This window comes from Trachemys scripta, chromosome 2 (genome assembly GCF_013100865.1).
Source record: "Trachemys scripta elegans isolate TJP31775 chromosome 2, CAS_Tse_1.0, whole genome shotgun sequence".
NCBI lineage: Eukaryota > Metazoa > Chordata > Testudines > Emydidae > Trachemys > Trachemys scripta.
Genome location: NC_048299.1, coordinates 28,733,797 through 28,855,692, shown reverse-complemented (window position 1 = coordinate 28,855,692; position 121,896 = coordinate 28,733,797). Strand labels below are relative to the sequence as shown.

Genomic DNA, 121,896 nt, shown 5'->3' with positions numbered 1-121,896 from the left:
AACCATGCGCTACCTTTTTAAGAAAGGCACTCAGTCACTCACCGTTCAGACCTGAGACCACAGCAGTTCTGAGCCCTCCTGAGCTCTCCCCTGCTCTGCGGAGATGGGATACAGGTGCAGGGGGGAGGAGGGGTCAGTTTTGGGCCCCACACTACAAGAAGGATGTGGAAAAATTGGAAAGAGTCCAGTGAAGAACTGGAATGGGTTACCTAGGGAGGTGGTGGAATCTCCTTCCTTAGAGGTTTTTAAGGTCAGGCTTGACAAAGCCCTGGCTGGGATGATTTAGTTGGGAATTGGTCCTGCTTTGAGCAGGGGGTTGGACTAGATGACCTCCTGAGGTCCCTTCCAACCCTGATATTCTATGATCCTGACATCAGCACCCCCCTACACACACTCTACACCCCCAGCAGGAGAGAGTCCTGGGAGCAGCTGCACTTGAATCTCTCCTGGTGCAGTGCAGCTTACAGGGAACACAGGTCACAAGGAAGCATGATGTGTCTCCACCCGAGACGTGAGGGCTGTGGTGCTAGAAGTCTAAAGAGTGGGTGCTCTTGCTGGATCATAAAGGGGAATATAGATGCTGTTACCCTGAACTGTGACAATGATGACAAAGGGGTTTAATTGTACTTGGTTTTAGAGAGAGAGATTAAGTGATCTTTGATCAGTTGGTTGTGCCCAGGAGAACTAACCATGAAAGCAGTTTCATTTGTCTATCTAGTATCCTTTACTTATCCTGCTATATAATCCATGGCTCTGTAAAACAAACAAAAAAGAAAAGTCAATTAGGAAGGCTTCTGAGAAAATTGTCTTGCTTTCAGAAACATCTAGTAAGATTAGACTTGAAGTCTAAAGGTCTCTAGAGAAGGCTGAGAAGACTTTGGTAGTAGCATTTAAAATAAAGTACCCCCTTTTACCCCAGTGTTCCTGTTCTTTTTATGCAACACTTTGAGTAAAGCTAGAAAGCATTCTGTTAATCTGGAATAATGTGGACAAAGAAAAATGTAACAAACTGAGGTACCTGGATCCAGAGGCTGAAGGCTGCTTTGGTGTCTTAACTCCAGAGTATTGAAAAGATGTAGTGCAAAGTGGCCATCTTTCAGAAGTATCATGATGCTGAAAGGGCAGATTTTCATGTGTCTTATTTTGCTTCTTCCCTCCATTGCTGCCCAAACAAGCCCAGATTAAGGCATACATGCTACACATCTGCACATAAAACCCCAGTTTCTGGAATCATGAGGGTACAGATTCAGTCAGCTTTCATTTAAAAGTTTCTAGCCTCATGATTGTGTAGAAAATGTGACTGGAGCATGACTGATGTACTGGCATCTGCCAAAGTAGGCAGAAAGCCGGAAGCAATAATTTAGATTTGAATTGCCTCATTCATTTCATTTGGGGTGTTAACTCCAAGACCATCTGCTCTGGTGGAACCTTCTGCCACCTTCACAATGAACTGTGTAGCAGTAAAAGAGTACAACAGGCCCAGCCCACTTAGGCATACCTACACTAGAAAATTAGGTTGATTTAACTACACTGGTTCAGTGTGAGAAAAATCCACAGCCCTCAGATGCATTGTTATGATGACCTAAGCCCCTGCATAAACAGCACTAAATCCACAGAATTCTTCCAGCAACGTAGCTACTCCCTCGCAGGGAAGTGCATTATCTACACAGGTGGTGCTCAAACTTTTTCAGTTGCCACTACCCCCTTTTACCAGTAACTGAATCTGTCTGCACCCCCCTCTCCCATTACTATGCAGCCAAGGCTTCCTCAGCAGTGGAGCGCGGGCTGAAGGCACAGCTAGGGATAGAACTGCGGATGGGGGAGGAGCTGGGACTGGAGGCAGAGATGGTGGAACTGGACCTGGAGGCTGAACAGGGTTGGAGACAGAGCTGGTCTGAGGGCAGAGTGTGTCTGAAAGCATGGTGCTCCCTCCCTGCCCTGCATCATGGCTGGCCCTGTCTCTGCACCTCCCCTATGTTCCTCCACGCTCCCTTCTCAGGGGGCTTGCCCCAGGGTTTGATAAACACTGATCTACACCAAGAGAACCCCGCCCACAGGCAGAGGTAGTGTCTACACCAAATCACTACAGTGGTGTAGTTGTGCTGATGTAGTATTTTAAGTGTAGACATAACCAGTTCTGCTTTACCAAGGGTCTGGCATAAAAGTACTAAGGATTCTCCTGCCGCAGCCCTCTGGCTCTTGAGGTAGGGGGATCTTGTTGCTGCATTCCCTGTTGCCATCCCTAGAATGGGAAGATATCCTCTATTGTTGCATGAGAGCACAGCCAAAGCATGGGGAGGAGATTGTGCTGTCAGTGTGCCTATGGCCTCAGACTACTTTACTCTGGCCCTGCTACCCATTTTTTGCATTCCTCAAATTGCCCTCTGCTCCTGCTGGGGTGAGGGAGAGAAGCAGTGTCAGCACACTTTTCTCTTCCCCACTGTCACTCAGACTAGTTTATTAAATATAATCTAACCAAGGGGATGTAGTGGAAGGTTGGTTATGACTCTCCCCCATAACCAGGAAATGGTGTACTGAAGTATTTTAAAGGCAAAATAGCAGTTAATATTCATGGATGTGCTTTTATCCAATTTTTAAGGAAAAGGAACTGGCTGCTATAAGTCAGACTTTAGCCAGTTCTGTGTGACCACTATTACTGACAAGCCGAAGTGAAAGGGCTGCACTGAGCAATTAGGGACGTCTCTACACCTAGAAGTTTCTCACACCTACCACATATGCCTGTGTATTTAGAATGCCTGTGTATGTTTTCTACATCAAGCCTACTCCCCTTCAAATCATTCTGAGAAGAGCTGGGGGGGGGGGGGGGGAGAGGAGAGAAAGATTTTGGCTTTATCCTGATTTCATACTTAAAAATTAGGAGTAACTGTAGGAGTCAGTGAAGATACTGGTGAAAAGGAAATCAAGTCCAAGCCCTCTTCTCCATATCAGTTTATTTAGGAAAACAGTATATGCTATCACTGCCTCTGTCTTTGTGGTGGGCCAACAAATCCACAGCTGAAGCAGCTCACACCATATTTAAAAGTCTTGTCATGAATAAGATGCAATCAATCTTGGAAGCTTTTCATAACATGAATTTACTAGAGTGAAAAAACGCAAACTGTTAAGACTGATGGAACAATCTTTTTCCAATACCTACACTAACTGACATTAACGACACAACAAAGGCTCTAATAAAGTGAAGGAGTATACTGATTGTAACCCACAGCAAAATACATGTCTTGCCAAGTGAAAAGTATTAATATGAAGCTGACTCAATGACACTGTTGCAAAGTCTTAATAAAGTTCACTACATTTCAAAGATTTTTGTTTTCCTCTTTATTTAAACACAGATACATTTACAGCATGCAGGTAAGTTAAAACTAGATGGCGTCTTCCCCAAACCAATTATGTTTTAATGCATCTTCATGTACTGAAATTAAGTCACTGTGTTCCACAGGTAGACTTGTCATCTCATGTCAAATTTAGAGTTACACACAGTAGTGAGTCAGTATTTAAGTTATGCAAATAATTTAGTTGATCACCATGAATAAATATTATTCCTTTATTTAATTCAGTTCCTACTCTAAACCATTTTTAAAAAATATGATCCAGAGGAACATAAAAATAAAAACCACTCAGACTGCAAATTGAAACAGCAATGCATTTAACATTCTATTACAGATTTAATTTACAAAACAGTAACTGTCCTGTCCAGATGACCTACCATAACTGAATCAAAAAGAACAAAATAGCAATTTCTTTGAAAATTGTAAGTTGCAATTCTTGGTAAACTTCATAAAAGCTTAAAATAAAAAAGCTTAGATATAAAAAAAGTGATGTACATTTTGAGCTACATGCTAGTTACAGTTTATTTTACTGCTTATTACACAGCAATGTTCAGCACCAATACCCGTGATACATTACTTACAGGAATGAAACTACCATCTACATGAGAAAAAATCCTGCTTCATCTGAGAATATTTCCAAGGAAGCCAGTTTTTAGCCAGTGTAAAGTAAAATATGCAGAAGTCTGAAAATGTGCAGTTAATATTGAGAGATAATGGACAAGGCTGTTTCCATTAAGAGGACTCCATTTAAAACCATCTATCATAACTGCTACTTCACTGTCCTCTTTCCTTGATATGCTGCCTTTATCATGCTTCAGAAGAATTTGCAAGATTAGGACTCAGAGACAAACACTCCGAAGAGCAAAAATAGATGTTTAAAGGTTGAAAACTCCAAAACAGTGAGGATTTCTGACTGAAGCAAATAGGTTTAAAAATCTAACCTATTATAAAAGTCAAGCTGCAGTAGTTGGAAGGAAACAGAAAACAGTAAGTTGAATTAAGGTCTAAGATTTGACTATGCTCCATCATAGCACAAATATTTTACTTTGTATAAAAAGTTTTTAAAAGTGATTTACCATTGAGGTCTTTATGGAGCTTTTACGTTTCCACAACAACTGATGAATAGCCAAAAAAGTCAGACCACTAATATTAAAGATAACATTAGCTGGTTTGGGAAAAAACAATTATTTGAACTCTCTTTCATATTGCTAAGTTCCTTCCCTCTCAAAGATCTGGTAACATTTCCATCTTTTGAGAAGTACTGTTCTAAAAATGTAGTGGCTACAACCCTAGGAATAAATTACACAAATGATGGAATTACAACATTAAAAGCCTGATCCTAACCTCAGTGGGAGTTATGGGTGCTCAAAACTTTTGAGAATCAGCTCAAAACCAAAACAGTTTACTTGTTGTTAGCCAATCCTACACAACTATATTGCAAAAGAAAAAGAAAAAAGTCTGATAAACTACTGTAGAGTAGACATTTAACTATTTCTAGAAGTAAACAGATTACAATACAATTCAGTGTAGCACAGTTTTTACACATCTCTGGGATTTCTGGCTGTATCAGCTATGAAAATGTTTCTTTGCCTCCATTATTAGTGGATTTTAATTCATTATCCAACGATTCAATTGACTCATTTTCTTAAATTGAAAATTTAAATTTCATCTCAAGAATTCCAGTATGTATACAGTATTGGAAACATAAGAATTGAATCCTAGATTATTCTAGCTCATTTCAGTGTACACTAAATTAGTGAAAAATACTCATTTGTCCAACTCTGGTGATAGTGAACAGAATGTTCATCAGAATGAAGCAGAATGTTTTCATTCCATCAGGCTACGCTATGTGTAGAATCAAGAACAGGACAGATTAAATATTCTATTGCCAAAGCCTTTTCCCATGTAAACTTAAGTTTACTCTTGTTACTTTTACAGTATTTAACTAAAAATAACATAACAGGTATTTAATCAGATAACAGTTAAACAGCCTTGTTCAAACTGAAATCTTTAGTTCTGTGGTTTCAAGATTTAAGTGCCTGATGGCAGCTGTCATAAGCACACTTCAGTATTTCCACACTGTACAAATAATATTAGTCCTGGCTAAATAGAACATCACTTCAGGAGAACTTCGATGTACAGTGCTGTTCTAACTCAGAGTGGGACAAGTAGTGTTATTTAAAGTGGTAAAAATAAAATAAAAAAAAAATATTTCAACGTTGTTCCACATTCCCTAAGACAATAAAATGTACACAAATTAAACTAGGAAATTCGAACTAAGATTTTCTTAACATACATTCAACTTGGCACAGTGCAGACTAAATTTAAGACATGAAAGACAAACTGTAATGGACAGAGCTACACTTGAAGTAACATGTCATTTTTCAAGACGCCAAAATTGCACTCTAGTTTTGTTGGGAAATCAGCAGAATTTGTAGGAGGGGAGAGCGCTGTACAGGCCAGGTATAATTTATACATTTTCAAAAAATAATCCTACAATCTTCAATGGGAGAGATTATTGTCATGGAATGACTCTCTCTGCATGATATCCAATCATCTTCATATTTCATTCACTTTTCAGCAACTATAAAGAAAAAGACAGTTAAATTGATATGCAAACATATGCCAAAGACATGAAATATAATCAATTATTTACACTAATTAAGAACAAGGTGCTTAGTGCTATTTTCAATATAATATCCATTTCAACCTTTAGTCGCTTTTATCAAATTGATGGTCTGAAGTTTGCTTTATACCTGACAATGTCAAAATGAACAACAGGCGTGGTTGTTTTAAATACCTTGATGTCTACAATTTACAGGAAGGTAAGTAGCTTGCAGTAATGATGATTGTTTTATGTAGCCAATTTCCTGGAAGGCAGGAAAAAAAGACTTTTCTATAATGTCTTTTCTTTTATATTGCCAGAAGCTGGGAATGGGCGACAGGGGATGGATCACTTCATGATTCCCTGTTCTGTTCATTCCTTCTGGAGCACCTGGCATTGGCCACTGTTGGAAGACAGGATACTGGGCTAGAGGGACCTTTGGTCTGACCCAGTATGGCCGTTAATACAAGCACATTATATGCCAATACTTTCTATGATCATTGCTCATGTATCCAGCATCAAGTTGATAGCTACTTAGAACTGATATTTTGGCAGTTTTCAGCATGCAAAATTTTCACAGAGGTGGGTGGTGGCTGGGTGCAGCACCTGATAAAGATGCTCTTCAAACAATCTTTTCAGCTGTTTTAGAAAGAAGGGGGTGTTTGGAATGAGACATCCTTACCCACTAGTCATTCCCAAAAGGCTGGGTTGTATGGGTAGTAGACTAATAATTACCCTTCTTTTGATTTAATATTTTTGCATGAAAACAATTAAATGACATTACCTGTTAAAAAGTGGACTCCCTGTTTCTTCCAAGACCCCTAAAAGCCTGCCACTCAGTAAATTTTAAGTGAGAAATATCCATACTAACCCTGGCAGAAATGGTTAAATAATGTACCTATATTTCTAATCTCCCACACTCTCTGCTGCACACCTGTTCAGAACAAAATACCATTGTTGGGTGCCTGGAAAGTGGGGAGGTAGAGAGGGAACAGGCAATAAGGTTTTTGACATGATCTGCAGACCGAGGAGCAAATTATGAGTTTTCAATGGTAAAACTGATGTAACTGCTCAAAGAGAGCACAACTCCATTTGCCCATTACAGAGTAAAAAACATTACCAGTATAAATTAAATGTGAAAAGCATAAATACTAGGGGCCATTACCATGCCTTTGATGGACACGTGGACACTTACTACCGATGTCACTGGGTAAAAATTCATTTCTAACTAGCCCAGATGACTATCCCACTTTTCCTTCTCTCACCCCAGGGGAGTACTGCAATAACCTAATGCAGAAGCAATTTTCGCAGCACTGGCAACAAAAATGTAAGGCTTCAAAAGTTATGTAACTTATCTCCCTTAGCTGGCTAATCTGCTATACTTAAGAACTCAGTCTAACAGCTAACAGTCTCCCTGCTTGAATTTCCCAATGCCAACTAGTATACAGCTACAAAGAGTGAAAGTTCTTTTTCAAGTGAGATGCGAGATCAATAGGCAATGAGAGTAAGAGAAAGTCAATATACAAATTTTATCAATGGGAGAGAATTATGATCTGAGTATTTATAAAACACCCAGTCACCATGGTTTCTAGGTGCTAATCAACTGCCAGCATCAGTTAGCTGTCTGATACTTAGGAGACTTGGACTTAAAAATCTTGTACTTCACACTCCTGTTCCCTGACTCCTCTCTAATCCCAGGAACAAAAAGCATGACCCCTAATAGTTCCATTCTTTCCTAGTTGTGGAAGGCTAAGATAAACGCCAAATTCTGAGTCCTTAAGGAGAGAATTATTACATATACAGGATCTGAGGACCCACAGGGCTCTAAGTGTGCTCTGTGCTTCAATCTAAGATGCAGACAGTTTCAATACAGACAACTAATTGTGCAGCAAGATGCTCAGACAGATGGAATACTCAAAATGGGGCCGATGTTTTACAGTGAGCAGAGGGGAGCGACCAACTGCCATGAATCTATTAGTGTGAAAATATGCTTTAAAGCCCCAGATCAACACTGGTACTTAAGTATGTGAAGGGTCCCATTGATTTCAATGAAGTATTCATTTGCTGTAATATATACTCATATGATGCTTTTTTTTTTTTTCCTTAAATCACATACTAATCTCTGTTGCTGAAAATCTGATCACTGAAGCACTTTGTATAGTACTTTAAAAGAGTAACACTGAGAACTCAACTCAAACAGCAAGAGTTTTTTAAAATCTACATTAGATGTTTTATGTAGTACAGTTGTGACAAATTGATCTATACATTACAGCTTTTGTATTTTGTTCAATTAGAAGTACGATTCCTAACCCCAGAACTGCCCCTTTACTACACAACTGGACTTTGGTTGTACAAAAGGAGGCAACAATATGGGCTGCTTATTTACATATTTTAGCACAGTCCTCTAAAGGCAAGACATAACCACAGAATATTCAACTGGTTTGTTCACACGGTTGGATGGATTACAAACACAAACTATGAAATACACTATCTTAAGGAGACACTAAAAAACAGCCCCTATAAAGAGAAACTTACACTTTATCCTGCCGTCCTCCACCTCCACGCAGTGTGACAGGCTGGCTGTTTTGAGTAAATGCACCTCCTCCACGAATTGCACTTGGATGAGTTGGAGAAGCTGCTGGATGCTGGCCGGGACGGATAGGCTTAGCTACACGAAATAAAATGTGACTGTTAGAAATCATACACCAAGCAATTCTAATCATTTGACCTTTTGTTGTTCAAATTCATTAATATTTTGTTTTAAGACACCTTGAGAAAGTCATATTCTTACTATTTGCATCATGCTTTCTAAAATGAGAAAAACATTTTTAAAATCTAGGAAGTGATGTTCTGGAGATTATAACAACAAGATCGTTAGACTCAGGCAATGTATCTTATGATTGGTTGTATGAAACAGATCAATGTCAAATCTATAACCATGCACTCTGCACCTTAAGGCCCAACCAGCCTGATTCTGCCTCATCAAGAAAACAAGTTACTGAAATTTCTGCTGTTGGTATATGCATCTTGAGTTATGCAGTTGCAGAAGCTGCGCCCTATCCAAAGGTGGAGGTGCCAACTTTTTGCTAATGGCTAAAGGTGTACTACATCAGGCATTCAGCATTTACTGTCAGATCCTCCCTTCAAACAGCTGAATCAAAAGATCTGTCAGTGTGATCATCATATATAGCAACTGGGTTCATGGTGGTCATGCATTCTTTTACATCCTGACTAGGTATCATCTTAGCTGACAGCATCAGCTGGAGAAGTTTTGGAGCCAAGGCTGAAAGCTAGTGGGGTGAAGTCTTATCTTGACAAACAGCTGCTACTCCCTGACAAAACTGAAGCTATGGCCCACACCGAGATACAGATTCTCTTCCTCTTTAAAAAGAAGAACAGGAGTACTTGTGGCACCTTAGAGACTAACAAATTTATTAGAGCATAAGCTTTCGTGGACTACAGCCCACTTCTTCGGATGCATATAGAATGGAACATATATTGAGGAGATATATATACACACATACAGAGAGCATAAACAGGTGGGAGTTGTCTTACCAACTCTGAGAGGCCAATTAATTAAGAGAAAAAAAACTTTTGAAGTGATAATCAAGCTAGCCCAGTACAGACAGTTAAGAAGTGTGAGAATACTTACAAGGGGAGATAGATTCAATGTTTGTAATGGCTCATTTTTATGGCTGACTTAGAACAACGCTTCCTTAGCTCTCGTCCCCTAACGCCCCTACTCTACTTGCGCTACATTGATGACATCTTCATCATCTGGACCCATGGAAAAGAAGCCCTTGAGGAATTTCACCATGATTTCAATAATTTCCATCCCACCATCAACCTCAGCCTAGATCAATCCACACAAGCGGTCCATTTCCTGGACACTACTGTGCTAATAAGCGATGGTCACATAAATACCACCCTATACCGGAAACCTACTGACCGCTACACTTACCTACATGCCTCCAGCTTCCATCCAGGACACACCACACGATCCATTGTCTACAGCCAAGCTCTAAGATATAACCGCATTTGCTCTAATCCCTCGGATAGAGACAAGCACCTACAAGATCTCTATCAAGCATTCTTAAAACTACAATACCCACCTGCTGAAGTGAAAAAACAGATTGACAGAGCCAGACGAGTACCCAGAAGTCACCTCCTACAAGACAGGCCCAACAAAGAAAATAACAGAACACCACTAGCTGTCACCTTCAACCCCCAACTAAAACCTCTCCAGCGCATCATCAGAGATCTACAACCTATCCTGAAAGATGATCCTTTACTCTCACAGATCTTGGGAGACAGACCTGTCCTCGCTTACAGACAACCCCCCAACCTAAAGCAAATACTCACCAGCAACCACACATCACTGAACAAAATCACTAACCCAGGAACCTATCCATGTAACAAACCCCGATGCCAACTCTGTCCACATATCTATTCAAGTGACATCATCATAGGACCTAATCACATCAGCCATACCATCAGGGGCTCATTCACCTGCACATCTACCAATGTGATATATGCCATCATGTGCCAGCAATGCCCCTCTGCCATGTACATTGGCCAAACCGGACAGTCTCTACGCAAAAGAATTAATGGACACAAATCTGACATCAGGAATCAAAATACTCAAAAACCAGTGGGAGAACACTTTAACCTGTCTGGTCATTCAGTGACAGACCTGCGGGTGGCTATATTACAACAGAAAAACTTCAAAAACAGACTCCAACGAGAGACTGGTGAGCTAGAATTGATATGCAAACTAGACACAATCAACACCGGTTTGAATAAGGACTGGGAATGGCTGAGCCATTACAAACATTGAATCTATCTCCCCTTGTAAGTATTCTCACACTTCTTAACTGTCTGTACTGGGCTAGCTTGATTATGACTTCAAAAGCTTTTTTTTTTTTTTCTTCCTCTTAATTAATTGGCCTCTCAGAGTTGGTAAGACAACTCCCACCTGTTTATGCTCTCTGTATGTGTGTATATATATCTCCTCAATATATGTTCCATTCTATATGCATCCGAAGAAGTGGGCTGTAGTCCACGAAAGCTTATGCTCTAATAAATTTGTTAGTCTCTAAGGTGCCACAAGTACTCCTGTTCTTCTTTTTGCGGATACAGACTAACACAGCTGCTACTCTGAAATCTTCCTCTTTAGAAATCCCCCAGGGAGAAGATGGGAGATCAGGGACAGGACCACAGCCATCACTCTCCAGCAACTCAGAATGGGAAGGGGCCTTTCCTCCCTCATCCTTCCCCAACTTATAGCAAAAAATCATAAAAAAGGCCTAGGACATGTCCCACTTCCCTCTTAGGGATCTGAAGTTGGAGCAATTTCTCTTGCCTAGCTGACCTCAGCAGTAGGAAGAGAGGGTACAGCTCTAAAACTGGGATTTTGGAAGCACAAGAAGCTCTGTGCTTGTATTATAGTTAAAATTGGTATGCTCAGAGAAATCTGCATGCACAATTTTATAAATTTGGACTAAAATAGTTTACCTCCTCCCTTCCCTGTCCAGCTAGCTTTTGGCCTTTCATAGACAGCCAATCTTTCCTAATAGGTCAGCCCAGGGCCATTTTCTAGCATATCAGAGGACTCTCCCTATGCTCTGTGATAAAGGTAGAAAGAGACCCTCAAATCTTCCCCATTCTCTTGTCCTTCTGGTGATCTAAGAGGAAGCAGAAATAAGGGACTATCTTTTCCCCTCAAAGCAAACTACTGTCTGCACAACCAAAGCCATTTTAATACAGCAGTTCTCCCCTCTACTTCTGCAGCAAACATCAGACACTTGCTGCATGGTTTATCCCATTCCACTTTCAGAAGCAAGGCTTTGGGGGGGGGGGGGGGGGGGGGGGAGGAGACGGGCAAGATGGGAGCAGCTTTTCCAGTCCTGTCTCAGGGCTTCAGTGAAGACTGGATTAAGGTTAGTGGACGAGATGGTGCTCCGCTATTGACCAGTGGGGAGCGTTAGCTCACTGCACTGGCCCCATCCCAGCAGCACAAGGAAAATTTTCCAGATTCCTCCTACTTTGAGCAACAAATCTTTAAATCCATTTTCAATATAGACTGATGGTTTACTAAAGTATAGATTAGTAAGATTCTACTGTGTTTTCAGGTTTAAATAAGCAAATACTCTTGATGTGGTTTAATCTGCCATTGAAATCTGAGGTTGAAAGTTGTTACTGTATAACACAAGAAAAATGGATAATAATGCTGTTAGACCACCCTCAGGTTAGCTAGATCGGATATCAGAATTGTTTTCAGTGACTTCTCACAGACAGAAGAATTTGTGTCAAGTGAACTCCTGTTTAATAACTGGTATTTTGGAAGTTAATGCAAGTTATAAAAGTTGTCTAGTGACTCATATTTTTTGGATACTCTCTGAGCAAATACTTCTGCACATCCCGATCAATTTCTGTGAAAGCAAGACATTTTAGAGAGATTAACTCTCTTAATCACTTTCTGTTCCCAGCATTAGAATGGCCATACTGGGTCAGACCAATAGTTCATCTAGCCCAGTACCCTGTCTTTCTAAAGTGGCAGATGCTGATGCTTCAGAGGGAATGAACAGAACAGGGTGATTATTGAGTGATCCATCCTCTGTCAGACAGTCACAGCATCTTACAGTCAGAGACTTAGGGACATCCCTGACCATGTTGGCTAACAGCCATTGATGGACCCATCCACCATGAACTTACCTATTCTTTTTTGAACCCAGTTATAGTTTCACAACCATCCCTTGGCAACGAATTTCACAGGTTGACATCCTCTTTTTAGAGATGACACCATCTTATTCTTTATGTTGTGTAATAGATCATGGTAGGTGATAGCTACTAAGGTAATGGCCACAGCATTAAATCCTTGAGTAAAAAGAATTCTATTTTGATTGGCAAGCACCTTCAATATTTGAGCGTGCAGAGGAGTGGCTTTACAGATGATAATTATTGTGCATAGTAACTTGTACCTATCCTACTGTTTAAAGTGAAAATTAGGGTAACTTTTTATAAATTAATAGAATGTATGGACTATTCCATGTTCTTATACTGTTCTCATCACCACAGTATCCAAGTGCCTTACAGCCTTGCATTAAGAGATTTGAGTAACATTAGTCATATGTGGTTTTGTTCTCATCCTCTCCAGAGGGGAAATTTTGTGAGCGATGGAGTGTTTTGAGATTGGGCTTTGTTTGTTTAAGTACATTTTGCTTTGTACAGATATTAGAGAAGGCAAAGTTGAAGGAATGGACCTTGCATTTGGAATGGAAGGTGATGAGGATTGTTGTGATCCTTACGTTTAAGTTCAAAACACTAAATTACGGAAGTCTTAGATCTTGCGTTTTCTCCTTGGATTTTCCAGTTTTATAAAGAAATGATAGTCAAGTTTTGATGAAATCCTTCTATTCAAAATACTTAACTAAGCAAATCAATTACCAAAAAAGTACTGAGAAAATTGTTTATTGCTTTAGCAAAGGCATTAATAATTTGATTATGAAATTGGGTACACTTAAGTTTCTTGTCCTTCCCTTGTTTTGATAGCCACTTCGTAATCTTGCCATCACAAGAGTACAGCAAAGACTTGAAGGGCAAATTATAGAATTTTTTGGTTTATGTTCAAACTTTTGTTTTGTTTTTAAAGGAGACAGAACATTCACCTTGGTAGTTAGTGTTCCATGCAGGTGAGGTTTTATATGGTGTGAAAGCCCAACCACCGAAGAGACAAATCAGGTCAACAAAGCAATGACTTACAAAGATTTGCATGTATTGTACACCGAAATTAACTATAGCAGTTTTTGTACTAAGTGACAAATCTTGCCTTTTTTCACATGTGCAACTCTCACTGACATTACTAGGAGCTGCAGGCATGTATGCAGGACAGAATTTGGCCTGAAGTTATTTAAAAAAAAAAAAAAGAATAGAATAGAATAGAATGGAATGGAAAGGAAAGGAAAATTAAGCAAAACACATGTTTGGAAACTGCAGTATCTTCTTTACTAACCAATCTGTGCAGAGTGTCCTCTTCGGGCCATGTTCTTGGATCTCACGGCTTCCTTAATACGGTCTACCTCTTGCTGATATCGTCTGCGATCACGAGATGCATTCTCTTTGGCTTCCCTTAGTGCAGACTCCAAAGCTTTAACTCTCTCAGCTGTAGCTCTAAGTCGTTTCTCAAGTTTAGGAAGCTCACAGCGAAGATCTGCATTATCACGTACCAGCTGAGGATAAGCAAAATATCTTTAGTTTTTCACTGTAGCAAGATGAAAGTAACCATAATAGATGGGACAATACTTTCTTTGTTGAAAGTTTAAACTGAATAAACTGTATATACTCGATCATAAGCCGGTTCGTTTATAAGCCGCCGCCCCCCCCCCCATGGATAAGTAAAAATGGAAAACATTTATGACATGTTCATAAGCCGACCTTATAATTCAGGGGTCAGCAAACTTTGGCTCCCGGGCAAACAGGATAAGCCGCTGGGGGGCCGAGATGGTTTGTTTACCTCGAGAATCCGCAGGCACGGAGGTAAACCTAAGTAAACAAAGTGTCACGGCGCACCAGCTGCTTACCCTGACGGGCTGGGACAGCAACTGGTGGGGAAATTTTGGGAGAGGGGAGGAGGGAGAAGCTGGGGGTCAGGGCAATAACCCCTGTGACCACCCCCCACATGACCCCATCCCTAGTCTGGGACCCACACACTCTCCCCATCCCATCCCTTCCCACCTGGGGAGGGCCAGACGAGGATGTCTCTGGCTTGGCTGGAGTTGCTCTGGAGGGCCAGACTGGGTGGCATAGCCACAGCATGTTCCAGCGGGCTGGGCGGCATGGCCGCAGGGTGCTCTGAGGGGCGGGGCCGAGCGGCACGGCTGCAGCCTGCCAGCCCCAGAGCTGCACAGCTGCTTTGGAGGCTGGGGGGAGAGCAGTGTGCCCAGAAGCAGAGAGACTCTGGCCCCACCTCTTCCCTTCTGGCTCTGCTGGCTGGGCTGCCCCTCCTTGCTGGGGGGGAGGGGCTGTGTCCCACCTCTCCCTTCTCTATACCCTCTCATAAGCCGACCCCCTTCTCTGGTGCTTCCTTTTACTTAAAAAAAATTCAGCTTATGAACGAGTATATACGGTAATTAAAATAATACATATGAGCAGTAAAATTTCCTTTTAAGTATTAAGAGTCAATAGAACTACACCACTTATCTAAATATAGATATCACTACATTATATATACAAACACACACCACCATTTAAGTCTAAATTATTGTAAAAAAACCTTCATAGAAATACATTAGTCTATGTATTTAATATTAAAAATTGAAGTTAAAATTTGAGACAAGCAAGCATCTCTGAAATGTCTGAACAACTACTCCACAATACAAATATGTACACATGCATTATACCTTCAAAAACTGTTCCTTGTTCAAGATGTATTTTAAAGTTCTAAAGTTAAATTCATTTAGTCTTGAGTTTTACTATACCTGTTTGTGGACTTTTGTGAGCTGCTCAAGATTATTCTCAAGAAAGGAAATTTTCTGTTTTTGCGCAGCACTGCCTCCCGTATCATCTGAGTCAATCTCTGCACTCTGTGGTAATAACAGAAAATAGTGATATGTGGGTGTTCAGATTTTTAATAAAACCGGAACCAAAGGAACTACATTACATTAAATTAGTTAGGCTCACTTCCTTCCTTCCTTCCACATTTAAAATACAGACGAGTCTTGCTATCATGTCATGTTACCTTTTTAACTCTGGTAGCCAGATCTTGAACAAACAGCTTCCGAAGGTTGTGTAGCGTTTGAAGTTCTTTTGCCTAAAACAACAAATAAGCATTTTACAGCTTAGAATTCTTAACATGAACAAAAGTTACAAGCATTTATTTTAAGTACACATTGTAATAACTAACTTACCACAGTCTCTTCCAAACCCTTCAAATCTTGTCTTGCTTGTTCTCGTCTGTCTTGCATAACCCTAACAATTAGAGAATATATACACACTAGTACAGCTAAACATTTATATTTGTGTAAAATACAAACCTTATAAATCCTACTTTATGTTCCAAATAGAAAGGAGATTAATCCTTAATTATGCAAAGTGCAAAACCACCTTACAATCAGTCACAGATGGCAGAGCACTCAAGAGCCCAAGACTAGAAGAGCAGGGATATTGTGTGAAAATCTGTATACAATTAGCGTTAAAAGGGATTTTAATAAGTCAGTTCAGACAGCTGAGTTACAGAACACCCTAAAACCGCCATATTAACATACCAGAGGTTGAAAACTTCTGATTATAGGTCCAGAGCCATTGCTTGGAAAGAGCTACTGGTCCTACAAATATTTCTTGCGTTGACTGATCAAGGAGATAATAGATAGTATGTGGGGATGGGCTGGAGGATTTATTCAATTTGAAAAAAACTTTTCATGTTGTTATGCCGATTTCTTCCTTTATGTATTAGCAGTTCAGATTTCCAATTTCCAAAAGATACAACAGCCTAATGACACCAAATCACATTATAGGGTCTCTCTCAACATCTTATTTAAGATTCCTTCCTGGGAAATAAGCATCAACTTTATTGTTAAGGCCTCTGGTTTCAGCTTCTTTCAAATTATGAGGCAATTGGAGAGATCAGGTAGGATACTGGGGAAAGGACCCAGGCACTTTATTATGATCAAAAATATAGTGAAGGGTGAAAAGTAGGGAACCAGTGTTGGGTTTAATGAGAAAGGAAACAGAACTTTGTGATGGGTTTTTTTTTTTTTTTGGTCTTTATAACAACAATTTCCTTCCACCCAGTATCACCAAAAGTCTGAAGTCTAAATTGATTAGGCTATTCTACCACTTCTAATGTTGCAACAGGAAATGCTCATGAGCTCCAGCTGCATTTCAGATCTCATCTGGAGGGAGTCACAGCAAATTTATAAATATGTTTTTGAGTTTGAGACTAAAGAAGTTTTACACTGTTAGTATTCAGCATTGTCTTTGGTTTGAAAAGGCCATGCATTTATGGTACTGTACCGTATAAAGTTAAAAATTATACACCTTGGCCTACACTTTAAAATCATCTAATTGTGATAATCTTACACTTCACGCCATCCAAACTTCAATAATAATATGATTCAATTATGCATACTGTATGAGGAACCGATAGATTAAGAGATTAATGCTTGATATAATTTGGTTCCAAGTTGCTTTGGGGGTGTGGATATAAAACAGAGTTAGAATGAAGTGACTTTATGGGCCAAAAAATTGTAACCTACCAGGATATAAAATAAAGCTGCATTTTCCACTGGTGTAAGGGCATTTGTTTAAAAATCTTTGATGATTGATAATATTAGACCTTAGATGTGCTTTGGCTGCCATCACTCTAAAAGGGATTTTGTTTTGCCATTGACAGACCAGCAGCTCCCAGACCAATGTAACCAAGTTCATGACTGATTTTCAAGTTTTAGGTACGCAAAATTAAAATCTACAAATTTTCAGGCACGAATAAAAATTTCAGGTTTTGTCTTTACAGAAAACTACAATACAACAGGGCAAAATATGACACCCAGTAAATGTAAATTACATAGTTCAATAAGGCAGTCAATAAAACAATGCATTCAACTCTCTGGTAATCCTTCCAAATACATGCTCACCAATTTTCTGTAAACTAGAGTATGTTTTGTGTCCCAATCCCCACATAAATCAATACATTTTTGGACAAAGTCTTTAAAAAGATATCCATGAGAGCTCCTCTGGCTAGAGGCATTTAGAGAAATTTCTTTTTACATTTATACATCCAATTTTGAGCCATCATAACCAATTCCCTTAAACAGTTTATTTAGTTTCCTGAAAAAGTCTATAGGAGATTCAATCTTGCATGCACTGGGCAAACCACTACCCATTTTAAATTTGACATGTGGGTAATCCAAAATGGTTCTCCCATAAAGAACTGGCATTACAGCCGACTAAACGGTAGCATGTTTATTTTGGGGTGGGGGTGGCGGAGAGTGCCTCAGAATCAGGTCACACTTTCAGACTTTGATTTTTAAAAAGGGGAGGGGGAGAACAGTGAGATGAGAGGAAGAAAATATATTAAAGATGAGTAAACAATCCTACAAGTAGTAGCCCATTTCCACTTCAGAACAGTAATGGAATTCTTAAATCACAATAACATCTCAAGTAACTGTGGTTGCCATGGGAAGGGAAAACAATTCTCTTAAAATATGGACTATTTTGAAGTGAAGTGGCACAAAACTAATATAACATTCTAATATTGGAGGAACTAACATGACTATGGATAGTGTGGCTGAGCAGTTCTGAAGCCTTTACGTAATATGCAAGGTTAAGATTCTATCAGATATTTTTTAGTAAAAGTCAGGGACAGGCCGCAGACAAACAAAAATTCACGGAAGCCCGCAACCTTGGGGGGCAGAGAGGGACAAAGAGCTGCTGGGGCTTGCAGCTGCTCCAGCCCTGCAGGGGGCTGACCACTGTTGCTCACACAACCCAAGCCACTGCTCTGGTGTCCCCCCGCCAGCCAGTTGTTCCACCAGCCCCCTACTCTGGGGCTGGATGGTGGCCAGCTGTTCCGTTGACCCCTGGGTGGCCACCGGCCAGCTGTTCCAGCAGCCTTTGCTCCGGCAGCCCGGATCTGACAGCTGCTCCCACCCTGCCTCAGAAGTAGTCTCAGAGGTCCCCAGAAAGCCACAGAACTCGTGACCTCTGTGACAGAATCGTATCCTTGGTAATGTGTTAAGTAATGAACATCTCCCACACCACTTCAGCTCACCAGTATCTACAATTTTAAGATCCCCAGCCACACATTTTCTTGCCTGAAGTAAGATTACTACTTACGTAAGTTCATGCAGTTTTCTGCTTTTCTCCTGATCTGTAGCTCTCAGTTTCTCATGCTCAACTCTAAGACGTTCTTGCTCAAGCATCATCTTCTGGTTTTGGCTGGACACAGAAAGTTAGGATTAATATACAATTATAGAGAAACATGATGATACTTTGACAATGCTCCAAGTCTTCATCATTATATACCATTCTTAACACAACTAAGCTGAGACAGGACGTGCTCTGCTCCCTTTATTAAAGGATTATAAGGTCCAAAAGGAGTCTGTTCAGACTGCATTATAAATTTAATCAGAAATCTTAGCAACTAACTCTTACGCAGGTCTGATTATCTGATAAATGATCAACAAATGAAACGATCATCTGTCAGATGAATGAAATCTTTATCAAAGCATCATGCTCACAGTAAACATGTTTACAATGTTGGAAAGAAGTTTTTTTCACTATAATAAAAGATGCCTAGTATATTATCTTTATTTTATTCACACTAAAGTTAGGATTTCCAAACGCTAAATGTCATTGGTTTTTTCATTACTCATCACTTGTAGAAACCCTGAAACTCAGCACCAACAAACCAGAGTAAAAAAAAAAGAGATGACATTCTTTGCTTTGTTTTGAGCACAGTACTTCAGGTAACAGCAATGAGTTATCCTACTCACTACTATGAAGAATGGTTAAAGACTTAACTGAAGAACTAATTAAATCATAATAAAATATTACCCAGAAATTAATATCCTAAGGATTTCAGTAATCTGCTAGGTATATGGTTAAAGTAATAATTACCTCAGTAGTCTAAAAATTTAAGTAAAAATCAATAAAATATTTTAACAGCACAACTCTTACTCTTGAAGTTCAGTAATAAGCTTCTCCTTTGCATCAATTTCATCTCTTAGACTACTAAGATGCTTTTGATGTGTCTCACGGTGGCTCTGAATCTGCTGCTCAACAGCTTGCTATAGAAAAAAAAGAATATTTGTTTTACTATTTAAAATATGAAGTTTTATATAAAACTATTAAGGAAAAGCAAAATACATTAACTTGCCTTGACTTCATTTGCAGTTTCGACCTTATTTAAGTGCTCCTTCTCCATTTCATGGACTTTTTCTAATGAGAAAATAAAGTTTTCAGTTACAGAGCCTAGTCAATCACAGGAACAACTGTCAGATTTATACTTACACCCTTTCATTTTAAACCTTGAATTAGTTTTTCATATGCAGACAGATTAAGGTGCAGTCTTATATCTGTATCTTAACCCTGTTCTGAATAGTTCTTTCAGACAACAAGTGTCTCCAAATACATTATCTCTAACTACTTTACTTTGTTTTCTAAAACTTCTAAATTACACATTATATAGCACTAGACTGCTATCTTAATAGGACAAACACTAACCACATATCTTCTCCGATGCCAGTTATGCATACTGCATAGCCACATTAATGGTTACATACTTAAATATAAAGAATAATTCAGACCCTGTGCCCGAAGCTGGACTAGTTCTTCATTAAGGGAATCCACAGATTCTTCTAGTTGCCTCCTTTTCTGTTCCACATTCTGAAGATACTCTGTCAGTGACTTGATCTTGGCTTCATGCTTTCAGAATGAAAACAACATTAATTTACATTTAAACTAGGCATATCAAAGTGAAGTTCCATGCAAGACTTAAAAATATTAAAAAATTTAAAAGGCAAAAATAACTAATCTGAAAACCAAATGCATACAAATAGTCTCTTTTTTTAGAAAAAGGAAGGCTTGACCCAATCCTCATAGTATGCCTTGTACACACTATCATAATACTTCGAAAATCTCTGCTCACAGGTAAATACATTGATGGAATGAGAGAAAGGCAAGCTATAGATTTTTATCTTTGTACATCAGGTGGATAAAAATTGATTTTTTGGAAAATGTTTAAAAATTATTTTTTAAAATTTAAATATTTTATTATTTACATAAGTTTTATTTTTAAAATAAACCTGTTTACAATGAAATCTGAATCTAATGCAAGATTTGTTAAGGCCTAAAATTATAATCTCTTAAAACATTAAAATAAAAAAAATATGCTGAATCTATGAGTCTCTATCAAAAACTGAGTTAAAGGCTGCTTTTCTCTATAAAGAAAGTCAGGGGGGAAATATCTGGCTTTTGAGGTCAAACTTTATAAATATGGCATAATACATCATATACTATTTAAGGGTTTGATCCTGTGGGGGACCCAGGGACTGTGCTACTTTGTGCAAGAGACTGGCAAAATCATCACAGGCACTGGAATCTGGCCTCTGACTTCAGGAGACACCATCATGCATCTCATTAGGCTCATCCACTCCTGTTTTATAGCTTCTCTCTACATGATCTCAAAATATGAATATTTAAGATTCCACCTTCCATTGAAACTTACTCTCCAGATCATGGACAAACACTGATCTGCCTAGTAACTACCAGCCCTTGCTTCGTGTTGGTTCTGGACACTTCAAGTAAATGACCTTGCTCTGTCTCCTGGCATGTGTACACAGAGAGTTACAAACAGAAATCCATTAATTTCTTAATTGCCTCTCTCTGTCTCCAAACAAATAAAATACTGCAGTGCAAAAGGCATGTGAGTTACACAAGCAACAATCCTGGATTGTTATTAGTCCTTGTTTTTCTGGGGGCAGTGATGGCGGAGTTACATAAAGGGAGAAGTAGTGTACACAACCCAAAGGGAGCAACACTGGTGTCAAAGCAGGACACTGTGTGAAGAAGGGATGACATTTATTTGAGTGCAGCCTCTAGTGTTGATTTCAACACCTGGAAACAGGAGGAAAAAACTGCCATGGCTGCACGTCATAGTCCCTGTTAGGGAGTATTTTCAAGAAAATCCTGTACCTCAGAGTAAAAAAAAGGAACATGTGCCAAATGTAAACAGTACAACAAAGATGTACGATCTAGTTGTCAGAATGAAACATTATGAAAAATGCTCCTCAGAATGCAATGACTTTGAAGATGATGATGTGGACATGTTTGAAACAATTTGGTTCACTGATTGGTCAACTTATTTTTGCACCATTCTTAAGCACTACCTACCATGTTTTACTATGCTAGAGAATAATACATTTTTGACAGTAATCTAAGTTGAGTTTTGGATGGCTTGATTACTTATGAATTTCAAAATGTTCAAACTATAGTTGGTATGTTAGTCTGCTGTAGGAGTAGTTCTCAATTACATTTTACTGTAACTGCTGAACTTCTGAGACGATTTTTTTATTGCTAACATGATCAAACGTCCTAGGTGCAGATTTCCTGTTTAACAGTAAAGTTTTATTAGTCATTCATAAATTTTAACATTTTTAACCCCCCCCCCCCCCAAGCTGTTTGGTATGTTGCTAGAAATAAAGATTTAAATAGATTTAGATAATACTTATGATTTATTAATTATTTCCCTATGAAGTTGGGTTTACAATAAGTTATATTATTTAAACAGTGGTACAAACAGCTGCAGTAGGATGAATCAATTTACAAATCTCAGTGCACTATTAAAGCAGTTCACGGAGTAATACTCAGCGTGAGTGGCACTTTTTTTTTTTTTTTTTAAACCATTTTGTTTCAGGATCCAGCTTAGACATGAAGAGTTATGAACATCCATCTACAATGTCTACAGCTTCAGAGTCATCTGCTGGTATCACCAGCAGTGCTGCAACTAACAGACACCAGATAGTAAATCACCTGCTTAAAAAAGAAAAAAAAAAAAGGGGGGGGGGGGGGGGGGGGACGCGTGCAGGCTTTCTTCGTCATCCCGTAAAATCGTGGAAGAATTTATAATCTGGATCAGCAAATTCCAGCAAGACTCCATAGATGAAAAGGATGCATGGTTTATTTATGCATCAAGTTTGCTCCTTTTGTCTTGTTCAGAACAAACATTTTATTGACATGGTACAATCAATATGACCAGGCTATACTCAACTCAGCAGAGCAGACATTGCTGGAAGGTTGCTAGATACAGTGTATGAGAAGGAAAATGAACAGTGCGCAAAAAACTGACAGGAAATTTGTTAATTACAGTCTTAATGGTTTAGCCATGCACACACTGATTCAGTAATATGTGCTGTGTAACACTAGATGTGGTTGTCTATCTTACCAAAACAATTGAAGCAATCAGTAAATGCCCATATATCAGAATACTTAAAAGAAGGAAAAAAAAGCGCTGCAACAAACTGGACAAAAATTCAAGTATCAAATGCATAACTCTGTCAGAAGCAATGCTGTAAATGTAGCAATGCTGTAAAAGATGAGAAGAAATCCAGAAGATAATGAAGTGAACCTGAAACTTCTAACATGGGGGCCATGCCCATCTGATGCATCTTTTAGCCAAAGATGTAAATAAAACTGCAGGAATAAAGGAAAATGTTGAAATAGCAAAATACTATGTGGGTGACTGTTTTGTGCTATTTATTAAGAACTGGCCTATTCTGATGACAATTTGTGAGGAAAATTGTAAAAAAAACAAATGAAACTATCTAAGCCAAAGTATGGATTTAACAGACATGAAGATAAGCTGAAACTGAATACTCTGAAATGTATTTCCATGGCTTTGGACAAACTGCAGAAAGATTGCTGCTGTATTGCTGATGGTGTTGAAATTTGGAAATGTACTTCAAGAGACACTGGAGAAAGAAATGCCCAATAACAAAGTTAAATTGCAGACAGTACGGAAATGGATGGATCAAGCACTTACTCCATCTCATTTTCTTGTCAATATTCTCAACGCAAAGTACCAGGGTAGATACCTAAGTGCTGGAGAAGATGCTGCTGTAACATGGGCACCAACCAATCATGGCAAACTTATTAAATTTCAGGAGTGGAAGTGAACCACTCAAACAGTACATGTTTGCTGATGTTTTAAAGAAAGTCATACTAATGAACTGATGGAAATCTGTAGAATCAGATATTGTTGAAATGCTAACCCAGCTTTTGACAGCACTAGCCTCTTCTGCAGGCACAGAAGGAATATTTTCTTCATTTAGACTAATTCAAAGTTGAAAAATTGATTGGGAGTCTATGACTAAAAATGAGGAGGGAGGGGATGATATTTACTGTTTTAAAAGTCTGTAGGACAGCCTATGTAAGTTAGGAGACTGCTGTCTCACTTTCAAGAGACTTAGGTGAGCAGGAACTTCAGCTCCAGTCACTTTTACTAAGGCATATTCGAAAAAATGTCCCCAGCAGACCTGAAACAATCAGTTTAATTCACTGACTATTGTTAATACCTGTTTCTTTAATAAATCACTTAGCTGTAAATGTGAAACATGTTTTGATAAGTTTAAGTATCCAAAACATTTAAGGTTATTTTGTTTAATAAAAATAAATGTTATATGTGGTTGTGTGTGTTTGTCTAAATACCAGTTACCATCCTAATGCAGCTTGACACACATCATAAGCAAAAAGTTAATTATCTAGTAAATAAATATTTCGTTTACCATTTTCTAACATACTTAAAATGTATAATTAATAAGAACCTGAAAATATTGAGCTATATAGTTGCTTAAATAAATGTATCTAGTTATAGTGTAGCTTCCTAGGTATCAAAAAGATGTACCAAATCAAGTGTGGAGGCTCTATTTAGTTGTAAATCAATATGTTTTAATGGTTAGATCAACCAATGAGAATGCACCTTTCTTTAGAAAATAACTGAAGTATAAATGACAGGTTTCAGAGTAGCAGCCGTGTTAGTCTGTATCCGCAAAAAGAAGAACAGGAGTACTTGTGGCACCTTAGAGACTAACAAATTTATTAGAGCATAAGCTTTCCACGAAAGCTTATACTCTAATAAATTTGTTAGTCTCTAAGGTGCCACAAGTACTCCTATTCTTTTTTTGAAGTATAAATGGAAAAGTTGATTCAAAATGATTATTTAAATTGCCTTGATTTAAATCAATCCACCCTGTTGCACTTGAGGATTTATCTATCCAGAAATGGAAAGTTGCTTGCCCTATAAGATGGAGATAAAGTCATACCAGTCCCACAGAGAAAAGAATTAGGGGAACAGCCAGATTATTACATATGGACAGCTAATTTGAAAATTTTGAATAGGGGGAAAAAAAAAAAATGAGCAGTTCTACTGTGATAACCTCCTCATACTGTGTCTACACCCTGATGCCTTGCCTTCCCTCCTCCTTTCAATTGGTGTTTAAACTGGCGGTCTCCTCAGAGCACTTCAGAAAAAGTGACCGCTTTTTCAAGCTTTGAGAAATTGTTATTTGTATGCAACACTCCTCCAACAGCAAAAAAAGTCAACAAGTCACAAAAGTAAGATTAACCCAGTGTAAGAATGTTGTTTCAGTGTTAAATATAAAATTATGAACATGGAGATTTAAGTCTAGGAACCTATATTGGGATTTTAAGACATCCGAAACCACTCAACTGTGCTCTTATGCTTCACAGGAAGCATTAAGTCCCCTTGGAGTCTATAGTTCTCAGTGTACTTTGTATCAGGAATGATAAGATTTTTTATGATAATCTTAAACACTTTAGTGTATTGCTGATATTAAAAACAGGTTGATTAATACAACATTAAGACAGTTTGAAGAAACAGATATCTGACTTCTCACTTGTTCTGCAAAAAGAAGTTCAGATCAAAACCTCTGAATTACTGTTTTCAAAATCTGACCTGAAAAAGACTTCTGTGTAAGCTCGAAAGCTTGTCTCTCACCAACAGAAGCTGGTTCAATAAAAGATATTACTGCTTCCACCTTGTCTATCTATTTTCAAAAATGTATGCATAGGTTAAGTGAGAGCAACCTAGCTACTGACCAGTAACTAGATAAACAACCAACATAAGAATCATGTTTCAAAAATGACTTGAATCAGCAAAGCTAGAGTAATGCAACATTTACCTGTGAGATAAGAAGCTGACAAGCTGCCAGCTCCTTTTCGTTTTCTTCAATTTTTTTATTGCTTTCAGTTTGAGTGCTTTCTAACTGCTTGCAGCGTTTTACCATTGTTTTCACTTCTGATTTCATTTTGCTAATGTACAGTCTTGCAACTGTGAATTCTTCATCTATCATGCCAGTTCCTTCAGGCTGCTGAAAGAGAAATTCAGAATTTGAAAGGTTTAAGTGATCAAAAAATTCATTAATATTCATATTAAATATGGGATGCGGACGCTCAAAGTGCAATCAGAAAACAGAAGTGCCTAGTCCCTAGTACACAGTCATGGCACTGCTATTCAATTTCAGACCATGTTTATGGTAGCCATAGCTACTACTGTTTTTCATTTTCACACAACTTAACTCCACCTGCTTCCCACTAGAAAGGCTAGTATAAGTCATACTTTTTTCCCCTCAAGAAATTCTGACTTGTGTTTGCCAAGCTGTAGTTCACTGCAAGTGTTTACAGGTCAGCGACAAACTCTTCAAAATAATTTAGTTTTTTAGTCTATTTGGGATTTTTCTAATTGAACACGTGAGTATTTGAAAAGAAACTAACTGAAGTGGAAAATAAAGTCGTCTTAGATCATAGAATATCAGGGTTGGAAGGGACCTCAGGAGGTCATCTAGTCCAACCCCTGCTCAAAGCAGGACCAATCCCCAGACGGATTTTTACCCCAGTTCCCTAAATGGCCCCCTCAAGAATTGAACTCACAACCCTGGGTTTAGCAGGCCAATGCTCACCCACAGGGAAGGTATAGGCAGCTGTAGTATCTTCTGTATATGGCTTATTAGTTAACTCAATTACTCTGGAAGGAACAGCTATTCTAGAAGTAAAAGCAACCATTCCCGGTCAGTGCTCAGCCTTTCCTAAGCAGGTACCATCAACTGTGCCAAATTACATCTGGTGACTTAAGTTGAGGAATGTTTGCACTGTATTTGCATAGTTAGACTAAACTGTTCTCAGACTTTGTACACTATGCCTGGTTATAAATAAGTCAGAGATAAACACTGTATAAGCTGTAAAAGGCAAATACTAACACTTGGTTCTCTTTATCCTCTCTCAGAACCTTACAGGAAAACATTTATATGGTTACAGGTGTTATAAATTACCCTAGTTATTACATCTTTACTAGACTGAAGAGACATGAATAAATGAATGTATCATTTTACATTTGTGACAGCTCCTCTTTTTACCTTTGCGTCATTATTTCCTACTGCAATTCCTATTTCCGCAAGATCTTTTAATAAGGAGGCCATCATCTCTGTTGCCCGCTTTTTCTGGTGGTTGGTCATTTCTTTAAGTTTCTGAAGCTCTGCATCTATATTGGCTAAAATTACCTAGAACAAGGGATGAAGGTGTAAAATTAGATTTTATCAGTTTAAATCTTTACATGGGAATATTTTTCTTTGTTTTTCCATCCTTCAATCTCAAAATTAATTTTCTAATTTTTTATTTAGATATTAGCAAAATCTTTTCCCTCCATTAAAGTGCCCCAATCTGGTAACTACATTACGTTTTAAAAGTAACTGTTAAAAACCTGCAAGCACTGTAGAGTAGCATAATATGCAAAACAAAAGTTTCAACAACTAATAGTATTTCACCAAAACTCCTAGAGTTCTTTTCTGAAAGACACAAAGCCCTTCAGCACACAATACATAATCTTGCAACTCTGCCAATAATTCTGCCAACATCCTAGAAGAGCATTTATGGTTACATTTACCAATGTGTGACAGCACAGGGGTTTTTCTCAAAGACATTAAAATGTGACCCATCCTTTATCTGCTTTCTCTCATAGTAAGACATACATTCATCACTATGTATGTTTTGCTGGTGGGACAATTTAGATGTTTATCTGCTGTCCACTGCACAGAAGCAGATTACATCAATTTCAGTCCATCCCTGCCTAGAGCTTTCTGAACAGATATGGCTGTGGGAGAAGTTTCTAAATTGTCTTTTTGTGCAGTGCCATTAATTCTAGAGCAGACATTCACAACAAAGGTATGACAATTTACACAGACTGAGGATTGGCCCATCCATGTGCCACCAACAGCTAACTCTAAATCCAGGGTTAAACTTAAATTGAAGAAGCCACTTTATGCCAATACCAGCTGCCAAACAGACCATACTTCTTCGTTGTTCTCCAACCTTAATTTTGATAAAGTCATCCGAAGCACATTTAGGTTCAGCAACAGAAACTTATACTGCCTTTTCTATAGATGGAGGTAGACAAATACTGGATAATGACCCTTAGGGTATGTCTATACTTACCGCCGGATCCGGAGGTAAGCAATCGATCTTCTGGGTTCGATTTATCGCGTCTTGTCTAGACGTGATAAATCGATCCTGGAAGTGCTCGCCATCGACGCCGGTACTCCTACTCCACAAGAGGAGTACGCGGAGTCGATGGGGGAGCCTGCCTGCCGTGTCTGGACCCGCAGTAAGTTCGAACTAAGGTACTTCAACTTCAGCTACGTTATTCACATAGCTGAAGTTGCGTATCTTAGTTCGAAGTGGGGGGTTAGTGTGGACCAGGCCTAAGAGGACAGAAGGTTGTTTTAGTTTCCTTAGTCTTTGAGTGACTCCATTTTCACAAAGGTTTGCTGCCAGGTTCTTTACCTTCTGCTGAGTATCAATACAAAGGCTTGATGAATGCGGCCATACGTGACTGCAAGCATCAATGATAAATACTTATCACTATTACCTCAAACATCACAAATAAACAGATATCAATGCATTATCAAGAGAACATTGCACCTGAAGTGTGGTCATGGCCACACTGTAGCATGTTAGTCTGTGAATTCTTTAAACAAAGGTGCAACTTCTCCCACAGTTTGCCGATATTTTAGCAGGAAGACAGTCCGAACGAATGTTGCCAACAGTGCTCACTCTTATCTTGCATCCAAAGGCATCTTGGTATTCTGAATCATAACTAGGGAACACTGTACCATAGGCATAGTGGGAAGAACAGCCTGTGACGTCCTAAACCCAAATGGTACTTTCTACAATTGAGTGTTCTGCCATATTTTACCAACTGATCCAGAGTACAGTATAAGGGCCCTTTCTGTGGGAAGTATCTCTGTTCTTAGTACTGTAATACCAAAGCCCTTGGGCTTTCCTGGATGGTCTCCATCTCAAATGGGATGGCTATAGCTACCTTTAAACAAAAAACAAAGCTGGATCATCCTGAGGGAAAACTGGTAGTTCGTGTCCTTCTCAACACGAAACAAATTTCTAACATTCCTTCCTGTTCCTTCATTCACTTCATCCCAGACAAACATCAGTATGCTGTAATAACTTGCAGCATAGTGGCTGCACTGGCAGCAACATATGCTGTTTACAAAGAGGTCAACAATGTGGCCAAGGCAATGGCATTTATGGTCCAAGACTCAGTGCATGGGTACCAAAGCCAATGCACCCAGGTATTCCAGGATGTAGAGGACACTGACCATTACAGCTGTTAGGCCAGTGCTTCAGTGCAAAGACCAGGAACACCGTCAAAGGTACCAGGTCTATCCCGAAGTGACCAGAAACTTTTGGTCTCTGAGGTTAACAGCAGAGTATGTTACAAATCAAGCATGGTTCACTCTCAAAGATCACGATGGACAGAGGTGACATCTTACTCAATAAAGCAGATTCAGGCACCTGAGGAATCAAAGCCTTGACAGAGCAGCAGAAGTAGTGCATGGGATCCAGCTAGGTGTTTTACAATGATGAGAATGACACCAGTGCCTGCCTTATTGGATTTATGGCACCAATATAAAGTCTCAAATCACTTTTAAGTCTTAAGACTGGTTTTTGAAAAGGACTTGGCTAAAGAACTGTATGAAACCAGAGGAGCTTTCAGGTGTGTTCACTGGATCATGGCAACAACTGTTAACATATCCCACAGCCAATCATGGATGTTTCTGAAGAATGCCCCATGTAAATCATACCATTCTATGACAGGCAAGTTAAAACTGCACTCTACACACACTTAAAAGGCTCTGGCAAAAACTATTTTAAAAAAAGGTGGAGGGGGAAGCTACACAGAGGAGACTGTTTACTACTTCTAGTAAAAATGTGAGGCCCATCCTTGTTGCTAAGGAATGATTTACTTAGGTCTGGTCTATACTACCCGCCTGAATCGGCGGGTAGAAATCGACCTCTCGGGGATCGATTTATCGCGTCCCGTTGGGACGCGACAATCGATCCCCAAATCGGCGCTCTAACTCCACCAGTGGAGGTGGTAGTAAGCGCCGCCGACAAAAAGCGGCAGAAGTCGATTTTGCCGCCGTCCTCACAACGGGGTAAGTCGGCTGCAATACGTCGAATTCAGCTACGCTATTCACGTAGCTGAATTTGCATATCTTAAATAGACTCCCCGCTGTAGTGTAGATGTACCCTAAGATTAGAACAAAGCTTGGAATGCAAATAGTACACTTGTATCAAGGCAAGTTTCAGAAGCCCAATGTTCCAATGAAGTTGGGATTAATAAACTCAACATCAACTACACATGTTGTGACTCTCTAGACCTCAAAGTAGCACCATGAAACCCCCCATATATTCACCACTATCATATGATTATGATATGTTTTGTACAATGCATGCTGGTCATCATTTGGCCTCTCTTCCCCCATCTCAAAACCTGGAAGGTCATCTGAAAGACAAAGACTTTGAGCTGGGGAGATTGGTCCAGGCTGGAAAGGGCATCCAGCCTGTGTACTGAGAACTGTGAGCTGCCTGTATGATCTATTAGGGTGAGAGACTGATTCAAATCCTGTTTAGTCTCAAAGTTAAAAATAAATTCACACTCTAAATTCTATTTCTTATGTAATCAACTTTGATCTATATACCTGCTACTTACAATCACTTAAAATCTTTCTGTAATTAATAAATCTGTTTTTATATTTTACCTGAACAGTGTGTTTTTGGTTGAAGTCCTTGGGGAATCTCAGCTCAGATTACAAAGGCTGATGCATGTTCACTTTCCTTTGACAAAGTGGCAAACTAATTAATGAGCTTGCACTGTTCAAGTGAGTCGTGAGCAATGTAAGACCGTAAATTTCCAGGGTGCAAGGCTAGAGTGATTTGCTGGTGGCTCTCTCTACATTCATGAGTGGCTCAGGGAGCATTCATGTAATTTAGCTGGGTGTGAGACTCCACATGCTGATGGCTGAGTGATCACAGCACCTCTTTTGATCACAGGAGTTTTGCTGCTTGTCACTGGCATAGCTTTGTGAGAGACAGCCCAGGCTGGAGAGTTAAGGGGCAACAGCAGTCCCACAGTTCCAGGTTGTACCCCGGGGATCCCCGTCACACCTGTGACCAAGGGAGGCCTGAAACCAATTATCCCAATTTTGGCACAAACATGCCCAGAAGAGACAAGCCTGTCACTGACAAAGGGACACCAGTTGTCAAAATCTTGTTTAAACAGAAAATTTATACCCAAAACAAAAAAATTTCACTGGGGTATATACAGCAATGTCTTGACACCTCACACCGAGTTAAGAAAAACTAGTGATCAGAGGATCCCACTCGTAAGAAACTTTTTCATTAACTATAATCAGAAAGAAACTAAGCCTTTAAATGCAGACTGAAGTTAGCAGATTCCCAGGCAAGAGGGATGTCACAGGCCTGCTGCCGCGCCCAAAAGTTTAGGAGAACTACTAGAACTCCCAAGCTGGCTAGCACACAGACACACAAGAGGGATTCCTGGAGTTAGGTTCTTTGGAGAAGTGCGAATTTAAAAATATTTTTGTACTGGTTCTAGATTGATCATTTAAGCTCTTTGTACTACTCAAGTTTGATAAAATCCACCTAAAAAAAGATGGAGAAGCACTTTCTTCTAAAATTGTTCGTGTCAAATAATCCTAATTTACCAGCGCTCTCATTCTTAAAGTATCTGCTATCCACTCAACCTAGAATGTTTGGAGGGGAAAAAAAAAAAAAAAAAAGGATGGGCATGATGGCAGACACTAATTGCTATTTCAAATAAGGCCCAACCAGCCTTACGTTGCTGACCGTCAACAAATACTACCTCTTAAGTACATCTAGTCACCATAGCAGAGAGTTTCGAACGAAAACCTCAAGCTAGTATCCAGTTATTTACTCATTGGCATAGCAAGGAAGTGAAATGTAAATAAAGAAAGTCAGCACAGGGAAGAGAAGAAAAGAAAATTCCCCAAGCTGGAGTACAGCTGACAGAACTAAAATGTTTCATGCAAATGAAGATACAGTTTTGTATCACAAAACGCTTTTTTAATTAAGAAACTCTGCAACTGGTTGGTAAGGAAACAAATGGAAATGTCTATGTTGCCTATCTGAAACCACACAATTTTTATATAAGCAATGAAAACAAAGAAAATTGTGTGTTACTAGCGTGATGGAAGCAAAGGCAAAACTCATCCTAAAAACAGAGCAGTTCTGGAAACTGAATCAACAAGAAAAATATTTTACCTGGGTAATAGTTTTGAAAAGTATTGAAAGAATCCACAGGAAAGAGGATTAAGTAGATTTTTTTTTTTTTTTATGAATTCAAAACCTGACAAACATTAGAACTTCTGAAGCAGCTCAAATAGAAGAAAGTATAGAGCGGAATCTTTCTCCACCTTTTGGTTGGTGATATACCGCTAACACCTGGACGAGGACAGAACAGACCCACAGAATGAGACTTGGACACCAAGAGTGCAAGGCAGGCAGGCACTTCTCATCAATAATACAGTAACTGCCTACTTTCCACCCTTAACTGCTGGTAGCCTTTGAAGGGTGATAAGTTTGAACTGCCTATTGCATTAACATGTTGAGAGTCAACACCTACCTCTGCTCACTTTAGGCAACAGAACTGACTGTACAACCTGCTGCTACAGTGACTTAACAGGATTTTGACACCACTCCCCCAGGCAAATTGCAAAAATTAGCAGCTATGGAATAACTCCTCAAAAGGGCAACTCCAAGCCGAGACTCCGGAAGAGAAATCTGAATGGCAGATATAAATTGCATTTTCTATCTTTCCCATTAACTATGATTTGTTGTGCAAGCTACATATCACATTAATATTTGCCAAAATCTGATTTAGATAATCAAATCAGAACTATTACAATTCCACATCAGAAAAATATAAAGCTAAATTTCATGTTTTAACACTCAAAAAAGCCATTTAAAAGAGACAACGTATGTAGGCAGTTGAAAAAACGTTTCCTAATAACAAAAAAGTTATATTACAGACATTTAGTAATTCCCTGTCCTGATTTCCTACCGATTTCTGATTGAGTTCGTCACTAAGCAACTCATATTCCTTTGCTTTGTCTTCTACTTCCTGAGATTTCTGATCATAGTTGACAGCAAGTTCCTCAAGGGCTTGTAGCACCTCTTTTACTTCTTCTTTAGAGGCATCATTTTCAGCCTGGAGGCGATTCAGCTCAGCTTGCATATTGTCTTGGTCCCGCCTGGTAGATGCTAGAAGCTACAAAAGCGATAAAAAAAGTAATAAAACACAAGTTGTCACTTCAGTGACATTAAGAAATGCAAGTGGGAGCCTAAACTTACTGAACATTTTCTCCTAGAGTATAAAGCCTTATTTATTTAGAATTTGTACGTGGTCTATCATTATGAAATAGCAATCCCTGAACTTATCCTTAGTACAACCATATTTTAATAAACAGATGGTTAAACTATTTGTCAAGGATAGCAGACAAAGCTCATGTTGTATATTTCAATATCTGGTCTAACTGACAAGATCTGCATTTTTATTTACAGTTAACTATTAGTCAAAACCTGTGTGTGTAGGGTACAAGTGTGAAGGCTTGAAAATCATATAGCAGATCTTCCTGGTGAACTTTAAAGAAGTTGCTAATCGTTAGTTTACTTAGAATGTTCTAAACTCCCAACTGACTTAAACATGGCCAGTACTTCACCCTCTCTGTATTTTAATATTTCATTACTGAATAGGCACATGACCAAGCAGAATGGAGAGTTTTCAATATATTGAAAAACCAGAGCTGAAACCATTTTCTGAAGTATGGACAAAGTCTTATATGCTCAGGCCTTGTCTACACTATACAGTTTTGTCAACAAAAGTCAGCTTTCATCAACAAAACAGTGGAGGTGTACACACTACAATGCTCCTCCCGCTGGTTTAACATTCCTGCTATGCCGACAAAATAAGATCACCTCGACGAGAGGTGTAGAGCTTTTTGTGACAAAAGGCAGATCAACGCAGTGTCAGTGTAGACACTGCGCTTGCTTATGTTGCTCTAACTGGCTTCCGGGAGATGTCCCACAATGCCCATCATGACTGCTCTAGTCAGCAGTTTGAACTCTGCTGCCCTGAAGAAACACAGGCATGCGCCCCTGCCCCGTTTAAAGGATTGGGAATTTTTGAAATTCCTCTTCCTGTTTGTTCAGCATGGACAGTTAACACAGCACCTTTCCAGCTGACCATGCCAGCTTTCCACAGTAGACACGCTCCTGCGTGGAGTATACCAGAGCTGTTGGATCTTCTGGGTCTGTGGGGAGAAGAGGCTGTGCAGTTGCAGCTTCGTTTCAACCATAGAAACTTTGATACCTAGAGCTTGATTACTAGCGGGATGCAGAAGGGGCATGAAAGGGACATGCAGCAGTGCTGTGCTAAGATCAATGTGCCAAGACAGACATACCAGAAGGCAAGGGAGGCCAACCGTTGCTCTGGTGCAGTGCAGAAGACATGCCGCTTCTACAAGGAGCTGCACACCATCCTTGGCGGCGACCCTACCTCAACCACCAAAAACCCCAAGGATACTTCGGGAGGACTTGAGGCAGCGGCCAGCAGAGTCAACCCTGAGGATGAAGTGGTAAAGTGATCGATGAGGAAGTGGAGTTGGAGGAGGCTGTGGAAAACGACAGGGTCAGCCAGTGGTGTGGTGAGTCAGGACCTCTTTTTGACTCCGGAGAGGTCCAGCCAGTCCCAGCACTCCAGCTCTGGCGTTCCTGAAGCAAGGGACGCGAGCTCTGGTAAGCTTTGATTTTGCTTTGATACAGCATGGTGAGAGGAAATTGAGTTCATGTACTTTGTTATATGGTAAAGGAGGGATAAGGCACAGAAATTAACAAATTTCTACGCAGCGCGGGCCCAGCGGAAAAGTTCTTTAATGTACACCTGCATGTCCTGAGAATCCGCTGGAGAGATCTCTAGGAAATTTTTCTGCAGGTATTCTGCAATCCTCTGCTGAAAGTTCCTTGGCAGAGCTGCCTTGTTTTCCCCCCCACTGTAGGAAACTGCCATGCCAACCGGAAGTTATTTCTGCAGGGATCAGAGCAGCATACAGACCCAGTCTGAAGCCGCATGCATGCAGGAGATGCATCCTGGGTTACCCTTAGGAGTAAGATATTGGGTTTGATTATGCATGTAGTGACCCTCTTTGCAAACCACCCAGACCCTTTGTCCCTTCTTGCTCATTCCCCACTTCCGACCCCCCTCCCCTCCCCCGTCAAACTCACCATATTTGAAACTCTCACCAAGCTGTGTGCTAGCAAAGGGACAGTGAGAAAGAGGTGTGTGTAACTTTTGTGATTCATGGCTCTGAGTGAATTCACAATACTGTCTGTTAATTGTTTGGCTTCTGCAGATGTGCCCTTGAAGACCCATTCCTCCACACCAGTGCCACGCCTCAATCAGATAAGGCGGCAAACCAGAAGGAGTAAGGAGGATATGTTTCACAAAGTGCTGCAATCAACAGATGCAGCACATAGCAAAACAAGAGCATGGAGGGAGACAACTAACAAGACTCAGGCTGGGTAGCCTGGAAAGGACACAGGGGCAGGAGCAGATGATAAAGCTACTGGAGGGCCAGAGATGCTGAAGTCCCCTTTTAGCCTGCAATCAGAGCATATTCATGCATGACACCCCCTGCAGCCAATACAGAACTTCATTCCATGCCCTCCCCAAACTCCCCCACCACATTCCTCACATGTTCCCAGTCCCTCGCAGTACCCCGTGCACTCCAAGGACTGGTTTCATAATGAAAGCTGCAGTTACATGCAGCTCTGAGAGCCGTAACCGAGAGACTGTTCCTCATTACCATGTCCTGTTTGACAAAATTTGTGTTTCGTCCTGTTATTAAACTTTAGTCTTTGAAATAAAATGAGTCTATTTGTTTCATACATGTTAGTTGGTGCTAACATTTAAACACAGTGACTATTGGCAGGAATATTTACTCAGTACAATTAAAGCTCAGGAAGCAAGCACTAAAGGGATTGTTCAGGGTGGCAAGTAAATATTGCCTGGCCGAATGCATCACAAAGACACATTACTGCAAATCATTGTCAAAATGCTTCTTCAAAGCCTCCCTAATTCGAATAGCCCCCTCCCTGCTGTGCCCCTCTAATTGCCCGGGTATCTAGCAGCTCCAAAGCAGTAACCAGCTGATCTACCTCAGCGCTCCATCCCAGGGAAACTTTTCTCCCTTTGCTTCGCAAATGTTATGCGGAGCACAGTCGACTGAAAATGATCAACCTGCCAAAAGGCAGTACCAGCAATCTTTTAATCGGCAAAGTCACAACAGGAGAAAAAGGGGTCTCCCAGGATTACTATGGACATTTCCATATCCCCCATTTGAATCTTCTGGTCAGGAAAGAAAGTCCCACTGTGCAGCTTTCTATGTAGTCCAGTGTTCCTAAAGATGTGTGCACCTTTCCTGACCACCCCGCATTAATGTCAGTGAAATGGCCTTGGTGATACACAATGGAGAAGTAGCCCTTCCAGTTGATGTACTCGTTTGCAAGATGGTCTGGGGCCAAAATTGGGATATGCATTCCACATATTGCCCTGCCACAGTTAGGGAATCTCATTGCCTCACAGCCATCCACGAGAGACTGCCGAGACTCATCAAGCCCTCGGATCGCTACCCCTTCCTGCTTCTCCACGTGGGTACCAATGATACTGCCAAGAATGACCTTGAGCGGATCACTGCAGACTACGTGGCTCTGGGAAGAAGGATAAAGGAGTTTGAAGTGCAAGTGGTGTTCTCGTCCATCCTCCCTGTGCAAGGAAAAGGCCGGGGTAGAGACCATCCAATCGTGGAAGTCAACGAATGGCTACGCAGGTGGTGTCGAAGAGAAGGCTTTGGATTCTTCGACCATGGGATGGTGTTCCAAGAAGGAGGAGTGCTAGGCAGAGACGGGCTCCACCTAACGAAGAGAGGGAAGAGCATCTTAGCCAGCCGGCTGGCTAACCTAGTGAGGAGGGCTTTAAACTAGGTTCACCGGGGGAAGGAGACCAAAGCCCTGAGGTAAGTGGGTATATGGGATCCTGGGAGGAAGCACAAGCAGGAGAGCGCAAGAGGGGAGGACTCCTGTCTCATACTGAGAAAGAGGGACGATCGATGAGTTATCTTAAGTGCCTATACACAAATGCAAGAAGCCTGGGAAACAAGCAGGGAGAACTGGAAGTCCTGGCACAGTCAGGGAACTATGATGCGACTGGAATAACGGAGACTTGGTGGGATAACTCACATGACTGGAGTACTGTCATGGATGGATATAAATTGTTCAGGAAGGACAGGCAGGGCAGAAAAGATGGGGGAGTTGCGTTGTATGTAAGAGAGGAGTATGACTGCTCAGAGCTCCGGTATGAAACTGCAGAAAAACCTGAGAGTCTCTGGATAAAGTTGAGAAGTGTGAGCAACAAGGGTGATGTCGTGGTTGGAGTCTGCTATAGACCACCAGACCAGGGGGATGAGGTGAACGAGGCTTTCTTCTGGCAACTAGTAGAAGTTGCTAGATTGCAGGCCCTGGTTCTCATGGGAGACTTTAATCACCCTGATATCTGCTGGGAGAGCAATACAGCGGTGCACAGACAATCCAGGAAGATTTTGGAAAGTGTAGGGGACAATTTCCTAGTGCAAGTGCTGGAGGAACCAACTAGGGGCAGAGCTTTTCTTGACCTGCTGCTCACAAACAGGGAAGAATTAGTAGGGGAAGCAAAAGTGGATGGGAACCTGGGAGGCAGTGACCATGAGATGGTCGAGTTCAGGATCCTGACACAAGGAAGAAAGGAGAGCAGCAGAATACGGACCCTGGACTTCAGAAAAGCAGACTTTGACTCCCTCAGGGAATAGATGGGCAGGATCTCCTGGGAGAATAACATGAAGGGCAAAGGGGTCCAGGAGAGCTGGCTGTATTTTAAAGAATCCTTATTGCGGTTGCAGGAACAAACCATCCCGATGTGTAGAAAGAATAGTAAATATGGCAGGCGACCAGCTTGGCTAAAATGTGAAATCCTTGCTGATCTTAAACACAAAAAAGAAGCTTACAAGAAGTGGAAGATTGGACAAATGACCAGGGAGGAGTATAAAAATATTGCTCAGGCATGCAGGAGTGAAATCAGGAAGGCCAAATCACACTTGGAGTTGCAGCTAGCAAGAGATGTTAAGAGTAACAAGAAGGGTTTCTTCAGGTATGTTAGCAACAAGAAGAAAGTCAAGGAAAGTGTGGGCCCCTTACTGAATGAGGGAGGCAACCTAGTGACCGAGGATGTGGAAAAAGCTAATGTCATCAATGATTTTTTTGCCTCTGTCTTCACGAACAAGGTCAGCTCCCAGATTGCTGCACTGGGCAGTACAGTATAGGGAGAAGGTAACCAGCCCTCTGTGGAGAAAGAAGTGGCTCGGGACTATTTAGAAAAACTGGACGTGCACAAGTCCATGGGGCCAGATGCACTGCATCCGAGGGTGCTAAAGGAGTTGGTGGATGAGATTGCAGAGCCATTAGCCATTATTTTTGAAAACTCAAGGTGATCGGGGGAGGTCCCAGATGACTGGAAAAAGGCTAATGTAGTGCCCATCTTTAAAAAAGGGAAGGAGGAGGATCCGGGGAACTACAGGCCAGTCAGCCTCACCTCAGTCCCTGGAGAAATCATGGAGCAGGTCCTCAAGGAATCAATTATGAAACATTTAGAGGAGAGGAAAGTGATCAGGAACAGTCAGCATGGATTCACCAAGGGGAAGTCGTGCCTGACTAACCTAATTGCCTTCTATGATGAGATAACTGGCTCTATGGATGAGGGGAAAGCAGTGGATGTGTTATTCCTTGACTTTAGCAAAGCTTTTGATATGGTCTCCCACAGTATTCTTGCCGCCAAGTTAAAGAAGTATGGGCTGGCTTAATGGACTGTAAGGTGGATAGAAAGCTGGCTAGATCGTCGGGCTCAACGGGTAGTGATCAATGGCTCCATGTCTAGTTGGCAGCCGGTTTCAAGCGGAGTGCCCCAAGGGTCGGTCCTGGGGCCGGTTTTCTTTAATATCTTTATTAATGATCTGGAGGATGGTGTGGACTGCACTCTCAGCAAGTTTGCAGATGACACTAAACCAAGAGGCGTGGTAGATACACTAGAGGGTAGGGAGCGGATACAGAGGGACCTAGACAAATTAGACCATTGGGCCAAAAAAAACCTGATGAGATTCAACAAGGACAAGTGCAGAGTCCTGCACTTAGGACGGAAGAATCCCATGCACTGCTACAGACTAGGGACCGAATGGCTAGGTAGCAGTTCTGCAGAAAAAGTCCTAGGGGTCACAGTGGACGAGAAGCTGGATATGAGTCAACAGTGTGCTCTTGTTGCCAAGAAGGCTAACGGCATTTTGGGCTGCATAAGTAGGGGCATTGCCAGCAGATCGAGAAACGTGATCGTTCCCCTTTATTCGACATTGGTGAGGCCTCATCTGGAATACTGTGTCCAGTTTTGGGCCCCACACTAGAAGAAGGATGTGGAAAAATTGGAAAGAGTCCAATGGAGGGCAACAAAAATGATTAGGGGTCTGGAGCACATGACTTATGAGGAGAGGCTGAGGGAACTGGGATTGTTTAGTCTCCAGAAGAGAAGAATGAGGGGGGATTTGATAGTAGCCTTCAACTACCTGAAGGGGGGTTCCAAAGAGGATGGAGCTCGGCTGTTCTCAGTGGTGGCAGATGACAGAACAAGGAGCAATGGTCTCAAGTTGCAGTGGGGGAGGTCCAGGTTGGATATTAGGAAACACTATTTTACTAGGAGGGTGGTGAAACACTGGAATGCGTTACCTAGGGAGGTGGTGGAGCCTCCTTCCTTGGAGATTTTTAAGGCCCGGCTTGACAAAGTCCTGGCTGGGATGATTTAGTTAGGAATTGGTCCTGCTTTGAGCAGGGGGTTGGACTAGATGATCTCTTGAGGTCCCTTCCAAGCCTGATATTCTATGATTTCCTGCACATTACCGAGAGTCACAGTCCTTCATAGCAGAAGGTGACTAATGGCCCTGCATACTTGCATCACCGCAGCTCCTACAGTGGACTTTCCAACTCCAAACTGATTCATGACTGACCAGTAGCAGTCTGGAGTTGCAAGCTTCCACACGGTGATTACCACTCGCTTTTCCACAGTGAGGACAGCTCTCATTCTGGTGTCCTTGTGCCGCAGCGCTAGGGTGAGCTCCGCACACAGTTCCAGGAAGGTGGATTTGTGCATCTGAAAGTTCTGCAGCCACTGCTTGTCATCACATACTTGCATCACAATGCGATACCACCACTCTGTGCTTGTTTCCCCGAGCTCAGTACCGACGGTCCACTGTGTGCAGCTGCTCCATGAATGCAAGCAGCAATCTTGAATTATTTCTTTCTATGGCAGGCAGCAGGGCAGGCACCACCGATTCACAGCTCATGAAATACTGCAGAACCAGCCCTGTTGTATTCATAATGCTCATTACCAGACTGGTCAGCAGTTCAGGATCCATGCTTTCAGGCAGAGATGGTGGGCGCACAGTTAACAAGGGCTGTTGAAAAACAGCACAAAACGAAGCACTCACTGTGGACACATTCCGCCAACCCAAGGAGCATTGTGTGGACATGCACAACTGATGTAATTAAAGTGGCTTATGATCGTCGACATAACTTAAGTCCCTCTTCCTCATCCCCAGATGAGGCAGTTGTAGTGAAGACTATTTCGTCACCTTGGGACAATTTTAAGACTCATCAGGAGTGGCTGAGGAGGATGGCTATGGCCCTAGATATCCAACCAGAGGTGGTCCAGGAAAAATCTCTCAAACTGGTGGACATTTTGGCATCTGCGGCTCCAGCCTGAATAGCTCTAACTTAAGTCAATATAACTCTGTAGTGTAGACATGGCTTCAGACAAATATTTAAAATTAAGTAAATCTATTTTCTCACATAGGAGAGCCAGGCAAGGTTGCCCATGCTTCCCTTCTGTTTTCTCTAGCAGTGGAATCATTTGCATCTAAAATTAAGAAATAATTCAGTGACCGAAAGAGAGCTAGTTTTTAGTAAAAACATATTAGCTTTGTATGGAGATTAGATATTAATATTACCTAATCTAAACATCTGTCAAAATTAACAGAAACAGAAGGATCTGGTAAAAGCTTTGTTTTTTAAATAAATTATACCAAATTAAATACTTTTGGTTGGCATTATACAGCAAGAGCAGATTCATATACAGTTCATAAATAAAAAGAAAACATTATGTCCAATACTTCCAGCAAACCTAGATAAGAGGATAACTGTATACAAATTATGTCGTCACAACTTAATGCCTTGTAAAACTGAATAGTTTTGTAATCAAAATATGGTGATTAAAATGAACACTAGAGGGTTTTTTTTTCCCCCTCCATTTCATATTCTTCCTACAGAGGAATGCAAGTATTTTGAAACTTCTAAAGACTGAGACTTCTTGATACTCATGGAAAAGGTGGGGAAGTCCTACTGCGACAAAACTCTGAACAGACACACTAAATTGGTAAAGGGGTTTGTGAATCTGTAGTTACTGACTGGCCAAAGTACATCAAACGAGGAGCTCTGGATAGACATTGAACAGTTAGATTCTGACTTTAAAACTAGAGAAGGATTATGATGTGGTAAATGAATAAACTGGTTTCCTTATATAATCATCCTACTTTCAGTTTACTGAAAAGTTAGTTATGACTTTAAGGTGGGTTTTTTTCTGCAATATCCCCAATTATTTTTTTTTTAAATCAAATGAAAAACCCCAAATAAAATACACAATAGTGAAACTCACCTCTTCCTGATCCAACATTTGTGTCTTCAACTTTTCTACTAATTGGCTCTGCTGATTGATTTCTTCATCCTGCAATTAAAACCAGCAATCCATTGAACAGTTTGAACACACAAAAATCTCAAACACACATTAGAAGTCAGTTGTTCACCAACCTTTGATAATTGTTTCCAAAAATGAAAACTAAATACAAGACAGATGATTCATGGACTCAAAAGGGATATGAAAAAAATATAGTAGGCTTCTAGCTTTAGATGCATTTGTAGTAATTTACCTTGCACCCAAGAGCAAAATCCTACCCCTTTGTTACGTCACAATGTCTTCTCCAAGTTCAAGAACTAGGACATGTGCTCTCTGTAACTTCCAAGTAATCTACTTGGAATGAAAATTCTCCTGACTTTAGATAAATTTATTACTTTAAGATATTTAGTACCAGAATATTGTTTACATGTTAGAGATATGTAACCAAATGGCATATTTTGTAAAATATAATAATGGACAAATAAGCAACATCTCTCAGCTTTTCCAAAACAGATCACTCAAATATCAGTTTAACTGCATATTACCTCCCCCTTCCATTAGTATTGTATTATCACAGACATCCAACTATCAAGGAGTTGAGTGGTCTCAAAGAATGTTCTGCATTCAACTCTACTCTGCCTACATCAGACTCCATTTTCATCTATTCCCCATGCTCTGCCCACTTTGCTTTGTTCTTTCTATTCTTTCAATCTCCGCCCCCGCCTGTTGAAATTGACAAAGAGAATGCCAATTAGTCCCAAATGAGGGGATTGTTTCTGCTGTGTTTAATCCATGGGAACTGCAGTCAGACCACGTTATATGGATTGAGAACACCCACCATGCTCATTTGTACTAACAAATGAAGATTTGTCTGAATTAAAAATCAACTACTGTAGCTCCAAACATGCTTACTAAGAGATTTTATATTTAACAAGAACAACATACCTTGTCATCAAGTTGCTTGTATAATTTAGTGATTTCTTCGTCACACTTTCTTCTTTCAGCATCAGTAAAATTACCAGTCACTCCAATTGTAGCAGCTGGTTTATCATTATTGATAGCAACATCCTTATCCACTGCAAAAGCTTCCAAGTTGGCTTTCTCTTTGTCAAACTGCTCATCAACTGGTACAATCTCCCCTTAAGTAAAGAGATTTTATAAATATGTTCTCTTATCACAGTTAGTTTAGAAATGTCTTTCAAAGTGAAGTATCCCTGAGAAGTTATATATGAGATAGTCCGTAGTTATGACAGGTAGTAGTTAAATGGTAAATAAAATATTCCAGAGAGTTTAAGGGCCTGTGATATACAGGAAGTCAGACTTGATGGGCGAATGGTGTTTTCTGGCCTTAAATTTCACCCAGTTATTATTCCAGTTAATTACGGAGTTTAATAACTTGTGTACTTGAGTAAGCACAATTTGTTTGACTAAAGCATAACTTCTAGAAAAGGATCTAGCTTTTATTTGAAGACTGAGAATTCACGACTTCCCTGGATAGTTTGGTCCAGTTGTTAAATCACCCTCACTTAAAAACGTAGGTCTTATTTCTGCTTCGGCTTCCAGTTTGAGTCTTGTTATGCCTTTCTCTGGTAAACTGAAGAGCTTTTTAGTACCCAGCATTTCTCCCTTTGAAGGCACTTATACCCTGTAATCAAATCACCTCTCATTCTTCTTTTTGACAAGATAAATATATTGAGCTTTAAGTCTCTTGCTATAAGAGGAGCTCTGTGTAAGCTTGAAATCTTGTCTTTCACCAACAGAAGTTGGTACAATAAAAGATATCAACCACCTTGTCTCTCTCTGATAAGGCATTCTTCAAGCCCTTGAATTACTTCTACAGCTCTTTTCCACACCCACTCCAATTTTTAGAATGTGGACACCAGAAATGTACACAGTATTCTAGAGTCAATCACACTACTACTATACCCAGGTCAAATCACCTCCCAACTCCTATAGTCTCTACTTCCTTGTTTATGCAGCTAAGGATCACATTAGACCTTTTAGCCACAGCATCACACTGGGAGTTCAGGCTGAGTTGCTTGTTCACCATGATCCCTAGATATCATTCATAGTCCCTGCTTTCCAGGATACAGCATAGCCTGCATTCTTTGTTTCTAGATGTTTAACTTTGCATTTGGCTATATTAAAATGCATATTATTTGAATGGCTTTACCAAGCAGTTAAATAGTGTCAATATTTAGTATATAAATATTAGTAAATAGTATCAAATAGTAAATAGTATTTACTAAACAGTAATTAACACTGCTATTGATACTATCAAAGTCATAATCCTACTAGCCCTCCCACCATTCAATGATTTCCCACTGATGACTACTTTGAGACCTGTCAATTCACCAGTTCTTAATCTATTTAATTTGTGCTTTAATATTGCAAATTTTTTAGACTGGTGTGAGTACTAAATCAAACATATTATACAAGTCTAGTTCATGTATGTAATTACCTTTATCAGCCAAATTTGTAATCTCAGAGAATGTAATCTGTTTGTTTGATTAAACCATTTTGAGTAGCATTCATTATATTCTTATCCTTTAATTAATAGAATCCTGTTAAATATTAGTATTATGAAAACTATCTTGCCATCCACAGACAGTAAATTTTCCAAAACACAGCATTTCAAGTTTCCGCTTTCCATAATCCCACAAGTGCTTCCCACAAAAAACATTTAACATATTAGTTCACATTTACTTTAAACAGTCACCATTCCCATACAATTTAATGTATTTAAAAAGTACAACAGTTTAATGCAGGGGTTCCCAAATTTGGTTCGCAGCTTGTTCAGGGTAAGCCCCTGGTGGGCCGCGAGACAAGCCGTGAACCAAGTTTGGGAACCCCTGGTTTAATGCAATCAATATTTTCCTAGAAGTTAAACACCTAACACAAATACAGTGTCTACTGAAGTAAAAATCCAGTAAATTGAAAGCTAACGCATGTCATCTCAACTGGAACATGAAGGAATATTCTTAGACACACGTTTCAGTAGTTTCAGGTACAATTTATTTTAAAAGGAATAAGGACTACTACAGTAGCCTCAAAAATTATATGCTATTTTAATAGCATGTTTCAAGATTATACAACCCTAATTTTCACAGGCCATTAATGTGCCTGTAAAAGTTTGCTCCTGGTTAAAATTGTCAGCAAAGTCTTATAGTAACACAAACTGAATTGGAAAAATAGATTTGGTCAGTGTCTAAGTTATATAAGGGTAAAAAATAGTTTACAGACGCTCCCTGACTTACACAAGCGTTCCGGTAAGTCGAATTTTGTATAAATTGGGGACGTATACCCGACAATTACGCAAAAAAAAACAAAACACAAACCCACGCTTATGGAACTTTTTCTGTAAGTGTGGGTTTGCATAAGTCGGGGTTTGTGTAACCCAGGGAGTGTCTGTACCTCATTTAGACACCTGCAACTGTACCAAACTAACTTTTTAAAATTAATTTAATAAGATTCAATTAGTGTACTGAGTTTATTTGGAAAAGAATAGCAATTAATAGGCCTTACCTCAGATTCACAAAATGCAAACAAAATGCGTAACATTGAAGAGTTAACCTAGAACTCAGTATCATTATGGCTATAACAAGCCATGAAATGCAAAGTGGAAGATGAGACTTCAGATTGACACTACAGTTTATGATTTATCAGTTTTTGATATACCCATTTTTTTAAATTTACTTTTCAACGATTCATAGATTCCAAGGGATTACGATGATCATCTAAATCCAGGGGTGGACAAACTTACTGACCTTCCAAGTTGCGTATAATAATTTTCAGAAGTTTGAGAGCCACAAGACACAATCTGCCCCGCAGGGCTTCTGCCCTGATGCCCCGCAACATTCCCTTCCCCTACAGGGTAGAAGCCTCCAGCCCCACCACCCCGCTGCAGGGCAGAAGAGCTCCAAGCTCTCCCCATTGCCCTGTCTGGTAGGTGGAGAATGGGCCATACTAATTATAAAAGAGCTTCATCTGTCTCACGAGCCACCGTCTGGCCACGCCTTTATCTAGTTTGACTAACTCAACTATATTCACTAAGCTAAAATTCAAGCAACAAAAAATGTAATAACTTCTTACCATTGCGCCATCTGTTGAGCTCATTTTCAAGCCACTGTATGGTGTTACGCAGTGTCTTGTTTTTCTCTTTTTCTTTTTCATACTTTTTTTTCCATTGTTCTGCAGTGAGTTCCACATTGACACAGACTGTGTTCTTAATAGTTTTAGCTCTGAGGGGGGGGGGGGGGGAAAAAAAAAAAAAAAAAAAAAAAAACAGAAAATTAGCCAGGCTGAACAAGTCTGATACAGAGATTCCAGCCTACTCACAGCTTGATGAGATTTGATTCATTACCTAGCCTATCCAACAGGCACAATATTGTGCCTGACTGTGTCCTTATTCTTCTTGCCACACACAAAACCTTCAATAAAACTGTGATAAGACAACTACATAGTACATCAAAAGTTAAGCAGTGAAGTTCTTAAACATCCAGTCTACACTGCACTAATCAGTTCCCCTTCTAAACCACCACCATCTTCGTTCCAACCATCTATAGATAAGCTCCATATGCTCAACAACCAGTGGGTGGCCTTAACTTCAATCATAAAGATAATTCCAGTGCCAGACATATGCAGATTTTAATTCTGCAAATTCTACATAAATGCCAACTTTAGAAGAATCACTAATGTGGACTCAACGATGGGGAACGAAGTAGGGTTTAAACTGAGAATAGCCTGAGGTAAAGGATATGTGCCCTGACAAACTATCTGACTCTCTCAGATTCTTTCATGTTCTCTAGTTTAGGGCAAAAAGAGAAGGGACTGTAGTTCTTTGAGATGTGTCCCCCTACAGGTGTTCATGTGCCCCACACACCTTCGAATGGAGATTTTCTATTATCACTGTCTATTGAGCCCCTGCATGTGCCACTGATATGTTTGTGCCCAACACTGAAGCTGTATCAGACTGCATGGGTGAATCTGCCTCAGTTCCTTCTCCACATCTGAGTCTCAGAAAAACTCCAAAGCAGAGAGGAAAGAGGGCAAGTAGTGGAGCACCCATAAGAATGCACATCTCAAAGAACTACAGTTACTGCATAGGGTAACTTCTCTTCCTTTGAGTATCCCTATGGGTGCTCCACTTCAAGTGACTCCAGAGCAGCATTCCCATATGGAGGAAGGCAATTCAGAGTCAAATAAGTTAAAGGAAAGAACTGCAATGCCAACTGCCGCATCAGATCTGGAGGCATTGACTAAGGCATAGTGTCTGGAGAAGGTATGTGCCAAAAACCATGTAGCAGCTCTGCAGATATCTGCAACTGGAGTGTGTTGAGTAAAGTCACAGACGTAGATTGTGACCTCACTGAATGAGATGACATGCCTGTATTGATTTTGATAGTCCCAGGGTAGAAAAGGCAGAACCTTTTTATCTGTCTGCAAAGAAAGTGAACAGTTTAGGAGAGTCACAAAAAAAGTTTAGTTCTATCTAGGGAGAAGGATAATGCTCTGACTGCTAGAATATGGAGGACAGCCTCCCGGTTGGAACTGTGCAGTTTTGGGGGGCGGGGAGGGCGACTGGTAACTAAATTATCTGATTTGGATGAAACAGACACTTTAGGAAGGAACTAGGATGCAGCTGTAATGGAAACCTTATCCTTGTAGAATATTGTGAAAGGAGGGTCAGTCATTAATGCCCCAAACTCTTGAACTCTGTGGGTTGAGGTAATAGCCATATGGAAGTCTGTTTCCATAGAGAAATTCAATAAGGAGTAGGTCGCCGTCAGTTCAAGAGGAGGCTTTATATGACTTAAGAACCAAATTAAAAGGTCCCAAAATGGGGTCCGGACTTTCACCCATGGGAAGAGATTTCCCAGACCTTTCATGAACCTTACAAACAGGGAGAATCTCTCAATAGTGGTGTGAAAAGCCGTCAGGGCAGCCAGAAGAACCTGGAAGGAACTAAGTGAAAGTCCTGCTTTCTTAAGCTGCAACAAGAATTCCAAAATGAGCAGAAGCAAGGCAACTTCATGGACAGCTTTCTGGAGTTCACACTAATGACTAACTCATCTCCACTTTTAAAGGTAAGTAAGTATCAGAGGGGTAGCCGTGTTAGTCTGAATCTGTAAAAAGCAACAGAGGGTGCTTTTTAAAGGTAAGTATTTCTGGTTGAATATTTCCTACTATTGAATAATGTGTATTGTTCCTCTCCAGAACAGGACAACCTCTAGCCCCGCAAACCACTGAGGAGCCACGCCTAGACGAGACTGCTCAGATTCGCATGCAGCAGTCGACTGGCGTCCTGAGAGAGAGGTTCAGATGTGATCAGAAGATTTATCAGTGGATAAAGAGCTAGGTGGAACAGATAAGGAAACCATGCTTGCCTTGAACATCGGGGCTTTAAGGATGACTCTGGTCTTGTCCTGTCTGATTTTGTTTGTCATTCTGAGGATCAGAGGCATCAGGAGAAAAGCATAAAACTGCTTTTTCATCCAAGGGAGAAGGAAGGTGTCCCCCCAGGAATTGTGAAGTTACCCTCCCCAAAGCAAGCAAATGGCATTTTTTGTTTGCAGTTGTGGCAGAGGTCGACTTCTCGAAACTCCCAAGTCTAAAAAATACCAACTAGAACCTGGAGATCCAACTCCGATTCATAGTCTTGGGAAAACCACCTGCTGAGAACATCAGCCATGACAGTCTGTCTGCTCGGAAGTTACACTACTGAAATTCCTATGCAATATTTTATGCACCACTTCCATAATTTCACTGCTTCGGCACAGATAGAATCTTGTTCCTCTCTGCCAGTTGATACAGAACATGCAGGCTATGTAGTCCATCATGACCTTGACAGATCTGCCTGATGAGAGGCAGAAATTCAAGGCAGCTATATCTGATCGTTTTGAGTTCCAACCGGTTGAGATGGAGGGTGGTTTCCTAGGATCAACATCTGCCCTGCACTGTTAGAGAATCAAGGTGTGCCCCTCCACCCACCATAACAGAGATGAATCCGTGGTCAACCAATTATGTTGGAGGAAGGGAACCCCCGCTGCTACCTTGCAATGGACCTTACACTAGTCTAGGGAATACTTCACCTGCTGGGGAACTGACAGTCTAGACAAGTAGGTGTGCCTGTTGGGCGAGTAAACGGATTTGAGCCACCCCTGAAAACAGTGAAGGCATAACCTTGCACACACTGTCACAAAGGTGCAAGCTGCCATGTGACCAAGATGAAGAGTTTCTGACTGAAGTCTGGGGGCTCCCTTCAATAGTTCTGACAAGGTGTGATAAAGTCACAAATCTGTCCAACCCTCTCCTGTGCTGATTGGTGACCAGGTCTATCACCCCTAAATGAAGAAGGGATTTTATTTCCTGTCTTACCAGTAATTTGTTAGAGAGAGGTCCCTGAAGCGGGACAGAAAAGGGGAACAAGGAGGGAGGTAAAATGGATGGCGTAGCCCAATGATATTACTTCCATCATCCATTTGTCCAAGGTGATAGGTTCCCACGGTTATTGGAAATGGAACAGTCGGTCTCCAAATGGGGGGGAGGTGGACAAAATGTTGAAGCTGGCAAGCTAATGAGGCAGGAGGGGGTCAAACCCTCAATCATTCTGTCAAAACGGATCCTTCAGTGATGAAGCCTGTTGTGAAGTTGTATCAGATGGGGGAGCCAAACGTCTGTGTGAGAGACGGACCTGTAAGCTTGTCCTTGGCAGACAGTACCAATAGCTTGAAGTGCTTTACAAATGGTGCTGATGTGTCTGGAAGTTTATTTGGTACCAAAGAACTCGATATGGGTAACAGAACAAGAGTAAACTCTGATGGTATGGAACATCTGAGCTCGTTCTGACCATCTCCACTAGATGGTATCAAAGCCTTCCCAGAGCCATGTTTAGCCTTAGGGCTGCAGCACTTTTCTATTTCATCAGTACTGGTGGACTCCTTGCCTCCACAGTACTGAGCCTCAAGGATGATGTTTCTGAGGTTGTCAACCTGGTCAGGAAACTAAGTTTTTTGGGGTTGCATTCCTGGGAGGGAAATTAAAGCTCCTCTTACAGTGTTTAGAGGAGGTCTCTGAGGACTTCCCCCTTCTGGGAGAGTGTTGCACTGAGGTCAAAGAGGTGCTAGAGACCCATGGGGGAAACTGATGTACGGGGGTGCACCGTCATCCAGGAAGTCAAGTCATAATGACTGTTCTTCTGAGCCCTAGATTTGAAAGCTAAATAGAAGTTACACTTTTGTAGTATGTACGACTCTTCTAGCAGCAAATGCACTGTGTGTGTCTGTCACTGACCAGGATGGCCTCTCTACAAAAGAGGCAACATTTAAACTATAGTGAATCAGGCATGCCCCTCTGAGGAAGGATTTTCCCACCTTACTTTCTGCCCTCAAGTTTTTTATCCCATCCAATGATGGAGTCCCACATGAGGTGTATATCCATACACCCCCACCTGCTGGGATTCCTACCTGGGTGGTGTCACTGGATCTCGTTCAGGGACTAGCTGTATTTCCCATAAACAGCAGGGGTCTGAAATTTGAACCCCTCTTTCCTCAGCTGCCAGAAAGGAGATGCAGAGTTGTGTGTGTGTTCCCTGCATTCAAAAGCCTGAAGCGGGCTTTGGTGAGGTCTCTGCTACTCTACCACTCACTGTTCTCATTTCTGAGTTTTCCTCCACCACAAATAGCTCCAGTGACAGCCTTTGCTACTGCTCAGTGCTTTGCTAAGCAGCAAAAGAGCAAGATCAACAATTCCCTGTTTCACTGAAGCACATACGGTAATGAATAGTAACAACGCCCCACTCCCCCAAATCCTCACACACTCTGGTCGGTATTTACTCTGCAGCATAGTAAGAGCAGCTGCAGAAGTGCTGGAACTGCGGAAGACAGCATTAGATCAATCTTTTCTTCCATAAGGATGAGAGCTTTATTTTAAATGAAAGTAAACTCTGCTGAAGAGGATGATATTGGTCCTCCACACTCACAAGAAAGTTTCTTACACTTGCCATGATGAGTGGATTTTTCAAGCCCTACTTATGGATATTTTAGGCACATTACATAATCGGGCACTAAAATGCTTAGCAGTGTGTATACACGAGTTAAAGAAATATTAAGTGTTGATGTTATATTTGATATAGGAACCGTAACCATCTGTGAATTTAAATTAAAAATTAATTATTCTGTATTAGTGTCTTTCTTCACTGAGCTTTTTGGTTTTTAAAAAGCAAATGTGTATAGTTGAACATGCAGTCAGCAGTAGAATTTAAGAGCTCAACCTACCTTGCTTGATTAGAGCAGACATCTTTGGCAGTTATCATTTCATCGAATGTGTTTACTTACACCAATCTTACCAGAAAATATGCATAGGAGCTTAATAAAAAGATGCTTGTACTTCATGACTTACAAGACTTCAATGAAACAAATCCTACTAGCATTTTTGAAGTGTTTACTCACCTTTGACCAAACAAGAGCGTAGATTTAGTTTCAGACTCATTGTATGATGATGGAGAGCAGCAAATTACAATAGTGGTTCTACAGTTACCACCCAATGAATCCTGGAGGATTCTGGTCATTTTACTGTCACGATATGGAACGTAAGTCTGGAATAAATAAATGTATAGATTAGCATATGTTTGAAGGAATAAGTTAGAGTTGACAGACTTAACTATTTAGTTTGTTGGATAAGGATCTGCACTTAATTCAGCTAAGACCAATAAATTAGCAAGAAGAATAGTAAAAGGTAATTTCTCTTCAGGTTCTTAAACAATGCCCAACACAGTGGTACAAGTACAAACCTTTCAAAAAGAGAGTTATGTCTAAGCTTTTGTACTTTTAGGGTAGAGGAAGCTTCCATTAAGATTTCTGCTTTACACAGCAAGACTGACTCTAACAGACACTATTGCACTTGCAATGTAGTGATACAATAGTTGAGATTTTTAAGGCAGTGCATGGGGAGATGTGTGGTTAAATCTCATGCACTGCCTTGAAAATTTCAGCTCATAGTTCCTGGGTACTATTACATCTGTATTGTCTCTCTTTCTGGATTTAAAAAAAATACACTTACGCTGCTTTCAGCCAAAGCAGAAATGACATTTCCAAGAGCTGAGAGAGACTTGTTGATGTTCTTAGCTTCATCCAGCAGAGCACCTTCTGCTCCAGTTTTACTAACCTAAAAAAGATTGAGTAAATAAAAGTAAACATTCTAGATAGCATTATTCAGGTTTAGTGCTTATAAAAAAAGCACTGAACAGCTTGCTCTTTTTTAAAACGAAGTGTCACTGTAGCACCTCTAACTTGCAGAGTCAGTTGGGAAAATGGATTCTCTTCCCTCACTCCACACCACCTGAAGAAAAATTCTGATTTTCTATCAAAAAACAAAAAGTTTTCAGCTCAAGACTATTCAGTTTTTCCAATGAAAATCAAAAATTTACCAAGGAAAGCAGATACTTTCTGTGAAAACAATTAATTTAGTTGAAAACCCAATTTTGGTGAAAAGTTTGACCAACTGTACTCAGTCATAAAAAAAAAAAGGATTGAATGCAAACAATTCATGCATAAGGCTAAGACTGTGTCAGTTATGGACAGGTCACAGGAAATAACCAAAATTCACAGAAACCCGTGACCTGTCCCTGACTTTTATTAAAAATAACTATGGCAAAATGGGGAAAGAGGAGGGTCCAGCACCCATTGCTGCTGGGCCTCCAGGATTCCCCCTACCCTCAGTAACAGAGTGTGGGGATCCCCCTGCTCCTGGCAGCAGCTCGGAGATGCAGTGGTCTGCCCGCGTCAGCAGGTTGCCCCACTGGCTGACAGCTTCAGCCCTGCTACCCCAGGGTCGAAGCGAAAATGTCACAGAGGTCTCTGGAAATCACCGATTCCGTGACTTCCATGACCTCTGTGACAAAAATCTTAGCTTTTGCACATGAATAAGGCTAAGAAATTCAAAGTTATGGACACTAATTAATCCAAAAGTCAAATCAAGTCAGGCAGGAAAGTTACCATCCTAAACAATAGGGAAAGACTATATAGACCAGATTCAAAAACAGCCTCTGTCACAAAAAAACCTCAGATACAGATTCCTGACACAAAGTCTACAAGAGCAGAGAAGATTGCAGTGGAAAATTACTGTAACCTGACTTCCCTCAGAAGGTACCTGAGGGTCATGGATAAAGATGGGAGAGACTGAAGAACAGGAAGCGTCACCAGTTCCTACTAACACCTTTCCCCAGTTCTGCTGCCCAGCCTAGTTCCCTAGTCTAAATGCCCAACCTTGCTCCACAGTTCTATGATCTGCATCTCCCCTCCCTCACATTCTCCCAATCTACACTGAAAGAATTTTGAAGTTACATTTTATTTTATTAAAGTAAACAAGCGTTAAGTGTAAACTACTAAAACACAAATACACATGCTAGAAGATGGGTGCACAATTTGTTGGAAAACTGCTCATTGACCATTTTTAGGAACCAGTTAAACAATAAAGGGGATTTGACAACATGGCCACTTTTTTAACCTTTCCTTGTAGATCAAGTTTTCTAAACCTTTTGTCATTTTTGTTGCACTCCTCTGGCCAAATACTCACAACAGGATCAGGCCTGGAAATGCCTTCCCATCATGGCATGACTCCAGAGCGGCAAGGAAAAGCTCTGAGACAAAGAAACCTTTAAAACCTTGGTTTTTTTATACACTGTAAATAAACAAGTGATGTCACTGCTGGTTACTGGACCTTAACTAAAGCCAGATGAAGCAGTTCAGGGCTGAAACCTGCTCTCTTCAAGGTTTCCTCATCTCACTTTGCTATATTGTCCCCTAGTTACAGGAGCAAGAATTTATTTTCAAAACAAACTAATATAATTATTTCCTGCACCTGGTGGGTATCCAATTAGCCATGTTTTTCTTTATTTTGATTACCTCAACCCAAATCTTAAGTAAGATAACACTGGTATTTCAAGGGCCACTACAAACTTAAGAAAGAATAAGATCATGAGAAAGGGGGATTGTCTTTGGTCAAATGCTTTGCGCCTATCGCTCATGCTACTATCCAAACTCAATTTAAAAACCATAGTTCACTCAGGCCTAATGTGGGCCTCCTGGTGGACTATAGGGGACAAACAGGATCCCATAAATAGGGAGCTCACAGTACTGGCAGAGTGGTGCACAAGGTGACTCCATTTCATTCAGTTAAAATAAGGAAGAAATTTCCACATAACAGCCTTGTCTCAGAATTAAGGTTTCTCAAGTGCATTTCCAGTCAACGTGATCACCAGTTAGGACAGTGTTAATACAAGCAACCACAACCTACACAATATCCACACTGGCACCACCTTCACAACAAACTCCTTTTCAATTCCAACATATAACCAATCACAACCCACACCTCCTATTTGTCATATCACACTTAAACAGGGTCAATGGAACTTCAATCTACTTTTTTCATGTACAAAAAAAATCACGACACCTTTTACCAAATTCAAGCTTATCTATCAATAGGGAGCATGTCAAACTAGCCTATACTGGAGTCTGGGTTTCACATATGAGCGCTGGATTTAAGAAGAGTCATGAAGCTGACTGGGGAGTCAGTATTATGATTTGTGTGTTCTTAGGAAGTGATACTTCAGCAACCTAAGCTCTACGTTAAACAAGGTTCCGTATGTTCCTTTAGTTTTCAAATATATAAAGAAAAAGTTACCTTTTCACTACCTGCCAAGTCCACAAGGTAAAGTTTTCCACTCAGTTTCTGTTCTGTTTGAGTGTTTTCTTGTTTTACATTAATAAGGAAGATACTATGACTTCGAGAGCTGTGTTCATTCATATCTATAATGAAAATATTTAAGAATGTTCAAAACATTTGCTTACGCAACAAATCTGTCCTGGATAACAATTACTTTAATTTGACTTTAGCTGAACATTTAGTTTACTAATATGAACCTCTCAGTGAACAAATATATCTCGAGATAGACAGCCTTACAGTAGTTTGTGATGAATACAGCGTATTTAAACTAAAGTAGGCAAATGAAGGGTCAATCCCATATTATTCAATAGATTAAGTCATCTTTTTTTCTATACATTTCTATTAATAAAATGTAAAGTGTATTGACAGTTTACTAATCTGGCCTTTTACTCTGGGCTTAAGTATTTTTGGAGATTATAAGAAACACTAGAACATTTGTCAAAATTTTTTTCAAAGCTGTTACATACTGACTCAACGTGTCAGAGTTTCCTTTAGAAACTATTTCATTTTTGTTATAAATTAAAGATAGTTTTTTTTTCTTTTTTCCTTTATGCTTCATAGCATAGGTAAGATATGTGAAGCACAAGTAAAATTTTAAAGACACACAGTTCATACTGAATTAAAACAGTTCTTCGAGTTCAGTAACAGAAGTCTAAGCTGATTTACTTTGAAGAGGGAGAGCTGATTTACTTTGGAGGGGAAGAGGGAGAAGATGAGCCTCCTATTTAGTCTTCTCTCTAGCTCTGTGTCAGACAGAAACAACCCTAAATCCCCCACAGCCCTCTAAAGACGTGGGGTAGCTACAAGAGAAGCTGAGGAAGTGTAAAGAAGGAATAGTCCCTTGTTCCCAGCCACTGTTACTTCCCTGTTCCTCAGCTTTTAAATGCTGACCAGTTCTGGTTTCTGTTCCTTGCTGCCACCAAGAAAAAAAAGTAACTGTTTGGCTTATCACTCCTCCAAAAACACTCTCCTGATCAAAGGGAGGGCCAGAGAAGGCTTGGCCTTGATATTTGATTGCCTTCCCCAACCTTTTACTGATAAAATAAGAAAAGGCAGCAGGAACAGGAAATTTCCGCCAAAAACAGCAGCTCCCAACATTTTTCTGATGAAGTCCTCTGTAGATGAAAAGCTTGTCCATTCCCTTGGCCAAATGCTGCCATATTTTTTGTTTATATTCTCTTTTCTTCTGCCTCAGTTTTACCTTTTCTGCCTCTGTTCTGTCCCCAATGCAGCATTTTCTGTTTTTCCTCTTTTTGCCATCTCATGTTGTAGCTTCCCTCCCTACATCCCACTCAGTAGAAGGTTACATATTGCTTACAGTGAGAGAGTCCACTGACATCTCCAAAGACACAAGGCACATGCTTTTACAACTTAGTGGAATGCCATAGGACCAAAGAGAGAAACTTGGACCTATGGGATGCTGCCTAAATCTGCAGACAAGTAAACATGGGCATCTCGTGATCAGCTTTGTTATAGGCCTCTGCAGTAGTAGAGACAAAAAGCAGGTGGCTTCATGAGAGACAAATTGCTTTACTTCCAGATACAGGAGTACATTCAAGGGGTGAGGGACATGGATCTGGGATCATGAACGTTCACTACCCCATGCTTGTGCTCTGCCCCTACTCCAAGAGGGGGCATGCAACCTCAAGTTGAGTAACACTGCCCTAGAAACAGGAAGTTAAATGAAGGGGAGACAAACTAAGTAGACCAAGATTGTCTTAATTTGTCTTAACCTACTCTTGCCTCCCCCAAGTGACACACTAAGGTGAGTCACACAAGTCAATATTTCAAAAAAAACTAGAACCATTCACTTATATTCACAGTTTGGGCTTCTCTCGTTTATAAACTTAATGAAAGGAAAAGAATGCCATGGGGGGAAAAACCACTTACTTGTAACTGCTACATGTCTGTTAGATTTTCCTTCATCTATAGTATCCATAACTTCATCTGGACTACATACAAAACGTTCAGTGCAGCCCTTTAAAAATTGACAAAACATAAATAAGCGATGTACACGGAGAAAAGATAGGTTAGTTCAATAGTGTAACACTTATACTCACCTTTACATAAGGAACTCTGTTTTTGTCCTCATGAACAGAAAGATTGGTCTTTGAAACTGGAAGAAAAAAAGCTCTACAGATAAGATATTTCATTTGTTCAAAAGAATAAATATGGGGAATGAGCATATATATCCCGAGGGAAACAAACATCATTTCCCATGATATCCCATGCAATTCTTATATTCTAACATCGGAACAAGGATTTACACAAAATGGCCATTAGAGAAACTTTTATGCTTTTATACAGATAACACATTATACAAAGAAAAGGCAGAGCTATACTTAATTTTACAATTATAAGATTATGAAAACCAATGAAAGACTACATTTATAGTTGCCATTTACAATGTATCATTAGTATGCTACATAACTATCCTAATCTGGCGGTAAAGTTTCTTTCCCCTTCTTTGCAGTCTAACAAGCTGCTATCCCCATCCTATATAAAGGGCACAGACTTACCATCTAAAAGGTCCCTTATTTTATCCAAGTATATTTCAAAATATGACACCTAATAAAAAAGATACAGCATTAAAAACACAGTAATTCATAGATTTTAGGCCAAAAGGAACCATTATAATAATGTAGTCTGACCTCCTGCCTAACACAGGAGACTTTCTTCCTTCCAGTGATACCTGCACCTAGCCCAAGAATTTGTGGTTGAACCAAAGCATCTCTTAGAAAAACATCCAATCTTAATTAAGACTTCAAGTGATGGAGAATTTACCACAACCATTACCTAAGTTACCAAAGGATAACTTCCCTCACTGTTAAAGATTAGCATCTTACTGTCAATGAATTCCCAACCACTGGATCCAACTGTCTTTGGATTCATATCTTCCAAATTAAATGGGAGACTTGTATATACACCCCCCAACACCCCCGAAGATTTAACCATCAATTACTTTATTTTAAAATCAGATGCAACTTTCTTTTGTTTCAAAAGTACTTCTTAAACCAAACAATTTACCTTAATGTGGAACTCCAAATTTTCATCCATGGAGTAAATATAATTAAAAATATCTTGCACTATTCTTGGAATAATCCCCATCCCATCTGGATCATGAAGTGTTCCCTTTTGAGAAAAAAAAAAAAAAAAAAAGACAACTAAATGCAATATTCTTTATCAGTTATAATTCCATGCACACAACAGATTTCTACTATTCAAAGACGACAAACTGAACCTGAAGGAGTTGATTTTAGAATAGTAACTAGAAAGAATTTTTTTAACAAGTCTTGCCAACCCATTTAGGACCAAGATTTGTTAGGGTAAAAAAATGACCCCAGTAATCTCTTAAATAATAAATTGAAGATAAAAAGCTGCTATTAATGGAATACTTAATATTTTATCATTTTTTCCCATAGTTATCTACCTTTTGAAATACAAATCCTCAGTCTCCTCTGTTCATCTGGCATCCCTTCTCCCACAATTTCTTGGTGGGCTTGATCATAATATAGTATTTTGGACATCATTATTACCATGAGTCTGGAAATAGCAGTAATTAATTTGTGGAGCCTTATTTGGTCCTCCAGCAGCAGAAAGAGAAATATTATGAGACAGTCCTTTTTAGATACCTTACCTCCATAGTGTGTGTTTTCCCAGATGATGTTTGTCCATAAGCAAATATTGTACCATTGTATCCCTCAAGTACATCTAACAAGAAAGAATTGATGCATTAGGGTTCTTTTCTAAGCAAGAAGATAATTCAGTGTTTGATGGACAAATAATCTAACAAAGGATTTTGACTCCAAATGAATTTTGACCATTACAAGGTGTCTCCAATATGAACACAAGTCTAATAAAATAGAATTGCACGTTGCTAGAGTAGGAGAAATTACATCAATAGATTAAAATGTAAACTAATGCATTACATAAGAGTTTCAGACTCAAGATACAGACACTTTTAAAAGGTGAGCGACAAAGGAAAAAAATGGGATTGTACCTTTTTGCTTCTTTTTAGTATACAAAGGCAGAGTGAAAGGCTTTTTAAAAAAGTTTAAATTAGAAATTAGTGTCTTGTTTAGGCTGGAAAACTATGAAAACTGAAAAACTAGGAACACAAATACTGTGCTTCTGAGGACAGAGGAAGAAATCCTGCAACATGCTGTTATTGGATAACCAGTCCACCCACAGAAACTTTCTAACTTCCAGTAGTTAAGAGGTTAGCTTATGCCATAAACGTAAACGTTTGTATCTTTTCTAAAGCTAGTTGTTTGTTTGTTTTTTTGAAGTATTGTGACTGTAATATATGTAACATTTCAAATTTATTGTAATTGTAATATTTATAGAACTGATATTCTTGTTATCCATATAAATGTCTGAACTTCTTTGAAGTCTCCTAGGTAACTTGTCTAAATGATTAATTCACTGCCACAAGTTCACAATTTAATTGTGACTTGTGTGAAAAAGGAAATCCTTTTTATCAGTTTTGAATTTGCCATTTGCCAGTTTCATTAAATGGCCCCTTGTCTTTTTGTTATGAGAGAGGACAAACAGAAGTTCCTTATCTACCTTCTCAATACTATTAATTACTTGAGAGGAGACTAGTAAGGAGGGACATGATGAAAAGTAGTACCAATCTTTAAAACTCTTCATGACAGTTTACACATCCCCTTAATCGCTCATCTTCTGAACTTCCTCAAATAATGCAATATCTTTTTTGGGGAGGCAATAATAATAATAATTAATGGAGATATCCCATCTCCTAGAACTGGAAGGGACCTTGAAAGGTCATTGAGTCCAGCCCCCTGCCTTCACTAGCAGGGCCAAGTACTGATTTTGCCCCAAATCCCCAAGTGGCCCCCTCAAGGATTGAACTCACAACCCTGGGTTTAACAGGCCAATGCTCAAACCACTGAGCTATCCCTCCCCCCATAAAATAACTAAAAAGAACACTGCAGTCCAGGTTAGAACACACTATTTATACAATTGACATAATACTTCTGTACTATTCATTCTGTCGTTCCTTATGCCTCCTAACTTCATTTGCTTTTTAGACAACTGCTGCATATTGAGCTTAAGTCTTAATTTTGCTGTCCACAGTTATGATTTTCTTAAGTTTTTAGAGTTAATTTAGAACCTTGAAAGGTGTATGATTAGTTCAAATTATCTCTTCCAGTGCTCATTACTTTGCATTTGTTATTAATTAATTTCATCTGCCACCATGTTATGCATTTACCTAGCTTGGTAAGGATCCTCTGAAGTTTCTCAGTCTTCTGCAGTCTTGCTCAAGTAATTTGTATCTGCAAGTCTGAGTACCAAACTGCTCATCCCCCTTTAAAAATCATTAATGCATTCATAACGAGTGCTACTATAGACCCTTATAGCAATTCACTGCTTAACTTCAGCTATCATGAAAATTTAACATTTATTTCTGTTTTATCTCTTAGCCAGCTTCTGATCCTTACCAGTAAATTGCCTATTACACCAAGACTAATTTTTTTTTAGTTATTTGTGAAGGTTTGGTTTAAAGCCTTTTGAAAGCTCAAATAATTTATATCTACTGGGACGCCTTTCCTTTACCCAATATTTTACTGACCTGTTCAAGGGATTCTACTACAGTTGTAAGGCAAGATTTTATTTTGCAGAAGATGAACTGGTTAGACTATCACATGATGATTTTCTAGGTTTTTTATAATTCTATTTTAAAAGTATTGCCGCAACCAATTTAATATATTCAAGGACAGAGATTCTGTACTCTAAGATGTATAAGCATTGAGGCAGGAGTTCTATCTGCAGAGGATCTTCACTATAGTTGTGCAATGAGAACTTTAGTCAACTAAGATGATCTCAAACTCTTACTTAGCTATGTATTATACAAGCTTAGAAAAACATTGCCTATGCTTGATTTTTGAAGGTTCATACTAATCAAGGCTTTTTCCTGGAACAGATATTTCCATAGCATCATCTATTCCTATGCCATATTTCAACCCCATTGATTTTGGCTGCAATTTTTTTTTTTTTTTTTTAAAAGAGTCTCAAGCATCATTTTAAAATAGAAAAGTTATATTTTTCCTTTTTTCCCCCCCCCCCTATAATTGTCCAAGAGAAAATTTTAATGGAAGAGACCTGGCCTGAAAGATTGCAAACCTGACAAGATTAACATTTCAAACAGTTATGAACTGAATACATGGGTTCAGAATTGATGTCATTCATCAACTTTACCTGTAGTGATTGCTGCCATTCCCGCTATAATTCACGCTGTTTCTTTTAGATACAGTTTTTGGGGGAAAGATGGGTAGGAAGAGAAGAGCTGGAACTACAACACAATTTTCAACAGTAAAAGCCACTTAATCTACTGATGGCCTCCTTATTGTCAAGTTCAATGTTTTTCCTTACCTTTTACAATTTTTTTAGCACAATCATTGTACACTTGTTCCTGCGATGTACTTGACTGGAATACATGGTCAAACACGTACGGCTTGGACTGAAAAGACACAAGAAGAGTAAAAAATCCTAGTCACAAAAAGTAAAACTGAACATTTTTCAAATTTGAACTGTCCATATTAATAGCCTGCTTCTACAGTATCTTTTTGCTCGTTTGTATACTTGAAGCCTTCAATAAGAACTGATTTATACACAAGTTACCTGAGTGAAAGATAGCAAAAAGTCAGTTCATTTTAAGTTTTCACACAAACCTTAAACCAAAATGCTCAGGTTAGTACTGTACACCCAAGAACATTTTTCCCTCTGGGAAAAAGACTACAAGATTATTACTTCAGGATTCTGATAGTCTCCCCTCTTGAAAGGGAAGAGTAGTAGCGTTCTAGAGGAAGTATGCCAAGAAACTTCAGTGCTTAATCGGCAGAAGCCAAACCTGAGGTAGCTGAAGTCTACACTGGAAAAGCAGACTGCTGCCTATATTTTATTCTCTGGATGGAAGGAAATATTCAAGCTGCTGCACTACTGAATTCTACTTCCAAGTATTTCAGTTAGTGCAGACTTAGTTTTGGACCCAGGCTCTTGGAGGTGTCCATTACTACTATTTTGGATATTCTTGTGACTACATGCTGATCTGACTAAAGAGACAATGTAGTATTATGTCACTGAGGTAGAGTATGTCACTATCCCCTTTTTCCGGAGTATGCTGCTACCACTCCCATCATCTGATGAGTATGCTGAGACACTCATAACCACTCCCATTGGGATGGTAGATGCATTATGATGAAAGAAATTTTGTATTTTGGGGTGGGATTTCCCAAAGCACTTAAGTGATTTAGGACACAAGATCCACGGATCTTCATCAAATCATTCAGGTGCTTTTGGAAATCCCACCCATGATTTATGCTAGTTTCTTTTAATACAGTTTAAGAAGTTTATCCAATCCAAATTAAAACTGGGATGGACATTGCTACATTATTAGAAAGAGAGATGCCTTCTTTAACAATTACTATCAGTCTTGAGGTGTGAGGCTGAAGTTTCAATAAGCACATACATAAAATTAGCCATTGAATAAAGGATACAGCTATAGACAGCCATTTCCTCAACCTTCCTGTAGTGACTTGGAATAAAAGAAATATTAACAGGCACATCTGCTATTGTGTGTGTTGCAGGCCAACTCCATTATAACTCACAGGTAACATTTGTCTAATACACCTTTACCCCGATATAACGCTGTCCTCGGGAGCCAAAAAAATCTTACCGCGTTATAGGTGAAACCGCATTATATCGAACTTGCTTTGATCCGCCGGAGTGCGCAGTCCCGCCCCCCTGGAGCGCTGCTTTACCGCGTTATATCTGAATTCATGTTATATCGGGTCGCATTATATCGGGGTAGAGGTGTACGTACAAGTCTGCATGCACTACTTCATATGAAGTGAACATCCCTATTGCTGGATCACGTTGCCCCCATTATCATCTTTTGTTCCATATCTATGCTATTCAAATTGTGTCCAATAACATCCTAAACAAAATTTATGGTGTACTGTTGATGTGGCTGGCATTCCTTCAGGTTCAGATGCAATTTGAAACCTCCTCTAAATTACTTTTCCACTTTAAAAAAAATTGATATTCATGAATACACTATTCCAAGTCAGTACATTTTTGAGAAAGTCTTAAGTGACTATCAACTGATTTTGGAGACTTTCTATGGAGGGATTAAGTCAGGCATGTCATTGCTCTTAAAACATTTCTTAGATCTTGCAGTAATCCAAATCTTTAACAGTTAAAAGACTGTTATAATGCCTGCATCTGTAATTTTCACTACATGCAGCTGAAGAAGTGAGGTTTTTTACCCACAAAAGCTTATGCCCAAATCAATCTGTTAGTCTTTAAGGTGCCACTTGACTCCTTGTTGTTTTTGTGGATACAGACTAACATGGCTACCTCCTGATAGTTAAAAGACTGTTTAACTCATCAAGTTTTTTTTCTTCATATAGATTGTCAATGTACCTGATCCCTGATGTTTCCGGTACAATGTATGGTTAATTTTTAGCTTTTCATTTCCTCACATGGGAAAATGAAAATAGAGCTATGAAACAAAGCTGTAAGCTGCATAAGAAACTTCCAAAATTCTTTGTTTTAGTAGTGGATAGATAGGTTAGTGATGTTGTCCAAAACAATCAGACTGCTATATTTTATTTTGATTTAATGCCAAGTCATACAGGAATTTCTTAAACATCGCATTCCGTGTGCCTGTAACACATTTTAGTTTCAATCAAAACAATTTATTCACTCAAATTAAACTTCATGTTAGTCTAACTTTGAGCTCTTTAGAGAGACAAGGTGGGTGAGGTAATATCTTCTACTGCACTAACTTCTGTTGATGAGAGAGACAAGCTTCTTTGAAAATCAGTTTTAACATTCTTCCCCACATTCTAAGGTATAACATTTATTCCCATTAACAAACAGTATGGAGGGAGGTTGTATTTACTAGCTCTACTTAAAATAATTTAGCTATATCATGCCTTTATAATTCCCCTTTAAGCTGCCACTGAGATACTACTATGAAAGGGAAAGAGGTAAAAGGAAAAAAAAAACTAATTTTCTTCCCACTCCTACTGATTTATAGGATTACTCACTATACATACTATGCCTTGTTGAATTTTATGGATTAGTTAGAGGAATTAATCTATATTTAAGGACTTCTCTCAAACAGTGAATCTCTTATTTCAATTGATCTTAAATATATAAGTTAATACATCACAAGCTTCAGAAATCCTTGACAGACTAACTCCAAAACACAGATCCCTGTAACAAATTTACTAAGTCTACCAGAATCCCCACTAGATTCCCCATTCTCATTACTGACCAGAAAGGTGGTGGTCTTGGTGGCATGCCCTGAAAGTTGAGTGATTACAGACCAAACTAGGGAAGCAAAATTCCAAAGGTTCAGTGCCCTAACAGAATTGTCTACCTACAGTCCACTCCCTCCCACCACACTTTATACCAATGAGGCTCTAGCTCAGGCATCTCCACTGATCCGTATTTGTCAAACATCAACAACTGTTAATTTAAAAAAAATATTTCAATGCCAAAATAAGCAGAGGTGATAAAGAACAGCTTTGCCTACTACTGTGACTAATTTTAAAAGAACTACATATACACTGATCACAAAAAACACTCTGAAAGATTGTTGTGTAATTCCAAACAGGTTTCATTTATTTGACATTTGCAATATCAATTCTACCTGGTTTTTCCAGTGGCCTACTTTCTCACAGCAGAACAACCAAATTTCTAAAAAAAAATCTTCAGAAAAAAACCTATCAGTATGTCTCTATACATTATGAAGAAGCACAATCCTATTTTTCAGTGCCCAGATCGCACCATTATTGTGGCACATATTTCCCTCACTTCGCCACAAACACCTTATCTGCATCAAGAAGCTATGACTGAAAGCTTTCTGAGGAAGGGTACAGAATCAGGCCTTTTTTCTGGATTGCAGTTTTTGGGTACTACCATAAGTGACAAAAAAAACAAGTTGGACCATCACATACTCTATATGTTAGGTGTAATAAGCCTGGTGTTTTGGGATACAGATATCCTTTTGACTAGGAATCAGATTCTCAATAGCTCAGTAAAATATTTCAGTTAACATTGCAAATTAAGCCTATAGGTTGCCTATTCATGTGTGTGCCAAGTCCCTATTTTCCAGTCTCCCCAGAGCCCACAGACCCTGAGTTAAACATCCAGATTCACCTCTTTCTCAGAGTTTGGCTATACTGGTAAACAAACATTACCCCATAAGACATCAGCCTAAGCTTCCTCCTTGGCTGCTTCTACGGTTTCACGCTTCTCTAAATGAACCTAAATCAGTCTGTCTCAAAGCAACATTCCAAGCCCTTGTTAAAGCTAACTTGCAGCCACCTGCCAGCATGACCCAGCAGTAGTTACTCAAATCTTAATGGAGGGTTTACACAGATGATCTTTTTATCATCATAATTAATGGACAGTTTAGCTTTACTGAGCAACAGTTTTCAGTATTAGCCTATATACAAATATATTCAAAACAACTGAAATGTACAAAACTTTGCTCTTCACAGATGTCCGCTGGCAAGTCATCATCTCCTAGCATCTTCTTCATAGAAGACGATTCCATTACTCTTAATGAAACAGAATAACCTCTAACTTCAGGTTATCCTCAGAAGTACAGAAAATAAATTGTATAACAGTACTAAGTATTTATTTCTATTGCATTCATACTCTATAGTTTTAAAGTTTACTGTAAGATTTTCAGAGTCCATCCATAGCAATGTGTGGCTTGGATCATCTTGTTTTCTGATCCTTAACACCTGGAATAGTCTTTTCATTATTGATACTATAAGATGAGCAGCCAGTAACGTTCCATTTCTCTATCACAATGTACACAGCGCTTTTAACTCTAAGGCATATTCTTTTTGCTAATGTAATGCATCATTTTATAAACCCATCCTGTCTGACACTGTAGCTGGCTTATTCTTGGCATGAAGAACACAAGACAGTTTATAAAAGACTGAGGTATTAAACAGCTTTTCTCCCAATGCAAAACGGTATGATATAGTATTGCTATCCCAAACTGAGTGATTTTAACAATATTTTTTCCCATTAATTTGAGAGCACATTTATTTTCCATTCCCAATCCTCCTTCCCAGTTTGAAAGAATGTATTTTTGCTCTATCAGTAACAGAATTCAAAGTAGCAAAAAAGACAGGCAAGCAGAGTCCCAGTATAGTATTCTGCTTCTAGTAAGAAAAATGATGCTTTTCAATTCTTTTGAAGTGCATGAGAAGAATAAGATGCATATAGAACTGATTTTTTGTAACTGTAGAGGGTGCAGGGTATGTCATTGGACCTTAGTTTTCCTGTCTTCCATTCTTATTTTTCTGTGTTAAGATTGAAATTTGAGTGGTTCCTTACTTGCTTATATAGTACATCAAATATAAGGCTCTGGATACTCTGCAACAAGTAGGGATAAAGTTCTGCAGCATTTCCTTTGCCAGAGGATAAATGGGAAAATTCTATCAGTGAAACAGCCCTGTTATTTAATTTGATGCTCTCCATTTTATGATGGCCCCATATTCAGTTTCAACATGAGAAGTTTTTGTAATGAAAATGCATAATTGCAGCAGGGAAGATGTTACGGAAAGCTGGAGGTTCTAGCAGATGGGTGGGGAACAGCTGGAATTTTGGCATTCAAGGAGACCTGGGAGGTAGGTTGGGATTATCGCTTTAGCTGGATGTCTGTTCTAAAGGGATCAACAGTGAAATAGTTAACAATGCTGACATTTAAAGTGTCTTTAGGTTTTAGAAATGAACACCACACTTGAGACCAACAGAGATTATTACTAAGATGATAAGCACAGCAGCAGTACAGTCTACTTCGTTCAATATTGAAACAAGTCTTCTAGCCATACAGGTCTGCACTATTACAGTGTTTGTCAAAGCCATATTCTTTGAGAAACTGTTGTACTTCTCCTAAGTGATCAAGGCTCTGTAAAATATTAAACTAAACACCACCACTCAAAAAATCCAAATACTTCAGTTATAGGTCAGAGTACAGCTTCTAACATATGCATTTTCCATATAAGGTCAGATTATAATATTAAGGTGGAGTACTTTTACAAGTATGGAAGTGTTTTTTTCCTTCTAAAATACAAAATAGCATACCATCGTTCTACTTCTGCTGTTTTGTGTAAGTGTCCCACTCCTTGCATGCCCTACCCTCTTTCAATGTTCCATATGAATTACATTTTCTTTCTGAATATTGCTTTTCCGCTGCCAAGACGATGAAGTCAGTAGAAGAAAGTTCTTCACTAGTCTGGTTCTGCAAGAAAGTGACAGAGCCAAACCTTTCTTTAACTTAATATACAAAGCCAGATATATTTAGATATTCAGGACAGGCACCAGGCCTTGCATGTTACGGATACTACCCAGTTAATTAGAAAATACACTGAGGCAGTCAGATGTCTTCTAAAAAACAGAAAAAGATGGGAGTGTTCTCTACATTACCGAATATAGGCATTTGAAGGAAAAATGGGACACTGCTTATTTGTATGTCAATACCCAGACTGCTCTTGCAAATATCAATTCAGACTTTAGCAGTTGTGAACAGTCTAAAAGTCCTGGGTGTGACAGTAGTTTGTTTTTGGTTTTTTTTGGGGGGTGTGTGGGGGGGAGGACGGAACAATAACAAGACAAGAAAGAGCACATGTACAAGTACTAAAAGTGGCATACAAGCATTTCATTCAGAGTGATAATGCTCTCTGCTTGCAAACAGTTTCAAGTGTAAAAAAAATAAAGGTCAAAACCACATACATATGAAAATGCTGGTTTCTCTCTTCATGTGACCTTTTCAGTAAGCACTCCCCATAACTTACATTTAACACTGAAGAAATATAAGTTTGTGGGTAACTCCAATATGGACTTATAAAAACATGTTCACAGCAGTTGTGTTAGGTTTCAGCTTGCCTTGCATACATTCTTAAACAAAAAGGCATTATAATGAATTCTGCATTAAAGAACCCAGTTTTCTCTGTATTCATGCTGTACATATTTTAATAGAGTCACTAGCTGGAAAAGGCTTTACTATTTTAAAAGCACGATAACTTAAAAATATCAATTGAAAATTATGCTGTTGCAATCATCAAGGAAATATCATCACTAAGACATTAGTCACGTTTAGACAAGATTAAGTTGCCTCGAGTTAGGTGTCATGATGCTTATCATAGCCTGGTCCACACTTGAAAGCTTTACCAACAACATACCACTGTCGGCACAGCCCAAACCCTATGATTTGTCCTTGCCTACAACACACACAGTCATTATTGTGCTTGTAACTTGTTAAAAATAAAATTTAAGCACAATTCAATTTCCTAGAGAAAAGAGGAGGAGCTATGCTAGGACTAAATTGCATAGCTACATTTAGGGGGCACAGCTACTTCCACCGCCCAGTTTCCAGACAGTCCCAGTGCTCCTCACAAAATGCCATGTTTAAACCTGAAGATATTCTACCTACAATAATTACAACACTTAAGGTTACTATAAACTATAGGATTACAGAATTTTTTTTTTTTGTTAACTTGTGTATTTGACCAGTGAATATATTGTCAGTTTCACTATTTCCCTCTACAGTCAGTTCATCCCTCAAATGAAAAAAAAAAACCCTCTGTAATTATTTAAAGGAGATCGGCAAAATCCTTATTTTTTTTTTTTAAAGAAATCTGTGTTCTGAATCTTTAAAAATTAGAGGGTGTTTTAACAAATTAGATTTTTTTTAAATGTAGTCAATTTAAAAAGAGGTTAGGTTGACAACTTTTTCTAGCACCAAAGCAAAAATATCTTGAGCAAATCCCCAGTGTTAACAGTACTTGAAGGAATAGGATAATACCCACCCAACCTCCAAAGAACTGGAGTCACAATGAAAACATATGCCCTTTATACTGCTATAACAAAAATGTTATATGCATACAAGTCCACATACTGTCTTAATGATGTGCATTTGTTTAAACACATGAATTCATCAGGAAGAACAGCTAGAAAAGATTTCCCTTCAAATTAACTATTTCTAAAATGAAAAGACTTTCTTGGAATTAGAATTCAAAGCCCAAGAGATATGGCCTCATGCGAGAACTATTAATGAGCTGCATCTTTCTTATAGCTATTGTTCTTCAAAACAAACTAAGAGAACATCTCAACCACAAATTGCTGTGAAATACAGAACATCTACAATTACAATAAATCGTTTCTCTAAAAGACAGAGATAGAAAAGACTCACTTGTCCAGGATAACAAGCATGCCTCTAGATGTAGGAAAAAGAAAACTATTGCTGCTTTCCCCAGAAAGTAAGGGGAAGTCAAGGTACGCACGTGTATGGTTAGAGTAGGACAAACCCAGAGAAGAGCACTGGGAGCATCTCTGCTCCCACTCTGTCTCCTAACTTATTTCCAGTCTTGCCCTTCTCCCTGCGAAAAAGGGATAACTCTCCCAAATGTTACTGGGTAGGTAAGAGGCAAGCTTCTCCATATTTCAGCATGGGCCTGCAGAGGCAGCATTGTAAATACCACGGGCCAATCAAGAGGTTGTAGCCTCTCCTTGAGTGAGGAGGCTGTGAAGAGAATCCTAGCTCAACTTACTGGAAAGAAGAGCTCGGCAGGCAACCACCACTATATATAGTGGTGAAGAGAAGCCCGATAAAATATGCATGAAAAGGAGAGGGAAACTGATATAGTCTGCATGGAAATAACTGAGGAATGGCTTTAGGAAGGCTATTTCAGACAAGATATTTCAAACAGGCTAGCTGGTTAAATGTTCAGGCTACTAGAGATCAGTGAAGCTTTGCAAACTCTGACTAACTCATCCTTGGAGATAAACTGAATGGTCATGAAAGGTGCAAGTTTGACAGTTCTGGAGAATTAGGTCTTCAATTTTATTTAGTAATCAGAGGATGTGATTTTGAGTTTGAGAATTTTGCCATATATCAGGAGTAAAAATGCTTTGTTACTGGAATGATGGGAATTTCAGCATAGTCACTGTAAAGAGCATTTGTTTACAATCCCAATGGTTGGAATATCATGAGACAGGACTTAAAAGACTGTCAGTGGTACCTCAACCTATCAGCGCTTTCCTGGGCACTGGTCCAAGGCTGAAAATAGCAAGTCTTGGACCTAAGACTTCTGGATGTTTTACATTCGGCTTTCAATATTGCAGAGGAATATGGTTAATAAAAAATTCATTACAATGCATGTTAATTCCCTACTAATTCTGTCAATTTCAAGCTCCATGTGGTCTCTAAGGAGAATGACTAGTTCCCCTCACACTGACTTAATGAGTCTAGCTTTTGCATTAGTGGTAAAAAGTTGTAAAGAGAAAAACATTCAATCATTTTTTTTAATTTGTAAAAACTGACCATCTTGAAGTTCTTGTGGAAGATCCTACACAGTCTATACCACAATGGTAATGTTTCTCAATGTCCACTCCAAATTACCTCACTTTTATGATTTGAAACCTAAACCACAGATCCTCCTAATGAACTCCAAACCCTTGCCCCATTAGCAATGATTGCACTTTGGCCCAAAAGGTAGTTGCTAGAAGGTTAGAGAGTGGGGACAGAACAGAATTTATCACCTAGAAAGTCTGATACACCAGGAATGGAATTAACAACCTTTGATTTCAGATGGGACACACTCCTACAAATGGATACTCAGGACCAAGCATGAAAGTGAGCATATTTACTTCAGATAGCGACACCAGTTTTGTCATATTCTGTATCTGCTAACAGTCTAGATAAATGATGGTCAAGGCTTCTGTGTAGCTGTGAGAATTAATGAAGTCTGCTGCACCAATCTCTGAAATGAGATCTTGAATGGGCCAATACCAGCTCATTTCACAAGCATTTTGTTGGCTTTTCAGTGGCCTACTTATTGCTGACCTGATCTGCATTTATACCAGAAACAGCAAAAGGTTCCGTATTCCATTAGCAATCCATTTGTTTTCTAAAACTGAATTTAAGTAGAATAAGAGAAGAAATACTTTAAAGCCTTGTACTATAAATATGAAGCTTTCTAACAGAAGCTTTATTTACTATTACACATTTGTTCCACATCCAAGTTAAGCTGCTAAGAATAGATATGTTTAATTTGGGTTGCTTCAAGAAGAAAATAGTGTACAGAACCTAAAATCTAAACAAGTATTAGCAAGGTAAATTTTAAAGTTATATTCCTCATTTCCTCTCTAAATTTGCAATTGTGCCACTGTGTGACAAATTCTTCATCTGAATGTGCAGATTAAGAATGAGTACAAGTGAGAGATGAACATTAGAGGGGGAAAAAAATCTTTGTGCAACCCATTTACCAACAAATACCAATGACACCAGAGAAGACAGTTACTGCAAATTATAGTCTAGCTCTCCACTCAATAACTCACTCTACAGCAGCTGCATTGCAAACTGGCACTGCTGGAATTATCTTTTCCAGGGCACCAACAAGATCTCTTCACAGCAGGCCTCTATTCTGCAGAATGTGATTTTTGTTAAATTGCAAACAAATGTGTGATGAACCACAAAGACATAAGCGATCTCAATTTATTTTGCTGGACAAAGTATTAGCCACTAGCCCACTGGTTGATGTACTGGTCACAAAAACCACTCAGCAGATTTTCTTTTGCCAAAACTATTCAGTGGACAAATTACTCTGGTAACTTCTTTCTTAGACATTACTAATGCAGACGTTACATTAGTTGCCAACTCATTAGGTTACACAAAAGAAGGCTAGTTCTTTTGCAGATTTTCTCTCTCTTCCCATACACCTATTTCCAGGATGTCGGTTCTTTATTTTAAAATTTCACTACTGTATTCAAAAAACCACTATCAATATCCTGAAAACAGAAGAATGGAAAGCCCAATATCTGGGGTGCTCTATTCTCCAGAGTCACCCTTATTTTGTACCTTAGTTCAGTGCAAACTTCCTCAGACTGATTAGTAAACAAAGATATGAATTAGTAAGTTACTAATTATCAGTAACGAACAGTCCAAATCCATTAATGGCACACACTACTGTATACACCATTTTCTTCCACACATAAGAGCTGTTTCTCTCTGTCTCTGATGTGGCGTGGGGGAGGGCACCCATTGCAGCACTGACTGATCTGCGATAAAGCACAACTTTCATATCCACAATGTATGAAACGTGCACGATGGTCCCACCTCAATTTCAAAACTGCCACTTAAAGTCATGCCCAAAGTTTCGAGGGCTGCTGCTGCAAGAGGCCTGCTAGGCAGGGAGTTTTTGATTAGGTGGCAGCTTTATATAGTACATGCACTCCGCCCGGCCAAGTCAACCCCTGCGTCTGCCCTGCTCCCTCCTCTGCCCTCTCATGCCCCCACGAAGCCCGGCTGCTCCCCTAGCCTGGCCCCCTCCGCTCCTCTCCGACTTGTCTCTCCCCTTCGTACCGCGCCCATCCCCGTGGTATCCGGCCCTCTCCCCAGCCCGCCGCTCCCGGCCCGGCGCTCACCGCGATGATGACGGTGTCCTCTCCCTGGAACTTGGCGACGTACTTGTCGCCGCGGGTCACCTCGGAGTCGTTGAGGGGCCTGAAGCGACACATCACTTTGATGTTACATTCCGCCGGGTCCGCCATTTTAGGCCAAAGCCGCCGCCTTCGGGGCGCTCAGCCCAGCCGCCGCTGCCTCCGCGCCGCTCACTCCGGGGTCCTGCGAGCGGCCGCCGCCTGCAAAGCAGCGCCTCACTGAGCGGAGGGGAGAGGGGAAGGGCTCCTCCCTGGCCGCCGCTGCCGCCTCCTGCTCTCACTTCCTCCCCAATATGGCAGCCATGGCGGCGCCTGCAGCCGGCGAGTCCGGGCCCTCCCCTCCTCGAGCAGAGGCGGCGCCGACAGCAGAGCAGGGAGGGGTGACGTCACCCTCCGCAGAGAACACCCACCCCTCCACCTCAGACTCACCGCGCAGGCGCGCGTCGAGGACAGTGCCGCGGCTGCCACCGAAGAGCTCCTTTGCGCAGGCGCACACTAGGTTGGCCGGGAGAAGGGGGAAACATGGCCACCCGCAGACTCAAGAATCTCCCGCGCAGGCGCACAAATGGGGTTTGGGCTATGCCGTAGCGCAGGTGCAGTCATTGGGTCAAGGGGGCACATTAGAGATGAGGCGTGTGAACAGCGTGCTGGGGAGGCGCGGTAGCAGAGAGCGCCCTGCTTTCAGGCAGGGGTCGAGCGACAGGGATGCTGCCCAGGGGTCATTTACAAGGGTCTGTGCCTGTCAGTGCCATCCCCACTGCAGCTGGTCAGCCCCTGGGTTTTTCCCCCCAGCAGTCACCCTGTTTTCAAAATACACAAACCAGGGCAGTTTTCTGACGTGTTTTGGCATCACAAAATCGTCATTCACCATGGTGTGATATATCACAGATCCACCCAGCTGTACCAAGGGCATCTGTATGAAACTGCTCATGAAGGCCTGGGCAATGGTGTCATATGCATAATCCGTGTGGTTTCCTATCTGTTTGAAATCATGTCCACGTGAAATTGTAATCGGAAGCCATATGTGGCTTCTGGACAAATCCCTATGGCTCTGGCAACCACAAGTGAGAGGCGGGGAGGGAGCACCATGCCACTACATATCTTCACCAACTGGCCTGGAGAGGCCAGAACAGGAATTTTACACAGATTAGACCAGGTCATCACTTTTCAGACTCATTGCAATGTTGTCATCTGACAAGTAATGACGGGCTTTGCCTTGAACGATGGCTGGCACAAAACACACTACACATTGAAAGAAAATGGATGTACAAAGCATTTCATATAGGTATTTGGGGTACCATATGTAAGGTAACATAAGAACAGCTATACTGGGTCAGACCAAAGGTCCATCTAGCCCAGTATCCTGTCTTCCGACAACGGCCAATGCCACGTGCCCCAGAGGGACTGAACAGAACAGGTAATCATCAAGTGATCCATTCTCTGTCGCCCATTCCCAGCTTCTGACAAAAAGAAGCTAGCAACACCAACCCTGCCTGACTAATAGCCATTGATAGACCTATCCTCCATGAATTTATCTAGTTCTTTTTTGAACCCTGTTATAGTCTTGGCCTTCACAACATCCTCTGACAAGGAGTTCCACAGGTTGACTGTGCATTGTGTGAAAAAAATACTTTTGTTTGTTTTAAACTTGTTGCCTATTAATTTCATTTGGTGACCCCTTGTTCTTGTGGTATGAGAGGGAATAAATAACACTTCCTTGTTTACTTTCTCCACACCAGTAATGGTTTTATAGACCTTTATCATATCCCCCCCTTAGTTGTGTCATTTCCAAGCTGAAAAGTCCCAGTCCCTTTAAACTCTAATCAATACAAACCTATTGGTTTTGTCCAGTTTAGGTCAAGTTTCCTACAGGGCCGCCCTTAGGCATACGCAGCATACATGGCTGCGTAGGGCACCCAAAAATTTGGGGCACTCCTGGATCTTAGTGTCCACCCTTCCGCCTCTTCCTATCCCTGTTCTAATCTGACCCTTCCTGCAGGCTCCCACCACAGCTGGCTGTTGCAGCCTGGTGAGTCTTCCTCTGGAGGGGATCTAGTACTTAAAAGTGAAAAAGCCTTCCAGCCTGCCAGACCTATTAGCACAACATTGAAACTGTTAGTCTTAAAGGTGCCACAGGATCCTCTGTTACTTTTAACATTGAAACTGTTAAAGAGCCATTCAAGTGGCAATGAAGCCATTTAACACACATTTGCCAACTCCCAGGTATATACTGTCAGTTTCTGAATTTACTGACAAAAACAGTTGTGCATGAGCTGAGGGGTGAAAACATTATTTACTTAGGCCTTGGCTATACTGGCAATTCACAGTGCTGCACTTGCTGCGCTCTGGGGTGTGAAAAAACACCCCTCCTGAGCGCAGCGAGTGCAGCGCTGTAAAGCACCAGTGTAATCAGCTCCTGCAGCGCTGCACGCTCGCTCGCAGCGCTGCAAGCTATTCCCCTCGGAGAGGTGGAGTACTTGCAGCACTGCGAGAGAGCTCTCGCAGCGCTGGCGGTGCGACTACACTTGCGCTTCACAGCGCTGCCGCAGCAGCGCTGTGAATCCACGAGTGTAGCCAAGGCCTCAGAAAATGTTAGTGTACAGAACCTTAGTTTAAAATTTGATTTAAAAATATTTCGTTAGTGTATTGCTGAAGATTATAATATCACATCTCTACAAAATTCTTGCATAGATTTTTAGATGCATAATCTGAGTATTCATCTTTAGTCTTAAATGCTTGGATCTTCAGACATATAGTTTTTTAAATAAATCCTTCAAAAGACCACTCTTATCTAAAATACACATGCAAGCTCGGGCTGCCGTCGGGCATTGGGGCACCAGTTTAATAATACGGTATATGGCCCCATAAATCTTAAGGATGGCCCTGCTTACCTAACATCTTTCATTTTGTTTTGTCAAAGCAGTGGCAGGGATGTTGGAGAGAACTATTGAATAGCCAAGCTCATCATTGTTGTTCTGCCACTGTGCTCCTGGACTGGAAGAGAAGACAGCACAAGGCCACCCTCCCCGCCCTCCACCTCCCCACATCAACTGACTCATCAGTTGGTTTTAAGGCTATAACAATTTTCAGAGAGAGAGTTAAAATTGAATGAAGTTTTAAATGTAATTGAAACACAATTAAATCCTTCAGTGTGGAGGCTCTCAAGGGGTGGTTCCAAGCAGGTTTTACCACCATGCTGGTTTAAATTCAGATATACTATGAGCTTTTTCCACTACTGGAAATTGGATCCAAGTACAAATTTACATCTCTGTTCAGTTTAGTCTGCTCACTTTCAGAGATTAGCAGCCTGCAAAATGGAAACTTTTAAAATGGCCATGAAATTATTTTTAAAAATGAGGGAGTCCCTTTCTTAAATTAGTAAGATTTAGAAGGTCTAAATGGCCCCTAATGGTAGCTGCACTATTTATGGCTTTTATGAACAAAAATGGTGTCTGTGCTTATAAATTAAATGTGAGGATTATGAGTTTTAATGGGGACTGATCTGCCACACAGCATTGTCCATTCCCAAGATCCTTCTGACATAAGGTTATATTTTAGTTTTAAAAAAGGAGGACACTCCACGGGGCCCCGCCCCGCCCCAACTCCGCCCCTTCCCCAAAGTTCCTGGCCTGGCCCCGGCCCCGCACCGCCGGGCCCTCCCTCCCTATTTTCCCGGACATGGCTGGCTTTTTGGGATTTCCTCCCAGACGGGGATTTGAGGTCCAAAAAACTGGACATGTCTGGGAAAATCCGGACGTATGGTAACCCTATTTTCACAGCAAAGACTTGGTTGAATACTATGTGTTTGTTGGGTGTAGGTTATTTAGATGGATCCTGTTCCAAAACTAGTGTGATGGATCTGCAACACGGGGGACTACAACTCTCACCAGCCCCCTCCCTATTGCATATCCCCTTCCCTTAGCCAGGTACTGAACCAGGAAGGGGCCAGGCTCTGTTGAGAAGCAGCAGGCAGATGGTGAAGAAGGAGCTGCAGAGAAGCTGAATCCAGAGAAGATCCTCAGGAAATAGGCTGTGACTGCCAGACATGAGAGCAAAGTGCAGGTCTGGGTGGAACTCATAGGGGAGCAGCAGTGACTGGATAGGGAGCCAGTGCAGAAGGGCCCAATGAGAGGCATTAACTGAACTTTGCCTGGAAATCTGCAAGTTCCTATTTGCTTGAATATAAACTGGACTGGAGCATGCACAGCTAGGCCTGAAGAGCCTTAACTGCCCCAGTGGCCCAACCAAGAACCGCTAGTGCTCACTTTGAGCTGTAACTATTCAAGCCTCTGTACGTAGGGTATTTGCAAACTTCGGCTTTCCTGCCAGCCCTAGTAAAATACCTTTTCACATAGCCATGTATCTGAATGGTTATGGGGACTCAACAGGGCTAAGGTCTACAAAGCCTACCTGCTGAAGAACCTACAGTGCTTGCCTCAGAATAGAAGTATACATGGCATGCCACTGGCACCCTAGGGTTTGAGGCACTCAGACACCGTGCAGCTCCAATAATTATACTAGCGCATCATGGCTCATGCAGCTGGGAATCATTCTAAATATTACCAATTGTCTAAATATATCCAGAGCTGTTTTTCTCATTTTAATACATGATATAATTTGTTAAAATCTAGTTCTGTGTTGTGAAGCAAGTTTTCAGTCTTCTCAATCAAGATCATGTTGTAACAAGTCCATCTTTCTGCTCTAGTTAAAACCTTTGCAGGAGCATACTGTCTTAATCAGGACAGCAACAGCTACACCTTCCAGCCACATAAGTACTCTATGCAATAATTATTTGCTAGGCACAGGGTGTGAACGGGGCACTGATGCTTGATGCAATCTAACGTAAGAGGTATAGCATATGTATGTCACTCTAAAGTTGTGTTTATCTTTAATTGTAGTAAAATATTTTAAACATAATGGCTGCGAGCCTTAAGAATATGCCCTCTATATTTCTAAATAAAAGAGCCTATTTCTGTTTCTGTTTATTGATAATTTCAGAACTGTGATTAGATACGTAAACACATGCCTAATTTTAACCATTATTAGGGTTATTCACGTGCTTAGAAATAGGCATGTGCTTATGTACCTTGCTTAAAGAACACGGAGGTCAATTATTTTTACAATGTAAATTCCTTTTCTATCCATTTCCAAGCAAAAACAAATTTACTAACAGCAAAATCAACAAGCTTTCCCCTCCATGGTTATTACTCACATAAACAATTGTTTCAACTGCTGAGACATCCTTTATTTTGGTCCATTTAGGAAACTTGTAATTATCATTATCCAGAACCAAAGGGAATATAAATCATTAGCTAAATATGATGAGATACTGTGCATAATATTATAGACTCATAGACTCATATTAAAACAACTTCAGTACAAGAGCAGATTTGCAATAGCTTGCCCCCAAGTACTCCATAATATTCTAGTGCTAAATTGAAGTAATTCTCAAGAAATTACATGAAGGGGCCAACTGTTAAACTTTTAAATGTTTTAAATTGTGTAAACGCCACAAATACACAGAAAGGAAGCATGAAATAAATAATTACCAATATTTGAATTACTCTTGAACAAAAGATATCTCCAAGAGTTGGCTCAATGTATCATTAAAAACGCTTTTCACTTCTGTGTTACCAGTTTCATGCAAACTCATTGGAATATTGGTTGACAATACTTCTCATAATTGTTATTGGGTGAAATGAGTTCTGCTGAGCCTTAATCAGTTCTTAAGAAGTGGTGTTCCCATCACAAAAACACCTTTACAAAGTTTCAGAGAAGCACAGGATTAGTAGGCATAAAGAATGAATTTTTTAAAGTCCCCAATAATTTTCCAAACAGATTCCTGGGATTATGTCTTGGCAAGTGTAGAACCTGTACTATATATAATTTTAAAGTCATACCTTATCTTACTGATAACTTTAGTAAAGTAGGTTGGTAAAGACTGATGACTTTGGTAAAAAAGTAATTTATCTGTCTGATATATGTCTGAGTTCACCAACAGTGTTTCTTCTCATTAATGATTTATGCAACAAACTTTAGAAATTCTTCAAGGAGATTTGCAGCTACTTGAGATTTCCTCTCTCTATCCAGCATTATAAGAGCAGCATCTTCAGCAAAGAGGATATGCCAATTCTGAGGCTTCCAGTGAAACTATATCAAAATAATGATATAATTGCCCCATCAAAATTGTTTTGGGAGCAATGACAGCAATCTTGAGTTGATCTAAAAAGATTGAACATATTTTATTAAATCTTTAACCCAGGTTTTCATGCAGAAGCAAATCAAAGCTACTTACCCCCCCTTTAAAAAAAATTACCGAGATGATAGATTCATCGATTGATAGCACAAGTCAAAATTCAGTATCCATAATGCAAACACAAGTGCTTTTTTCATTTTAATTTTCAATGTGCTGGAAATATATAGCACTTGCCAGAATTCAAAGTGTATTGCATGTCAAAGCTATTTAGAATTTGCAAATCAGTATGCAGAGGAGGATGAGAGAATAGTCAGTCAGACATGGCATCCGCTGAACAGTCTGAAATACTTTGTTACCTCACACTTTGCTTCATATATCTAGGGCTACCAAGAGAATTTCTGGGTGCTAGTGACAAAAGCAAGCCATGGACAACATGGCTTAAAGTGGCATCAAAGATATGTTAGGTCTGTTATTGCCTGACAATGGAAATTTAGAATACAAATATTTTAGGGCTCTAACAGCTTATTCAAATACATTTATAACATCTCTGCACCAGCAACCAATTTGTCTCCACATGCAACCTAGCCAATTTTAAGCCTTGCTGGATCCTTTGCCCTTTCCAAGTGTAGCTCTCTATCTCACACACATTTCTTGATTTGTGGTCTCCTGACAGTCACGGATGTCAGGAATTATCTTCCTTTCATCCCTCTTACCCTGTATTTTCATGTAAGCAACATTAACATCAGTTTAATGTTTTCATTGGCCTGTAACTAGGAATAATATTATTGCGGTCCAATCCAATAAAACTTGATTGCAAACCCATTTCACCCTTCAAGTTAAATCTCTTAATTCAAATTCACTGCCCAGTTTCCATTCAAAGTTCATACCCTCATTAACATGACATGCCTGAAAAGGAGCTGTTTTCCCTGCTTAGCTCAGGGAGCTCTGCAACGTGCCCAAGTTTGATGGGCTCAAGATAGTGGTGTCTGGGTAAAATTTAATGGCCTGTGATGTATAGGAAGCCAGAGCATATAATCCAGTGATTCCTTCTGGACATAAATTATATGAAATGTATGAATTTCTATGGAATGTACCTCCTATCTCAGTTATATCTAGAGCCCTGAATGAAGCAACAGGATGGAACATCTTTGAAGATGCAAATGCTGATGCACATCAACTTATTCTAGTTGTACATCTTAAGTAATTACACAAATCAACTCTTTCTGCTGATTAAATCAGAAACACTTAAAAACAGATTTGACTTTTCATCCAATTCACATGCTCCATATTATTTTCATATTATTTCATACCATTTTTTAACCAGTTAAAACTCTCCTGGAGAATATTGTCCTTACATATAACATATTTATCTCGGCTTTTTTTTTTAAATAAATACTTTTTTAAATAAGTTTTTATATTAACCTCCCTAGCTAGAAATCTGACTCTGAAACCCATTCAGATAAATGAACATGGGTTTGGACCTTATATCTAAATTTTCAACTACTATACTGGCACTGTTCCCTCTCATAAAGGTTGCCTGACATTTCCCATTATAAGATCCTTTTTTCAGTTGCTTTTAACTTTGTCAAACTTTAACCATTTAGACTGAAAATTGTCCACCCTGGGTGTCTGCTTCAGGCTGTTTTGTTTATTTTTCAGCCAAAACAGTTCATCAGTTTCCAAGAACCAGATTAGGGAAACATCTGTTTTGCCATGTTAAAAAAATTCTTACAACTGTGTCATTTAGAAGCTCTAACCTACCCAAGCTTTGGAGCAGTGCTTTGAAATTTGGCAGTAGGCGGGGAACGTTAACCTTGTGCTAGGAAAATGCCTTTGCTGTGCCCTTGTAAAACTGCCCAAATGTGGCCATTTTATAAGCCTTTGAAAAATCTTAGTTTGCCCATGTTCAGTAGAAAGTTGTTGGATCTTTGCAGCTAAAATCTCCAAAGATGCCGTTGTCAGTGAGCATATTCCAGGTGATCACAGTTCCTATGTATCTTTGGATGGTGCATGCACTATTCCCACAGAGCAACTGAGCATGCTCCATACTAGGACTACAGGGGCTGACCAGGACTTTCCCTGCAATGGCTGTTGCAGCTTGGTATGGTCTGGGCACTAGAACTGAGAGTAGGGAGTGTGTCTTTCTTGTGCTATCAGTGACCCCTCCTGCTAGCTCTCAAGCAGCATAGAAGAAGAAGCTGCCTGTCTCGTGCAGAGGGACAGAAGCAGGAGGGAAGGGACAGACTGGGAAAAGGAACCTGAAGGGTAGTGGATGAGACTAGTTCTGGTGGTGAGGAAGGAAATTGAAACTGGGATCTGAGGGGGAACTAGGACTGGAAACCAGAGGGCAGAGGAAGATGGCTAAGACAAGGAGGCAGGGTGCATGGGACAGGGAGAACTGGGACTGGTTAGGCAAAGAGACTGGAACAATGAGCTAGAGTGGGGCAAAGAGTTGGGAAGAGGGCTAGGAGGCGACTGAGATTGGATTCATAGATTCAAAGGTCAGAAAGGATAATTTTGATCATCTAGTGATCTGACCTCCTGTATAACACAGGCCGTAGAACTTCCACAAAATAATCCCTAAAGCATACTTTTAGAAAAACATCAAATCTTGATTTTAAAATAGTCAGTAATGGAGAATCCGCCACAACCCTTGGTAAGTTGTTCCAATGATTAATTACTCTCACTGTTAAAAATACTGTTATTTCCCATTTGAATTTGTCTAGCTTCAATTTCCAGCCATTGGATCGTGTTATAATGTTCTCTGCTAGATTGAAGAGCCTACTATTAAATATTTGTTCCCTATTTAGATACTTATAGACATAGGCGCCAACTCCATGGGTGCTCCGTGGCTGGAGCACCCACGGGGAAAAATTGGTGGGTGCTCTGCACCCACCTGCAGTTCCCCGCCCCAATTCACCTCTGCCTCCGCTCCGCCTCCGCCTCCTCCCCTGAGCGCGCCGCCAGGTCCTGCTTCTCCCCCCTCCCTCCCAGCGCTTGCGCTGTGAAACAGCTGTTTCACGTGGCAAGCCTGGGAGGGAGGGGGGAGGAGGGGGAATGCGGCGTGCTTGGGGGAGGAGACGGGGCTGGGCTGGGAATTTGGGGAGGGGTCCAATAGGGGCAGGGAGGGGTGGAGTTGGGGTGGGGACTTTGGGGGTAGGGGTGGAGTTGGGGCGGGGGTAGGGCTGGGGAGGGGGCACGAGCACCCTCCAGTGCGGAAAAAAGTTGGTGCCTGTGCCTATAGACTGTAATCAAGTCACCCCTCAACCTTTGTTAAGCGAAATATATTGAGCTCTCTATTACTAGAATGCATGTTTTCTAATCCTTTAATCATTCTTGTGGCTCTTCTCTGAACCCTTTCTAGTTTATCAACATCCTTCTTGAATTGTAGACACAATAACTGGAAACCGAATCCTAGCAGCAGTCACACTAATGCTAAATATAGAGATAAAATAACTTCTCTTCTCCTACTCGAGATTCCCCTGTTTATGCATGCCAGGACTGCATTAGCTCTTTTGGCCACAGTGTCACACTGGGAGCTTATGTTCAACTGATTATCTACCACAACCACCAAATATTTTTCAAAGTCACTGCTTCCCAGGATAAAGTCCCGCATCGTGTAATATGGTCTACATTCTTTGTTCTTAGGTATACATTTACAGTGAGCCATAATATAACACATGTTGTTCGTTTGTTCCTTGTTTACCAAGTGATCCAGATCACTCTGTAGCCTCTTCATTATTTACCACTCCCCCAATTTTTGTGTCAGCTGCAAACTTAATCAGTGATTGTTTTGTTTTCTTCCAGATTATTGATGAAAATGTTAAATAGCATAAGGCCAAGAACTGATCCCTCTTGGACCTAATTGGAAACACTCCTGTTCAATGATAATTTCTCATTTACAGTTACATTGTGAGTCCTATCAGTCAACCAATTTTTAATCAATTTAATGTGGGCCATGTTAATTTTATATAGTTCTAGTTTTTTAATCCAAGTCATCGAAACTAAACTTTTCACAGGTGGTCACTAACGGTGTTCCTTGTTTTCTGAGTGCCTGACTTGAGTCTCTAGGGTCTGATTTGCAGAAGTGCTGAGAACTGATAACTGCAACCGAAGTCAATGGGAGCTGTGCTTTGAACTTATACAGTGCCATGTCATTCAAAGTACTCTTAAAAAATCAGTTCCTTGGCATCTCAAATTGGGCACCCAAAAGCAGTGGATAACTGATCTTAATCTCTCAGTGCCTCAGTTCCCATCTTGTAAAAGGGGATAATACCATCCCCTCATCTCACAGGGGAGTGATGAAGATAAACTTTCACTCCATGCATCTACAGAAGTGGGTTTTTTACCCATGAAAGCTTATGCCCAAATAAATCTGTTAGTCTTTAAGGTGCCACTGGACTCGTTGTTTTTGAAGATAAACTAATTAATGTGGATACAATAATAATGAGCACCATCAAAAACCAGGAGGAAATTAATATTTCTGTCTTCAGAGCGCTGTATGAATAGTATGCTCACATTGAACAATGAGGAGGAAAAAATACTGAATAGCTGCTCATTCAGAGAGCACTGGCCAGGCTGTGCACTGAATGAGGAGGGGTGTTTAAACAAATATAAACCCAATTTTTATTTGCCGAAAGAGGTTTATAACTTCACATACAATATTATATAGAGAAGAGACAGTTATTACTACTACTAATTTGTTAGTGCTTGTCAACTTGAACAGTTTAAAAAGAGATGAAAATATAAAAGCAGGAACACAGCAAGATGGTTAAAAGTTAAATGAAATACATGTCTTGCACTGTGAGATGACGGATGAACTAAATTCACATACAATTTATTTTTTCATGAGTGGTTATTATTGGAAAAGTGGTTATATACACGTAATTATTTATTATTATTATTATTTATGTATTTATTTATTTGTATTACCATCGGGCCTAAGAACCCTAATCATGGATCAGGAGTCCATTGTGGTAAGTGCTGTACAAACACAACACAAAAAGATGATCGTTACCCCAAGGAGCTATAATCTAAGTATAAAACAAGAAATAACAGATGGATACAGACAGGTGGGAGAGAAAACAGTGAGACAGTATTGGTCAGTATGTTAGGCTGTGGTCTCAGCACACCAGCTGCCTAAAGGGTAAGTTTTTTTTTTTATAGCTATCATAGCAAAAAGAGAATTTTAAGGAGGAATTTGAAGGTGGATATAGTGAGGTTGCTCTGCAGATGTTTACAGAGAGCACCTCTCAATGAGCATGTGGGGCAGTATAGGAGAAAGCACAAAGGTGTTTAGTTGAAAATTTTACAAGTGGGCAATGGATGTTGGCATCATGAGGCAATCAGAGGTGAGTATTGACAGTTCCATTAGCCAATAAGAGATTACAGGTAGGGTGGGGATTGATCATGAAGACTTGAAAGTAAACCCAAGCATCTTATATATGGTGCCATAAAGAAAGGGGAGTCCCGTGGAGAGATACAAAGAAAAAGTTGATATGGTCAAAGCGGTGGGCTGGGGAAATGATCTGTGTAGCAGCATTCTGAATGGATATAAGTGGGGCAAGACTGAACTTGTCAAGGCCAAAGAAAGGATGTTGCAGCAATCAAGATGTGAGATGATGAGAGCTTGAGGCGAGCAGGATGATTGGTGTTTTCACAGTGATGGAGGTAGTGGGGAGGGCTTGGTGGGAAGATTAGGTGTTCTGTTTTAGCTATGTTCAACCTGAGTTGACAGCTTGATATCCATAAGGAGATGTCAGAGAGACAGGCTGAGATTTTAGTTTGGACAGAGGCATTACTTTACAGATCAGAACTGATAACGGGACAAATATTTTTTTACTACTTTCTAATAAATTCTACTATTTTAAGCTCTGCAGAGCCAACAAACCTATGGGAGAAGGATCTGAGTTGTATGTTAGCTTGCTTATCAGGAAAACAATTAACTAGGTTACAATATTTATTACTGCTTCTAATACATGAGTCATACAGGGGGAAAAGAATGTATCTTGACTTTCAGAACCCAGGCTGAGTTTGTCAGGCTGAAAGATTTTTTTTTTAAAGTTGTAAAGTGAGCATAATTTCTCTGGCAATGATAGACCTTGGAACCTTATGCTGTTTTTACAGATCCTTTTTCAGAGTACAACCATATATTAAAATTAACCTCTGCTATTGTTCCTGCTAACCTCATACAAAACAGTCTAACAGTATTGACTTCTGATCTTCCCATAAATGGATGTGTTCTCTGCATACAAAGAAGTAGAAGAGGCCTCATTTGCTGGAAAGCTTGCAAAAGTTGGTGTGACGTTATTTGTGTGCGCATGCGTGTGCATGTCATAGTGTCATAGCTTCAGGCGTACAAGCTTTAAAAACAAAGTTCTCAATCACCTCAGAATCACTCCACCACCATGCTCATTCATCGTGCCACACACACAGGATACAACAAAGGGGTTGCAATAGCTTTTCAGGGTGTTTAGGAAAGATCTCCTTTCCAACTTGAATGTTTGCCCAGTCCTTACAACACTGAATTGGCATCTCTGAAAGCAAAGGCTCTTGGTGGTTAGTCAGGAGCTTCTGCTTCTAGAAGTGCTGATTTAGCACACATGGGAGTGGCTGAGTCAAAAAGAAAATGAGGTAAGGTAGAAGGTAGTTGCTAATCACTCCCTGGCTCAGCTTTTATCATCATGAGTAAATTTCATTTACATCTAGATTTCATTCATGCTGTCAACCAGTTGCAACATTTCTAAGATCCTACCTTTTCTTTCCATCCCTATTGCTAAAATTCTCATCATATCCTGCCTTGATTACTGTAACATCCTCCTCTCTAGCTTTCCTATTTCCTACACTGACTCATCTAATCCATACAAAACAAAGCTGCTAAAATAATCTTTCTTGCCCATTGTTCTGATCATATCACTCCTTCTTTGAATACCTCCACTGTATTAAGTTCAAGATCCTTGCTCTTGTGTTCAAAGCCCTGCATAACCCTATCTCTCTTTACTTATCTGTCTTTGCCTCTTTTCATGGCATCTTCATCCTCTTTGCTCTGCCAATGATCCCAGCTTCAGTACACTATTTGTCTACTTCTCCCACAGCTGGCTCTATGCTTTCTACCACATCACTTTTTACACATGAAATGCCCTCTTGAGCTGATCTGTAAGCTGCTACCAGTTCTTCCTAAAAAACCACTACTATTCTGATGCCTACAAGAATTAGACAACTAGTAATGGCAAAGTAGAGGGACAACTGGGAATAGTTTATATACACTTTGTACTTTTAATGTATTATGAAGACATGGTCTGTCATCCCTTCGATAACTTCACTTGTGTGTTGTACCCTTAGTTCTCCCAAAACTCTTCAGAACAGGGACTCTGCTGTATTCCTAGGTGTTTGCACAGCATCATAAGTGCTACTGGAAACAAATAATAAATAGTGAAAATAATAGACAGAAAAGATTCCTGGATACCTGAGCTTCTTCCTGACTCCCAGTCCTCAAACAAAAATCAGTGAAATCAGTCTAATATTCACCATAAAATGTGTATTTGTATTGAAAGGCTTACCAATAGCCTTTGTAATTCATAGCACAGCACCAGCATAGGAGAGGGGAAGAAGGAAAGCAGGAGAAGCAGACCACCACTAAGATTTGAGAATAGTTATATACCATGCCTACTATATGCCAGATCCTGTAAATTGATCCATGTGGGCAACAGACAGAGGGGTCTGCCTGCACAGGTCCATATGCTGGATCTATCTATATTGTCTTTGGTAGTACAGTACTGAATTTCTTCTTTGGCATTACTATCCAGGAATTTTATTCCCAATCTTATTTACTGTATTTCTATATTTTATTCTGTGAATTTAATTTGATACACCTATTACATAACAGACAGTGAAGTCTGAGCATCTACAAAGCAGGTACCTCTTTTGTTTAAAAGGGGATACTCCTAGCAAAGTGTGGGACTAGCATAGATAAGGCAACAGCAACAAGAAGAGAATTGTAAAACCATTTTCAAAGCTTTCACAATCTCCTTTCTTTACCTTTGTTCTCTGCTATTCTGTAGCAGTTTAGCTCACTCTCAGAATTGTTCCACGCCCATCTTCCTGCCTGGTGCGCCACCAATCCAAAACAAATGGGCTGCTCTTCCTTCCTGTTACTCAGGTAGCACAACCTGCTGAGCAGAAGTGGGTATAATAGTTACAACAAGAAGCAAAACTTCTCATTTTCTTTTCATTTATTTCCTTCCAAACTTAAAAAACAGATTGATTTTCTCAAAATATACTACAGTTTATGAATTTTTCTCTCAAAAATGACCCCATTGCCAGTGGAAAAGGGGCCTATTTCAAATTAAAAATTGCTTTGAAATTCAAAAAGAAATGTAAAACACCTGAATGTATTCAGGCTTCAGTGCAAAACGAGGCATTTTAGCAATCTCATGAAAAAGTAAATTTTAGAAGCACAAAAGTAATCCAAAAGGAAACAGCAGAAAATTGAGTGTGAATTTTTATGCAAAAAATGTTTTCAGGTATACACAGCTGAAGTGCTGATAAGGATTTTGCATTGTTGCTTCCTCAGACCAAATCTTGAGGTCTTTAATGTTAGTGGATGTGACTCATCTAGGGGAAGCAATATATTAGTCAATCAAGTGATTCTGGAGGTGTGGATATGCAAATTCCCTGAAAAAAAAATCACATATGCCAAGATAAAATGAGATCTCCTTTGATACACCTGTAAGAATGTTACACACTTAGTGCATGAGCTAAAAGCCAACTGGCTGTTAGGTAAGGCTGTAGAACAGACTCATTTTATCTCTCTCTCTAAGTGGGCTCAGTGCCACTAAATGGGACAGAACACCACACCCAAAAGGCCATTGGGGGCCATAAGCAGAATATTTTTGGCCCCCGTCCCATAATACTAAAACAGGCAAATAAAAAGCAAATGGGAGTCACATGGACTACCTAAACAGCTGATCTGGCTTGGGTGCCTCACACAAGAATGGGGTTTGCAGTTGGAGACTCTGAGCAGAAGAAGCCTCTCTGGCCCCACATATGCCTAGGAGCCAGGCATTCCGCCCGCTTCCGGGGTGCCCCACGGAACCTGCCTTAGCCCCGCAACGCCGCCAACCGGAGTCGCCTGAGGTAAGCGCCGCCCTGCCAGAGCCCGCACCGTGCCCCAACCCTGGGCCCTCTCCTGCACCCCAATCCCCTGCCCCAGTCCTGAGCCCCCGCACTCCAAACCCTTTGACTCCAGCCCAGAGCCCCCTCCTGCACCCCAAAACCCTCATCCCTGACCCTACTCCAGAGCCTGCACCCCCAGCTGGAGCCCTCACCTCCTACCACACCTCAATGCCCTGTTTCAGCCTGGTGAAAGTGAGTGACGGTGGGGGAAAGCAAGTGACGGAGGAAGGGGGCGGGGCTTTGGAGAAGGGGTGGGGCAGGGGGCAGGGCCTCAGTCAAGGGGCAGGGCGGGGGGGGGCTAGGGTGTTAGGTTTTGTGCTATTAGAAAGTTGGCAACCCTAATCACTATCCTGTGGAATATTCTGATGTAGGGCTCCGTCAATCTCTCTTATTAAAGTTGTTCCACTTTAATTCAATTACATATTAATTGGACTAGAGAAAGCATTAGACTAACTCTATAGCCTATTGGTTAGGGGGCCTCTGAGCACACCTACTGGATCAGACCTCATGCACAATTTAAACACCTATCTTTCCCCTGGTCCATGATTGCTGTGGGGCTTAGATGGGAGATAGGCACCCAGGTGCCTAGAGGGAGGCAGCAGTATGCATGCTTGATACAGAAACATAGGCACCTAGGGAAATTCTACTTAAAAAAACAGACACCAAGCAACTGTAGATGCCTACAGAGTTAGAAAGCAACTAAGCTAGGTTTTGTGGCTCGCAGTTGTGCCTAAAAATGGGACTTAGGCACCTAAGTTCCTTTATGGATCCCACCCGTGACATTTCAATAAAAATAATTTAAGGGTTAATTACAAGCTCTTGTTTCTTTAAAACAAAGAACAACACACCCGGTGCCTACTGTGTTCCCACAAGCTAGATTTGTCTGTGAACAGACAGACAATAGTTTATTGTTACAGCTAATGTTCTACATTGCACATAGGTATAAATCTAGAGGCAGAGGGAGAAGCAGTTTCTGTAAGCATGGAAGGCTGGCTCTTTTGATCTAAACTGCTTGGAACACTTCCTTCTAGGTCTAATAAAAGTTAAGCCTTTTCTTAAAAAATTCCAGGCGAGTGCTTGGAGATTGTTGACAATCCAGTTAATTCTTTGGGTCTGAAGTGCATTTTTGTTTCTTGTTTGCATGTGGGTGTGGCACAGCTTTTTACCTGGGGTGCAGACATATCCTTAGCTACTGCTTTTTACTGCTGAGCAGTATGACTTGGCCTATAAAACAGACACAGAATGTTAGACTGCTGATTACATCACTTTTAAATTAACCAGCAACGCCAATGTGAGCATGTATCTTTAGTGAGACCCTGGAAGGCCTCATGAGATTTAGAAGATCTACAAACATAAGTAATAATGAGTGGGAAATTATCAAGAATACAAAGGAGTCCTTACTTTTAATATATAAAGTAAGTGTGTGTGTGTGTGTGTGTGTGTGTGTGTGTGTGTGTGTGTGTGTGTGTTGGGCAGGGGTGGGTGGGGGTTGTTTTTACTTTAAAGGATGGTTCTATCCTGAAAAAGTGATTACCTGAGAATGAGATCTGCTTTCTTTGTCTATACAAAGTTTTATTTGCTGGCTTTAATGACCAAAAAAAAAAAAAAAAAAGTATTGCCTGTTGAGAGGGAGTGAGCCAAATTCTGTTCTTTCTCCTGCAGCAGCAGGAGAGTTGTCAACTATATTCCATTCAAGTTCATTTGTGCAACTCCATAAGGAGCATACTTCAAAAACTGTGGTGGTTGGGATGCTTGTTTGAATCAAATCAAAAATTCAGATACTTTTCCAATTGTTACCAAAATTACTCAGTCAATATTATATATTTTAAGGGAATCCATGCTTATGCTAAAGTAAACCATTTCCCCAGAATCATCTATACTGAAATATATTATAAACTGGGTGTAAGCTTTTGTTCTTAGCTCACACAGAGATAAAACAGTATTTTGCTGAGGTTTGTGAAAATAAGAAGCAACTAATATAATTGTGCTAAAAATTAGGTAAAATTTTCCTAATTTTACAATTAGGAAATAACAAATAACAAACTTGGCTAGCAAATCTTGGCAGACTGCACAGAAATGGAAATATTAGGGCAAGAATTATGCAAACTAATTTTGGAGAGTTTGTGCCCATGGTAACAACGTAAGGTATATATACTCCTCAGCAGCCAGTTATATTTTTGGAACAGTCCATGCTGCTGATTGCATCCCCAGATAATCAATTAAATAGTAAAGTATTTAACTCTTATCTTTCTGTATTTGTGCTAACTGATCTTTGACTAGTACTCATGGGTTAATAAATTTGGTTATTTGTGAGTATTTGATGTCTTCTTAATAAATAATCGAACCTTTACGTAACAAAATTTATCTGAACCTTTCAGGGCTAGATGTTTTGAAATAACAGGTTTCTCTTGAGATTTCCAGTACTTCCTGACTTTGGCTGAGTCAAAAGAATAGCTTTCTAGTAGTACCACTTCCAACCCAAGAACAAGAACATTAAAATAAACAAAAAGAAATGGTAACCAAACTTAAAAGAAGTTTCAGATCAATTATTTTATCCAGATTAGTTTGCCTCTTCTTAGACCACTATCAAGCAATGCTTTTAAAGGGTAAGAAAAGAGTGATCTTTTATCTATTAAAAGGCTGTGTTTATAATGGAATAGCTCTTTAGAATGCTCTCTTTTTTTCTATTAACATGAAATACTTTTTTTTTTTTTTATAAACATATAAACAAAGTACAGATGTAAAGTGATAGCAGATTGGACAGAGTCCATACAAGGAAACTTAATTTGATATAAGAAAGCAATGGGCAGGGAAACTTTAAAGGGAAATATTTAAAGGTTTGGTTTGGTCCAAGGGATTGCCATTACGTGAGAGAAGGAATTAGGAAAAAAATAACTTACGGTCAGATTTTTAAGCACGCAAAAATGCAAGAGCATTAAAAATCAAACTCTTAAGAAAAGAGTGCAGTCTAACAATATACCATTAGCACCTTGTCAACCTGTATGAAATAAAAACAGAGGAGGTTACTCACCCTGTGCAGTAACTGATGTTCTTCGAGATGAGTGTCCCTGTGGGTGCTCCGCTCCAGGTGTTGGTGCGTCCCTGTGCCTTTGATCGGAGATTTTTGTAGCAGTACTCGTACCGGCCACGCATGCGTAGAGCCTGCCCCCCCGCTCTGAGTCTAGCTTAATAGTGCGCATGCGCGGCCAGTCTCCTCAGTTCCTTCTCTACAGCAGAGGCTACCCCACTTCCGAAGTAGAGGGGAGGAGGGTGAGTAGTGGAGCACCCACAGGGACACTCATCTCGAAGAACATCAGTTACTGCACAGGGTGAGTAACCTCCTCTTCTTCTTCAAGAGATGTCCCTGTGGGTGCTCCACTCCAGGTGACTTAAAAGCAGTGTGTCTCAAGGAGGTAGGGAGCAAACATTTTATACACTGTGAGTGGCCATCTGACAGGGGGATAGCCTCCTTGCAGTTAGAGCAGCACTTAAAGCCTGTGGAGCCAGGCATGTCCGAAGCAGCTGCAGCTGACAGGAATTTTTTTTTTTTTTTTTTTTTTTTAAGAGATAGAAATGGTAACTAACTATAACTAACAAACAACAAACTAACTAACTAGAAAGGTAATTGAGATATTGTTGTGAAAGAATTTCCTAACGAGGCTGCTGAGCTCCGTCTCAGGCCGGGGACGGTAGAGAAGGAACTAAGGAGACCGGCCGCGCATGCGCACTATTAAGCTAGACTCAGAGCGGGGGTGGGGTGGGGGGAGGGGGCAGGCTCTACACATGCATGGCCGGTATGAGTACTGCTACAAAAATCTCCAAGCAAAGGCGCAGGGACGCACCAACACCTGGAGTGGAGCACCCACAGGGACATCTCTCTCTCGAAGAAAAAGTTCATGAGGAACAAAAAAGAAAGGAAGTGAGAAAGAAAGGAAGAGACCAAAAGAGATGAGCATGGGCATACCAAGTAAGGACCCATTAGTTTGTGTGATGAAGGGTCTACAATAAAATGTGATCATAACAAGTGGTTTTCATGGCATAAAAATGCCTTGTACCTGGCAGCATTTCCTAGGATTGAAAGAACAAATCCAGTTGCCCTCTTTAGACAATGTTTTTTCACTATGAGGATAGATGATAAATCCAGTTTCTCCTCATACTGGGGAGGAGAAGAATTTTAATATCTCAATAAATCTCTCCTGTAAACAGTAAAAACTCTAATGGCATATTAGATAGGCTGGTATGGGCTCATCCTGCTTGAGAGTTTTGCAGAAAGGCTAATGTGGTAGTTCAGTGCTTCTGAGACATTGGGTGCAGATACCTGGCCATATGAGGGCCAGTCATGTGACAGGATCAAAGGATTTGTGATAGCAAGGCATGCAAGGGGCTGCATCTCCAGCAGTGGGGAGGTTCTGCAAGGTTCTTGGTCTGTAATCTGGCTGGTATCTGGTTGAATCTGATCAATATTTTGTTTTGGGTTCAACGTAGGTTGGGCAAAGCTGAAGGTTATTTTACTTTGCACCAGACTTGTTTTCAAGTTCTATAACCCAGAGAGATTCTAAATTCGTCATTCACTGTGTCCTAGATGAGGAGGCTCTTTAGAATGTTAAACAACTACATGACTCAAAATCCAATATTCAAACTGTGTCAGTGAACTATTGTTATCCAGACAGAAAATCAGGGCAATTTCATGCTGATTCTTAAGTTTATCATTGTTGCTGTCCACAATAAACTTGGATCAACTTTCTTAATGTGATTTCCAGAAAACTGCTATTGATAGGGATACATAGTAACTAGGGCTGTCAAACGATTAAAAAAGTAATTGCAATTAATCTCGAGAAAAAAAATAGTCGCAATTAATCACAGTTTTAATCACACTGTTAAACAATATTAGAATACCAATTTAAATGTATTATAAATATTTTTGGATGTTTTTCTACATTTTCAAATATATTGATTTCAATTACAACATAGAATATGCAATTCTGGAAGATACAATTTGAATAACATGTCTTAGCCCTCTGTCGTTTACAATGTTGAGTGTACTGCAGTCCGTAGCTATCCACTTTGCAATAGCATTGGTTAAGCTGTTCAACTTTGTTTGATCCATGGGCTTGTAGCAATCCTGAAACTCTGAGTGTACTCTGTCATGGCTGGTGGGATTCATTTGCTGTCGGAGGGTTATCTGTAGCACAAGAACTGGAGGCGAAAGCATGTTTAGCACATAGGTGCTACTGCAGACTTGAAGTACTTTGATAGTACCGGAACTCATCCTTGGAATAGCTACAGATAACCATCTTTTTTCCAGAGAATGATCCGAAGTTTTTAAAAAATAAACATCCTATTCAAAAGACCTGAACTTTTGCCGCTTTGCTCCATTAACTTTTTATGATATTTAATCGCTCCAGATCATGAGAACACAGTGGAACTGTGCCAATTCCACCAAGCGATAAAGTACAGTAAGTGAAGAGGTTCAAAACAGAGATTTGCGATTAACGCTCATTTAAAAAAAAAAAAGTAGGGCTGTCGATTAATCGCAGTTAACTCATGCGATTAACTCAAAAAAATTAATCGTGATTAAAAAATTAATTGCGATTAATCATACTGTTAAACAATAGAATACCAATTGAATTTTATTAAATATTTGTGGATGTTTTTCTACATTTTCAAATATATCAATTTCAATGACAACACAGAATAACAAAGTCAGTGCTCACTTTATATTATTTTTTATTACAAATATTTGCACTGTGTAAATTATAAACAAAAGAAATAGTTCATCCAAGTACTGTACTGCAAACTCTTTCTCATGAAAGTGCAATTTTCAAATGTAGGGTTTTTTGGTTACATAACTGCACTCAAAAACAAAACAATGTAAAACTTTAGAGGTTACAAGTCCACTCAGTCCTACTTCTTGTTCAGTCAAAGAGAAACAAGTTTGTTTACATTTACAGGAGATAATGCTGCCCACTTCTGTATTACAATGTCACCTGAAGTGAGAACAGGCGTTCACATGGCACTGTTGTATCTGACTTTGCAAGATATTTACATGCCAGATGCGCTAAAGATTCATATGCCTCTTCATGCTTCGGCCATCGTTTCAGAGGACATGCTTCCATGCGGATGATGCTCGTTAAAAAAATAATGCATTAATTAAATTTGTGACTGAACTCCTTGGGGGCGAATTCAATGTCTCTGCTTCATTTTACCCACATTCTGCCATATATTTCATGTTATAGCAGTCTCAGATGATGACCCAGCACATGTTCATTTTAAGAACTCTTTTACAGCAGATTTGACAAAACGCAAAGAAGATACCAATGTGAAATTTCTAAAGATAGCTACAGCACTTGACCCACGGTTTAAGAATCTGAACTGCCTTCCAAAATCTGAGAGGGATAAGATGCGGAGCATGCTTTCAGAAGTCTTAAAAGAGCAACACTCTAATGCGGAAAATACAGAACCCAAATCACCAAAAAAGAAAATCAACCTTCTGCTGGTGGCATCTGACTCAGATGATGAAAATGAACATGTGTCGGTCCACACTGCTTTGGATCGTTATCAAGCAGAACCTGTCATCATCATGGACACATGTATTCTGGAATGATGGTTGAAGCATCCAGGGACATATGAATCTATTGTGCATCTGGCGTGTAAATATCTTGCAACACCGGCTACAACAGTGCCATGCAAATACCTGTTCTCACTTTCAGGTGACATTGTAAACAAGAAGCAGGCAGCATTATCTCCTGTAAATGTAAGCAAACTTGTTTGTCTGAGTGATTGGCTGAACAAGAAGTAGGACTGATTGGACTTCTAGACTCTAAAGTTTTACATTGTTTTATTTTTGAATGCAGGTTTTTTTGTACATAATTCTACATTTGTATGTTCGACTTTCATGATAAAGAGATTGCATTACAGTACTTGTATTCGGTGAATTGAAAAATACTATTTCTTTTGTTTTTTACAGTGCAAATATTTGTAATCAAAAATAAACGTAAAGTGAGCACTGTACACTTTGTATTCAGTGTTGTAATTGAAATCAATATATTTGAAAATTTAGAAAACATCCAAAAATATTTAAGTAAATGGTATTCTATTATTGTTTAACAGCATGATAAATCATGTGAATAATTTTTGTAATCTCTTGGCAGTCCTAAAAAAAAGTGTTAATTTGTTTTGCGTTACTCACTTGCGTTAACTGCGATTAATTGACAGCCCTAAAGTAACCTCGGAACTGCAGCTCTAGTTATTATGATAGAGGGTGGCTCATGTTTGCACCATGTACTTAGTATATAGTGCATCGCCATTGACATTTCTGCCATTGGAGAAGTTGTATTTGAGACTCCGGCTGGCTCAATTAATAAATGACATAACATTTCAGAGTGTTTTTTGTGTGTGTGTGTGTGTGTTGGCATGCTACTGGCACTAGCTTTACCATTGACTCAGGTCAAAATTTTGTGCATGATCAGGAATAATCCATAAAAGATTTTTATTTAAGTTTAAGACTCTGTACAGTACTTTAATATTATTTATGAAGTGGACCGCCTGCCTTTAAACTGTTAAAATGTCTGCTTATTGCTCACCAAAAAATGGGCTGTTAGCGTATAAAGGGATATAGCTTGCACACAGCATTAATACAGAGAATGCACACTTTAGAGTCTAACTCTGTATTCCTTGCACACCCAAATCTGCCAGTGACTTCTCAATTTTCTGTCCTGTCATGCTTCCTCCATTAAAAAGCCAATAGAGAGAAAAGCAAACATTTTACTTTAACATTAAAGGGACAAATTCTGTATGCCTCTTGCTTATTTGAAAGAAAAGTAATGAGCAATCAGATTTTAAAGTGTAATCATTTACACAATTAACAGAATAGCCTACCAATACGGATTATTATGCACTTTTCCCCACAAGCTTCCACAGACATTGTTATTGATAAAAGGATGTTAAAATAAAGAATTAAATAATCCGAAAGTGCATAGCCATGCATTACAATTGGTTGTCTATATGACAACAGTGATGTACCATACCTAGTTAACTTTTACTTTAAGTGTTCCAAAACAGACATTCTACTGGTAAAACACAGTATATGCTCTGTTCAGCCTAATTTTCCCACCCACAAACAGCGGTGATGTCCAAAATCATAAGCTTTTTAAACAGTTTTATTTAATTTGCACATATTGAGAGTGATTCTGTTCAAACCATTAGACATAATTTTGTTGTGTTTCCTCTTTTTTGCCTGTTTCTCTGGAGACCCCTTTTTACTCAGCCTTTGGGGAAGGGACCAGCTGAGTAATCTAAATGAATTGAGTCTGCGACCGGAAAGATTACAGACTATGTTTGTTTGTTTAATGATGTATTTATTTCCAAGGACCAGCTTTATATGCAGTGGTTAAAACAATTACTCCGCAATGATTTCTTAGTTTTAATTTGAATTATTTAAAATTACTCATTAAGGGCAGGGTGCTGAGCAGGAACCAGGTCTCATTATTCAGAGGCAAGACAAAGCCTCCCTGTGCAATAACTCAAAAGAAAATAGCCACAGATTTCAGTGGTTTCCTTTCATAGCACAGAAAATTTTGAAGGAGGATTGGATGGCTCAGGGGCTTTGTAATGGGAAACAGAGCCTTATGCCTTATTGGTTCAAATCTCACAATGGTAGTAATCAACAGTTTTTACCAAGTTGTTTATTCGGTGTTTTGTGTGAAAATATTTTGGTGGTCTCAGTCCAGTTCTCAGTGGACAGGTGTCCTCATCACCCACACTATCACATTTGACATTAATTGTCACACTTGTGGAAAGTCTCAGTAGAGACCAAGGACTGAATGAACAAAGGGGAGTGAATTACTTTCTCATTCTTCAAACCAGTGCTAAGGTCATTAGCAGAATCTTGCGGGGAAACTTGTCCTGCTGCTGCTGCCTGCATTCACATTATTGTGGGTGAAATTCACCCCAGTGTAGGTGGCCCACACAAGGTCTTATGCATCATTAAAGTTCCACTTAAGACTTTGGTTTGGACATACCGAGGCTGAAAAGAATGTGTCTTAAAGTGCTCTCAGAGTTCAGCATATTCAGTTCTTCAGAACAGTACTTTAGCAATAATCTTCTGAATGCAATATTCTCTCTCTGACCACAATCCTTGCTGAAATACATTATACCTTTGAGAATTTTTTATACTGACAAGCAGCATGAAATCTAGTGACGCTTCTTCCTCCTAATTTCTGGCCTGCCCTCATCCCAATCCCATTCAAGGATTTCAGTGCAGCAGGTAGTGGTGGAAGGATTATCCTTCTCTCCAAAAAGGACTCCATGTTGTTATTTAGAAATTAATTGTAATGCAATTACTGGATAACCCAGGGAACCATTCAAAACTAGAACCTGTTTGTGACGGGTGCTTCTTAAGGTGCCACAAGTTTACCCCCTATTATATGCTGAAAGACGCTCCAGTCAGAGACGATTATAGATGTAGGTATAGGAAGCACTGAAGACACTCTGTTCTGCTGACAATATAGCCTGCCTTTTCACAGAAAACTCTAATGAGTGAAAGAATCCTGCGCAACTGAAAATCAGAGAACTACGTGATACTTTTTAGTAGCTGTCCCTCCCATTACTATCAGAGCCTTGCCTGCCAGCTATCCATCCAGTAACCATTATTGCCTTGCCACGTAATTTCTAATAGAGTTTAGAGTCAAAACTGCGAATGATAGCAATGAACTCTTTGTATGCTGATCAGTGCATAATATCTACTCATTCAGTCAGCTGCTTCTGATGCAGAAAGTTAACTAGAGGAGTCTTTCTGATATCTGTGTTCTTTTGTGCAGAAGCTTGGGGGGAAATTTATTCTGAAATCATTTATTTCTTAATCAATTTGTGCTTTTATGTAGCAATGGCAGTTAAGTTTGCAACTGAGTTTCATTCCAAGACTGATTTTTGTCTCCCCTCTAAAATGCACAAAAAGGTTATATTGGCCTCAAAATTGGTAGGTTAGACAGGGGGAAGAGGTCCTGAATTATGACCCATTTAAAAATAAAGCACAGTTCCAAAATTCTTCTAGCATTGCTCACATGCTTTCCCCTCCTTCACTGTAACAAAAAGGTCATTTACTCCACTTTTTCTTCACATTAACTTAGTCTAAAATCATTTTTCTCTAATGAGTATTCAGATGCTTTTGGATTCTGAAAGATGCTGGAGAAAAAATGCTGTCCTGTACTGGGCTAGGGCACAAGTGGAGAGAGGCAAGGAGGTGGGAATGGGGGGCTGGAACGGATAAGAGAGCATAGGGAATCTTTTCCACTACATGAATAGCAGGAAAAGATCTTTCCATAGTGCTCAAGAGAATGTTAGTAATGAGGGCCAGGAAACGCATTGGTCCAACATACTACTTCCCTAAGTGGGGGAGTGTTCTGCAATTTAAAGGTTTATAACCAGCCTTCCAGATAGCTGGCATATATCCTGCTGCAATGCAGTAAGTAGCCTGAGATAGCTGGGGACAGATGCTGCTCTTGTCCAGAGTACGTCTCTTTTTCCCACCCATTCTGAGGAATGCTGCTCTAGCCAGGAAGATGTCAGTAACAGAGGATTATGAGACAGCAGTCCCTGCTGCCTCTAGTCTGTCTCAGTACCAGCCATGGTAGGATTTAGCCAGTGGTGCAAGTACGGTGGTACGGTCCGGTACACCGTACCAGTAAGATATTTATAGCTGGTACGGCATACCGGAAAGACACAGGAGGAGTCCGCCCCCAGCCCTTCCACGCAGCTGCATCTCCTGAGTCCTCCTGCCTCGGGTCTCTACAGCAGCCCCGCTGGAGGACAGAGCTGGGGGAGGGGGTCGGGGCTGGGGGCAGTACAGCAGCCATGCTGGAGGAACTGTCAGGCAGCTCCACATTCTGCTCCTTTTCCTGCTGTGGTTCCAGAGAGCCTGGCAGGGCCACCCCACACCAACAACTCCTCTGTCATGGCTGTACCGCCCCCAGCCCACTCCCCAGCCCTTCCATACAGCTGTGTCTCCTGAGTCCTCCTGCCTGGGGTCTGTACCGCAGAAGTCTCCAGCGCAGTGGGAGGAGAACAGAGCCTCCCCTCTTCCTCCGACCCGGTGACATGGGAGGGATGTGGATCATGGGGAGAGAACGGGGAGACGTGGGGGGCCTGGGCTGGAGGTGGGGCAGAGTCATGTGGGGGGGGTCACGTGGGGAGGTCATGTGCCCCCCCATTTGTGTCCCTCCCATGAGTGCAGCATACCAGCAAGAAATTATTTTTACTTGCACCACTGGATTTGGCCCAAAATGTTTTGGAAACTTAGTAGTGATAAGACAACATCCTGTCTCCCCACCCAGCCCCTCCAGCATGCACTCCTTGCTTCAGGGAGCTCTTTTTTGTTCTCTGTGTGTCTGGTTAACAGATTTTATCTTTTGTTCAGAATCTTAGGGATCTGAATTAAAGCTTTGAAGATCTTAGTTAATATGTTACCAAGACATCATTTTACCATCACAGAAATATCTTTTAGTTTAGAGACATGTGCTTTGCTAAAATAGATTTGGAATGACCTACAAATGCTTTTGTGTCCTCTTGGATCCATTACTGCCATTCTTTCTGTACTGGCATTCCAGAGCTGCTGATTCATAGACTGCATCTGGTTCAAAATTCTGCTGTGCATGGTTCTTTCCAACACTAACTCTAATACATTACTTGGACTCTTAAATCTCTGTACTGGCTTGACCTCCAGCATTGTCTCTAGTTTGTTTTAAAACCCTATGTGTTGTAAACAAGTTTCTATAGGGTCTTATCTTATTATATTTGTCTGGATTAGTTCAGTTATGACCAGGAATATAACACACATGTTCTTTTTACAGCCCAAGTCCTGCAACTGATTCTGTGCAAACAGACCCTTGTGGCCATGTGAAGCCCTATTGCAGTCAATAGGGCTCTGTGTGGGCGAAAGGGTCTGCTTATTTGAATTCAATCATGGCACTGGTATCCATAGTCTGTAAGTTCCAAAATATGAGAATTTGTAAAATGTAACTTTTCAGATTTATTATTAACAGACAGCTTTTCCTTTTATAAAAAAAACTAAAATTAAGATCTGTTCAAGGCCTTTAAGATGTTTCATTGTTGTTATTGTTTTTATATTTGATATGAACAAGCAAGTTTTTAATTATTCATTAATTAGAGTCCTATAAGATAGTATACAACACCACCTCAGTCACCAAAGTCAGTACACGTAGCAAAGGAAGACACATGGCAAGGTTATATTCTGGGATCTTTCTCAAAGAGTGCAGCAGGAATGCCAATTGAGTGCATAGGATCACATCTTTCCCTAAAATTTTCACCTAAATAGCAGAATACAAAGAGGGAGGGAACAATAAAAACGGACTTGACAGCCACTAAATTAATGTGAGCACCCAGGCTGGAGAGGGCTCACAAGAACCCTTAGTTAAAATTGCACCATTAAGTTGATGAGACGTTTAAAACAATTTCCCTTCTGTAGTTCACCTCCTTTCAAAACACAATGGGTGAAATCCTGGTCCTATTGGAGTGAATGGGAATTTTGCCAATGACTTCAATAGGGCTAGGGTTCCATCAAAAATCTTATCCGCACTAGGAATAACTTCTATCTAGCAACTGTTGAGAGATTTTCTTTGTAAAATTATTGTCCAGTGTATCACTGGCTTTGTAGAGTGAAGTTTTATATGTAGAATATGTGTGGCATGTGCAGCAGCACTGCAAAATTCTCCATCCTGCTTAGAATCATAGAATATCAGGGTTGGAAGGGACCTCAAGAGATCATCTAGTCCAACCCCCTGCTCAAAGCAGGACCAATTCCCAACTAAATCATCCCAGCCAGGGCTTTGTCAAGCTGGGCCTTAAAAACCTCTAAGGAAGGAGATTCCACCACCTCACTAGGTAACGCATTCCAGTGCTTCACCACCCTCCAAGTGAAATAGTGTTTCCTAATATCCAACCTAGACCTCCCCCACTGCAACTTGAGACCATTGCTCCTTGTTCTGTCATCTGCCACCACTGAGAACAGCCGAGCTCCATCCTCTTTGGAACCCCCCTTCAGGTAGTTGAAAACAGCTATCAAATCTCCCCTCATTCTTCTCTTCTGGAGACTAAACAATCCCAGTTCCCTCAGCCTCTCCTCATAAGTCATGTGCTCCAGACCCCTAATCATTTTTGTTGCCCTCCGCTGGACTCTTTCCAATTTTTCCACATCCTTCTTGTAGTGTGGGGCCCAAAACTGGACACAGTACTCCAGATAAGGCCTCACCAATGTCGAATAAAGGGGAACGATCACGTTCCTCGATCTGCTGGCAATGCCCCTACTTGTACAGCCCAAAATGCCGTTAGCCTTCTTGGCAACAAGGGCACACTGTTGACTCATATCCAGCTTCTCGTCCACTGTGACCCCTAGGTCTTTCTGCAGAACTGCTACCTAGCCATTCGGTCCCTAGTCTGTAGCAGTGCATGAGATTCTTCCGTCCTAAGTGCAGGACTCTGCACTTGTCCTTGTTGAATCTCATCAGGTTTTTTTTGGCCCAATGGTCTAATTTGTCTAGGTCCCTCTGTATCTGATCCCTACCCTCTAGTGTATCTACCACGCCTCTTGGTTTAGTGTCATCTGCAAACTTGCTGAGAGTGCAGTCCACACCATCCTCCAGATCATGAATAAAGACATTAAACAAAACTGGCCCCAGGACCGACCCCTGGGGCACTCCGCTTGAAACCGGCTGCCAACTAGACATGGAGCCATTGATCACTACCCTTTGAGCCCAATGATGTTGCCAGCTTTCTATCCACCTTACAGTCCATTCATCCAGCCCATACTTCTTTAACTTGGCGGCAAGAATACTGTGGGAGACCGTATCAAAAGCTTTGCTAAAGTCAAGGAATAACACATCCACTGCTTTCCCCTCATCCATAGAGCTAGTTATCTCATCATAGAAGGCAATTAGGTTAGTCAGGCATGACTTCCCCTTGGAGAATCCATGCTGACTGTTTCTGATCACTTTCCTCTCCTCTAAGTGTTTCATAATTGATTCCTTGAGGACCTGCTCCATGATTTTTCCAGGGACTGAGGTGAGGCTGACTGGCCTGTAGTTCCTCGGATCCTCCTCCTTCCCTTTTTTAAAGATGGGCACTACATTAGCCTTTTTCCAGTCATCCAGGACCTCCCCCGATCACCATGAGTTTTCAAAAATAATGGCTAATGGCTCTGCAATCTCATCCACCAACTCCTTTAGCACCCTCGGATGCAGCACATCCGGTCCCATGGACTTGTGCACATCCAGTTTTTCTAAATAGTTCCGAACCACTTCTTTCTCCATAGAGGGCTGGTCACCTTCTCCCCATACTGTGCTGCCCAGTGCAGCAGACTGGGAGCTGACCTTGTTCAAAAAGACAGAGGCAAAAAAATCATTGAGTACATTAGCATTTTCCACATCCTCGGTCACTAGGTTGCCTCCCTCATTCAGTAAGGGGCCCACACTTTCCTTGACTTTCTTTTTGTTGCTAACATACCTGAAGAAACCCTTCTTGTTACTCTTAACATCTCTTGCTAGCTGCAACTCCAAGTGTGATTTGGCCTTCCTGATTTCACTCGTGCATGCCTGAGCAATATTTTTATACTCCTCCCTGGTCATTTGTCCAATCTTCCACTTCTTGTAAGCTTCTTTTTTGCGTTTAAGATCAGCAAGGATTTCACTTTTTAGCCAAGCTGGTCGCCTGCCATATTTACTATTCTTTCTACACATCGGGATTTGTTCCTGCAACCGCAATAAGGATTCTTTAAAATACAGCCAGCTCTCCTGGACCCCTTTTGCCCTTCATGTTATTCTCCCAGGAGATCCTGCCCATCTATTCCCTGAGGGAGTCAAAGTCTGCTTTTCTGAAGTCCAGGGTCCGTATTCTGCTGCTCTCCTTTCTTCCTTGTGTCAGGATCCTGAACTCGACCATCTCATGGTCACTGCCTCCCAGGTTCCCATCCACTTTTGCTTCCCCTACTAATTCTTCCCTGTTTGTGAGCAGCAGGTCAAGAAAACCTCTGCCCCTAGTTGGTTCCTCCAGCACTTACACCAGGAAATTGTCCCCTACACTTTCCAAAAACTTCCTGGATTGTCTGTGCACCGCTGTATTGCTCTCCCAGCAGATACCAGGGTGATTAAAGTCTCCCATGAGAACCAGGGCCTGCGATCTAGCAACTTCTGCTAGTTGCCAGAAGAAAGCCTCGTCCACCTCATTCCCCTGGTCTGGTGGTCTATAGCAGACTCTGACCACGACATCACCCTTGTTGCTCACACTTCTCAACTTTATCCAGAGACTCTCAGGTTTTTCTGCAGTTTCATACCGGAGCTCTGAGCAGTCATACTCCTCTCTTACATACAATGCAACTCCCCCACCTTTTCTGCCCTGCCTGTCCTTCCTGAACAGTTTATATCCATCCATGACAGTACTCCAGTCATGTGAGTTATCCCACCAAGTCTCCGTTATTCCAGTCGCATCATAGTTCCCTGACTGTGCCAGGACTTCCAGTTCTCCCTGCTTGTTTCCCAGGCTTCTTGCATTTGTGTATAGGCACTTAAGATAACTCATCGATCGTCCCTCTTTCTCAGTATGAGACAGGAGTCCTCCCCTCTTGCGCTCTCCTGCTTGTGCTTCCTCCCAGGATCCCATATACCCACTTACCTCAGGGCTTTGGTCTCCTTCCCCCGGTGAACCTAGTTTAAAGCCCTCCTCACTAGATTAGCCAGCCTGCTTGCGAAGATGCTCTTCCCTCTCTTCGTTAGGTGGAGCCCATCTCTGCCTAGCACTCCTCCTTCTTGGAACAACATCCCATGTTCGAAGAATCCAAAGCCTTCTCTCCAACACCACCTGTGTAGCCATTCGTTGACTTCCACGATTCGACAGTCTCCACCCAGGCCTTTTCCTTGCACAGGGAGGATGGACAAGAACACCACTTGTGCCTCAAACTCCTTTATCCTTCTTCCCAGAGCCACGTAGTCTGCAGTGATCCGCTCAAGGTCATTCTTGGCAGTATCATTGGTGCCCATGTGGAGAAGCAGGAAGGGGTAGTGATCTGAGGGCTTGATGAGTCTCGGCAGTCTCTCCGTCACATCGTGTATCCTAGCTCCTGGAAAGCAGCAGACCTCTCAGTTTTCCCAGTCGGGGCAGCAGATAGATGACTAAGTCCCCCTGAGGAGGGAGTCATCGACCACCACCACCCTCCTCCTCCTCTTGGGAGTGGTGGTCGTGGAACCCCCATCCCTAGGACAGTGCATCTTTTGCCTGCCAATCGGTGGAGTCTCCTTCTGCTCCCTTCCCTCAGATGGGTCATCTAGTCCACTCTCCACATTAGTACCTATAGAGAGAACATAGAAACGATTGCTCACCTGTATCTCCATTGCTGGTACATGGATGCTCCTCTTTCTCCTTCTGGAGGTCACATGCTGCCAAACTTCACCAGCCTTCTGTCTCTGCTACGCCTGCTCTGAATCTTCAGAACATTGTGGCCGTAGAAGCATCTCCTGATGTCTGTCCAGGAAATCTTCATTTTCCCTTATGCAATGCAGAGTTGATACTCGTTTCTCCAGACCTTGAACCTTCTCTTCACCCATTTACTTCATGAATCAACCCTGACTTGAAAGGATCATCGCTAGGGTTGAGATGGGAGTTCAGTCTCCAAGGCTCATTCCAACCTGGGCCTTTCTGCTGAGACTTCCTGTAAAGTTGCCAGCTAATGCCAGTTCTGGTGGTGCATTATCTGATATTGACATCTGTTGAAGGGAAATATGACTGGTGACGCTAAAGTCATTTCACCAGGAAAGGTTCTTAGTGCTGCTTGTTTTTGCTATGCTTTTTTCAACACTGCTTACTTTGTTAAGTCAGAACAGTCACGGTTTTCTAAACCAAAAACAATGACGTCCTCTTGAGAAACCCTGGAGAAGGTATCCACAAACTGAAATAGGGAGAACCACTTGGTCAGACTTACGCAGATCAATTTACATTTTAGAGGGCCATATCAGCAGCAATGAAGTGATGTTGACATTAAAAACAATGGAAATTGTGATTGGTGCTAATATATAAGGGAGTAAAAAAATTGGGGGCCAGTGTAGCCCAAAAGCTGTCTGTAAGCTCCTGGAAGTGCAGTGTTTTCAACTCATGCAGTTTTACAGTGAGTCTCGCAATATTTGGGGGCTTTATTAAAAACAATGTCCTTAGAGTCACATGATTACATAGCCACTCAGCTTTCATTTTTTTTAAAAAACAAGTTCCTAGTCTTCATAGTTGCAGATTAATTGAAAACAGAGCCTAAAGGCTCAGAAACCAGAAGGCAAATTTGGGGTCTTAGGCCCATGACTTGCAGGGGGTTGCCGTGAGGGAGCATGGGCCCACCCGCTCCACTGGGGTCTGACCCAGGGCCTTTTAAGGGATGTCAGTGATCTAACAGCCAGGGGATGCTTAAGGCTGCCCTCCCTGGGCCACTTCCTATCACTCACCTTACGATTGCCCCAAGGTCACTATCTGGGTTAAGGTGCTGTGAAAGATGTCCTCTGTCCACAAGGCACCTTCTGGTAGCTTCGTGTAATGTGGTAGCTCTCTTCCTTTCTCGAGTGGCAACTGTCTCCTTCTGCGATATGACTTGCCCTCCTGGGCCAACTCAGTCCTAGGGCTCTCCCCTGCTGGGTAATCAAACAAAATAAAGAGGGGTGAGTTTATATTAGAGGGAGAGGGAAATGCTTCCCTCTCAGACTGTATCTGTAGCAGATTCTCTCCTCACAGCAATTGCCAAAACTGCCTGAGGGAAGGGAGGTTCTGCCTTTACCTCAGCTTTTCTCTCCTAGAGCTCCAGGTTGTAGGTCTGCGCTCTTCCCTGGGCTGCTGCCAAATGAGCTGCTCCTCTGCCTTTTAACTCCCCTTCCAGCTGGTGCATTTCCTACAGCTGTGACAGGGAGGGTCTGGCTGAGCCCAGAGCAGTTCCTCAATCCCTTATTGCCCAGTGTGGGGTTTGTATACCCCATCGCAGACCCAGACAATACCTATCTCTCACTGAAGGCATAGAGAGTATAACCCATTCATGGGAAGCTATTTTCATTACCTGTGGATGAACTTCACCCCTGTGCAGATGATCAGTACAAGGTCTAACCTCTACTTAAGTCCACTAGCGAATTTCACTCTGTGTTCAACCCCTTTGGTGGTTGATGAATCTGTGCCTTTTCATCTCAGTGTCATAATGTCAGTCCCAACAGATGCATAAGACTGAGTAGACACCTCAATGCAGGAACAGAGAGGCTTGATGTCTCCCTCATCATGCAGTCCAGTCATTGTCTAACCTCAGGATCTCTTCCAGAGTCAGTTCTAAATGCATGAGTCATAGAATCATGGACTATCAGGGTTGTAAGGGACCTCAGGAGGTCATCTAGTCCAACCCCCTGCTCAAAGCAGGACCAATCCCCAGACAGATTTTTACCCCAGTTCCCTAAATGGCCCCCTCAAGGATTGAACTCACAACCCTGGGTTTAGCAGGCCAATGCTCAAACCACTGAGCTATCCCTTATTTGTTGTCAAAATGGTCTATTGGACCAAGCATCACCAAAAGCTATGTGCGACTTATCAGCATCAGCAGGAGCCAATGACAATACAGAAGAGACTCGCATGAGTCCATATTTTGTGCAATATTTTTAACTGTCTAAACAGACAAGGCACCAACAGGATTCTCCCCATTGCTTATGACCACAGGTTCAATGTATATTTGACACTCAATTTTGTGAATGCAGACTATTTGCATAACTGGTCCAATAATGCTAAACTTATCAAAGAGAAGATAGAATATGGGGTTTCTCACTAAAATGATCTGACTGTTCACAAGGGAAATATGTACAGTCTCTGCAGAAAATGGTGAATCTGAAGATACTTAATTTGTTCCTATTGCTGGGGAAGGACATAAATACAACAGTCGGATACAGATGCTTCAATACTTTGATTCCAGGCTCTCACCTCACCAGAACCATCCATCCACCAGTTTTAACCCTGGAGTTAATCCAAACTGGAGAATATGAAGTGTGCAGTTTTGACCGGAAACTTATACTCCACCTATTTTCATTATAATTCAAAACAGGGGTGTTTGACTTTTACAATATGCTAAAGGTCCTAGTCCGAGCTGGATTATTTGGTTTTATATTGCCTGAATAATGGGTACCAGGTTTTCTTTTGCTTTAATTTTCTTGTTAGTTGCTCCTGTTGCTTGCTCTGTTTCTGTAGATCCTTACTGAAAATGGTAAAGTGAACAAGAATTCCAGCAAATGTTATCTTGTAAATCTGACTTGAAAGCACAAGGAAACAGAAGGAATTCAGATGTTTCTTGCCCTGAAGAATCATCTGGGTGAGTAGTCATCAGTTTCTCTGTGACTTATAAGTAATGGCTTCTTGACCCATTCTGTAGAAACCTTCAAGACATCTCTGCAGTGAACAACTGACTGACATTGTTGGAGTCAGACTATCTCCTTTATCTTTTGGGTGGCAGTGGCTAGGAGTAAAATGCATTCATTTTTTGCTGTAGCTGTTTATTAGTAGTGGGACTGGCTCAGAAACCCTGGCAGATGGAGATGGGAACTTGGATTCTCACTAAAACAGGAGCTTTTTAAAATAGAATTGTGATAAATACTGTAATGATTCCAGTAAAAACCAAAATTCTCAGCACACCGCACCACCAACATGCTTCAGCCTCTGTTTTAGGGGACAAAGTGTAGGCTATTAGGTCCTTTGCCTTACTCCTGAGTCTGAACGCTGGAGTGCTAGTTACGGTGGTGGTTTCATGACGATGATTCATGTTCAGCAGGAACAGGCCTTGAGACCACCAACCCATTTCAGCTAACAAAGGTTAACTTCTTTTGTTAACTACAAGCCTATGCTGGATGCAGACAAACGTCCCCAAGGTAAGGCGCTGTATCCCATTACAAGTCCTCTGAGTGATCAAAACCCCTTAAACCAGGAACTTCAATAATCCCAATTTGATATATGCCAAGGAACAATGCAAATAAAACAGGAAGGGCAATGGACAAGGGACAGATGGCAACACTAGAGAAGCTGCAGGAAAAGAAGTGAAGGATGGTAAGCTAATTGGGAATACCTCCTGTGAACAGGGGCTAATCAAAGGAGATATAGAAGGTCATTCTTTGATACCAAATTTAAAGCTGCATGAATAAAGGTTTGGCTGATAAAGGCTGCTGCACTATCAGCAGCTACGGTCAGGCACAGCTCCAAAGCATTCACAAGAGAAGCCTGACAAAGTGCATATCACAAATGTTTGTCAATGCTTTGTCACTGACAGACATGGCAATAAATCAGAGGAAGCTGTATTAAGGAAATTCTGGATCTTTTCTTCTCCAAGGCTTGCTTGCATGCTTCCCCACATCCACCTCTTCATTTAGGGGACAACATCTCTCCCAATTGCACCCAGTATTGTGGCACATATCCTCTAGGCAGGTTCTTACAAGTAAAAAAAACTATTCATAGATGTCATTATGTTGGATTTGAGAGTGCCATGGGCGTACCTGCAAAAATATATGCAGATTCACTAAGGCCTGGTCTACACTACGACTTTAATTCGAATTTATCAGCTTTAATTCGAATTTACCCTGCAACCGTCCACACAACGACGCTATTTATTTAGCTATAAAGGGCCCTTTAAATCGATTTCTGTACTCCACCCCGACGAGCGGAGTAGCGCCAAAATCGATTTTAACATTTCGAATTAGGGATAGTGTGGCCGCAATTCGATGGTATTGGCCTCTGGGAGCTATCCCACAGTGCACCATTGTGACCGCTCTGGACAGCAATCTAAACTCGGATGCACTGGCCAGGTAGACAGGAAAAGCCCCGCGAACATTTGAATTTCATTTCCTGTTTGCCCAGCGTGGAGAGCACAGGTGACCATGCGAAAGTTCCGCAGCCACTGGGAATCATCCCACACCTGCAACACTATGCGGTCCCACCAGTCTGTGCTTGTTTCCCTTGCCCAGAATTGGCGTTCCATGGATAGAACCTACCCACAGTGCAACCCTGCAGAAATCGACGCTAGCCCCGGTACTTGGACGCACACCGCCGAATTAATGTGCTTAGTGTGGCCACATACATTTCGACTTTATACAACCTGTTTTCCAAATTCAAATTATATAAATTCGGATTAATCCCGTAGCGTAGACATACCCTGAGCTGCAAAAGTGCACATTGTACCAATAAAACTCTCACACTGACATTTTCAAATAAGGTAACTGCATGTGAAAATGGGTAGCTTTGCACACAATTACTTGATTTACTTGTGTTTATTGGGGGCCCACTCTCCCTGAATCTTAGGATATAACACTACCTTCTAGGATAGAAGTTATACTGATTATCAATACTTATGCTTCAGGGCATGAACTAATCATTAGGTTTGATTGGGTTGGGAAGAAATTCTTCCCTGTGTTATTGTGTAGTATTGCACAATTGTGTGTATTACGGATGTTTTTTGTTATTCTGCAGAAACATTTAGGATTGATCATGCTGTCTACAGGATACCATACATTGCTGATTATAGGTTTATAAGGAACCAGTGCAGTCTGTTCTCATATAGCAATTCTTATTCCTATAGCAAAAATAATAAAAAGCTTAAATCACAGACATTAGTCAGTTGTGGAAAGCTGAAAGCTGCATCAGTAGTTCTGATAGGATGCGGGAAGAGAACACACTTTGAACTTACAAGGGATGTTGAACCTCAGAATTAGCTAATTCCATAATTGTTTTATTTTGACTTTCTATGAGATTGGGTTTTTTATACATCTATATTGCCTTTATAACATAGAATTATCCCAGTAAGTGTCATGCAAATACAAATAGATTTCTATGGAATATGCAACTTCACAACTTCAATATGATTATTAAGATTTTTTTTTGGTCTTTTTGCTTATAAAAAGTTTATGGTATACAGGTACAAGTTTTTGACTGTATTATGATTTAACCTGGTTTGTTGATCCTCAGTTGTATTAACATCATCAATTATCATTATTTTTGTTGAACCATCAGCATTACCAACTCTTGCAGTTTTATCATGTCTTATGATATTTGGTTTCTTACTTAAAGCTCCTGGGGACAAGTGATTAGGTGAGAATCTTAGCTCTGATTTTTGAAAACAAAGTAAGATTCTAGCCCTCATGGTTACAGAGAAGAACTTGACAATGTACCCGAGTGTACCCTAAAGGCTCAAAAACCAGAAGGAAAATAAAAGAACCCAATATTTATTTTTTAAATGCATGATTACTAAGCTAATCTTTTGCTTTTGGGGGGCCTGTCTGATGATTTTGGAATGTTTGGTGTTGGCATATTGCATATTAAAGTCCTGAGGAGATGCAACCCAGTATGGTGAGGTTTTTTTTAAACCTGACTCATGCTGTTGACAAGGGAAAAGATAGCCACAATCCAAGCTCATTTTCACACAAGGCAATGTTGGAATTATTTCTAGTGCATAAATTCATTAGTGTACTGTACCTGCACTAGTGAGTGAGGAGACCAATTAACTTCTCTTGAGCTTCTATTTTTCATTCTTAGTAATGAGACTAATTATTCAGTTGTGATTCATAGGTCAAGAGTAACAAGGAAAGAAAAAGGGTTGAATTAAAAACAGCAATATAACAGCAAGTGTAACAAAATTTGGAATTATAGTGCAGCAGTAGCACCATTATAGTTAGTGAAGTAGCTTAATAGTTTAACAGCTGATTTTTCTAAGTGCTGTAAAATCTACCATTATATTTTCACTCTTTATTTGCTGGTTTTCAGAGGCTTAAATACAGGTGTACTCAACATTCTGGAAAAATATGAGCACTGCTGGTCAACCTTAACTCTATATTAATGAAGTTTGGGGGCAGTGAATTTTAACAAGGGATACTAGACGTTGATAAAACATGGATATCTTATACTTTTGAGCAAAGAAAAGCAATAATTTAAAAAAATAAATGTCTGTAGTTGATTCTATTTTACCAAGTGCCCTTGAATCCCTCATTTGGACATTTGAATATTCTGATTTAATGTATAATACAATTCTTTTGTATGTAGAGTTATTTATATAAAAGAATCCCAGAAAGCTTAAGTTATACCTGCAAATACAAATAAATTCTGTGAACATGTTCCCACATGCAGTACTCCTGACATGACACACCTATTGACATTGATTTTAAGGGCAGAGAGATCATTAGGATAATTTAATCTGACCTTAGAGGTGGTGCTAGCCCATTGGGGGCCCTAAGCAGGAATTTTTTTTGAGGGGGGGCACAAGTGAATAGGGGGTCTCCTTGAGCTGCTTGGGGCCCAAAGCAATTGCTAAGTCCGTTTATGCCTAGCGCCAGCACTGTCTGACCTCCACTGGATATGGTAAATGTTCCATCACTTCTGGCCTTAAAATGTACGGTTGAGATTCTGTGAGCCCAGCACAGAAGTCACAGCCCAAGAGGAAGGGGGATGCTAAGCTAGCTACAAGCCACCTTTGCATCCTCCTGATCCTGGGCTGCTCCATGGACTGCAGAGACCCCTGGAGAAATCCTGGAGGCCTGTGTAAATTACAGCAGTGTCAAGGACTACTTTATGATCTGTAGTGCTTCCTGAAATCTCCAAAGTGCTATGTACTGTGGCCCCACCCTTCAACATGCCCCCTCCCCTCCCAGACCCGCTCCCAACAGGCACTCTATACCCTGGCTTCTGAGAGGATTCTTGGAAGGCAGCCATATGGCTATCCATAGTGCTTGCACTGGGGGAATCCTTCCCCAGCTGGACATGGGGCTTGTAGAACTCCTTTCCACCTCTCCAATGTTTGTAAGTTTGTTAAGAGGCCAGAGAAAGGGTGAGAATCTCGCTTTATGAATGTGTAGATGTGGTAAGTCAGAGGAGCAGCTTATGGGAACAAGGGAAAACTATAGCCCTGTAACTTTAGGAAGACTCTGAAACGGAGACTGTAAAAACAACGAGGAGTCCTTGTGGCACCTTAGAGACTAACAAATTTATTTGGGCATAAACTTTCATGGGATAAAACCCACTTCATCAGATGCATGGAGTGCAAAATACAGCAAGCAGTATATATATTTTATAACACATGAAAAGATGGGAGTTGCCTTACCAAGTGGGGGGTCAGTGCTAGCAAGGCCAATGCAATTAAGGTGGACGTTGCCCATTCCCAACAGTTGACAAGAAGGTGAGAGTATCAGCAGAGGGAAAATTACTTTTTGCAGTGACCCATCCACTGAGTCTGTAAAACAAATCTTAAAGAGGATGCCTTAACGGGAAATGTCTTGGCAGTGTACAGCTGACTATGCTGTCCATATCCTTCTGTTCCTACATTATGATTCTTTTTAAAGTGCTTTGTCAAGAACACTTGTACTGTTTTGCTCAACCAATTTCTGTACCAAGCATCAGTTCTTGGATGGCTGCCACTTCTGTGGCGGTAGATGGCTTCCTCCAGTTTGCCCTTTGAAGAAAACAAACTCAGCAGCTGAAAACAAAAGACACTTAGTGAATGATTGCAGGTATATTTTCATCTCAGTGCCACTGACATTAACACTAGTTCCATGTGCGCAGCAGGGAGGGCGATATAAAATATGCCCCTTAGTTGGCTTGACTTTTCTCTTGGTTTATTTTTCTGCTGTAGGGGGTCTGTGCACTGATGTTTGATTTTCCTGACCTTGTTGAGTTTCAGCCTATGTTAGTTTCAAGCTCTCCCCCTCTCTCCATTTGTGTTTCTTATTTCAGTTTTGTTTGTGTTTCTTCACTGAAATTATTGGTCCAACTTATGGCAGCTTTGCCACGGCTATCGGGCTGTGCCCAGAATGCGCTGCTCTGCAGCCCCCCATAGCCAGCGTGCAGAATGCTCTGACCACTCCCTCTCCTGCCCCAGTATGCCCCTGGCCAGGTACTGTAAAGGGGGACAGCATAGGGCCATATTTGCCAGCTTTACATTGTTCCTGCTTTGAGAGATGTGACCCAGTGTTCCTAGGGTAGCTAGCCCTCACTGAAAATGCCAAAGGCAGGGCAGGCTGCAAAAGGGACAGCAGTAGACTCACCAACCAGTCACAAACTGTGCTTCTGATCCCCCACATTGGTTATCAAGAAGGTTAAAAAAAAATTACACAGCCCCCTTGATGGCATTCCAGTTTCCTGGCTCCCAATCAGTACATAGGTCCAGTACAGTGAGAAGTTACTTAAAAACTCTGGGGTCAGAAGAACATTTTGCATATGTGAGCAAAGGGTCAGCCACATTACCAGGTCAATATTAGTTTGGATCTTACCCAAAATACCATGCTGCCAGCCAATCCTTTAGTGTCTAAAACTAAAGGGAAAAAAAGAACAAGAATAAAGTTGTTAAATGATAAGCAATCAGATATCTACATAAGACTACAAAGTCTGTATATCAGATTCTTAGCAGTATTGGTGTGTTGCTGGCTTGAAAGTCCGTCTGGAACATATCCACAGCTTGGATGGGTCATGAAGTCCTTTGTTCAGAGCTTCAGTTTGTAGAAAAGTTACTCCAGAGGTAAGAAGCAAGAATCATGAAGACAAAATGGAGATGATGCCTAGGGAGGTTGTGGAATCTCCATCTCTGGAGATATTTAAGAGTAGGTTAGATAAATGTCTGTCAGGGATTGTCTAGACAGTATTTGGTCCTGCCATGTGGTAGGGGACTGGACTCGATGACCTCTTGAGGTCCCTTCCAGTCCTAGAATCTATGATGCAGCTGCCCTTTATATTCCTTTTGCCATGTGGCTTGTACTTCCTGTGTCCCAAACACAAGCTTCACCGTACCTGGCATGGAAAAGCCTTAGAGTTCTGTCCATCAGCCTGCCCTTTCATGCCTTGCTGACTCATCAGGTGTCCTCTGGCTCCTTTCAATGGGTTTGTTGTACAGCTGATGACTCTTGATAGGCCACTGAACAGACAAGGCAGTGCTGATGCCATTATGTCGGGGGTGTCACCCAGAAACACTGCACAAGTTTGGAAATATAGATATACAGGGTATATCTGTAACTCATCATACACAGGTGATACAAACATATAAACAAGATTAGCATACTTGGCAAATTATAAAATTTCCATAAATACCTTACATGGCCTATCTGGTCAGATCATTTGCAAATTTGTAATATTGGTATCAACAATGTCACTAAGTGTTCCACATATTCCCTACAGTGTAACAGGGGAGTTTTCCTAAAGGTCATTGCACACCTTTTATGGTCCCTAAATGCTTCTGTAGTGGTGAACAGGAGATGCACCAGGAGCCAAAATCTGACCATTTATATGGTACATACAAAACTGTGTTAAAGAACATATTAAGGATGTAAATCAAGCACTTAAAAGATAGGAAATGCTAGAGTTAAGGTTGCCTGAGCAACCTTAATTCAGCTCCCTTGTGCATATGCATTATGATACAGCCTTTAATGATCACAAACAGTACAATCCACAAAGGTACTTAGGTACCTAATTCCTGTTTTTAGGCACCACTGTGAACCACCAAACTCTTACTTGGCTGTTACCTAACTCTATAGGCACCTAAACTCACGCAGTGCCTTAGTGTTTGCCTCTGGGAATTCACAGTGCAGCCTCAAGCTAGATACCCATCTCCCTCCTGAGCATGTGCACTACTGCCTTGTGATAAACATCCAGGCGCCTATTGCCTATATGCCCCAGAGCAAGTAACAAACTGTGAAAGATAACCTGTGGCCACGTAAGTTGCATGTGGAGCCAAAACAAAATGGCTAGGGGGAGCCTCCTGTATGCAACTGTGAGGAGGTGGGGTTTAGCACACACCCCTAGACCCCCGGGCTTGGTGTCTCTCATTCGCTAGCTTAGGCAGCTCACTGCCTAAGATGCTGGTTTTGTAGCTCACAGTCTAAGGTGGCTATTTCTTCCTGTTCATTGTATGGGGAACCTAGGTTTGTGGATCACAGTGCTGTTCCTGGCATTTTCTGGGTGCCTAAAAGTTAGGTGTTGTGATGTTTTGCATCGCAAGGCCTAAGTTCCTACATGGATCTGGGTCATACTGTTTTTCCCACAGGACCCCTGCCTCATTCAGTCCACATGCTGGATAGTGCTCACTATTCAATATTTTGTTTAATTCTGATTGTTCAATATGTGGTCTTACACCTTTTTAATTAAAATTAAAACCTTGCTCGCAATATATTAATTTCCTCATGGGATTTTCTATGGTGTCAGCACTACAGTATCTGAGTGCTTCACAAACAATAATTAATTTAAGTTTGCAATACCACTGTGAGGTGAGTGAAAGGTATTTAAGGATAAGAGTTGAAGCACAGTAATTAATTTTGAAAGTGTCCACTAATTTGGGGTGCCCAATTTGATTTGTCAGATTACTTACCATTTTATATATTGGAAGCATAGCTTCTATTGACTTCAGTTGCAGTTGTGAGCATCAGCACTTCTGCAAATCAGAGCCCAGGATATCAAGTTGGGCACCAAGAAAACAAGGAACACACAATTTAATTTAACTGAATTGCCCAGCATGAGACAGGAACTCCAAGTCAGACAGAGATAGAATCCAGTTCTCCAGGGCAGCATTCAACTGCCTTAATCATAAGATTATTCTTCCTCTTCCTGCAGTCCCCTGCCCTATTCACTACACACTTTCCAACTTCTGCAAGAAATCAGATGGAATCCTACAGACAACAGTCTCCTTCATATATACAGATTTTTTTCAAGAAGGCAAGTTATTTTGTTCATCATGGCTCAAATGAACATGCTGCATTTAGCTCCACTTCATGACAATAAACAATGGACAAAAATTGTATCACAGATAAGATTTGAGTTGTAAGCCACAATATATTACTATTCCAATGGAGACCTTTGGACACTTGCCATAATATAATATTTACTACTAATACTAATAATGATATTTAGCTTCACTGTAATGGTATTTAAAAAGATTTTTGCTAGGTATTCATTCAAAGCCACATAATGATGGTCACTTCATGTGCCTGATTGTAACTCCATAACAGCATGTTTTGAAACCCCCAACCTGCACACCTAAGTCTCTGACGGATGGTCATCCTACTATTTGTAAATTTACTGCATGATGTAAATGCACTAGGGACTGTGCTGCCTCGCTGCAGTAAACTTTGGTACCACAAGATGGCAGAAATTTTGCTTTCTCCACATTTGATCCATAAAACATGTTAGGAGTATGGTACCTTGCAAAGAGAGCTGATGTAAAAATAAAAAAGAATGGAAATCACTTATTACCATAAAACTAAGGGCTGATTAAAATACACACTCAGCAGAACTTAACATAGTTTAAAATTGGTAATTTTTGTCTATCCTCTTGGATTGCTGTGGGTTTGTGGATTATAATGAATGTTTTGTTATTTTTTGTACAGAGGTGTAAAGCTCAATTTCTATATATAAAATATAATATTGGAAGTAAAACGGAAGTGATAGAAATCTGTAAAACGAGGCAATACAAAAATAATATAGCAACAACAGGTACCAAATTGAGGCTGAGACAATGCATCATAATGAAAATTTTATCTTCTGTGCCATTCTCTCCTCGGATGGACAGAAGGGGCTCACTATTAAAGAGAGTGCCAGCTACATACGCACAGCTGAAAGCCGATTTGGCCACGAGCTCCTCCAGTTTGTTATTCTGCCAACAGTTAAAGTACAAATTGTACTAAATGAACAACAGCCATCAGTAAATGTTGCCTGTTCCCTCGTCTTAGCTTGGCTAGACTAAGTTGGCTTGTTGCAGGATGGGTATAGCTCATTTGGTGTATGGCGTATAGGCTATTTGGTATAAAATGTATAGGCCATTGGGTTTACAAGTAGAAAAGTTTATGGATGTCATGGTAGGAACAAACAGCAGAGACATCACCACTAGTCTGGGTAAAACTTGTTAAAGGATAGTATAGGGGAGAATCCTGCACTGACAGTGGAGATGAATTTATAGTATTTGCTAGGACTAGTGAATGTGATTCTATGAGACAATCATGGAGTTCATGATTTTTAATGAATGTCAAGTATATTTAAACTAAGGGTTTTTCTTATGATACTGCCAAAAACCTGATAGATGAAAAGAAGGCTAGTTGGGATGCTAATACAAAGCTATATGAAATAGAGGGCTAATGTTACTAACATTATTTCCTAGAACTCTAATTTAGTTGTCTTCGCTCTATTTTCTCTTCTATTTTAATTTGGACTCATTTTTAAATCTGGCAGCCCCTTAATTCTTGCTTTTTTCTGTCCATTTAAGATATGTAATATGTTGTGTTACCATTTGGTGTTGGTCCTTTGTTATAAAAAATTATGTGCAGAGATTTTATACCATGGGAGGCTGAGGGCCTGATCCCAAGTACACTAAGTCAATGGAAAGACTCTCATTGACTTCACTGGGCTTTGGGTCAGGTCCTGAAGGAGGAACTCCTTAAAACAAATAAATTTTGTATTATTGATTAGCCAGTAGGTAAATATATACAATAGTGCTATAACAGGTAATATCTCATACTTCCAGAAACACAGCATAACACTGGTACCCTACACTAGCAATTATACACCTTCTAAACATCTATATTCTTTCTTTAACCAGATTAATCATTACTTTCCATTAAAAGGAAATCCCAATGTATCAAAACAAATAACTGGTTAGAGCGGTTGATCTCATATCACCAAGCAGACACACTAAGGAGAGGATGGAGAATCTCAAAGGGACACTTTCTGATAACACAATAGAATGTGAATGCTAAAAAGGTGTGAACATGCCCAAAGCTCATTCACTTAATAATTCTAGAGAATACTTGTAAGGTGGTGGTGGTGTTGTTTTGCATTAATTGCACAACTCCAGGGTAAACTAGCCACATCATTAAAGTTAATTGACATGCCAGGGAAAGTTGGTTATAACATTCCATTCTTTCTGATATATAAATGTATTAGAAAAACTATCATTGCTTTTGAAGGATAGATTGGAGAGAAAGCTCTAAATGCATTCATCAACAATAAATGTTGGCATAACATCTATGGATTCGCTAAAGTCATCTCCATTAATGCATGTTTCAAATTGAACTGGGAAGGAATTGTCCACGATGTATATCTCAGATTAATTCTGCTGATTAAATGCAGCCCTGAAAAACCTACAGAATGCTCTAGACGCCTCATATGCTGGATGCGTCTTCCATCTCGGCCGGGATTGCCCTTCCTTGCACATCTGTTGGTTTGATGTTGTTATTCCATTTGTTTTTGCACAAAGTTGTTAATAGTTTGTACAGCCACCTGCTGCAGTGTTATTTTTATGTTTTTCATTGATACATTTTGGGTTCACTGGAAGGTGCTCCTTGTCAGAGCCAGACCCCTCCCCTCTAGTACATCAGAGAAAGGGACTGCTTCCCAGAGAAGGAGGTTATCCTTCCCCCATCCTCCCTCAAACAACAAAAAAGGAAAAGTCTCTGAGTTAATGGATTTTGATATTGTGAGGTACTGGATTTTTAGAGGCAGCTCCCTCAATTCTGACTTCTCTGGTCTGATCAGAATGTTCACACCCTGAGAGAATACGAGAGCTTACTCCCTTATTCCTAAGAGTATGTAGGAAATCAAAGAACAAGGAGAACCCAAATATGCCAAACTTGCCTTCTCAATAGGCATGTATATATTAATAGGCTACACAAGTGGTGCCATGATAGCTAGGCATGGTGACTCCTACTGATGCTTTGGTAAAAATGATGTCCTGGCCTGCAGAGGGAAAATGTTCACCTAAGAGATCATTGTGGAAGAAGCTAGATGCAGATTTAAAACCAGGATATGATGACCAAATTTCTGCCAAGGCCCAGTGCTCAGAAGCACTGAGTGCCATGTCTTGAACAGGAGCCATATCCCCCTCAGTAAGCCAAGAAGTTCCAGCAGTCTGGGACAATGCTGAATGCCTGCTTTCAGATTTTTTTTGTATGATACCATCACAAGACTTGTGACTCTCTCTCTCCTCTCCCAAGATATTTTATTGGTCAAAAGGAGAGCTCTGTGGTTCTCATACTGGCATTCTTAAAGGGTGACAGATTATATGGAAACTCACTGAGCCATTGGTTGTAGGATTTAAATGATCACATTTCCCAGCCTCTAACAGGATTTCTCCTCTGTTTATTCCCAAATTAAAATAATTTTTAAACCAAATTAGCCATTTTCTTCTGTTCAGATTTCCCCTACCATGTCCATCACCATCTTATCTGAGTGCCAACTACAACTCATGTGAAACTATCATACACCCTCTGCTCTCTGAAGGAAACTGTTCTCCCCTAAAGCAGGGCTTTCCTCCAGCTGTCTTTCAGCCCAGCCCAGCTTCCCTTTCCTGCTACCCACAGCTGTACTTGTCATGTAAATAGACTAAGTTCCTCAGGGCAGGGGCTATGCTATTTTTTATTCACATGCACAATTATAACTATGTAGAAATAATAACCTATGCATCTAACAACATTCCTATTATGTCACTTGAGGTTAAAAAGGATAGGTACTTTTGTTAATAAAAACAAATGAATAAAGATTTAAAACAACCAAAGAGTTTAGAAAAATGTGGAACTGCTGTTGGTATTAATTCAGAAAGCAAATATCAAGAGCCAGATGATAATGGAAACATCACAATTGCAAGAGGAACCTGTATCGTATATGAACTTTTGAGCCCCCAGAGGGCACTGTTTCCTCTTCCAGATATACACGCAAACTCCTGTCTTGTTATTAAATCCATTGCCAGAATTGTACTTCACACCCATTGAACAGTTGGGGCAGTTCCTTCAGTTTGATTTTGTTCTCGGAAACTGTTACAAAAATATATATATAAAAAAATCTGCCTTCCCTTTTTCCAATATCCTGATTCTGTAAGAGCCTGTGAATATCTCTGTATTAGGAAGGGGTAGCACCTGTATCAAAGTAGAGAGACTGGTTGATTAGCCATTTCGCAGCAGTGAACAAATATATCATGGTTTAGGCAAAACAGTGCTGCATTCTTAAGAGTTGTCCTTCTTATATTTTTACAAATACAATTCCAGTCAGCAAGAAGACTTGATGTGAATGAAATTATGACCTGTATCTAGGATTTGGCTTTTAGTCTGGATTGTTTTAAAATGATCAGGCTTCTACATTTCTTATGCAGGGATTGCTTTGGTAATGCAATGCATCGTAAGCAGAAGAGTGAGAGCTCCAAGAAGAAGGTACCTGTAGAAGGTATTTCCACTTTAAATAATTTTGTCTCTCTCTCTTACACTTTTTTAATAGTGTAATAAACTCTTGGAAGTCAAAACTGACTACATTAAAAGCTACACTACAGTGAGTTGGAAATACTGGCTGTACTAAAATTTTGCACTGAGAGCCAAAAGTGCTTTCAAAACATCATCTAATTAATCCTAATGGGTGGGTGATAGAACTTCATATTTTAGTTATGGGGAAAATGAGGCAGAAGTAAGGAACTTGTCCAATTTGGTTGAAACTTTAATTTTTGTTCCATGGGAAATTCTGACATTTTCAGATTAAAACTATCAATTTTGAAATTTCACACAGAAAGGCCATTTCAAAAGATTCAGTTTCTGAAAAATTTAAACGTTTCCATGTTATTTTTTTCCCCAAAGCCAAAATGGAACAGCTAGCTGCCCCAGCTCCCTGGGCTGCCATCAAGGGAAGCCTGGGGCATCCTCCAGGATTTGAGGCAGCCCTGGAAGTCCCCCATTTTGCAGACAGTGAGTTGATGCTCTCAGGCTTCCTGCGGGAGAGCTAGCAACCTAGACTCTGAGAGCCCCTACTAGGGCCAGGGCTTCCAGACTGTATGGCCCTGGAAGTCCACGCTTCCCACAGCCCACTAGGTGAGCGGTGAGGATACCAGCCGATTTCCATTTAGAACCCTGCCTTCATTTAGGCAGAAGTTCATCAAACTCTAAACGTTTCTGCAGAACATTTTGGTTCCAACAAATTGGCATTTTCTGAGGGAAAACTATTTTGTCAGACGATTCCTGACTGGCTCCAGTCCAAGACCACAGAGGAAATCTGAATGAGAGCTTGCATTAAAACTCCAGAGATCCTGACTCTTGCTCATGTACTCTGAACACTAGATCAGAACTCTCCTCTGCATCATTTAAAGTCCACCCTTTATGCAGATGTCATACTACCTGGGTGCGACATTTCCCCAGAGTACAATCTGGACTGCTTGACAGCTGTGTCCCCTCAAATCTCCAACCTCGGGTGCCTTTTACACTTTGCTGTGACAACCACTACTCCTGGACCTGCTCACACACAGTTTTTAGTATGCAAAATCACTCCTAACTGAATTACAATGAATGCTTTGGCCAGCCACTCATGAATTACATACAAGGCAACATCAGCCACATCCCGTCCCAGACCCTTCCCCCAGAAATGTACGTCTTGTACTGCCCAGCTCTCTTCTTCAGGACAATACAAGCTCATCGAAAGTCCATCATTTCATCAATGAAAATGACATGCACCAGCCTTATTATCTCAAGTGGCAGTTCCCAAACACTTGAATCCAAACACACTGGTTTAGATAAAACAATGAAATTAGTTTATTAACTACAGAACAATAGATTTTAAGTGATTACAAGTAATGAGGCATCAAAATCATAATTGTTACAAAGAAAATAAAAAGATAAATCACAAATTTAACAAGCTAAGTGAACTTAAAAGCAAAAAGGTTTCTCTCACCAAAAGCTAATAGCAGCTAGGACCTCCCACCCCAGTTCAGTGATGCTTCCTTCTTTGTCTTTCAAGCTTTGTTGATGTTGTGAGAAGAGAAGAGGAGGGAGAGAATTTGTGTTGCGTCCCCCCCCCTCCATTCTTATATCATTCTTCCTCGAAGCTCCTAACTTTCCCATTGTCAATGTGTAAAGTTCTCACTCAGACCTATCTTACTACCACAGAATGGCCACTTAACTAGTCTATAACAGTTCATCTGAATTATGCTGATACCTGACGAGGGTGCCAGTTTGTCTTTGTCTCTGAAAAGGTGGGTTTGGGCCTGCATTTCTAACGCTGGCACATGTTACAGCAATATTATACAGAAGAATCTTATAACTTTACATACACTGTTGATAAACATTTTAACAAGACAATAATGTTCAGCAGGTTATGAGTTTTCAAATACCACCTCACAACGCATACTTCATACAAAATGTATCATGGTCTTGTAAAAAGGATGAATATAGGGTAGGGGTGGCCGAACTTATTGACCCTCCAAGCCGTATCCAATAATTTTCATAAGTTCGAGAGCTGCAAGACACAATCTGCCCTGTGGGTTGGTGCCTGCCAGGGCGCAGGGCTTCTGTCCTGATGCGCCCCCCCCACGGGTCTAAAGCCCCAAGACCCCCTTCCTTGCAGAGCAGAAGCCCCAAAATTCCTGCCCCCCATCTGGACCCCCATCCTTGCAGAGCAGAAGCCCCAAAATTCCTGCCCCCTATCTGGTAGGTGGAGAATGGGGGGGGGAGGGGGCTCCGTGAGCCACACTAACTCTAAAAGAGCCATATGTGGTTCACAAACCATGGTTTGGCCACGCCTAATATGGGGTACAGTCTGTCACCCTGGGGCAGTCATAGAACTTAAA

The 121,896-nt window shown here is 40.5% G+C and overlaps 1 protein-coding gene across 1 annotated transcript; it reads right to left on the bottom strand.

Annotated features, from left to right (window-relative positions):
* Positions 1–3,319: 3,319 nt before the first annotated feature.
* KIF5B (kinesin family member 5B) lies at positions 3,320–72,278 on the bottom strand. The gene is made up of 26 exons (XM_034760117.1): positions 71,915–72,278; positions 60,830–60,917; positions 58,071–58,144; positions 57,461–57,565; positions 56,953–57,001; positions 56,494–56,549; positions 56,324–56,411; positions 54,392–54,516; positions 51,770–51,874; positions 51,160–51,305; positions 45,803–45,951; positions 42,656–42,849; positions 41,693–41,761; positions 32,918–33,124; positions 26,877–27,020; positions 25,647–25,835; positions 20,256–20,373; positions 19,826–19,887; positions 19,627–19,736; positions 18,784–18,885; positions 15,858–15,918; positions 15,689–15,760; positions 15,429–15,533; positions 13,964–14,180; positions 8,488–8,620; positions 3,320–5,931 (listed from the first exon to the last, which is right to left on the bottom strand). Exons 1-26 carry the CDS (start codon positions 72,038–72,040, stop codon positions 5,925–5,927), a joined length of 2,901 nt encoding a protein of 966 aa, XP_034616008.1. The 5' UTR covers positions 72,041–72,278; the 3' UTR covers positions 3,320–5,924.
* Between the last annotated feature and the right edge of the window lie 49,618 nt (positions 72,279–121,896).

Bases quoted from the DNA above. Each gene is read 5' to 3' on its own strand.
- KIF5B (XM_034760117.1), bottom strand. From the start codon at position 72,040: ATGGCGGACCCGGCGGAATGTAACATCAAAGTGATGTGTCGCTTCAGG. The intron at 25,836-26,876 runs GTAAAAAGAGGA...TTTCTCTTTCAG, and splicing joins TAGGAAATAATGACGCAAAG to CAGCCTGAAGGAACTGGCAT. The intron at 20,374-25,646 runs GTAAATGTTGCA...TCATTCTGAAAG, and splicing joins GTCAGCTTCTTATCTCACAG to CATGAAGCCAAGATCAAGTC.